The sequence below is a fragment of the Hyperolius riggenbachi genome, chromosome 7, assembly GCF_040937935.1.
Source record: "Hyperolius riggenbachi isolate aHypRig1 chromosome 7, aHypRig1.pri, whole genome shotgun sequence".
NCBI lineage: Eukaryota > Metazoa > Chordata > Amphibia > Anura > Hyperoliidae > Hyperolius > Hyperolius riggenbachi.
In genome coordinates this window covers 300,495,652-300,617,547 of record NC_090652.1, presented here as the reverse complement: position 1 = coordinate 300,617,547, position 121,896 = coordinate 300,495,652, and the positions used below count along the sequence as shown (strand labels likewise).

The window sequence follows — 121,896 nt, the reverse complement described above, 5'->3', positions numbered from 1 at the left end:
CAACAGTTCGGGGAGACAGCAGGAGATGTCACGGAAGGAGGGGGCGGGCAATCTGGTAGGCGGCGCTCTAAGCTGTGCAGTGGGCGGGACAGACTGAAGAGGGCGGGGCTGGAATACTGTAGTGATAGGCGGACATTCTGGACGAGTATGCTGTACTTAGCCGTGCAGTAGGCGGGGTTATGCGTGTAGGCGGGACTCTCAGGGGTAGGGGACATCACTCAGAACTTGGGTGTTAGGGGAGGAGTTTGCAGAGCTGTCACGGTTGCCATGGTGCTGAGGAGGCGGGGATATCACTCAGAGCTTGCAGTGTTAGGGGAGGAGTTTGCAGAGTTGTCACGGTTGCCATGGTGCTGTGTCTTCCTGTCACTGTGTAGAGCTGTCATGGCGGCGCGCAGTGTGCTGATCCCGGGGCTGTTCCGGGGGAAGGTGGCCGTGGTGACCGGAGGAGGCACCGGTATCGGGAGGGCCATAGCGGCAGAGCTGCTGTCACTGGGTCTGTCCCCTCCTCCTGTTTACATAACCAGCCAGCGTAGTTAGCCTGACTCGGCTTCTGGGGGGCAGGAGGACGTGCTGGGATTTGTAGCTCTCCACAACATAGGCGCTAGAAGTCATGCATGAGGGGTGGCCAAATCCTCCCTTTAAAAATACTGATTCGTTATACATCATACAGGTTCTGGGGCTACTTACCTTATCCTGCCTAAACTGCTTTCACCCAGCCACGAGACCTGTATAATTTATATATTATAGGGATACATTAGCAGCATTGAGGGCTCCTACACATTGTTCAGTGTTCGGGTTTTTTATGTAGCGATTTTTTTTCTGATTCCCAGTGCTTGGTTGGGCGTTCCATTTTTGTGAAAAGCGTTTTTCTAAGCGCATTTCCCGAGCGGTTTTATTATTTTTTTTTTATTCACTCCCTGACATAAGTCAGGAAGTGAACTCTTTGACCCGGAAAATAATAAATGTATTCTTCCCACAAAGCAATTTTGTGAGCGTTCTTCCTATACCTTCCATTATAGCAAAATTGCCCCCAAAATGGTACAGGCAGCGCTTTGCTGAACGCACAGCTCACAAACCGCGCTATGAACCTTCTCATAGAGATTCATTGCGTTTTGTGTACGATTTTAAAAAAATCGCCTGCGCTTGAAAAAAGGACGAAAATGCCCCTAGTGTGAACGAGCTCTCAAGTCAGTGACTCAGTCTATGGGGGGCAGGGTGTGCTGGGACTTGTAGTTCTCAGCGCTATAGTTTCTACAAGTCATGTGACTCAGCATCTGGGGGCAGGATGTGCTGGTACTTGTAGTTCTCCAAGCTATACTTTCTACAAAACAACACAGAGTGGGGACACCAAGAACCAAATATAGTGACGTGACGTATGAACTGGTAGTTAAAATGAAGTATGATAGAGTAATAAGCTATACTCACAAAGCAGGGTTACCTCCAAGGCAACTACTGTATAGGCAGGTGGGGAGATTAAACCTGACCCCACTCAGGATTAAGAAGTCGCTCTCCATAGATAAGGAAAAAAGGGGGTAACACCCTCCTCCAGGAGTGGACTTGATATAGCGTAGAATGGATATAGAGGCGCCAAAAAGATAAAAGTATCTAAAAAGTTTAAAACATGTGGAGGCAGTGGTGGGCTTACCTCCTCCAAGCAGACAGAAAAATTGCCAATGTGTTTGTCAAATACAACAAGTTTGTTTACATACTTCGGGGGACAATGCAACATGATTTGCAGGTTTGATCCCGCTTCATCAGGCAATAACAATGGAGCAATAGCATATGTGGTCAGTAGAAGAGCCACACACCTCTGTTAGGCCTCTTTTCCACAAACTGTTTCTAGGCAGTGAAATGCCTATCAAACTCCCACAACTGCTCACTGCTGCCTGGTAACTGCTTGTTGCTGCCTGGTAACTGCTCGTTGCTTGCGCAAAAGGTGGATCAGCGCAACACCAGGCCGCCTCCGAATGGCCTCCAGAGATGCGCCGAGCCCCCCCAGGAACTACAAACGCACCTTGAACCCAAACAGAAGCTCTGCATATACACCAAAAGCATGGCTGTTAAGTGGGAGCAGCTGACCAAAAACGAATTACATTAGTACATAGCAAGGAAATGAGCAGCACTACTTAAAAACAGACTAGTGCCTACCTGCAAAAGAGTGCAAGCCCCACTTGTGGGGTCGAATACACACCGAGCATACACATGACCTGTCTACCACTAGAGGAGTATGTTGGTTTCCATTAACAGCTGAAAATTGCGCAAAAGGTGGATGTTGCGCTGATCCATCTTTTGCGCAATTTTCAATTTTCGATTTTATTTGATTAGCCGCACCCAGGCTATGCATATACATAGGTTAGGATTTAGTTAGTGTTAGGCCCCTCCCATGGAGGATTGACTTCTTCGCAGTGGGAGGGACGAGTACTTAATAGGTTGCATGCAAGCTGTTAATGGAGACCAACATCCTCCTCTAGTGGTAGACAGGTCATGTGTATGCTCGGTGTGTATTCGACCCCACAAGTGGGGCTTGCACTCTTTTGCAGGTAGGCACTAGTCTGTTTTTAAGTAGCGCTGCTCATTTCCTTGCTAACTGCTCGTTGCTGCCTGGTAACTGCTTGCCTCTTTTCCACGAACTGTTTACAGGCAGTGAAATGCCTCTCAAACTCTCACAACTGCTCGTTGCTGCTGCCTGGTAACTGCTTGTTGCTGCCTGGTAACTGCTCTCTGCTGCCTGGTAACTGCTCATTGCTGCCTGGCAACTGCTTACTGCTGCCTGGTAACTGCTTGCTGAGCACACAGCTCAACAGTTCGTGGAAATGAGGCCTTAAGGCCTCTTTTCCATGAACTGTTTACAGGCAGTGAAATGCCTCTCAAACTCTCACAACTGCTCGTTGCTGCTGCCTGGTAACTGCTTGCTGCTGCCTGCAACTGCTTGCTGAGCACACAGCTCAACAGTTCGTGGAAAAAAGAGGCTTTAAGACACAAGTTTAGGAACCCACTGGAGTATGCGCACTGCATTTTGAAGACGAGGAACCGACCAAAGATTTATCCACACCAGATAAACATACCAATTTACTGATAATAATCACACATGAAAATATGTTCTAGTCTTTGAAGCAGAATTAATGTGGACCTGAACTCTTGCACAGGACAGGAGGAAAACAAAGAAATGCACCCTGTATGTATTTCGAGAGTTTATCCTGTCTAATTCCCCCTCATCTGTGACTAATCGCCACTGTAATTTGATCTCTCAGCTGTGTCAGCTTGCTGCCTTGGCAGAGCAGCTAGTTTGATAGCACAGGATGTTAGCCCTATGTCTGCTTCCGTGAAAGTAGGGAGTAGACACACTGTAGATTTATTGCAGGATTTGTGTCAGCGGTAACAAAGAAATGTTTTTCTTTAAATGTTATTGTGCTGTTGCTTATCTTTTAGAGCAGAGAGGAAGTTCTGAGTTTAGGTCCGCTTTAGATATTGTTTTGAAAATTACGGAATTCTGTGCCGTTTTTCCCGCTATACACGATGCACCATTTAAAGGGAACCTTAACTGAACGGGGGGTAAAGAGTTTTACTTACCTGGGGCTATTACCAGCCCCCTGCAGCAGTCCTGTGCCCTCGGCGCTGCTCTGGAATCCTCTGGTCCCCCGCTGTCACTTAGTTTCGTTTTTGACGACTCACCAGTCGCCGGCCGCCATGCGTATTATTGGACGCATTCACCAATGCAATTAGCGCTATTGCGGACCGCAGCGCGAACAAAAATACGCGTTGCCGCATTCCGCATGCGTAGATATGCGGCAACGCGTATTTTTGTACGCGTTGCGGTCCGCAATAGCGCTAATTGCATTGGTGAATGCGTCCAATAATACGCATGGCGGCCGGCGACTGGTGAGTCGTCAAAAACGAAACTAAGTGACAGCGGGGGACCAGAGGATTCCAGAGCAGCGCCGAGGGCACAGGACTGCTGCAGGGGGCTGGTAATAGCCCCAGGTAAGTAAAACTCTTTACCACCCGTTCAGTTAAGGTTCCCTTTAAGGCTCAGGGAACACTGGTGGCACTTTTTGGGAAATCAGAAACAGCTTGTGATTTCTGAAATTACTTAAAGAGACTCCGTAACAAAAATTGCATCCTGTTTTTTTATCATCCTACAAGTTCCAAAAGCTATTCTAATGTGTTCTGGCTTACTGCAGCACGTTCTACTATCACCATCTCTGTAATAAATCAACTTATCTCTCTCTTGTCAGACTTGTCAGGCCTGTGTCTGGAAGGCTGCCAAGTTCTTCAGTGTTGTGGTTCTGCTATGAACTCCCCCATCCAGGCCCCTCTCTGCACACTGCCTGTGTGATATTTAGATTAGTGCAGCTTCTCTCTGTTCTATTATCTTTTACAAGCTGGATAAATCCTCCTCTGAGCTGGCTGGGCTTTCACATACTGAGGAATTACATACAGGCAGAGCTGTCTGCACTCTGCGGGAAGAAATAGCCTGACACTTCAGTGGAAGATAGCTGCAGGGGGAAAGAAACACACAAATGATCTCTTGAGATTCAAAAGGATGGCTGTATATAGCCTGCTTGTGTATGGATGTATTTTCTATGTGTGGACATACTGTACATCAATCTACTTCCTGTTTTGGTGGCCATTTTGTTTGTTTATAAACAAACTTTTTAAAACTGTTTTTAACCACTTTTAATGCGGCGAGGAGCGGCAAAATTGTGACAGAGGGTAATAGGAGATGTCCCCTAACGCACTGGTATGTTTACTTTTGTGCGATTTTTAACAATACAGATTCTCTTTAACACTGCGATTTTGTGGTCTTTTACCAAAACGATATTCAAGTAATGGGATTTGGCCCTGCAATCCTTCAATATGATCGCTCTGGGATCGCTCCAGAAAAGCTGTATGCGGTGCTTTGCGGTTTGGAGTGGAGATACCCTCATATGTCTTTAAAATTAAAACACTTCGCCGGCGATCGGCAAGCGGTGCAAAAGTGCTGCTAGTGGGCACCGGGCCTAACACCATATTTTTCACCCGCAGGCTGCAATGTCGTCATCGCTTCTCGCAAGCTTCACCGGCTAAAAGAAGCCACCCAAGAGCTTATTTCTGAAATCTGCCCAGAAAACCCATTGGCGGTGACAGCAGTGCAGTGTAACATCCGCAGAGAGAAGGAGGTACGGACCGCGCTCTGTGTAACAGCGTTTAATGCGGTAATGTCTCACCTATCGTACAGCGCTGCGTAATATGTAAGCACTTGACAAATAAAGTTTAAAGTGAACCTCCAGACTATAAATCAACTCAGCAGCACTGAAAAGGCTTGGTGTGTCTTTTAGGGCTCGTCTCCACTAGTGCGGTGTGTGTCTCGCAGACGCACGCCGCACTGAGCCGGTGTCCGGGATCGCAGGCGAATCCCATGAGCCGTGCCATGCACGGCTATGGGATTCGCAGCCTCCGCAGCGAATTCTGCGGGGGGTTCCGGGCGAATCGCTCCTGCAAGCGATTCCGCCGTGGCGCCGTCATCCCCTATGGCAGAGTTTCCCCGTGCGAATAATGTGCGGGGAAACTCTGCAGAATCGCCGGCGAAACCGCCCTAGTGGAAACGGGCCCTAACAGTTTCACAGCATCAGAACTTTGTTTCTCTTATACAAGCCTCATTTTTAGCTGCACAGAAGAAAACTGCCCGGGCATTTTTCCCCTGATGTTGTGCAAAGCATGATGGGATTTCTGATTTTGTTGTTCTCATTCTGCTGTTTTGGTGCAATTTTTTTTTTTTTTTTTTTTTTTTTTTTTTTTTTTTTTTTTTTTTACATTTTGAATTTGACATTTGAAGTCTAGCGCAAGCAGCTGGGAGGGGTGATCAGGACACAGGATAGTTGGAACTGTCTCTCCTGCTCCTTGTCACCTCCTTTCAACCAAAAAGATGGCTGCCCCCATGACAAAGATGGCAGCCCCTATGAATCACAAACATTTGCTGTTCTTTTAAAACAGGGTGGGTAAAAAATTATATTCCCTACTAATTAACATAACTAATGTAACTTAATGACAGTATGTTTGTTTAGGCTGAAGTTCCCCTTTAATAAGAAGGGGCAGAGACAGATCATCCACATAGCAATCCTAGGCAGTTGCCTAGGGCCTGGGGAGAGTCTAGGGGCCTGGTGGAAGCTACTCTCCCCCCTTCCCTCACACAACTAACTAAAAAAATCCAGGTGATCATCAGTGGTGGGCAAAAACTGGTATCTTGCCTAGGGCCCCATTTAAAGGGGAACTGAAGAGAGAGGTATATGGAGGCTGTCCTGTTTATTTCCTTTTAATCAATACCAGTTGCCTGGCAGCCCTGCTGGTCTATTTCTCTGCAGTAGTATCTGATTAAAACCAGAAACAAGCATGCAGCTAGTCTTGTCAGATCAGACTTATAAGTCTGAACCACTGAAACACCTGGTCTGCTGCATGCTTGTTCAGGGGCTATGGCTAATAGTATTAGAGGCAGAGGATCAGCAGGGCTGCCAGGCAACTGGTATTGTCTAAAAGGAAATAAACATGGCAGCCTCCATATACCTCTCTCTTCAGTTCCCCTTTAAGGACCACTCAAGCGAAAAAAGTAGGAAGTTCAAATCTGACAGGAACCAGGTTTTGGGCCAGTCCATCTCCTCCTTATGGTGGATTCTCAGGTTTTTCTTGGTTTTCAACAGCTGTGTCAATACAGTGACTGACAGTTGAGATAACAAGCTTCAGAAGACAGAGCTCTCTGCAACTTTGAAAGTTGTGGAGCTCAATGGCTCTTTTGCATAGATAACAACTGGAGTTTCTTATCTCTTCCTGTACTGGAAACAATACTAGATCATGTCTCTGCTCCTAATGCTTTATTTCCTATGCTGGGATTACACGATACGTTTTTTGCGTTCGCTCCGGCACGCAATCTATTACCCATTCGATTTTCTGCTCGATTCTTTTATCTTCCACTCGTTTTTCTTATCTTTTTTCCATTGACTTCTATAAGAAATCGAGCGGAACATCAAACATGTTGGAATTTTATCATCGAAGGCATCTATCGGAACGATTCTTACAAAAAACAGTATCGTGTAATCCCAGCTCAATGGCTCTTTTGCATAGATAACAACTGGAGTTTCTTAACTCTTCCTGTACTGGAAGAAATATTAGACTCGTGTCTCTGCTCCTAATGTTTTACTTCTTAGCTGTACTACACATACAAATCATTATATCATCATTTTTTTTCCGCTTCAGTGTCTCTTTAAGCAGTCCTGTAGCTTTATGTAGCTTCCAGGACTAAAAGAGACGTTGGGATCGAGCACAGTGTTTGCACGAATGATGGTACCGAGCACTGGCCATTCATTGGAGTGGACAGCACTTCAGCGATGAGTGTCCCGGCCGTCGTTTAACGCCGGTTCAGCGCCTGTGTGAACCGGATCTAAGGAGGAGTTCAGTGCCAGGGATGATTACCTTGTACATCCCTGCGATTGCATCCCCTCATTGTCCTCCCATATTCCTGAATGCAGGTGGAGTCGCTGATGGAGTCTACCCTGAAGCAATACGGTCGGATTGACTTCTTGGTGAACAATGGCGGAGGGCAGTTCCCGAGTCCCAGCGAGGCGATATCGTCCAAAGGATGGAACGCAGTCATAGACACCAACCTCACCGGCACCTTCTACTGCTGCAAAGCCGGTATGTACTGACACCAACCTCACTGACACCTACTGCTGCATAGCGGTATGTACTGACACCAACCTCACTGACACCTTCTACTGCTGCAAAGTCGGTATGTACTGACACCAGTCTCACTGACACCTTCTACTGCTGCAAAGCCGGTATGTACTGACACCAACCTCACCGCCACCTTCTACTGCTGCAAGGCCAGTATGTACTGACACCAACCTCACCGGCACATTCTACTGCTGAAAACCCGGTATGTACTGACACCAGTCTCACTTACACCTTCTACTGCTGCTTCTACTGAGCAGTTACCAGGCAGCAGCGAGCAGTCACCAGGCAGCAGCGAGCAGTCACCAGGCAGCAGCGAGCAGTCACCAGGCAGCAGCGAGCAGTCACCAGGCAGCAGCGAGCAGTCACCAGGCAGCAGCGAGCAGTCACCAGGCAGCAGCGAGCAGTCACCAGGCAGCAGCGAGCAGTCACCAGGCAGCAGCGAGCAGTCACCAGGCAGCAACAAGCAGTTACCAGGCAGCAACAAGCAGTTACCAGGCAGCAGCGAGCAGTCACCAGGCAGCAACAAGCAGTTACCAGGCAGCAGTGAGCAGTTGCCAGGCAGCAGTGAGCAGTTGCCAGGCAGCAGTGAGCAGTTGCCAGGCAGCAGTGAGCAGTTGCCAGGCAGCAGTGAGCAGTTGCCAGGCAGCAGTGAGCAGTTACCAGGCAGCAGTGAGCAGTTGTGAGAGTTCGAGAGGCATTTCACTGCCTATCAACAGTCGGTGGAAAACGCCGGTTCACAAATCGCGAAACGCAAACGTTCCGCCTGCACCATTTTCAGGCGATTTCCTGGCTATCGCGTTTCATTGCTATAGAAGAGCTAAACGCAATCGCGGAAAAATCGCCACAGTGTTAAGTGATTTTTACGCAAAAAAATTACTCACGCAAAAAGTGTGAATGGGCCCTAAGGCCTCCTTTCCAAGAACTGTTGATAGGCAGTGAAATGCCTCTCAAACTCTCTCAACTGCTCACTGCTGCCTGGTAACTGCTTGTTGCTGCCTGGTAACTGCTTGTTGCTGCCTGGTAACTGCTCACTGCTGCCTGGCAACTGCTTGTTGCTGCATGATAACTGCTTACTTCTGCCTGATAACTGCTTGCTGAGCACACAGCTCAACAGTCCATGGAAAGGAGGCCTTCAGGTTCAGTAAAATCAGCTGTTTTCTGCATTACCGCATGCGTAATGCTTTATGGCCTAGGTCTGGTGCGCCATGAGGGACAGCCAGTGTCGGACTGGGAGGTGGAAAAACTGAGGAAATCCACCTTCTGGCCAAGCAGCAGTAACCCTGGGTTATCACTCCCAATAGAAACCTGCAGCAAGTCTTCACTATGAGCAGCAACACCCGATTACTGCTGCTTGGCCAGCAAGTGGATTTCCTCAGCTTTTCCAGCTGCCAGTCCGACACTGGGGATAGCACTGCACATAAGTGTGAATCAACATTGTGTCATAGTGGTGAATGGGCATTGTACGCGGGCATGACTGTGCATCCCTTGACTTGCAGCGTACAACACCTGGATGAAGGAACATGGAGGAGCCATCGTGAACATTGTGGCTGACATGTGGAAGGGAGCCCCGGGCATAAGGTTAGTTTGTGTTTGTCTCAATCTCTGGAATGAGGGTTTTGATTCGTAGTTAGGAATTAAATATGGCAACCTCCATATCCCTCTCAGTTTTGGTGTACTTTAACTGGTTAACGACCGCTCCACACCAATCGGCGTGGACGGCAGCTCCAGGACCGCTCAACGCCAATTGGCCTGAAGTCCTGGGGCGGGGTTTTGCAGGAGAGTTTGACACGGCTGTCCATCTGGGAGGCACAAAAGCGATCGGCTCTCATAGGCTGATGCCTGTGACCGTATATACGCTGTATATATGCTATAGCAGCATAGAGGGTGATATAGCGGCTGGGAACGCGGAGAATCACTCGCGTTCCCAGCCTGTCGGCAGCTGTCTCCGAACCCGGAAGTAGCCGCCCGCGGGAACAGGAGGATCGGAGCGAGGCTGCGAGGGCACCATATAGCTTCAGGGGGCTGAGGGATGCCCCAGGTAAGTAAAAAAATTTTTTTATTTTTTACTTAAGTATCCTTTTAAAGTGACTCTGTAACAACAACAAAAAAGGTCCCCCTGGGGGGTACTCACCTCGGTACGGGGAAGCCTCAGAGCTTCCCCCTTCCCGGTAGCTGCAGGCAGTCCAGCGCTGGCTCCCCCGAAGCGTCCCACAATCCTCCCTCGACAAGCCTGATAAGCCCTGATTTATCTAACTTTCCTGGCTCCAGCGGGGGCGCGGTTGAGGCAAACCGTACGGAGATAGGCGGAAATAGCCGATCTCTGACGTGTCAGCTCTACTACGCAGGAGCAGGAGACTTGCGCCTGCACAGTAGAGCGGGCCAACAGCGATCAGGTATTTGCTCTTATCTCTGAGCGGAGAGCGGATACTGCGCCTGCGCTGGAGCCACGGTGGAGAATATTTACATCCCCGCTGTTCGGAGGGACACAGCGAGACCGCCGTGGGACACAGGAGGACGGGGGAACGCTCAATAGGATCCGGAGGCTTCTCACTCCTGAGGTGAGTACCTCCCAGGGGAACTTTTTGTAGTTACAGGTTTTATTTAAAGCTGCAGTGGCCCAATTTGTAAAAAATAGCCTGGTCACCGGGGGTGGGGCGGGGTGGGGGGGGGGGATTGTAAAGCCTGTTGTCCACTCGCTGCATTTGCGGCAGTATATCTATGCCCCGTGGGAAAAGTGTTCCCATCCCAGGGGTGTAGATATACGCCTACCACCGCTGCTCGCTCCCGTGCGTGTTCTCGACACCGTTATGTTAGAGGGGAGATCAATGAATGATCTAAGTCCCTGTGTCAATGATCACCGTTCTCAATGAGATGCCTGCATCATTTTTACAAATCTTAATTACACATGCACGCATTACTTCCTGTTCGCGTACTATTAGTATGCGGCAGGAAGAAAATGAGTGAGGATATCTTGTGGCCAAAAAGTAAAAATACACCTACATACATTTATTTCAATAAAAAGACCTTCACATAATTTAAAATTAACTCCTAACCTCCCACACACTCCCATGAATACCGAAATAAAACTTTTGAGAATAAAAAAAAAGACAATTAAAAAAAAAATACATAAATCGTTACCTTAGGGACTGAACTTTTTTAATATATATGTCAAGAGGGTATATTACTGTTATTTTTAAAAATATGGGTTTTAAATAGTGATGGACACAAAACTGAAAAAATTCACCTTTATTTCCCAAAAAATATTGGCGCCACACATTGTGATAGGGCCATAATTTAAATGGTGCAATAACCGGGACAAATGGGCAAATAAAATATGTTAATTTTTATTATGGTTGCATGTATTATTTTAAAACTATAATGGCCGAAAACGGAGGATGTTTGTTTTTTTCCATTTTTTCCTTATTATTCCCGTTAAAATGCATTTAGAATATAATAATTCTTAGCAAAAATGTGCCACCCAAAGAAAGCCTAATTGGTGGCGAAAAATATAGATCATTTTGTTGTGACAAGTAGTAATTAAGTTATTGGCGAATTAATGGGAGGATGGCTGTAAGGTAAAAATTGCTCTGGTCCATAAGGGAAAAAACCCTCAGTGGTGAAGTGGTTAAAGGGGACCTGAGCTCTTGCACAGGACAGAAGGAAAACGGAGAGAAATACATCCTGTGTGTTTTTAGAGAGAAGAGCCTGTCTAAATCCCCTGTATCTTCAAGTAAGTGCAAGTGTAATTTGAACTCTGAGCTGTGTCAGCACAGAAATTCGTCAGACACAGCTAATATGTAAACACGGGATGTTAACCCTTTGTCTGCTTCCATGAAAGCAGGATTTAGACACACTGCAGATTTATTGCAGGAGTTATGTAGGCTGTAACAAAGAAATGTTTTAAATAATTACATACAAGCTTTCAGGAGCTGAAAACATATTTTTAGTGATATTTCAAATCACAAAAAAAAGTAGAAAAGCAAATTCAAAACAAGGTGTTTAAAAATATATTACAATATCTGATGCGACTTGGGGATAACTTATATCATATGCATCATGGAATTCTCCTCTGTGTGGGTGAAAGAGAGCGTACTTCTCAGTTATGGCTGCGAGTAGTTTGTCATGTTGTTGTCTCCTCCAGCCACACGGGGGCAGCAAGAGCAGCTGTGGACAATCTCACCAAAAGCCTCGCTATCGAATGGGCCCACACCGGCGTCAGGATCAACTCTGTGGCTCCGGTAAGTACCTCCCTCTGCGGTCTTCCCATACGCTTGGTTGGATGGTTAGTACAACCATATTCACGCCGAAAGCACCTGATTGGCTCAGAAGGTATTAGGGTGCCAATAAATCTAGCAATTTTGCAGCCCAATCGACCATCCAATTCAATAATATTATCATATCGGATATGGAAATTAGTGCTACAACAAGCATGATGCCGATCCATGAATCAATCGATTTCACGCCGAAATCCATAGAATGTATAACCACTCTGTGACTGCCCAACGCAGGATAGCGGCTGCAAGGTAGCTGTCTCATTCTTTAGTCATACCATACGGTGTGATCTCACGAGTAACAAGATTAGATGAGAGCTCCCGTCAGTAAACGCTGCAGGGCACAGCGAGCAGTCTGCCAGCGGGTGATCAGTGCTGGCAGGCTGCAATCGTTTTTATATAAGAAAATGTATTTCTATAGCGCTGACATCTAACGCAGCGCTGCACAGTGTCACTAACTGTCCCTCTGGGCTCACAGTCTAATCCCTGACTTAATGTGTAGCGTGTGTAACGTAATGTAGGGCCAATGTAGGTGGGGGGGGGGGGGGGAGTGGGATAAAATAGCCCATAATTTTGCTATTTTTTCATTAATAAAAATGGCAGCAGCAATCAGATAACTCCAAAAGAAAGTTATATTAGTGAGAAGAAAAAGAGGTAAAATGAATTTGGGTGCTAAGTTGTATGACCGAGCAATAGACCGTTAAAGTTGTGAAGTGTGGAGTTGTAAAAAATGGCCTGGTACTCAAGTTGTTAAAGAGACTCTGAAGCCTTATAAAATTGCTCTTTTTATTTAACATTTATCTTCTGCACTATCTGTGGTGATATAGTGGGGTGCGTATGATGTAAGGATAACAGGAACATATTCTTCCATTTTTTTTTTTTTTTTTTTTTTTTTTTTATTAAAAAAATAAAAAAAAGTTACCAACTTGAAGGTCTCAACGTTGTCGGCAGGAGCATGCCGCTTGTTCGACCAGAAGTCGAGATCAACTCTAGCTATGCGCTAACTCCAAGAGCAGATAGTCACTAGGCATCTGCCTCTGCTTTTTATACTCTGAGCTACGCCTGGAGGCTGCAACTTCCTTGGGGAGGGGAGGAACTAGGTTTTAATTACATCCTCAGTCATAATTGGATTTCTAGAGATCTAACATCCACAAAAAATGTACTATAGCCCACATACATGAAAAGACTTCCTCCAATAATTTAATTTCCTCACAGTTAAATAGGGTTTCTTCACCACAAGTTGACATGTGTTAGACTTTTCCTGCCTAGGCTTGCTTTGTGTATTGAGACAATAGGCCGTCTCCTGAGTTCAAAACGCCAGGCAGATAATCCCATTAGCAGAAACTCAAAGCATTTCCTATGGTCAAGACAATACCCACTTCCTTGCCCCAAGCAATCAATGGCCACAGCTCCCTTCTAGCCGACCTATATGGAACACAGGCAGAAAAAATGGAAGAATATGTTCCTGTTATCCTTACATCATACGCACCCCACTATATTACCACACTATCACCATAGCTAAAACGTCGCACCCCCCTGGCAGAACGCTGTATTTAAACCCCTCAAATCCCGGGGCAAAAATCCACGACTTTCAAAATCGTGGATTTTGCTGCCTGGGGAGGCAGAGCTTAGCGCTGTAGCTCTACTTCCATTAGCGTCAGTCCCTGCCTCTCTCCCACCCCGCTCAGTGGAAGAAGGCTGAGGGGCGGGGAGGGGCGGAGATTAGCGGGGATTGACGCGAGTAGAGGCAGAGCTACTGCCCTAAGCTCTGCCTCGACTATGAAGCGACCCCGCATTTTGCCCAGGTGATTTGAGGGGGTTTAATTACAGAGTTCTGCTGCAGGGATGCGGCATTTTAGCTATGGTGATAGTGCAGAAGATAAATGTTAAATAAAAAGAGCAATTTTATAAAGCTTCAGACTCTCTTTAAATCGAGCTTGCTGGGAAATCTCGGTCCGATGTGGTCGAGCGAGTGCTTAGCGATATCGCGGCAACCGACATACGTGACAGACCCCTGGCCACTGTCTTCCCAAGTGTATATCCCCCCACCCTCACTTGCCCCGTGTGCAGTGTAAGTTCTCATCTGTCCCTCTGTTGTGCCTCCCACACGCGTGAAACGTCACACACGTAGTGCATGGCAGACACGGGTGATGGCGGAGTAGCGCAGGAGTCGCAACAGTCATAGCGCGCAGCACTGAGAACAATCACGCGTAACGTAGGAGCGCACGCAACGCTGCTAGGACCGCACATGCGCTCACTGGTTTAGCCCGCGCTCTTTGAGCATGGTGGCTTTTGTGAAGCTCCCCCTTTTGTCCTCTGGCTGAACTTCCATTCTGATATTCCTTCACTATTTATTTCAAAAACTTTTACTGTATTAACAACTTTAATTTACCAGTAGTCTGTGCAACTATGACACGTTGTATCAGTCACATTGTACCATATCATAGTCACGTTATATCGTTTTCTAATGGACGTTGAGTAGCACTTTAGTTATGCATTTAACCTCTTACTCCCCGGTGTGGTTTGTTGCTCTGCAGGGATCGATCTTCTCCCAGACCGCGGTGGAGAATTATAAAGAATCTGGCCCTTCTTCGTTTGCAGCACAGATTCCGAGGATCCCAGCCAAACGATTAGGAATGCCTGAGGAGGTATCATTGCAAGACTTAAGCTAAGTACTCACCTAAAAATGGATCAGGGATCCATGGCGATCTAACAAACAAGTCGATCGCTGATTCATCTTCCTTGGGAACAAGCGACGGGCGTGAACGAGACTACAAATGATCGTGGTAATCAGCGCACAAGGGAATCGGAACGCAGCATATCGCTAAACATCGTTTAACTGACTTTAGTTAACCAATTAGCAGTTTCAGTAGAGTTATCTCGTGTGAGATAAGTGCCCTGCTTTTGACCTGAGTCGGCTGAACTCTTTGTGTGTAAATTCTTGGAATGCTTTGATCTCTTTATGCTAGCTGCATATATAGAAACTAAAAGCAGGAAATCCCCTGTTATTGTCTCACACTGCCCCCTAGTGACATGTGGCCATAAATACACATTACAGCAGTACTAATTATTAGTAGGGAAATGTAACAAATAAAGAAAGTGCTAAAATAAATTGGCCTGGAGCGCTTCCAAGCCATAAATTGGCTGCTAAAGGGTTAAACAGTGCTACACGATATTGTGAAAACCGACCGTTTGTCATGGGAAAAGTCAACGGTCATGGCGGGAAAATTGCTGCAAAAATCGCGTCATGGCTACGGGCCTTTAGCGCTACTAACTCATTTGCAATAGCTTTCTCCCCCAAATGACTGTTTTGGGTGACAATTTGGGAGCAGCGTGTCTGTACAACAGTCATACCTTAGCTGTTTTTCTGAAACAATCCCTAGTTATCGCTGTGGTTAGCAGTAATTTGCAGTGTGTGTGTGTAGCTAAAGAGATATTCTCCATGTAGCTGGCTTGGAGAGTTGAGTTTACGGTGAGGTTTTTGAATGAATGGTCACCTGACCTGAAAGTGATATGGAGGCTGACATATTTATTTCCTTCTAACCTTTTCGGGACCGGCCGCCTACCCCCCCTAAAGGACCAAGGCATTTTGCGCGGCCGGTTCCCGTGTGTGGCTGGCTGGATTGGTGTCCCCCCATGGTGGCCTGTGCCCCCCCCCCCCCTTCTGCCAGCAGCCTTCACTTACCTTCCAGGCTCCAGCGATGAGCCGCACGGGACCCTCTTCTCCGGCCGGCATCTCCGTTCTGTCTGACGATCAGTTCTGGGTCGCGGCTTGATGACGTCATCAAGCCGGGACCCGGCGCTGACGTCAGACGGAGCGGAGATGCCGGCCGGAGCGGAAGGGGGTGCCGATCGTCGCGGGAACGGCAGGGAGGTAAGTGGATCCTCTTCTTTTCCTCCCTGCCGCCGCAGCTGTCAAACTGATCACTACAATCCGACGGCGATCGTAGTGATCACATGATCAGCAGCCATACGCAATGGCTGCTGATCACTCGGGGGAGATGTCGGCTGTCATATGACAGCCTAATCTCCCCCTCCGGGTGCGGGAGCGGAAATTGCGGGCCGGCGTAGATCCTACGCCGCATCAGGCTAGAACAGCCACAAGTGCGGCGTAGAATCTACTGCACGTGGTCCCGAAAAGGTTAAACAATACCAGCTGCCTGGCAGACCTCCTGATCCTCTGCCTCTACTACCTTTAGCCATAGCCCCTGAACAAGCATGCAGCAGATCAGGTGTTTCTGACTGAAGTGTGACTGGCTTAGCTGTATGCTTGTTTCAGGTGTGTGATTCAGACACTACTGATGCCAGAAACATCAGCAGGACAGCAAGGAATGAAATATGGCAGCATCCCTCTTATTTCAGGTGTCTTTTTTTTTTTCATCATAAATATTTAAAGAAATATTCATAACAATATAACAGTGCTTTCATATTGCATAAGCAAAGAAAAAGCTGTAAAACGCATGCCGTTATGTCTTATCCAGGGCTGGGCTGAGGCAGAGGCAAGAGAGGCTCCAGCCTCAGGGCGCAGTGTAGGAGGGGCACACACAAGGTCGGGCCGAGGCAGAGGCGAGAGAGGCTCCAGCCTCAGGGCGCAGTGTAGGAGGGGGCGCACAAATCACTCAGCTATCATTCCCGTATTGTGTTTGAAGCAGAGAAAAATAAGAAAAGGGGATACAAGGCAGTGACTGCAAGCCAGATAACTAGAGATGGGGGGGGGGAAGGGGCTGGAGCACCTCTTAGTCTAATAGCAATCAGTGCGTGACGGCTGGGGGGGGAGGGATGGAGGGGTGCACTTTGGTGTCTCAGCCTTGGGCGCTAGAGGGCCTTGTCCCGTCTCTGGTCTTATCTTCAGGAAATTGAAGGACTAATACAGAGTTCACTCCTATGTATAAAGTCTTTAAAGCGGATCCGGGATGAAAAACGAATTATAACAAGTAACTTGTCTATATATCTTATCTAAAGTTTAGATAGTTTACACAGCATATCTAGCTGCAAACAGCTTCAACAGTTTATGATTATTTATTCCTGTGATACAATAACAGGGGCCATGTTCTGTTTGTCACATTGAGGCTGAGGACTGGAGATGCTATCAGCTTGCCTGTGTGTAAATTCAGTCCCCTCTCCTCCTCCCTCCTCCCCTCTGCCTCTGAAATCTCTGGCTAGTAACCTCTTCCTCCTCCTGCCCAGACTGAGCTCCCATAAGCCCTTGCTACAGTGCCAAGGCACAAAAGGAGCTGTGGGCGAGGCTTGTTTAGTTTATAGGGAATTGGAGTAATAAAACAAAACAAAAATAGTATTTGGCTTGAAGAATGCCCTATAAACTATATGAAAGGAACACAATTATGCAATGAGTAAAAGTTTTCTCGGATCCACTTTAATCTGTTGTTTTAGCTAAACCTTATGCAGGTAATAACTAATTGCAAAGACAGAAATGGAAGTATAGAAGCAGTGGGCTGGGACAGCCCTCGATACAGATCTATTGTAAATCTTGCTCTGGGGTGAGATAAATAGATTAAACAACAATAACAAAAAGAATGAACAAAGAAATAACAAGAAACCATGCTGAAAAGCCCTTGGAGACTAAAACTCAGCTCCTAGGGGCCAATTGTAGGTTCGGTCTACCAGGTAGAGAGAGATTATTAGCCAGAGTAGCTCATCCAGGAATTTGGCAATGGGTAGGCACTTTGGTCACTAGAGGTCCTACTCCTGATTTTATGTTCCATAAGATTTCTACTGACCATAGCTAGCAGTTGGGCTGTGCATTTCAGGTGTCTTTTAAGGGCCCGCTTCCACTACATATGGATATACAGCATGCGAGCCGTTGGGGGAAATGCTGTCTATTCCGTACAATAGCATGCCGCTGCGGTTCTGGACAGCATGCAGCAGTTTTTCGTAAGACGCATCCGAATCCCGACTAAAGCGATTCTCCTGCAGTTTCGCAGCCGCGGGGGTCGCGTGAGCAATTCGGAAAACGGATGTGGCACCCAGTGACAATTAGTCCTGTCTGCAGTTATAGAGAGGAGAGCAGCGAGACATGGAGGATAGGCAACGTGTTTTGTTTTAGGGCCAGTTCACAGCGCTCAGTGAATATTTCTGTCAGCTCATTGCCCATACAATGCTATGGGCCTGTTCACAGTACTGCCTTGTAACCGATCACGTTATTCTAATTCTCTGTATGTAGCAAACTGGAACAGAAATGGATTAAGATGGATTGGGGCCCTGGGCAAGATAGCAGTTTTTGCTCACCGCTGATGGTCACCTGGTTTAATGTAGTAAGATTTGGTAGGGTCCTATCATCCATCAGGCCCCTAGACTCTCTCCAGGCCCTAGGCAACTGCCTAGAATGGCCTTGTGGGTGATCTGGCTCTGAACTGGAACATATCCATAGCATCTTAATTTTACATGGCTTCATCTTTTATTAAAGGATACCCGAAGTGACATGTGACATGATGAGATAGACATGTGTATGTACAGTGCCAAACACACAAATTACTATGTTGTGTTCCTTTTTTTTCTTTCCCTGCCTGCAAGAGTTAAACATCAGGTATGCAAGTGACAGTTGCTGTCCAGGTTGGACTTGGTCAGACTATAGCATAACCCTCACTGATAAGTAATTACAGCCATAAAACACTTTCCTGTCAGTAAATGGCTTGTGAGAGCAGGAAAGAGATAAAAAGGGTCAGTAGTTCACAGATTTGAGCTCTGGCATACTTGGACCAGCAAAATTTGAAACTGAAACAGTAAATTTGAAAATGAAACAGTAAAAACTAGATTTAAATATAAAATACAAGTGTGAGATATCTAAAAAAATGATTTTTTAGAAGATGGATGGATACAATTGCTTATCTCATCAGCTTATGTTCACCTCGGAGGTCCTTTACCGGAAATATGGCTGCTTCCCTCAGACACCATCTCACCTGTTGCACTGTTGTCATATGGCAGCCTACAGTTCAGCCACACACACTGACCTGGTAATAAACATGGTGGGGGTGGGGGCATCATTCTTTCCCAAAGCCATCCAATCAGCCCCCTCCCTGCTGCGCCTGCCATTCGTTTCTCATCCTTCGAAAGTCCACTCAGTCCGAGTCTACTCCCCCTTTCACCTTCAATTCATCGTAATCTATTGCCCCCCAGGTCCAGCCAGTCTTTTCTTCTCTGCATGGCTTTCCCTCTTCCTGTCCACTAACATTCCCTCAGACTTCAACATCCCCATCAACACTAAACCCTCCTGCGCCTCCAAGTTCCTGTCACTTACCTCCCTTCACCTCACACTTGGGCCCACCACTGCAACCCATACTGACGGCCACACACTCGGCCTAATCTTCACTAGATACTGCTCCCTATCCAACCTCATCAACTCCTCCCTTCCACAGTCTGATCATAGCATTCAACATACTTCCATGCAGTCCCTACACATCCCCAGGACACACTTCTGTACACAAGTTCACAAGCTAATAAGACTTCTTCAGACTCAATTCCTGTGTACAGTAACAAAGTCTGAAGAAGGCTTGTTAGCCGAAAGCTTACACTAAACACAATTAACCCCTTTATTCTCTGCTATGTGTGACCGTCTATTTAACTCTGTGATTGGCAGATTTCTTCAACGGTTTGCTTCCTGCTGTCGCCCGCTGCTTCATTCATCACCGGAGAGACTGTGAAGGTGGACGCCGGGCAGAACTTGTACCAGAATTACTGGACAGTGCCGGGTATGTTAGCCCAACTCTGTTTGTGTTATCACTAACTGGGAAGGGGGAGGGGGTTGATAAAAATCACAATATTAAAGCTACCATACACTAATAGATGCATGATTGACCATAAACACAATCAGTATTTCCCTATTTATAAATTGGGAGGTTGAGTTTGCTAGATTTTTCTTTAGGGTAGGGGAGAATTCTTTGTTTATGCTTACTGTGTGATGTCACTGCCCCATGGTTACCGTGTGAGGTCACTGCACCGTGGTTACCGTGTGAGGTCACTGCACCGTGGTCACCGTGTGAGGTCACTGCACCATGGTCACCGTGTGAGGTCACTACACTATGGTTACCGTGTGAGGTCACTACACCATGGTTACCGTGTGAGGTCACTACACCATGGTTACCATGTGAGGTCACTGCCCCATGGTTACCGTATGATGTCACTGCACCATGGTTACCGTGTGATGTGATTGCCCCATGGTTACCATTTGATGTCACTGCACCATGGTTACCGTGTGATGTGATTGCCCCATGGTTACCGCATGTTGTCACTTCCCTATGGTTACCGTGTGATGTCATTGCCCCGTGGTTACCGTGTGATGTCACTGCCCCATGGGTACTGTTTGATGTCCTTACCCCATGGTTACCGTGTGTTATCACTGCCCCATGGATACCGTGTGATGCCACTGCCCCATGGGTACAGTTTGATGTCACTGCACCATGGTTACCGTGTGATGTCATTGCCCCATGGTTACCATGTGATGTCACTGCACCATGGATACCGTGTGTTGTCATTGCACCATGGTTACCGCATGTTGTCACTCCGCCATGGTTACTGTGTGATGTCACTGTCCTCTTCTCTGTCCACAGATCACAACAACTGGCCGCCGGCTCCAGAATGCAGGAATGCCGAAGCGATGAGGAAGATGTTCCCCAATCTGGCGTCTTCAAAACTGTAGCGGGCGGGGCTGGAGGCGGAGTCTGACCACGCACACGGCTGCCGGGACTAATCGCCGGGCAGATCTCATATGTGATTAGCATCTAATTGAACTTATTGTAATTGTATGCAGTTACTGCATGGAAGTAATGTAATGCTTCTTAGCCGGATATATCATCATCATCACATAGGCTGACACCTGTACATGCTATGTACAGGTCTGGGCAGCAGAGGGCGCACTGTGCGAGGTGACTGTCCCAGGGAGAGAGTCATGTGACCAGATTTACCGCACAGCCTCCAGTCTCTCTATCAGCACTGCTGGATTTATACTCACCCAGGTTCCCGCAACACACAGGGGACAGATCAGCAGCTATATCTGCTGCATCCTGTGCTTGTAAAGCTGTGACTAGAAACGGAGGGCTGTATCCTAAAGGTCGCCATGCACAATACAAACAAATTGATCAATTTTACAGTTTTTTTTTTTTTTAAATGATAGATTGTATAACAAATAAAAAATGATGAAAAAATTTGAAAAAAATGCCCTAAGCCCTGGCCTTTATTGTGGAGACCGATTGTGAGTGGGTTAATTCTTCGTGTTTTGCCCCCTGTGTAGATACCAGAATACCGTATGAAGGGCTGTGGAATCTGTATTTCAAGCTTTATAATGGCGACAGGCACAGACAGTTCTAGCACCACACCATACGAGCAGACAAACTCAGGCAACAATTACCTTATATACCTAAATAGGTTAGATAAGCAGGAGGAAAGAGGTCGTCGACCTCCAACTAAACTGACTAAAGGTGCGTACACACATGCGACTATAGTCGTTTGAAACGATCGTTGATCGTTTAAAAAAAAGCAACCAACGATCATTAAGTCTAACGACGGACGAGCTAGATCGTTAAAAACGAACGATCTAGCTTGGCGGCTTTTTACCAACGACGATCATTTGCAAAAGTAGTACATCGTTGGAAACGGTCGTTCGTACTAGGCTTGACATGCGCATTTCGCTATTTCTCCATGAAACTTCTCATTTTTATGCGCAAGCGCAATAGTTGCTTTACGTGATGTAACGTTCGTTCTAACGATCAGATCGTTACACACATTTAAAAACTAACTTTACTTAGGTCATTCTTTCATCAATTAAAAGTTCGTTCGTTGTTCTCAACGAACTATCGTTGTCGTATGTGTGTACGTAGCATTAGGCATGAAAGAACAAAGCTCCTCCTCATTAATCATAGGTAAATAGCAATAAAGCAATAATTATGTATAAGACTTGAGCTTGAGACAATAGGATCAAAATGAAAAAATCTTTATTCATAACCAACTCAACGTTAAAAACAATTAAAAACAAGCAGCCAACCAGGGTCATAGGCCCCTAAATAACATTTCATCATAAATTGAGTCACATGTCAGGGTAATCCTGGATAAAACAATTGTTTGCCTGGGGGATCATGTGGAAAAATGCATAGCGGTGTCCCATTAGTTATCTAAATCAATATTGTTATCTAGAGACATCCACTCCACATATAGACCCCAGGGAAACCAACTTAGTATATAAGAATGTAATATTTATCAGCCTCCACTGGAATTACCACTAAAATAAAGTGCTAGTGCTATATATTATCACCAATCTGTGCTAACAATTAACATCCAAGTATAATATATCATTCATAAATAAACACACAATCCTAACTTCAAAATACATCAATGAATAGTGACCAATTCAATATATTGAAACAATGTGCAAAAAGCAATGAGGTAGATAAAAAGTGAAAAAACACATTAGCATAGAGGTAGATATAATGAAACAGCAGCATGAAAAAGATGACGACACAAGGACGGCAATATGAAGTGAGTGATTAACTTAAGTGACGACAAAGACCAGAAGAGAAAGGACATGAGGACTCACCCGATAATAAAGTAGAAAGACCTAAGATGGCTGCAACAGCGCTGCCTGCGCTGTCCCACTAGTTCCGCCGGGACCCTTGGCAGCTTCGGCGGAACTAGTGGGACATTGCTTTTTGCACATTGTTTCAATATATTGTATTGGCCACTATTCATTGATGTATTTTGCAGGGCTGTGGAGTCGGTCCAAAAATCCACAGACTCCGACTCCTCAGTTTAGGATTCCTCCGACTCCGACTCCACGACTCCGACTCCTCTAATTTGCATATTACAATTTTGTTGATTAAAAGTATGTAACATGAAATTCGTCTCTTAACTGCCAACGCTTAGGAATTTTACAAGACAACTGAAGTGAGAAGGATATGTAGACTACTATATTTATTCCCTTTAGACTAAAACTAGTCCTTGGTAAGAGTACTTGTAAAAGGTGCAAACCGGAACAAAGAACATCTATCAGGCCCTAGGCAATGTAAGTGTGGGTACATGTAAGAATGATGTGCAGGTACTCTGCAGGGGAATGAGGAGATTGTAAACAGACAACACCTCTGTGTTCAATGTGCACAGCATTCTCAGTGGATCCCCTGCAGCTCTGTGGGGAGTGCATATGTAGAGTATAGTACTACTGTGTAACAAAGTAAACCTGAGACAGATGAAATTAAAAGTTTTATACATACCTGGGGCTTCCTCCAGCCGCCTTCAGGATAATCAGTCCCTCGTTGTCCTCCTCCACCACCTGGATCTTCTGCTATGAGTCCAGGTACTTGAGCCAGTCACACTCCGCCGCCAGGAGCATACTACACCTGTGCAGCACTATTGCGCAGGTGCAGAATGTTCCTGGCTGTGGGAGCGGCATGCGGCCGGACAGTGCTGACTGACTGAATTACCAGGACTCATAGCAGAAGATCCAGGTGGTGGAGGGCAGCGAGGGACTGATTAGCCTGAAGGGGGCTGGAGGAAGCCCCAGGTATGTATAAAACTTTACTTTTCATCCGTCTCAGTTACCCTTTAATTTGTATTTACCAAACCAAATTTTAACAACATATCAAATTATTTGATTTCATCAGGAAAGGGAGTGCATACATTTGCATAAATCAGCATCAATGCAGAATTATTTCCATCTCGTTGACCATCTCTATTAGTGACACAGCTACACATCAGGCTTTATTCTTACAGCATAGATGTTATTTAGTATATATAAGAGATTCCTGTGTACACATCATATATACAGTCACAATCAGATATGTATATCTGACCTTAAAAATACGGGGACTGCTTTATTGAAGCAGCACAAGTAACTAATTTTGATTGGTTTATTTCATTTTTGTGGACTAAGCACAGCTATTACTGTATATATACATTATTTTTAATGACTATTATCTGAGAAATAGAACTTTTTATCATATTTTCTATTTTAATTACAGTTACAAATTCATTAGGAGTTGGAGTCGGTGCATTTTTTCCCGCCTCCGACTCCAGGCACCCAAAATTGCCCGACTCCACGACTCCGACTCCACAGCCCTGGTATTTTGGCAGGGCGCTGGCTGCGCTGCGGGAACAGAGGAGATGATTTACTTTGACATATGACCTCTTCTCTCTCCAAGTCATGCTGCCCTTCTGATCTTATCTGATTTTATCGGCCTAGGCAATGGCCTTTGTGGCCTTTGCAGAAATCCGGGCCTGCCTGCTCTGCACTAATAGCTGAATTCCAGAGTTCCCCAATCTCTGCACCTCTTACTTCCTGATGTGTTATAACAATCAGGATCAATCATAACTGTCATCTGATGATCCAAATATATATATATATATATATATATATATATATATATTCGACATACAGTACAAGTGGATGTGAGAAATACCAGAGATTTACATTACAAAGCAGATAAAACGAAGTTCCGCTGAGTTCTAATGCAGGCATTCCCAAACATTTCTGCTAGTTTCTTTGCCTTCTTTTTTACAGCTGTGACACTGACCCCAGCAGTTGTAAATTACACTTTCTTATCTAGCCGTAATTTATTGCTTTTTTTTTCTTCCTAGCCAGTGATCTCGTCTCTGCTTAAGTTAACTCTTTCTTGACTCATTTTCTGTCAGCTCCGACCATCTATGAGAACTGCTGCAGCCTGGAATAAAAATGCTGTATGCTTCCCTTTCATTGCTAAACTGTCACTGTCACCTGAGCTGTTACTACCTCTATGCTACTGTGTATGGTTTGGCATCCTTCTGCTTTCCTGTAGCATTAGAGCATTCTACCATCTTAGCCATCAGCAAAAGCAGAGAGTTTTGAATCAGGATGATACCATTTATTGGCTTAAAAGAAAAAGAGTAATCTTTCTGCTAATAAGCCTTCTTCATACTTTGTTGCTGTATACTGCCTATATGTTAGAGCACACCGCCATATGTACATTCAGCATTCAAAAGAGATACGTAGATTTTTTCAGCAAATATAAATAAATGTCATTCAGATGCTTTAAAGTGGAGCTGAACTCTTGCACAGGACAGAAGGAAAACAGAGAAATGCACCCTGTATGTATTTAGAGAGCCTTTCGAACATCTGTGTCTAATCACAAATTTGATATCTTACCTGTGTCACCTGACTGCCACAGCATATAAGCTTATTTTAAAGCACAAGATGTTAATATATTTGCTTCCATGAAAGTAGGAATTATACACACTGTCTATTTATTGCAGGATTTGTATCAGCTGTAACAAAAATGTTTTTATGTAAAGGTTATGTTGTTGCGTATCTTTTAGAGCAGAGAGGAAGTTCTGAGTTCAGGTCAACTATAATTACAACAGAACATCCAAAGTGGGTCTTGACAGGATGTTTGCTACTTACCTGTTCTCTGTTTTGGATGGGCTTCTCTCCATTGCTCTGCCCTGCCACCTGTTTGTGGCTCCGACTGCAGCCAGTCGCACAGAGGACAAAGAAGCAGCGCATGCTCTGGCCACTCGCGCTCCCTGTCACCTGTTTGTGGCTCTGACTGCAGCCAGTCGCACAGAGGACAAAGAAGCAACGCATGCTCTGGCCACTCACGCTCCCTGTCACCTGTTTGTGGCTCTGACTGCAGCCAGTCGCACAGAGGATAAAGAAGCAGCGCATGCTCTGGCCACTCCCGCTCCCTGCCACCTGTCTGTGGCTCTGACTGCAGCCAGTCGCACAGAGGACAAAGAAGCAGCGCATGCTCTGGCCACTCACGCTCCCTGCCACCTGTTTGTGGCTCTGACTGCAGCCAGTCGCACAGAGGATAAAGAAGCAGCGCATGCTCTGGCCACTCGCGTTCCCTGTAATTTCCTGCTCCTGCCCAGATGTGCACAGCAACCGAGGCCAGTATAGTGTTATGCATTCTTGACAAGTACCGATCATACATCACCGTAATTTCTCAAGTATGCATGCCCAGAGCACTATCGGCTGCTGTGCACATTCGGGCAGGAGCGCAAATTTCCATCGTGAGAGGACAGAGCATCTACTGATTCTTTGTTCAATGAGGGGCACAGCAGCACAACTGAAATGAGCCCATTCAAACCAGTGATCGCTAGTCAGATAGTTGGCCAGAATGTTTTTTGGTGGTGGTGGTGGTGGTGGCGGGGGGGGGGGGGGGGGGGGGCGCTTGGTGACAGCAGGCCTAGGGCACTGGTAAGTACAAATCCGGCCCTGATATTAACATGGGACCCCTTTGATAGCAGCTTCACAATTCTTGCACATGTACTTGTGAGTTTTGGGGGAGTTTCTGGTTGATTCTTTTTTTTGTAGGCTGTTCGAATAGCCTCCCAGAGCTGCTGTTTGGATGTAAACTGCCTCCCACCCTTATAGATCTTTCCTTGAGGATGCTCCAAAAGGTTCTTGATAGGATTGAGGTGAGGGAAGGATGGGGGCCACACCACAAGTTTCTCTCCTTTCATGCCTATAGTAGCTAATGACGCAAAGGTAATCCTTGGAACATGAGATGGTACAATGTCATGCATGAAGATGATTTTATACCGGAAAATGCGGTTCTTCTTTTTTGTGCCATGGAAGAAAGTGGTCAGTCAGAATCTCCACATACTTATTAGAGGTCATTTTCACACCTTCGGGGACTCTAAAGGAGCCCAAACAGCTCTTTCCCCATGATTCCAGCTGAAAACATGACTCTGCCACCTCCTTGCTAACATTGCAGACTTGTTGGGATGTGGTGGCTGAAACCAACCATCCACCACTCCATCCATCTGGACCATGAAGAAAAGTTGTATGGCACTCGTCCATAAACAAGTCTGCTTGAAAATTAGTCTTCATGTAGCTCTGGGCCCACTGCAGCCATTTATGCTTGTGAGCATTGGCTAGGAGTGGCCGAATAGAAGGTTTATGCATAACTGCAATTCTTTGCTGCTTTGTAATGGCATTTTAGCAGCTGTTCTCTTAATCCGATGTATTTGACAGAAACTTTTCCGCATTTTCCCTTTATCTGTACGAACCCGTGTGTGCTCTGATTCACAAATCTTTTAACAGAATTTCTTGAAATATAAAGATTTTCATTCCTTGTCCAAAACTGTATACTGTACGTCATGCATTTCAGCAGCAGAAAGATGCTTTTTCTTCCCCATATTGCTTGAAAATGGTGGTGTAATAGAACGCGGAAAAGCCGCCGCGTGTACTGACAGCAAGGCGGCGGATTCCGCGTCCAGCACGCCGGTTTGCACGCAGCAGCGTGCGTCTGGTGTGGCTGGGTCTGTTAGTTCACACAGATTGAGGAATATGCGCGCGCGCGCGCTGAGAGGCAGAACCTTTATGACAACCAAGGAGGGATCAGCTGACCAGGTTGGTCAGCTGACCTCAGAGCAAGTGACTGTTGGTTGATCACTGATGGGTGGCGCCGGAGAGCGCCGCTCTATATATAGTTACTGCTGGTCAGTCTCAGGTTGTCTGCCGTTGCGAATACTTACGTGAAAGCACTCAGACCTTAGCCAGATCCTACAGTGTGTTAGAACCAGGAGGACCTGGGAATTCACACTGAGCCAGATTACTTCTGTGTATCATTGTGTTATATTTCAGACTAGTTCCAGGGTGTCGAGACCACGGACCTCACACCCAAGATTAGGGACGCTGTATTATCTTTGTGTTATACTCCAGACTAGTTCCAGGGTGTCGAGACCACAGACCTCACACCCAAGACTAGGGATACTGTGTTCCATCATATTATACTCCAGACTAGTTCCAGGGTGTTGAGACCATGGACCTCACACCCAAGACTAGGCATTGTTTTGATATCTGTTATGACCTATTGCATTTCTGACTATCCCTCTGATTTCTGATTCGGTACCTACGCATATCTGATTATCTGTTGCCAACCCTGCCTGCCTTTGGATACCGAATCAGTCTTCTGTCTCTGTACCTTGTCTGTCCGTGTGTTGCCGACCTAGCTTGCCCGACCTTGAGAGCTATCCCTCTCCATTAAGAGATAGTCTCCAGACCTGCTAGTGACATCCACCTTTCAGGTGTCACTCACTCACAGGTCCTTCCTACTTTCAGCCTGGGGCTCCACCCAGGGGCTTAACTAGAAATCACTGGGCCCCCCTGCGAATATTTGGATGCCCCCCCCCCCCCATAGGTGCCAAATAATCGTAATGGGGCAGCGTTTCACTGTAAATTAATTGTAAAGTGGGCAGCATTTTACCAGACAATCGTAATGTGGGCCAGAAAATCGTAATGTGGGCAGAGTTCACCAGCAAATCGTAATGTGGGCACCAGTCACCAGAAAATCGTAACGTGAGCAGCAGTCACCAGTAAATTGTAACGTGGACAGCATACACCAGACAATCGTAATGTGGGCAGCGTTCACCAGAATATCGCAATGTGGGACAGAAAATCGTAATGTGGGCAGAGTTCACCAGAAAATCGTAATGTGGGCAGCGTTCACCAGAAAATTGTAACATGGACAGCATTCACCAGACAATCGTAACGTGGGCAGTGTTCAACAGAAAATCGTAATGTGGGCCAGAAAATCGTAATGTGGGCAGCAGTCAGTCACCAGAATATCATAATGTGGGCAGCACACACCAGAAAATCCTAATGTGGGCAGCAGTCACCAGAAAATCCTTATGTGGGCAGCAGTCACCAAAAAATCCTTATGTGGGCAGCAGTCACCAGAAAATCGCAATGTGGGCAGCAGTCACCAGAAAATCCTAATGTGGGCAGCATACACCAGAAAATCGTAATGTGGGCAGCAGACACCAGAAAATCGCAATGTGGGCAGCAGACACCTGAAAATCGTAATGTGGGCAGCAGACACCTGAAAATCGTAATGTGGGCAGCAGACACCTGCAAATCGCAATGTGGGCAGCAGTGACCAGAAAATCGCAATGTGGGCAGCAGTGACCAGAAAATCGCAATGAGGGCAGCAGTGACCAGAAAATCGTAATGTGGGCAGCAGACACCTGAAAATCGTAATGTGGGCAGCAGACACCTGAAAATCGCAATGTGGGCAGCAGACACCAGAAAATCATAATGTGGGCAGCAGACACCTGAAAATCGTAATGTGGGCAGCAGGCACCTGAAAATCGTAATATGGGCAGCAGACACCAGAAAATCGTAATGTGGGCAGCAGACACCTGAAAATCGTAATGTGGGCAGCAGACACCTGAAAATCGTAATGTGGGCAGCAGACACCAGAAAATCGCAATGTGGGCAGCAGTGACCAGAAAATCGCAATGAGGGCAGCAGTGACCAGAAAATCGTAATGTGGGCAGCAGACAACTGAAAATCGCAATGTGGGCAGCAGACACCTGAAAATCGCAATGTGGGCAGCAGTGACCAGAAAATCGCAATGTGGGCAGCAGTGACCAGAAAATCGTAATGTGGGCAGCAGACACCTGAAAATCGCAATGTGGGCAGCAGACATCAGAAAATCGTAATGTGAGCAGCAGACACCAGAAAATCGCAATGTGGGCAGCAGACACCAGAAAATCATAATGTGGGCAGCAGACACCTGAAAATCGTAATGTGGGCAGCAGGCACCTGAAAATCGTAATATGGGCAGCAGACACCAGAAAATCGTAATGTGGGCAGCAGACACCTGAAAATCGTAATGTGGGCAGCAGACACCAGAAAATCGTAATGTGGGCAGCAGACACCTGAAAATCGTAATGTGGGCAGCAGACACCTGAAAATCGTAATGTGGGCAGCAGACACCAGAAAATCGCAATGTGGGCAGCAGTGACCAGAAAATCGCAATGTGGGCAGCAGTGACCAGAAAATCGCAATGTGGGCAGCAGTGACCAGAAAATCGCAATGAGGGCAGCAGTGACCAGAAAATCGTAATGTGGGCAGCAGGCACCTGAAAATCGTAATGTGGGCAGCAGTGACCAGAAAATCGTAATGTGTGCTGCAGACACCTGAAAATCACAGTGTAGGCAGCAGACACTAGAAAAAAAAATGCACCTGTGAAAAAAAAACAATTCACTTACCTGACAGAAGTCGTCTCCTCTCCTCCCGGCATCTGACTCGCAGCTCCCCGAGTCCTCCTGCAGCAGCACATCTCCCGCGCTGACAGGCAGAGTGCAGGGCTACGGCAAGATGGCTGCCGAAGCCCTGTACTAGAGACACAAATAGTCTCCAGTGTAGGGCTTCTTCGGCGGCCATCTTGCCGTAGCCCTGCTCTGCCTGCCGGAGACTATGCAGGCTACTGGAGCGGGGCTGCGGGGAATGAACTGGCGCAGCGTCTATTAGACGCTGCGGCCAGTTGAGCACCTTGCTGGGGGGTCCAGAGCAGCGCTCCCCCCACGCACAGTGAGCGGGCCCCAGAGAAGCCCCGGGCCCCCCTGCGGCTGAGGGGGTCGCATCCCCGGTAGGTACGCCGGTGGCTCCACCCCTTTGGAGGTCTCAGGCTGCTGGAAAGTTTCCGCACTTCCCAGAGGGCGGTATCGATCATACTGCCAAAGACCACCTGCTCCTCGGGTGGTCCAACTCAAAGTCATTACTGTTGCACCAAACACTCACACTATATAGGTGTCCAGAGGTTAGTTATACTTGGATTATCGGTGATTCTGCAGATCATCAATAATCAGGTATATATCTGTATTCTTGGTGATACTGCAGATCGCCAATAATCAGATTCTCTCTGTGTGCTGACACCGATCGTTACAGGTGGTCTGTGTAATAACGTGGAACATCATTCTTTGGTAGTTTTTTCTTTAACTGGACTCACCTATCAAACTAATTATCACAGGGAGGGGAGGATAAGAAATGGGAACAGTATGTATTGTAGTATGGACAGAGGAGACAAAAGCAGCATGGCATGTACTGACTATGGAGAGGGGAGAAAAAAGCAGCATGTGTTGACACCTTGTGAAATGGTGGTACTTGAAAATTTTCATGCCATAAAAGTGGTAGAATTTGTGAAAAGGTTGAAAAGCCTTGCAATAAATAAACTGAATTTCAGAAACATCTAAAATTAATTTAACAAAGTTTATCAAACATTGTTTTGAAGCACCTGTTAACAGATCAAAATGTGGGTAGCGCAGGGGGAGGAGCACAAGCAGTGCAGGGCTTTTGGACTATGCAGGGGGAGGGGCAATGGTAAGCCTTATACAGTGCTGCCCATAATTATTCATACCCCTGGCAAATGTTACTTTTATTCAACCAGCAAGTAATTTTTTGACGGGAAATGACATAGGTGTCTCGCAGAAGATAATAAAACGATGTACAAGAGACATTATTGTGGGGGAAAAAAATCTCAGCTTTTATTTACATTTGAACAAAAAAGTGTCCAGTCCAAAATTATTCATACCCTTCACAAACTGTCACAGTCTGTGGGAAAATCCAAAGTTCTATACCATTCCAAATAATCCAATTACCCTGCATTACCCTTCCATGGCATTCTAATTACCCTGATTAATTGGGAACTGCTGTTTTAATCAACTCAGTAGGTGAAAAACAGCAGCTCTCTGCAGTTGGTTTGTGGACAGTCATGGCTAATGCTGGGAATACACGTTTCGTTTTTGCCTTCGTTTTAGCCTTCGTTTCGATTGTGCCTTTTGTCCTTTTCGTTCCCGAAATAATCGAACGTACGGTTAATATCACCACCCACGGTTTCGGTTTTTTTTTCGATTCTGATGGTTTCGTTTTTCCAATAATCGAAGGCTGCAAAGAAACGAAGCGAAAATCCCTTTTTACAGGGACGGACTAACATAAACGAATATATAATCGATCTGAACAGCCATCAAGCCTACCAATGGCTCGATTAGATGGTTAAAGAGAGATAATATCAAACATGTTCGATCACTAGTCGTTCGTTTTTGGGGTCTATTAATCGAAACTATAATGAGATTATGACTATTTTCACATACGTTTTCAACACTCGATTCGTTTACCGAACGAATCGAAGGCTAAAACGAAGGCAAAAACGAAACGTGTATTCCCAGCATAAGACAAAGGAACTCAGTGAGGACCTGCAGCTGCGCATTGTGGCTGCTCACAAGTCAAGAAAGGGCTACAAGGCCGTTTCTAAATGTTTTCAAGTTCCAGTGGCTACATTGCAAAGTGTTATTAAAAAATACAAAATGTTCCGCACTGTGGAAAATCTCAGAGGATGTGGTCGGAAGCCAAAAGTGACACTTGTGCTGGCCAGGAGGATTGTGAGAGAGGTGAAAAAGAATCCAAGGATCACCACCAACGTCATCCCAAGAATCTGAGCTCTGCTGGTGGCAATGTCTCAAGGCAGACAATCCAACAGACACTGCACACCGCTGGGTTCCCTGGATGCAGACCAAGGAAGACGCCACTTCTCCAGATAAGGCACACAAAAGCTTGCTTGGCCTTTTCAAACCTCATCTGGACAAAGAAGAAATCTTCTGGTCTTCTGTGTTATGGTCAGATGAAAAAAAATTTGAATTGTTTGGTCACAATAATGTTTCCTTTATTTGGCGTAAAAAAGGAGAAGTCTTCAACCCAAAGAACACCATCCCCACAGTCAAACATGGTGAGGAGAACCTAATCCTTTGGGGTGTTTTTCAGCCAATGGACCAGGGAACCTAATCACAGTAAAGGGCACCATGAAAAAAGAGCAATACAGTAGGATTCTCAACGACAACATCAGGCAGTCAGCAGATAAACTTGGCCTTGGGCACCAGTGGACATTTCAGCACGACAATGACCCAAAACACACAGCAAAAGTGGTGAAGAAATAGTTAGCAGACAACAACATTAATGTTCTGGACTGGTCCAGTGAAAGTCCTGACTTGAATCCAATCGAGAATCTGTGGAGGGAGCTAAAGATCAGAGTGATGGTACAAAAACCCTCCAACCTGAAAGATTTGGAGCTCATTGCTAAAGATGAATGGGCAGAAATACCTGTGGAGACATGCAAAAAGCAATTATAGGAAGCATTTGCTGTAATAGCTAATAAAGGCATCTCTATAGTGGCTGGAAAGTGTAATGGTTAAGTGCTCTGCCTCTAACACAGGAGACCTGGGTTCGAATCTTGGCTCTGCCTGTTCAGTAAGCCAGCACCTATTCAGTAGGAGACCTTGGGCAAGTTTCCCTAACACTGCTACTGCCTATAGAGCGCGTCCTAGTGGCTGCAGCTCTGGCGCTTTGAGTCCGCCAGGAGAAAAGCGCGATATAAATGTTCTGTGTTTGTCTGTTTGTTTGTTATTGATTAATTAATTAATTTTGGACTGGACACTTTGCTCAAATGTAAATAAAAGATAATAATTTTCCCACATTAATTCCTTTTGTACATTGTCTTATTATCTTTTGGGGGACACCTATGTCATTTCCCATCAAAAAATTACTCGCTGGTTGAATAAATGTAACTTTAAGTCAAAATTTGCCAGGGCCAGGGGTATGAATATTTACTAGCCAACCCGCGTCGTAGCATACGCCGCATCTATCTATCTAATAGAGTACGTGCCTCAACCTTGAAGCAAGAAGAAGTAGGCTTTCCATGAGAAAATGTATGCGTGCTCAAACACCAAGTTTAACCCTAGCAAGTCTGGCTTTGCAAATCCGGCCTAATTGGCTATTCATGAGGCAATGCTCATGCAAATATGCATTTACTTTCGCATGCCAAACTATGCAGGGTCCAAAAACCAATACCGCAAAGCGATCGCCCTGCGGGTATTAGTTCATGCTACATTAGCACTATCCAGGAGCGCCACGGGGAGGATTCCGAATGCCCCCATACAACCGGGGGACTGCGGGGTCCCAGGCTCTCTTACTGCCTGGGAACCACAGCGGCACCCCGGAGGGGGAGGCTGGGTGGCGCAGCTGCACAACCCCCCCCCCCCCCCCCCCCCCAAGTGTGGTCAGAGCCGGGGAGAGCCATCCGCACCCACCTCCCAATATTTAAAAAAGGCACTTACCTTAACGTCCATTGCGTTCTGCAACATGCACATTAACTTGGGGGAACCACATGAGAAAGGAGTGAAGCATGGGTCACCCCGAGCTTTAGAGCTCAGGGCTGGCTCACATACAACACTCCGGGGTGGGGGGAGGACAGGCGCAGACAACTCACTCCAGGGCTCACACCACCAGAGCAAGCCATCCACCACCTGCCTCCAAAGGATACAACTGCAAAAAATGCTTTCCATGAGAAAAATTTTGCGTGCTCAAACACCAAGTTTAACCCTAGCAAGTCTGGCTTTCCAAATCTGGCCTAATTGGCTATTCATGAGGCAATGCTCATGCAAATATGCATTTGCTTTCGCATGCCAAACTATGCAGGGTCAAAAAACCAATACTGCAAAGTGCTCTCTCGCTGCCTGGGAACCACAGCGGCACCCCGGAGTGGGAGGCTGGGTGGCGCAGCCGCCCCCCCCCCCCCCCAAGCGTGGCCAGCGCTGGGGAGATCCGTCCGCACCCACCTCCTAATATTAAAAACAGCCACTTACCTTAACGTCCATTGGGTTCTGCTACATGCGCATTAATTTTCTCATGGAAAGCATTTTGTGCAGTTTGTATCCTTTGTAGGCAGGTGGTGGATGGCTTGCTCCGGTGGTGTGAACCCTGGAGTGAGTGCGCCTGTCCTCCCCTCCCTTCTGGAGTGCTGTATGTGAGCCAGCCCTGAGCTCTAAAGCTCGGGGTGACCCATGCTTCTCTCCTTTCTCATGTGGTGCCCCCAAATTAATGCGCATGTAGCAGAACGCAATGGACGTTAAGGTAAGTGCCTGTTTTTAATATTGGGAGGTGGGTGCAGACGGCTCTCCCCGGCGCTGGCCACACTTGGGGGGGGGTCGTCCACGCCACCCAGCCTCCCCCTCCGGGGTGCCGCTGTGGTTTCCAGGCAGTGAGAGAGCCTGGGACCCTGCGGTCCCCCCAGTTGTATAAAAAGGGGGCATTGGGAATCCTCCCCGTGGCGCTCCAGGAGGCCTGGAGCACACCAAAAACTGCTAGCAGATCCGCAAAATGCTAGCAGATTTTGAAACGCTTTTTCTTATTTTTCTGTAGCATTTCACCTAGCATTTTGCGGTTTTGTAAAGCGTTTTTGGTGTAGTAGATTTCATATATTGTTACAGTAAAGCTGTTACTGAACAGCTTCTGTAACAAAAACGCCTGCAAAACCGCTCTGAACTGCCGTTTTTCAGAGCGGTTTGCGTTTTTCCTATACTTTACATTGGAGGCAGAAACGCCTCCGCAATCCAAAAAATGCCTCACCTCGGGAGTATGCGTTTTAGCAAAACGCCTCCCGCTCTGGTGTGCACCAGCCCATTGAAATACATTACCCAAGCGTATCCGCAGCCGCAAGTGGATCGCAAAACGCTGCCAAACCGCTCTGGTGTGCACTAAGCCGGATAGTGCTAATGTAGCATGTAGCAGGGTGACTGCTTTGTGGTATTGGTTTGTGCATGCATTTGCATGAGCATTGCCTCATGAATAGCCAATTAGGCCAGATTTGCAATGTCAGACTTGCAAGGGTAAGGCCTCTTTTCCATGGACTGTGAATAGGCAGTGAAATGGCTCTCAAACTCTCACAACTGCTCACTGCTGCCTGGTAACTGCTTGCTGCTGCCTGGTAACTGCTTGCTGCTGCCTGGTAACTGCTTGCTGCTGCCTGGTATCTGCTCACTGCTGCCTGGTAACTGCTTGCTGCTGCCTGGTAACTGCTTGTTGCTGCCTGGTATCTGCTCACTGCTGCCTGATAACTGCTTGCTGCTGCCTGGCAGGGCCGGCCTTAGGTTTCACAGCGCCCTGAGCGAAACCTGATTTTTGTGCCCCCCTTCATCCTCTTCACGCATGCGCGCACACACGCACACAGGCCCATATGCAATTCACCTTTTCTCCTGAGATATCTCATAGGACAGTGGTTAGCAACCTTTTTGATGTTGTGACACATCACGCCAAATGCTCAGATCTCTGTGACACGTCTCATATATATCATAGGAAAAATACTATTAATAATCACGAATGGATGGAAAGAGTGCATTATCCTGAATATACTTAAAAATGAAGGCTGGAACCTTTCAGGAATAATAATAAAAACAATCAGTGGGACAGTTAGCCCCCCCCCCCCCCATTTAGAATGATAGCACAACACCGACAATTTGCACCACGCGTTATAGCCGCAGTGCGCCACACCTAAAAAACTGCCCCCCCCCCCCCCCATCTCATGTGTAGGTGCCCTCAATATAGGTTGCCAAGTATAGGTGCCCCCAGTATAAGAAGTCAGTTGAAGGTCACCAACCCCCCATAGGTAGCCAGGCGTAGGTGCCTCCAGTATAGGTAGCCAGGTGTTGGTGCCCTCAGTAAAGGTAGCCAGCTATAGGTGCCCTCAGTAAAGGTAGCCAGCTATTAGGCGCCCTCTTGGAAGCTGGCGCCCTGAGCGACCGCTCTGGTCGCACAGGTCAAAGGCCGGCTATGCTGCCTGGTAACTGCTTGTTGCTGCCTGGTATCTGCTCACTGCTGCCTGGTAACTGCTTGCTGAGCACACAGCTCAACAGTCTGTGGAAAAGAGGCCTTAAACTTGGTGTTTGAGCACGCATAAATGTTCTCATGCAAAGTACTTCTTCTTGTTTGAAGGTTGAGGCACTTAGTCTATTATATATATAGATGGGCAGCACTGTAAGCAATCCAAGAGCACAAAGTTAGTGGAAGTGTGACTTATATTTGATAAATTGTAGCTCCAGGCTACAGCACAACTGAAGGCATAATCACATGACTACCTTTGTAATCATGGAAGAGGTGTAGCTGAAGAATTGATTACAGCAGCCTCAGCCTGACACTCCTGTCTAGCATTTCCTACACATCCACCCATCAAAGTACAAATATTTTATTTTCCCAAACAACTCTACATTAATATTCAATAATAATAATTAGTATTACTAATAGTAAAAAAAATCATCACAGTAAAGTTTGGGGGTGGCGTTATGTAAATAATTTGAGTTGATGCAGGATTTAGCAAACTCTGTATGCAAATATGCAGCTCGAAAAATGGACCAGACAAATTAAAGCTTGGTGAGGTTTGATCGGTCAATTTTCAGGCTGGATATATTTGCATTCACAACTGACATAATCCTGCATCAGCTCGGAATCATTTGACATCTCATTGATCATGGCTATTGGCTAGTAGTGTAGTTTCCGCTATGGCAGGCTGCAGCAGCCGAACTACCACTCCCGGCATGCCCCACGGCCTCCGCCACGCCTCCAGCTCCTCCCAGACATAACCCCACCTCTTACTCGTAGCCTAGCTCCGCCCGTGAAGTGACGTCGCGTCAGTGCCGCTCGGTTGAGGCTCCGCCTTGTGACGTCACGCGCTGTCTGGACGCGGCCGCGTCTTCCCGGTACCGAATAGCCCGTCAGTCGCTTCGGATTTCACGGGAGCTCCGGCCTTGCCGCCTCCCCTTCCCGCCGCCTGCTGAGCAGCATGGCCGCCATCTTGTGACAGCGGCCCCCGGGCCTGAGTGCCCCTCCGGGGGCGGGAGCGATCCCGGATCCTGCGTGAGTGACGCCCCCACTGTGTGTGTGCACCCCTCCTCCCCCACCATACCTGGATACCTGCCCTGTGTGTCACCCCCCCTCTTATATCTGATATTCCCCCCCCCCCCCCATACACCTCCTGTCACCCCTCCTCCAATTATACCTGGTCTGTCACCCCTCCTCCCTATCATACCTGGTCTGTGTCTGTCACCCTTTATGCCCAATGTGCCCCCTACCCCCATAATCCTCATAATTCCTGGTCTGTCACCTCTCCCACTATACCTGGATACTTGCTCTGTGCCTGTCTGTCACCCCCCCCCCCCCAATCATACTTGCTCTGTGTCTGTCATCTCCCAATTATACCTGATATGTCACCTCTCCCATCATACATGGTCTGTGTCTGTCACCCCCCACCATATACCTTCTGTCACCCCCTCCCCCAATTATACCTGGCCTGTCACCTCCCCCACCATACCTGGTCTGTGTCTGTCACCCCCTTATGCCCAATGTGTCACCTACCCCCATAATTCCTAGTCCATCACCTCTCCCACTATACCTGATTACCTGCTCTGTGCCTGTCTGTCACCCCCTCCCCCCTCAATTATTCCTGAAGTGTCATCCCTCATCATACCTGGTTTGTGTTGCCCCCCCCCCCCCATTATATCTGATGTGTCACCTCCTCCCCCCTCATCATACCTGGTCTGTGTGCCAATCCCCCAGACCAAAACCAGTCATCTGCAAACTTGGCTCTCCAGCTGTTGAGGAACTACAAGTCTCACAATGCATTTGTTTTTATGAATCATGACTGACATGGCTGTCAGACTCCTGCAATGCACTGCGGGACTTGTAGTTCCTTAAAGGAATACTTAAGTCCAAATCAAAAAATGACTTTACTCACCTGGGGCATCCCTCAGCCCCCTGAAGCTGTATGGTGCCCTCGCAGCCTCGCTCCGATCCTCCTGTCCCCGCCGGCGGCTACTTCCGGGTCCGGCGACAGCCGTCGGCAGGCTGGGAACGCGAGTGATTCTCCGCGTTCCCAGCCGCTATATCACCCTCTATGCTGCTATAGCGTATACTAGAGTTGGGCGAACAGTTCGGCTGTGTTAGCCGAACTGCAGCCGAACTGTTCGGCTGCCCAAGCTGTCATTTATCTGTGGCTCTTACTACTTCCGGGTCGCAATGACCCGGAGTAGTACGTCTGCGCTGGCCCGGCGGAGCGCGTCCTAGATCGCGCTCCCGTTGCCGGGCACTCTCTGCGCATGTGTGTGACGTCATGAGTGACCCGGAAGTAGTAAGAGCCACAGATAAATGACAGCTTGGGCAGCCGAACAGTTCGGCTGCAGTTCGGCTAACACAGCCGAACTGTTCGCCCAACTCTAGCGTATACATATAATAATTGTGCAGCCTCTATGCTGCTATAGCGTATACATATACGCTATAGCAGCATAGAGGGTGATATAGCGGCTGGGGACGCGGAGTATCACTCGCGTTCCCAGCTTGTCGGCGGCTGTCGCCGAACCTGGAAGTAGCCGCCGGCGGGGACAGGAGGATCGGAGCGAGGCTGCGAGGGCACCATACGGCTTCAGGGGGCTGAGGGATGGTGAGTAAAAGTCATTTTTTGATTTTGACTTAAGTATTCCTTTAAGGGCTCGTTTCCACTATAGCGAATCCGCATGCGGGCACTGCACGCGGATTCGCATAGGCAATGTAAGTGGATGGGGCTGTTTCCACTTGTGCGGCAGCGTTTTTTGGTGCGGCAGAAATCTGCACGGCAGGGCCATCAGATTTCGCGTGCAGAAGGAATGTGCGCGAATCGCTGCTAATGTAACTAATAGGGAAATCGCATGCGGGGTGACCATGCGGTTTTTGACGCGAAATCGCATGCGATTTCGCATAGGTGTTAATGTTATTTTACACAGGCAGTGACATGGTTTAATTCGCATACAGCCTTACCTATGCGGAATCGCATGCGAAATCGCGGCAAAAACGCATGCGGAATCGCACCCGCATGCGATTTCGTCCGCGGTGGAATGCAGGCGATTCCGCACCGCACTAGTGGAAACGAGCCCTAACAGCTGGAGAGCTAAGTTTGCAGATCCCTGGCATAAACCAAAGTTATTTATTTGGACATTTTTGGGGAAGATATCTGCTGTCACTTCCTGTCCCTATCAATACAGGAAGCAATTTTCAGATGACCAGGACCCTTTTCTTTTATTCCTGTAAAGGACCATTTCCACTACTCCGAAATCTGCAGTGTTTCTCCGCACGCCATTCAAGTGGGGAAACACTATTCTGTCAATAGGCTTGCATGCATAGTCTTCCCATTTTTATAACCGGGGGGACTATAGCGATTCAGGTGGGACTTAGAACAAGCAAGGGTGCTGTTTGTTTCAGAAACGGACGCAGCTCCCCAGTGGAAAGAGGTCCTACAGGCCCTTCTGTAACGTGGTTGTGGAAATTTACGCTGCATTTCTGCTGTAGTAGCCATTCAGTTTTGTTGGTGCTTTTAACATATTCAAATGCAGAACCTTGTTCCAAATTTTGCTTATCAGAACCTAAATCTTTGTGCATGCGCACTGCCGGCAGGGGATGTAAAATCACCCTTATTGCTGCCTCTGTTCACAAGTATGTGAGACTTGGAACACAACATGGAAGGCAGCACACAGAGGCAGCTGCAAGAATGGGCTCTATTCACAAAACTTCTCCTAAATGACTTATTTATCACCTTTTTCATAAAAATAACCTTTCAGCACATTTACAAGCCAAATAATCACTCAAAGTAAGTTGTTCCTGATTAACTTCATTTCAATATTACTTTTCTTACCTTAAAGTGAACCTCCAGACTAAAAATCGCCATTCTACTCTAAACAGTTTTTGTTCGATTTCAATTAAAAAATCGCGGCTGCCATCTTGACTATGTAATAACTTCCTGATAACCCCTGTCTTCTCTGTTAGAGAAATGCATCACTGAAAGAAGCTGGAAGAGGAAGTGACACGCATGGCCGTTGCAAGCGGCTCCTCCAGAGGGGTCATAGCACGACTTTGTTGGAAGTCATCTGGCTTAAAGGCATGCCCATGAGAGGTGCTCAGAGTCCCTTTAACAGTTTCACAGCATCAGAACTTTGTTTTTCTTACCCAAGCCTCATTTTTAGCTGCACAGAAGAAAACTGCCCGGGCATTTTTACACTGATGCTGTGCAAAGTATGATGAGATTTCTGATGATGTTGTTCTCGCTCTGCTGTTTTGGCGCATTTTTATTTGAGATTTGAAGCCTAGCGCGTGCACAGATAGTAGGGGTCATCAGGACACAGGACAGTTGGAACTGTGTCTCATGCTCCCTGTCGCCTCCTTTCAACCAAAAAGATGGCTGCCCCCATGAAATCACAAACCTTTGCCTTTTTTAAAAAAAACTGTTGGGTAAGAGATTATATTACCTATCTATTTTAATTAACATAACTAATGTAACTTAATGACAGCATGTTTGTTTAGGCTGAAGTCCCTCATTTACTACATTATATTTTTGTTCTTTGGGAGCTTAAAAAAAGTAACATAGATAAGGTGAAAACAGAGGAAAACAAGTGAAAAAGCTTTGTGAATCACGCCTCCTGATGTGGTGCGCAAAGATTCAACTTCTGAATGACAGAATTTGGAACAAGATTCTGAATTTGTATATGTCAAATGTGCCAACACTGCCATTCAGTACAGCTTTACATCCAGTGTTCAATACACATGATTTCTATTCTGAGTGGATTATGTTTTGCGTAACATAAAGAACAGGGTTTTTTAATATCGTGTGAATCATGGCGCTATTTTTCCACTAGTGCGATGCAATTCGCATGAAATCGCAAACTCACTGCTTGCTGCATTTTTGGTGCATTCCCATTAAGTGATTTGGCTGAAGCTTTGCAATTGCAAGATAATTCGCACAGCAAATGCACAGAAAAATGTTTGCGTTTTGTAGTGGAAGCTGGCTCTGAATGCAATTTTGCAATCACACTAAAATTCAAAGCGCAAGGGCGCACGAAAAGCATTTTTCCTAATTATTTTGTGATTTGTAGTTGCAACTTGGGATGGTCAATAAGATGCAAATAATTCTGTAGATTTGCAAATTTCGCTTTCTTGATTATGGCCTCTTTTCCACGGACTGTTGATAGGCAGTGAAATGCCTCTTAAAGTAGTAGGATCAGCCATACTATGCCAGGGAAAAAAATATATATAAGTAGATAAATACTTGATCTACTTACATAACACATGTATTGTACTGTCCATGTTTTGATTTCAGTATATGTTAGTAAGTAAATTACGAGGATTCTGTTCCTGGTGGGGGCCATGTCTTTTGCCCACAGTTAAGGCTAACTCGTGATGTCATTTCTGCCCTTTACTTTTTTTCTTGTCTCCTCCAATCGCTGAGTCGCAATCAAATCCCTACCATAGTCCTATGTCTGTCTGTATCTTGTAGTGTATGTGTCATAGTCTAGGCCCTGGATACATGAAAGAAATGTTGAAGCTGCGTTGCAATCCTTGCAATCTCAGATCCACAGGTTCTAATAATTTAGCCTGCCTGGCGTTCTGATTCCCGCGGCCCTGCGGCCGCGGGAAAGTTTTTTTGCAATTTTTTTTTTAAATATATCATGTAGCTAGCCTAGCGCTAGCTACATGATTCCCCCCTCCCTGCGGCGTCCCTCCCACCCCTCCTATCCCCGCCGGCGCAATCACCCATCCGGAAATCCCGTTCTGAACGGGATTTCCAGGAGGGCTTCCCCCGTCGCCATGACGACGCACGTCGTGACGTCATCGACGTCGGTGATGTCACAGGGAGACCCGATCCACCCCTCAGCGCTGCCTGGCACTGATTGGCCAGGCATCGCACGGGGTCTCGCCTGGGGGGGCCCTGCATCGCGGCGGATCTGCGGTGGGCGTCGATCGGACACAACACGCAGCAAGCAAAGTGCTTGCTGCGTGTTTTAAAAAAAAATTATTCAAATCGGCCCAGCGGGGCCTGAGCGGTGACCTCCGGCGTAGAACGCTAGGGAGGCTATTCATACCCAGAGTCCACTTGGAAACTTTTGGTCCCAGAGCCTTCTGTCATGCTGCCCCTACGTTTTGGAACTCCTTACCTCAACAGATCAGGACAGCTCCATCCCTGGACGTGTTTAAATCCAGACTGAAAACCCACCTGTTCAGTTTGGCATTTGCAGAAATATAACTTTTGTTGTGTGAATACTTCATCCCACTACCAATTTCTGAATCTGAGAGAGCCTAAGCGCTTTTAGTCCTATGGGAGAAAACCGCTATAGAAATGTTTTTGTATTAATGAACTTATCTGTATGTTTTTGGGATGTGGGAGGAAACCGGAGTTCCCACACACAGTGCCCTGGCTGGGATTCAAACCAGGGACGCAGCACTGCAAGGCGTGAGTGCTAACCACTACACCACTGTGCTGCCTGTATATGACTTGTAGACATGGTAGGCTCATCTCGCATGCAAATTGTATGAAGATTGTAAATGGTCCAGTCTAATTTGGCTGGAGGTGCATTTTATTGGCCCAGTTCCAGACTGCATATAATTTGCAATCAAAATATAAACCAGTACAGAGAAAGGATTGACTCTTGGGTGCATGTGAAAATGGAAAAAAATCTTTAATCTAGCCAACTATTACAAATACAAAAAACACATATATATTAAAATCAGTAGACACAAGCATTAAAGATCTCATATATAGGCAAATTAGATCGCTACAACCCACTGACTGTGAAGAGAAGAATGAGGGGCTGCAGTCCCCTGTGTCCAACTCTGAGGCACTACAGATCTCAGGATGCCAGTTCCTGATGAGACCAAACTTACTCGGCGAAACATGTTGAACAAGTAGGCATCTGAACACCCACTGACTACTAGAGACCTCCAGTATCACACACTACAGAAAGGGTGTGATTGGCTCTATATTTATATTTATTGGTCCTAATCAGACACCAACCCACCACATTTAGCAATTTTTTAATAATAATTTGCCATCAATTGACATGCAAGCTGGAGTTATTAAAAAAAGAATCATATCTAATGATTGGCTACAGTGGCCAATAGTAATGAAACCTTCATACACAAGAGGCTCTGGGCTTCTGGATCTATGTGCATATCTGAGCTGTATTTGAAAAATATTTTGCTCTATAGTTCACACTGCTTCTGAAGTGTTTTTCTTCCACCCTTGTAAGGCTTCTTTTCCACGAACTGTTTCTAGGCAGTGAAATGCCTCTTTAACTCTCACAACCCCTCACTGCTGCCTGGTAACTGCTCACTGCTGCCTGGTAACTGCTCACTGCTGCCTGGCAACTGCTTGCTGAGCACACAGCTCAACAGTTCGTGGAAAAGAGGCCTAACTTGCCTCTAAGTACTCCTTATCATCCCGTTGTACACCGTATAAGCACTTCAGCAAGCAGTACTTGTGGGAGTTTGGCTGGTGATTAGTCATTTGTGAGTGTAAATATTTTGATTCACAAGCCGGTACTTTAAAACAGAGAGAATCAATAATGCAGGAATATTGCCTTATTGATCAGAACCACATTTAAGGGTAACTACATTTAAAGTGGATTGTATGCGAGATAAAATAGATATTGAAAAATGAATTGCGATAAGCTAGAACTATGGGGGTTTACTTTATTTTACTCAATTTTGAGCATAAATATCATCTGTTTATTCCTAGTGCTATTTACCTATTTTGGATAACATTCTGCATTGCTGACATGTTATTTCGGTACAGGTAGCACCAGTGGTGCCTGTATTGGTTGTAGGTTTTATTTGCTTTCATAGGACTTGTGACAAACACCCACCAATGCCGTCGTACTATGCCACAGTTGCCATACAGGATTCATCTGCTAGAGACTTCTGGAGGTGAATCCACTGTGAGCACAGTAAACCATTAAAGAGACTCTGTAACTAAAAAAGTTCCCCTGGGGGGTGCTCACCTCGGTAGGGGGAAGCCTCAGGGTCCGAATGAGGCTTCCCCCTCCCCTGTAGCTGCAGGCAATCCAGCGCTGGCTCCTCCGAAGTCTCCTGCAAGCCACGCTCGACAAGCCTGACAAGGCTTGCTATATTTACCTTCCCGGCTCCAGCGGGGGCGCTGTTGCGGCTCTCAGCACGGAGATAGCCGATCTCTGTCAGGTCCGCTTTACGACGCAGGCGCAGAAGACTTTAGTACCTGGAGTCGGAGTCGGTGGTTTCAAGAAGTTGGAGTCGAATGATTTTCAAACCAAATCCATAGCCTTTGTAAAAATCATACTAAGGAGCCAGAGTCGAGGAGTCGGAGCAATTTTGGGTACCTGGAGTCGGTGGTTTCATTAACTGAGGAGTCGGTCAAATGATGCTTTTTGTACCGACTCCACAGCCCTGCTTATCATACATCCATTCATCACATACATGTCCTAAAAATGATGTTGTAAGAAATCAAACCCAAGTGTCTCTGCGTCCCATGTCCCCGTGTGTGTGTGTGTTTTGTTGTACTGCGCATGTGCAGGGAGGGACGCAGAGACACCGAAGTGGAGGAAGGGGCGGGCTTGTGTGCGCGGGCGGACATGCGCGGCAGGAGCGCGGTGACAGACCTAGCCCATTTTTAAATGGGCTAAGGTCACTAGTATAAAAATAAAAAGCTGCACGTTAAAGGTGTTCTGTGGTATTGTAAAAATCAAACAAGCTGACACTTACCTGGGGCTTCTATCTGGGTACGAGAGAGAACGGCGCAGGATACAGCCGGTATATGGCTGATCCTGCTGCTGCACAAGATCCCGGCGGCATAAATACTATTCCCCCTCCAGGCCGCCATGGATAGTGGGGGAATGAAATAATTCGGCTTCCAGCAATTGCTGGAGGCCGAATTATTGTATTTTAATTGTAACTGCAGCTCCGTCTTCTGATGCGCCAAAGTTACTCCCTGTGCGCTGCTATAGGCGTCATTCCTATTACAGCCTATGGTGGCGCCGGCTGGGCCGAAATCTCCATGCGCTGGAATCACTGTGTTCGCTTCTATCGGCCCCCTGCAGCTGTCATGTCCCACGCCCTCCTCCTCCGATCACCCGTTCCTCGCCGCTGGTTCCAGTCTAATATTCGTCTAAACTAGGGGTCCCCTAACGTTTTGGGTTGAGGTCGGGTCAACATACTTCAGACTCCTGGGGGGCCTGAGTATGCATAAAATGATGTAGAAGTCTTTGCAGGCCAAACAGTGAAGCATACCCAGGTGACAACCTGCAGTGGACAGCAGTGTCACCTGATGTGGAATTTGATTGGAAACCAACAAATTACTGCTTTCTGGCTTCCATATGGATGGGTGGTGCCAGCACTGCTATTCTATATGCGGACCACCAATATTTAAAGATGTAGCTGCCCTCATCTATAAGTAATACATTTTGGGCATGGGGGGCCGGTAAAAAAGCCTCAGGGGGCCACATTCGGCCCGCGGGCCTTAGTTTGAGGACCACTGGTCTAAACAGACAAATAATGCTTGCATAATCGGGAGCTTACTGCGCAGGTGCGGTACGAAGTTTTCTTGTACTGCGCCTGCGCAGTAAGCTCCTGATGACGCGCGCAGATTACACCGGGACCGGCGGTGGGGAACGACGCATCGGAAGAGGACGATGTGGTACATTACGGCTGCAGGGGGCTGATAGAAGCCCCAGGTAAGTGTCAGCTTGTTTGATTTTTACAATACCACAGAACCCCTTTAAAGTTCCTGCTTGCCGATTGAATAAGGTCAGTTCCTTATATTACAACTGTGCACTGTATGCGCATCGTTGTATGTATATGCGTGATAGTCTCCACCGACACCATGCGTTAATAATGGTATGTACATCAAGCAGCGAGATTCCACTTACATGCTCCTCTTGCACAATTCAGCTATAGCGCTGGAGTCCCGGCCGGTGACTCTACGTATCGGCGGTGTCCCACTAAGGGCTCTTTCACATTAGGGCAGACTTTGTGCGTTAACGCAAACGGCAGCCGTTTGCGTCAACCAAGGTAAGATGAAAGTCCATAGACTTTCATTTTACCTTTCACACTCGACGCTGCGTTTCGATGCGTTGCGGTTCCGTCGCATCCGGGCGCAGTTTTTCCTCCAACGCACCCGCGAGCCGGCGTTTTCCGTCGGGTTTAATTACCAGCTACCGCCGCTGATTGCGTCGCACTGCAGATACCCGACGGCACGCCGCAGGCAGACAACGCGCGCAGGAGAACGGCTCCTGTTCGCGTTGTCTGATGTGAAAGAGCCCTAAGGCTTTGTTGACATCTAAAATCGAAATCGCTGACGCCAGAGATTTTCAATTTATTTTGCGTTTTTTTTTTCTCCTCCCGGCACTTAGCTGCGGTCTGTGATTTTGTGTAAAGCACTTTTCAAAGCGCTGTTGCAGAGCGCTTTTTCTCACTTCCTGACGTTAGTCAGGAAGTGAACTGTTTGACCCGGAAAAGAATAAATACAACGTGTTTATTTTTAAAAGCGATGGAGAAATTGCTATACAAATCGTTTTTTTAAGGGCTTTGCGATTTCCGTATACCTTCCATTGAGCAAAAACGATCAGAAAATGGTACAGGCAGCGCTTTGCTGAGTGGATCGGAAACGAACTGCTCAGATGTGAACCCTCTAATAGGGAATCATTACACAAGCTTTTTAGGGTGATTTTCAAAATCACTGGCGCTTGAAAAAAGGGCAAAACCGCCACTAGGTGTGAACGAGCCCTAACTGCCGGAGAGCCACTCTTTGTCACCGCGGTATCTCCCGGCTGTCCGGTAATACTGAAAATGACATCCCCATTCTCCTGGGATCCCATCTGAGTTGCTCCCTACACGCCGGCGGTATTCCACTAACTGCCCGAGAGCCGCTCATTGTGATAAGTAGAAATAAAGTTATTGGGGAATGAAAGGGAGGAGCACTGAAATGTGAAAAATACCTGCGGGCTGAAATGGTTAAAGTGGACCTGAACTCTTGCACAGGACAGAAAGAAAACAGAGTGAAATGCACCCTGTATGTATTTAGAGAGTTTACCCCGTCCAATCCCCCCTCATCTGTGACTAATCACAACTGTAATTTGATCTCTCAGCTGTGTCAGCTGACTGCCTCGGTAGAGCAGCGAATTTGTAAGTACAGGATGTTAACCCTATGTCTGCTTCCATGAAAGCAGGAAGTAGACAAACTGCAAATTTATTGTAGGATTTGTATCAGCTGTAACCAACATATGTATGTCTTTAAAGGTTATTATGCTGTTGCTTATCTTTTAGAGCGGAGAGAACGTTCTGAGTTCAGGTCTGCTTTAAGGACAGTTGTGTTATCTTTAAAAGGGAACTCTGTCCAGGCCTCTTGCAAAAGCTGTGGGATAAAGGGTATTTGTATACGGTGGAAGTATTATTAGCCCACTAATAGTCTTTGGCCTATACTCTGTCAGTCGCTGCTGCTGTTTTGCGCCTTTCTGTATTCATTGTTTTCTTTTTCCGTTTGAGTCTGTGAAGGCCGCTTATGTTGTCTGAGCCATCCTGAATGTCTCACGCCGCCTCGCTGCCCATCTGGCTAGTAAGCGCTCCCGTCAGCGGTGTGAAATGGCTCTCGTGGTGCGGAGAGTCTTGTTTGTTGTGAAATCTGAAGCTGACTCGTTTGAGGTTGAATTTCGGTGAGGAAATGTCCGCTGTGCACGTTGGGGCACAGCTTCCCTTTTATGTGGGATGTATTGTAGTAGAAACTCGACAGCATCCTGAGCTGACATGTGTATTATTTATCTCTGCCACACCTGAGGCAAAACGGAAGCCACGCCCACTCCAAACCATCGACTGAACGCCGGGCAGTCGTGGAAAGTATCTGTGGTGTCTGAGCTGCAGTGAAAATCCTCTTCCAGCTCATTGCAGATTGAAGTGAACTCAGAACTTCCTCTCTGCTTTAAAAGATAGGCAACAACCTGTCTAACAACTTTTAGGTCTCTTTTACAGTAGGACGTTGCGTTTTGATGCAATGTTAAAGGACTTACGAGGCCAAGTACAGTAAAAAAAATAAAAGAAGTTAGCTACCTGGATCAGCTTGTAAGGCACGGAGGACGCCGTCCGCGACCTCCGTGCCGTTCCGCCTGGTCCCCGCCGCCGAACAGCCCCCTGAACGGTAACAGTAGCGTGGATCGGGGGGTTGGCCTTAGAGCTGCGCAGCCGCACTCGCGGCTATGCGGACTGCGCAGCCGCGGCCAGCTCCGGCGGCCATCTTGGTACAGGCCGGGGAGCCCGACCCGGGCCGCGCGGTCGGGGACCGTTCGGGGGGCTGTTCGGAACGGAGGGCGCGGACGGCGTCCGTGCCTTACAAGCTGATCCAGGTAGCTAACTTTTATTTATTTTTTTACTGTACTTGACCTCGTAAGTCCTTTAAAGTCGCAACGCAAATTACAACGCAACGCCTCAAAAAAGTCGCAACGCAACTTAATGCCCCGTTATCGTCGCATACAGTAGAGCATACAGGCAATGAAAAGTATGCTTCCAAGTCATTACTGAGCATGTGCAAACAGTCCAACGCAGCTAATAACGTGTATAACGCACAGCATGCAGCACTTTCACTTAACGTGCAGCGTTAGACACCAACGGAACGTGTGCACTGTGAATGGGGCATTGATTTTTCACTGCAGTGAGTTATTCTGCGTTAAATGTTGTTTTAACGAGAGACTTTAACGTCGCGCTGTGAAAGAGGCCTTAAAGAAAAAACATTTCTTTGTTACAGCTGATAGAAATCCTGCAATAAATCTGCAGTGTGTCTACTTCCTGCTCTCATGGAAGCAGACATAGGGTTAACATCCTGTGTTTACCAATTAGCTGCTTTGCTGTGGCAGTTGGCTGACAGAGATCAAATTACAGTTGTGATTAGTCACAGATGAGGGGGGGATTGGACGGGGTTAAACTTTCTAAAGACATACAGGGCACATTCCTCTGTTTTCCTTCTGTCCTGTGCATGAGTTTAAGCCAATTGAGGCAAGCAATAAAGGATAACTAAAGTGAGAGGTATATGGAGGCTGCCATATTTATTCCCTTTTAAACAATACCAGTTGCCTGGCAGCCTGCTGATTTTTTTTTATTTTTTTTTCTTCATTTTTTTATGCAATAATAGTGTCTAAACCTCACACCTGACACAAGCATGAAGCTAATCCAGTCAAACGTCAGTCAGAAACCTCTTACTGTATTAGAAACTGTGGATCAGCAGGACTGCCAAGCAACGGGCATTGCTTAAAGTGAAATAAAAATGGAAATCCCTAGCCCTGTGTTTGTATTCGGCCCCCCAAGCAGTGGCTGGATAGTGTAATGGTTAAGGGCTCTGCCTCTGACACAGGAGACCTGGGTTCAAATTGTGGCGCTTCCTATTCAGTAAGCCAGCAACTATTCAGTAAGGAGTTCATGGGCGAGACTCCCCAACACTGCTACTGCCTACTGAGTGCGCTCTAGTGGCTGCCTCATAAGTGCTTTGAGTCTGACAAGAGAAAAGCGCTATATGAACACAGGAATTATTATTATTATTACCTTGTTTTACTGCCACACTTGAAAGTGTCCGGCCAGGAGATGCCGTCACATTAATAGACTACGTCTCCCGGCATGCATTGCAACGGCCGGGGTCACACTACCACCGTGGGCACTTTTGAATTGCGGCAGTGAACTCCGAGATGGAATTCATACACATGGGGGAAGGGCTAGAGTGCTGCAGCCCCCCAAGGGTAATCAATGCTTGAGGCCTCCTTTCCCTCCTCGATGACATACCAATCAAATAGGGATCAATCTGCTTGGCATATAGTGCCATAATTGACCATGTACGGCCTAGCTATAGACGCTCATAGACGCACACACCGCTGCTTGTAGAAGGGGACAGAGGAGGGGACACCGGTGGATAGGTGAGCTCGGGAGGAGGGGTACATATTACCAGGGCTGTGGAGTCGGTACAAAAACTTCCGACTCCAACTCCGACTCCTCAGTTTCTGAAACCACGACTTCAACTCCGACTCCGGGTACCCAAAATGGCTCAGACTCCGACTCCTCGACTCCGACTCCTTAGTCTAATACTTAACAGGGCTGTGGATTTTGTACAAAAATCATCCGACTCCGACTCCTCAGTTTATGAAATCAACGACTCCAACGCCGACTCCGGGTGCCCAAAATTGCCCTGACTCCAACACCTGACTCCACAGCCCTGCATATTACATGGGGGGCGGGGGTACATATTACATGGTGTTGGAGGGGTACATATTACATGGGGGGTCCGTATTACATGGGGGGCAGGGTACATATTACATGGTGGGGAGGGGTACATATTACATGGGGGGCCATATTACATGGGAGGGCGCTAGTATGCACGATTTCCAATAGACTTCATCCTGAATCTGTTGGAAATTGCTATGCAGTGTGTGAGCAGCTAATGGATCCCTCTCTGATCAGATTTGATCTGGGATCTGTCTGCTGGTCAATGTGGTGGCACTCGAGTAACGTATGAACATTTTGCTTTACTAACGATCTCCTCCTCCTATTCTGATCCCCGCTCTTCACTCCTGTGTACAAAGTTAGTGTAAGTGCTCGAATCTGGGTTATTGAAATTGGTAAACCCGAATCCGCCAGTTGCCTCTCTTCAGCACCCAGACAAGTGGACAGGGTCAGCTCACTTATTCCCGTTGCCACACTTCAGCACACGGACAAGTGGACAGGGTCAGCTCACTTATTCCCGTTGCCACACTTCAGCACCCGGACAAGTGGACAGGGTCAGCTCACTTATTCCCGTTGGCTCTCTTCAGCACCCGGACAAGTGGACAGGGTCAGCTCACTTATTCCCGTTGCCACTCTTCAGCACCCGGACAAGTGGACAGGGTCAGCTCACTTATTCCCGTTGCCACTCTTCAGCATCCAGACAAGTGGACAGGGTCAGCTCACTTATTCCCGTTGCCACTCTTCAGCACCCAGACAAGTGGACAGGGTCAGCTCACTTATTCCCGTTGCCACTCTTCAGCACCCAGACAAGTGGACAGGGTCAGCTCACTTATTCCCGTTGCCACTCTTCAGCACCCGGACAAGTGGACAGGGTCAGCTCACTTATTCCCGTTGCCACTCTTCAGCACCCGGACAAGTGGACAGGGTCAGCTCACTTATTCCCGTTGCCACTCTTCAGCACCCGGACAAGTGGACAGGGTCAGCTCACTTATTCCCGTTGCCACTCTTCAGCACCCAGACAAGTGGACAGGGTCAGCTCACTTATTCCCGTTGCCACTCTTCAGCACCCAGACAAGTGGACAGGGTCAGCTCACTTATTCCCGTTGCCACTCTTCAGCACCCGGACAAGTGGACAGGATCAGCTCACTTATTCCCGTTGCCACTCTTCAGCACCCGGACAAGTGGACAGGGTCAGTTCACTTATTCCCGTTGCCACTCTTCAGCACCCAGACAAGTGGACAGGGTCAGCTCACTTATTCCCGTTGCCACTCTTCAGCACCCGGACAAGTGGACAGGATCAGCTCACTTATTCCCGTTGCCACTCTTCAGCACCCGGACAAGTGGACAGGGTCAGTTCACTTATTCCCGTTGCCACTCTTCAGCACCCAGACAAGTGGACAGGGTCAGCTCACTTATTCCCGTTGCCACTCTTCAGCACCCGGACAAGTGGACAGGGTCAGCTCACTTATTCGCACTTCATGTGAGTTAAACGGAATGTGAAGCTTGAATATGTGAACTCCCCTGACCCTGTCCACTTGTCTGGGTGCTGAAGTGTGGCGATGGGAGAATTTACATTTTCACATCTCAATAACACAACTTTGAACACTGACACTATACAGGATTTCTCACGCGCTTCTCCTCTCCTTTGGTTCACCCTCCCTGAATCACTTCAACACACTCCAACCTTGATAATGTTCAAATGCAACCTAACAGCTCACTTTTTCATTCAAATGTATAACCTGACAGTGCCACAGATCAAGCTAGTGCTGTATAAATCAGTGTTCCCCAACCCTATCCTTAAGTTTCACCAACAGTGCATGTTTTGTATAAAGCAAAAGTTACAAAAAAGGATATCCCGCTACACGGATTGGCAAGGTAAAAAAATCCAAGGCTTTATTTAGAACATCAAATGACACAGAGAAAAGCTCACGCGTATCGGAGCTCTGCATGGCTCCTTAACCTCCTTGCCGGTTATCCCGAGCTCAGCTCGGGGTAACCTGCGCAGGAGGATTTCTCATGCCCCACTGGGCCGATTTGCATAATTTTTTTTTTCCCTACACGCAGCTAACACTTTGCTAGCTGCGTGTGGTACGCGATCGCCGCCGCTACCCGCCGCGCCGCGCCGCCCCTCCCCCCCCCCAGACCCCTGCTCAGCCTGGCCAATCAGTGCCAGGCAGCGCTGAGGGGTGGATCGGGATTCCCTCTGACGTCGGTGACGTCATCCCGCCCCGTCACCATGGCGACCGGGGAAGCCCTGCAGGAAATCCCGTTCTGAACGGGATTTCCTGCTTACTCTGAGCGATCGGAGGGGGGGGGGGGGGGGATGCTGCTGCTCAGCGGCTATCATGTAGCGAGCCCTGGATTTGAGAAAAAAAAAAGTGCTGCGCTGCCTCCTTGCCGGCGGGAATTGGACCGGCAAGGAGGTTAATCAAGCTATGGTTAAGGAGCTCTGCAGTGGTGGTTGCAGCGGCTCTATCTTCCATTGCTGTTTTGTATAAAGCCACAGAGGTAGTTAATCAGCTCTGCTGAGATACTTACTCCACCTGTGCATGTTTGTGGTTTCCTGCAAAACATGTACTGTTGGTGGGCCTTGAGGACAGGGTTGGGGAACTCTGGTATAAATGAATCATAATACAGGACATATTAGCAGAGGTGATGAGAAACTTTTCCCAGTATTTGTGCAGAAAAGAAGGTATGGATTCTTTGGTACTTTTCAGTTAGCCAGGCGCATCCACTAGGTGGCGATAAAACTCCACCCGAATCACAGCTTTCCCTATTATCCATGGCGGCCTGGAGGGGGAATAGTAATTATCGCCACCTGGTGGTTGCGCCCGGCTAACGGAAAAGTACTGATACTTTTCATGTTCTAGTAAAAACTTTCCCCTTTAGCAGGGCCTGACGTATCTCCTCTGCAGGGATTCTGCCAGGACACTTTGCTGTGGAACTCTGGGACTGGCATCTCTGTGTTTCCCCAGAGGAATCGCTTTGCATGGCTCGTTGTTGTATTTAGTCTGCTCTGCGTTCTGCAGAGGGCACATCATGTCCTGCGCCATTCTATGTCGTGCCGCACAGCCTAGGAACGCCATCAGTGCGTGGAGAAAGCTGTTCTCGTGGGGGGGGGGGACAGCATCATTTTGGATTAACACAGGAGTTTTAGTCTTGTGTTGCCGTTCCAGTGTTTCAGGTCGGACCGGTTGCTGGTCTTTGCTGTTGTTTTTGCTTTTGTTTGCATGCAGCACTGCACTCCCCCTGGTGGTCTTTGGAGAATACTGCCCAGGAGTTTGAGTCTGATGGCAAAGCGGCTGCCGTTGATTGCAGACTTGTTCAAATAAAACTTGTTTTGTCAGCCGCCGTGCACAAAAAGCCAGCCTAGATGTGCGATGGCATTTGGGGGAGTGGGGGGGGGGGGGTTTCTGTATGAACAAGTGTATGATTCTTTCTGATGATGATCTTTTCACTTGCAGGTGGAGAGACTGGACTGCACATGGGATCATCTCCCTGACAGATTGCTGAGAAGTGGCTGCCATTATGGGTAAGCCTGCTCCTTCAGCTTGTCGTCATTTATCATAAACTCCGTTGTCTATTTGTTAATGTTCTCCCAGAAATTATACGCAGAGTACATTAGTGTAAAGTTAAACAAAGTTTCTACCCAGAATCCCTAATTTCAAAATACTCCTGCTTTAAAGGATAACTGAATTGAGAGGGATATGGAGGCTGCCATATTGATTTCCATGTAAGCAGTTGCCTGGCTGTCCTGCTGATCCTCTGCCTCTAATACTATTAGCCATAGCCCCTGAACAAGCATGCAGCAGATCAGGTGTTTGACATTATTGTCAGATCTGACAAGATTAGCTGCATGCTTGTTTCTGGTGTGATTCAGACACTACTGCAGCCAAATAGATCAGCATTGCTGCCAGGGAACTGGTATTGTTAAATATGGCAGCCTCCATATCCCTCACACCTCAAGTTCACTTTGACAGAAGCACTTGCAAAATCATTAAAAACCTCTGATTTTTACGAATGACAAAAATTAATACTTGCCTTCGGGAGAGGAAATCCTCCAGATGCTTCCACCGTCTTCCTCCGCTAGGCTGTTTCGTATCTGAGACCCTCGAAGCTCGCGGCCGCACCACGCCTGTATGGTCAGCTGAGACGGATCAGAGGTACTGCCTCTGCCTGTGAAGCCTGCATAGCAGCATGGACAGAAAAAGCCAAGCCCGATTGGGTCCGTTCTGCTGTGCATGCACGAGCCATCGTCAATATGGACCAGAGGTACTGCCTCTGCCTATGAAGCCTGCATAGCAGCATGGACAGAAAAAGCCAAGCTCGATTGGGTCCGTTCTGCTGTGCATGCACGAGCCATCGTCAATATGGACCAGAGGTACTGCCTCTGCCTGTGAAGCCTGCATAGCAGCATGGACAGAAAAAGCCAAGCCTGATTGGGTCCGTTCTGCTGTGCATGCACGAGCCATCGTCAATATGGACCAGAGGTACTGCCTCTGCCTGTGAAGCCTGCATAGCAGCATGGACAGAAAAAGCCAAGCCTGATTGGGTCCGTTCTGCTGTGCATGCACGAGCCATCGTCAATATGGGACCAGAGGTACTGCCTCTGCCTGTGAAGCCTGCATAGCAGCATGGACAGAAAAAGCCAAGCCTGATTGGGTCCGTTCTGCTGTGCATGCACGAGCCATCGGCAAAGGCTTGTCAACGATCATTTGAGGTACGCAGAGCGGGAACGGCTCCTGTGCAGGAGGCCGGGAGAAGCCTCTGGATTATCATTTAGGTGAGTATCCGATTGGGGCACATTTTGTTTTCCCTACAGGTATCCTTTAATGGCAAATTGAAGTGAGTGCAATTTTCAGGCTGCCATCTTCATCCATCAACCTACCTAGCGGTATCATTACTTCTGGATTTTAGGATCTAGAAGTGGTGCAATTTTTTCACAAGTTTTTATACCCTAAAAGCCAGGGGAAAAAAAATCAAACCACTAGATGGGGGCATCCCTGCTCAGACTCCTTTCCCTGGAATCCAGCACTGAAGCTCTCCTTCCGTCCTCCAGGTGGTGGTGTACCCCTATAGTGAGATTGCCTTCTGTCGTCATGGTGACAGACGGCGATCTCACCAGAGGGATCGGAAGCCTCCGAGGCCAGGAAGGAGAATCGCTGCCAGCAGCTGGTTTCAGGGGGAGGCGAGTTACAAATGCCCACTGCACACAGGCTCTGCATGTACCTCCCGAAGGATCCCCCGAGTCAGACTCAGGGTTACTTATCGGAGCTGCGGATTTCCTGCCCAAGCCTGACTCTGGGTTACCGCTAAGGCTGCCATCGGGACCCGGTGGAGACCAGAGCTGCAGGGACACAAGTGACTTCTTGGGGCTGAAGGAAGCCCCAGGTGAGTAAATTAGTTGTAATTTGATCATTTTTCCGGTGTCACCTGACTGCCATGGCAGAGATGGCAGATAAGTTCATTTGAAAGCACAGGATGTTAACCCTATGTCTGCTTCCATGAAGGCAGGAAGTAGGCACACTGCAGATTTACTGCAGTAATTGTATTAGCTGCAACAAATGTTTTTCTTTAAAGGTGGTTATGCTGTTGCTTATCTTTTAGAGCAGAGAGGAATTTCTGAGCTCAGGTCCGCTTTAAGAGCTTAATGCTTCAAAATCTCCCCCCCCCCCCCCCCCCCCCCCGCTCGGTCAATACACCTCACCACTGAGCCCTACATTTGGCATGAGAGGAAGTTTCTGAGTCTTGCCAGATTGCGGTCTCATGATACAATCTTTGATAAGTGCCTTCATTGTGTTCAGCCAGTCAGCACACGGTTAAAGCGTGTAATTTGTGATTCTGCCACGGGTGTCATGTTCAGCGGGCCGAGAAGGTCTCCTCTCCAGAGCCGCTCTGCTCCTGAAAAGACGCCATTGTTTGTGCCGTACAAACACATGATGTCATGTCTGGGAGCAGCATTGTATGTGGGTCAGGCTGCAATCCAGAGCGCAGGAGAGGTGAGGTCATCAAGGTGAGTGCTGCTCAGCTGCGGAGACACATCTACAGAGCTCCTCCTCCTGTACTGCACAACTGCTGCCTCTGTCCTGCACAAATAGGAGGTTTAGGGCACCCTTTTCAGTTCTGGAAGACCTCTCGTGACTGCGTAATATGTTGGCGCTTTATAAATACAATAAATAAATAATAAACAATACAGGTGAAACTCGAAAAATTTGAATATAATGCAAAAGTGCATTTATGTCAGTAATTCGGAACCAGACTGAAAGACCATTTAAAATTGACCTGAACTCTTGCACAGGACAGAAGGAAAACACATGGAAATTCCCCCTGCATGTATTTAGAGAGGTAATTCCCCGTCATGTGTGACTAGGCACAAGTTGTGATTTGATCTCTCAGGTGTGTCGGCTGGCTGCCTCGGCACAGTGGCTAATTTGTAAACACAGGATGTTAACCCTATGTCTGCTTACGTGAAAGCAGGAAGCAGACACACTGCATATTTATTGCAGGCTTTGTGTCAGCTGTAACAAACGTTTTTCCTTAACCTGTACATGACCACTGTATCATGTATTTACGCCCTCCTGCGCAACGCTTTAAAAAGGGGGGGGGGGGGTGTAAATACACATACCTGCTTTGTTTGTTTCAGCTGCAATCCCGCCGTTCAAAGATAGGGGAATGGGAAAAGCGTGTTCCCAAACCCGATCACAGTGGCTATAATGAATGAAAGCCAGCGTCAGCTAGACGCAACTGATACTCTAACTACACTAACTACTTCTGAGTACTGTTTGCAGTACTGGGTAATTTAGTGTAGCACCATCTTGTGGCCAAAAAGTAAAAATGCACCCACACATACACTTTTGATATAGAAATTATTATTATTATTTAGTATTTATATAGCGCCGACATCTTCTGCAGCGCTGTACAGAGTATATATTGTCTTGTCACAAACTGTCCCTCTGAAGAGCTCACAATCTAGTCCCTACCATAGTCATATGTCTGTATTATGTATTGTATATATTGTAGTCCATGGCCAATTAACTTATCTGTATGCTTTTGGGATGTGGGAGCAAACCGGAGTGCTCGGAGGAAACCCACACAGAGAACATACAGTCCTGTCCAAAAGTTTTGAGACCGTCAAAAATATTAGTTTTCACAAAGTTTGCTGCTAAACTGCTTTTATATCTTTGTTTCAGTTGTTTATGTGATGTACTGAAATATAATTATAAGTACTTCATACGTTTCAAAGGCTTTTATTGACAATTACATGAGATTTATGCAAAGAGTCAGTATTTGCAGTGTTGGCCTTTCTTTATCAGGACCTCTTCAATTCAACTGGGCATGCTCTCAATCAACTTCTGGGCCAAATCCTGACTGATAGTAACCCATTCTTTCATAATCACTTCTTTGAGTTTCTCAGAATGAGTTGGTTTTTGTTTGTCCACCTGCCTATTGAGGAATGACTACAAGTTCAATGGGATTAAGATCTGGGGAGTTTCCAGGCCATGGACCCAAAATTTGGTAGATTTTGATCGACACATTGGGCACCCTTGACCTGCACAATCTGTCATACTGTTCAAAATGTGTTGACTCTCGTACTACATGGAGGGGTAAAATTGGCCAATCACTGGCAAATCAAAATTGGTTATGTGTACCAGGCTTTAAACTTCTGCTGCCCAAAAAAAGCAAAAATAATAGCTTAGGTCTATTTATACTGGTGAGATCAGTTGCGGGAAGACGTGATGTTCATGCTGCAGATTTGTACTGAGGCCTCTTAGGCGATGTGGCGTCTGATGAGCTGTTTTGTCCTGTCTGGCAGATGAGCAGCAGGCGCTGGACTCCATCATGCAGGATCTGGTTGTGTTACACAAGGCCAGCCGCCCCGCCCTGTCCCTGCACGAATCAGGCATCTCCAAATCCACCTCGCCCAAGAAGCAGGTAAGTGACCCCTCTGCTCTCACGTCTACAGGAAGTGGCTTTACAGATATTTCAACCATACCTGAATGGAGAGACGCATGGAGGCCACCATATTTACTTCCTTCTAAACAATACCAGTTGCCTGGCTGTCTGATCTTCTGGCATCAGTAGAGTCCCAACCCTGAAACAAGCATGTGGCTAATCCAGACAGAATTGAGTTAGAGCACCTGATCTCAAATAAATTATGTGGTTGCACATTGGTATAAAGTGTTATCAAAACAATCTACTGTATATACTCGCATATAAGCCAAGGTACCCACTTTTCCCTTAGAAACCAGGAAAAAGTGTTTGACTCTCATATAAGCCCCTCCATGGTAGCCTGATGTGCCCCCAGTACAAGTCAGCCCCTCTCCCCATAGCAAGATGTGCCACAAGGATGATACAGCTGTCTCAGGACGCCACTAGATGACCTCATAGATATCAGACACAGCGATTGCCACACAGGACGAATCCCCGATCATTGCACCGCTGACATGTTGCTTGCACGCTCCGCTCCACAAGCCAGGGGACACAGGTAGTGTTGAGTAGCGCACTCTGTACACCATGTTGCAGGGGATGGGGGGCACGGACACAGCAGGGAGCCAGCAGGCAAGAGCAGGATCACTAGTGCAAGATCCTTACGCTCCTCTGCCAGTAACAAAACCTGCTCCACCATCTATTCTGCTCCACTGACTCGCATATAAGCCGAGGGGGTAACTTTTTAGCACATTTTTTGTACTGAAAAATTAGGCTTATACGTGAGTATACACAGTACTTTATTTAATCAAAAAAGGTGACTAGAACAATTAAAATCAGCACAGCGGAGCTCCGGTTGCACATTGCATAATCCATGCATTCACACAAACACTCTTGACCGGTCATATAAGGACTTATTGCCAACACAAATGCAGCTCTTTATAATAAAGCAAGATTGATATCAGTATATCACACTAAGCAACAGAGTCTCGGTAGTAAACTGCATATCCGTAAGGAAAATCTTCTATTTGTTGATCCAATATCAAATACTAATTGCAGTCCTGGCCCTTTATAGAATGGCCCAAAGTGACCGATCTGTCAGTTTTAGCCTTTTACGCATGCTGGGTCTCACAGCCCAGTGCGCACTAGCCTCCTGCAGGGCCGCGGCTGCTTACTACCTGCAGTTGTATGTCAGTTGTTATCAAGGTGCATTTCATCCACCGGTGTTGGGGAGACCTGTAGCGATAGTATGATGCAACCCAGCGTAGTTAGTCTCCCTGGCCGCCTGTCATGCGGACCGCGGGGGTAACGTACAAATCCAGCTACCATGCAGAGCTCAGCATGCTGTGAGCTCCGCCTACCAACGCGTTTCACACCCTCTAGGCGTTTCGTCAGGGAATGAACGGCGCTCCACTCGCTGCACGTTGATCTCTGCGTGGTAGCTCATCAGTTTCATCAGACTTCATCAGTTTCAAAAGGCTAACTATTAATTACGTAAAAGCTTGATTAAAGGATACCTGAAGTGACACGATGAGATAGACGTGTATGTACAGTGCCACAAACACTAATAACTATGCTGTGTTCCTTTTTTTCTTTCTCTGCCTGAAAGAGTTAAATATCAGGGATGTAAGTGGCTGACTCAGTCCTGACTCAGACAGGCAGTGACTACAGTGTGACCCTCACTGATAAGAAATTCCAACTATAAAACACTTTCCTAGCAGAAAATGTCTTCTGAGATCAGGAAAGAGATAAAAAGGTCAATAGTTCATAGATATTTAGCTCTGGCATACTTCAATGAATGTCATTGAGCAAAAACAATAAAACTTAAAAAGTAGACTTAAACATAAGATAAAACTGTAGAATATCTCAAAAAGTCATTTTTAGGAGAAGGAAGATAGATACAATTGTTTATTTCATTCGTTTATTTTCGCTTCGGGTGTCCTTTAATGGGTTCAACTGTCCTATGATCCTCACATGATCTGATTCTGGCAAAGTTTGGTCCTGCCAACATTAATTCTTATTCCTGCAGTGACTTAAAGCGGCAAGTTAAATTTGAGGTTCTTTACTGATGAATGGGGACCAAGGATGATCAATGATATGCAAATACTTCCGAGTTGATGTAAATGTATTCAAATTTTTATGCGGATATACACAGCTTCAAAATGGACCAATCAGTTTAAACTGATTGGTCCATTTTTAAACTGCATATATTTGTATATACTCGGAAATGTTTGCATCACATTGATCATGTTTCCCTAATAGGGGATGGTCTATAAAATGCTAATAATACGATAATTCGATAACCTTTAACTTCCTTGGCGGTCTATTAAAAACCGCCAGGGGGCAGCGCAGCACTAATTTAGCCCAGGGACGTCTAAGGGAGTCCCGATCCACCCCTCAGCGCTGCCTGGCACTGATTGGCCAGGCAGCGCTGGGGGGGGGGGGAGGGGCGGCGGCACGGCGCGGTGAACAGCGGCAATCGAGCGCGGAGCGGCTGCGATTGTAATACAGACGCAGCTAGCAAAGTGCTAACTGCGTGTTGCAAAAAAAAAGTGAGCACTGAGAAATCCTCCTGCGCGGCATAGCCCGAGTTCAGCTCGGGCTTACCGCCAGGAAGGTTAAGACTCCATCGCAGTTTCCTGTTATGACTCAATCGAGATTTGCAAGCCATTGCCTCCTAATAACGGGCTATACCATCCATCTCCTAGGATGCTTATACATATATAGTGTCCATACACAGTACTGTCACACACACTTATTTTAGGGCCCACGTTGACCATCTTGGCAAGTCTTTAACCACTTGATGACCCACCCTTTACCCCCCCTTAAGGACCAGCGCTGGTTTGATTGATCTGTGCTGGGTGGGCTCTGCAGCCCCCAGCACAGATCAGGGTGCAGGCAGGGAGATCAGATTGCCCCCCTTTTTTCCCCCCTATGGGGATGATGTGCTGGGGGGGTCTGATCTCTCCTGCCTGCTGTGGGTGGCGGGGGGGGGCACCTCAAAGCCCCCCTCCGCGGCGAAATTCCCCCTCCCTCTCCTACCTGCTGCCTCCCCCTGGTGTTCCGGGCTGCACAGGACGCTATCCGTCCTGTGCAGCCAGTGACAGGATGTGGTCTGTCACATGGCGGGGATCCCCGGCCGCTGATTGGCCGGGGATCGCCGATCTGCCTTACGGCGCTGCTGCGCAGCAGCGCCGTACAAATGTAAACAAAGCGGATTATTTCCGCTTGTGTTTACATCTAGCCTGCGAGCCGCCATCGGCGGCCCGCAGGCTATTCACGGAGCCCCCCGCCGTGATTTGACAGGAAGCAGCCGCTCGTACGAGCGGCTGCTTCCTGATTAATTAGGCTGCAGCTGGCGACGCAGTACTGCGTCGCTGGTCCTGCAGCTGCCACTTTGCCGACGCACGTTATGAGTGTGCGGTCGGCAAGTGGTTAAAGGACACCTGAAACCAGAGAGATATATGGAGGCTGCCACATCTATTTCCTTTTAAGTAATACCAATTGCCTGGCTATCCTGCTGATCTTTCTGGCTGCAGTAGTGTCTGAATCACACACCTGAGGCAAGCATGAAGATAAAGTAGTCACACTTTAGTCAGAAACACCTGATCTGCTTGCTAGTTCAGGGGCTATGGCTAAAAGTATTAGCGGCAGAGGATCAGCAGGGCAGCCAGGAAATGTGCATTGTTTACAAGGTAATAAATATGACAGCCTCCATATCCCTCTCATGTCAGGTTCCCTTTAAAGGCTATTGTAATTTAAAAAGAACCAAGTGCCACTTTTTTTTCCTGGTTTCTAATAGCTATAGGAGCTACCGTGTTCCCCCTACCCTTCTAGCTGCCCATTATTTATCCGGGAATCTGTGAAGATAGCATATGTGACTTCTGTAAACTCTTTGAAGCACAGTGTCCAATCTACCCACCACCGCTGTGCTGATGAAAGCTTCTGTTTGCTCTCTGCTAATGTGCGTAATACAGGTAGTCTCCGGTTTACGAACGCCCGACTTACGAATGACCCGCTGATACGAACACCCGCCACGATGAAGTCACGCCGCCGGGGACTACCTCTTCTGCTGCCGTTTTTAATGCAGAGTAGGCGCAGCAGAAGGTAGATAGAGGACAACTCACCTGATCCTCGGCGGTAGAAGGTCCCATCGTGCTGCCCGGCCCGTCCTCTCGCTCAGTCCACTGTCCCCCCAGCGGCTTCTTATGCGTCGTATAATGATGCAATCAGGAAAAGCCCCCTAGTGGCGGCGCCTCCTGATGCGTCATTATGCGACGACGCATGTGAAGCCGCCGGGGGGACAGTGGATGAAGAGAGAGGACGGGCCGGGCAGCACGATGGGATCTTCTACCGCCGAGGATCAGGTGAGATGTCCTCTACCTTCCGCTGTGCCTAGTCTGCATTAAAAACGGGGGCAAAGGTGGCTGTCCTGACTTAAGGACAGATTCAGGTTAAGAACGAGTCAACAGCCCCTATCTCGATCGTTAACCGAGGACTACCTGTACAATTACATCCATCCTAATCTGCCTGAAACTTCTGTGGTCGGGCAGGCTGTGGAAGCATGGTAATAAAGGTCTCTGCTAAACTTTTAAATGTAAAAAGAATAGGTCAAATTGAAGGGGTTATTTTGAGCCACGTCGTTGGAATGACTTTTTAATGTGCTATTGAGATGTCCTGGGTGCTAACAGTGGTTCTTGGTTCACTTTAAAGCATCAAGTTTATAGCATTTCGGGCAGATAGTTTATTAGCAGTAACTCTCTTTCTGCCTGTCTCTGTTCACACTGTTGGAAGTCTGCTTTGCACAGTTAGCGTTTATGGGTTTTAGATTGCTTTAGGGTGGTTTGTATTCATTTCTTTATCTTTCATTGCAGAATGATGTACGAGTTAAATTTGAACATCGCGGAGAGAAGAGGTAAGACGAGAATCCTTTGCGTCGCCCGACCGCTGTGGGCATAATTGGATACACTGCTGAGATCTGGATAGATCGGCACGCAGCAGAGATAACGTTTCTGAGCGGTTACGTTTGCCGGTATAAGGAAATGACCTCCTGCCGTCCTGGTTTCGTCTTTTCCTTTGTGCGCGTGGTTTTGGCATTAAGAATAGCAAGTTCAATAAATAGCCGCAAAAGTAGGAAGGCTGAAAATAATCCATACTGCAGCCTCAGGAGGAATATAAACACAGCCTGAGGTGTCATCTATGTTAAAGAGACTCTGTAACATGAAAAAGATCCCCTGGGGGGTACTCACCTCGGGTGGGGGAAGCCTCCGGATCCTAATGAGGCTTCCCACGCCATCCTCTGTCCCACGGGGGTCTCGCTGCAGCCCTCCGAACAGCCGGCGACTGTGCCGACTGTCAGTTCAATATTTACCTTTGCTGGCTCCAGCGGGGGCGCTGTGGCGACTTTGCACGGAAATAGACGGAAATACCCGATCTCCGTCGGGTCCGCTCTACTGCGCAGGCGCCGGAAACTTGCGCCTGCGCAGTAGAGCAGACCCGACGGTGATCGGGTATTTCCGCCTACTTCGGCGCCGAGAGGCATCAGAGCGCCTGCGCAGGAGCCAGGAAGGTAAATATTGCGTCACGGCTGTACGGAGGGCTACAGCGAGACCCCCGAGGGACGCAGGACGGCGTGGGAAGCCTCATTAGGATCCTGAGGCTTCCCCCACCCGAGGTGAGTACCCCCCAGGGGCCGTTTTGTCGTTACAGTTCCTCTTTAAAGCAAACCCAAAGTGAACATAAATGTATGAGATAATTCTATGTGTAGAGCTAATGGTAAATGGAACATTAGTAACAGAACTCTGAGGCCCATATGCAATTCACTTCTCCTGAGATGTCTCCTAGGAGATAATTTTCATCTTCTCTTTAAAGCAACTTTTTAGCTTTTTATAATTAAAAAAAGTACCTAAAAGTTGGTGAAAAGTGCTATCAAATTTATTTGGATTAATCTCTTGCTTGCTGGTGGCTTAAAGTGAACCTTAAGTCACCGATAAAAAATGAGATTTACTCACCTGGGGCTTCCCTCAGCCCCCTGCAGCCGATCGGTGCCCTGGCAGCCCCGCGACCCGCCGGCAAACACTTCTGGTTTGGCCGTCACCGGCCGACAGGCATGGGAACGCGAGTGATTCTGGAGCATCAGAGCGGGGCTGCCAGTGCACCGATCGGCTGATGGGGGCTGAGGGAAGCCCCAGGTGAGTAAATCTCATTTTTTATCGGTGACTTAAAGAGAGTCTGAAGCGAGAATAAATCTCGCTTCAGACCTCATAGTTAGCAGGGGCATGTGTGCGCCTGCTAAACCGCCGCTATCCCGCGGCTTAACGGGGGTCCCTTCACCCCCAAATCCCACTCGGTGCAGCCGGGGAGCGCTTCCTGGTTGGGGCAGGGCTAACCGCCGCAGCCCTGCCCCACGCGCGTCTGTCAGCGCGTATCTCCGCCTTTCCCCCGCCCCTCTCAGTCTTCCTTCACTGAGAGGGGCGGGGGAGAGGCGGCGATGCGCCGCTGATAGACGCGACTGGAGACAGGGCTGCGGCGGTTAGCCCTGCCTCCAGGAGCGACCAAACGTACGACCAAGTTGTGCTGGGGGGGGGATTTGGGGGTGAAGGGACCCTTGTTGTGCGGCGCAGTAGCGGCGGTTTAGCAGGGGCACACGTGCCCCTGCTAACTTTGAGCTCTGAAGCGAGATTTATTCTCGCTTCAGAGTCTCTTTAAGGTTCCCTTTAAAGCAGTGTTCCCCAACCCTGTCCTCAAGGCCCACCAACAGTGCATGTTTTGTGGAAATCCACAGAGGTAGTTATTCAGCTCCAGTGTTCTCCCCAGGCTCTTTAAGTCGGGTGCTCCACCCGGCTGGTTTTGGTGAGCACCCGGCTATCAGCTCACCAACTTCTATGCTGTAAGCAGACATGCGCATAAAAGCACCGGTCCTGCATTCTCTCATCTCACCCCACCCGGCTACTTTATCATGTCACCTGGGTGGAAAAAAAAACTGGGGACAACACTGAGCTCTGCTGGGACACTAATTACCTCACCTGTGCATGTTTGTGGTTTCCTGCAAAACATGTACTGTTGCTGGGCCCTGAGGACAGGGTTGGGGAACTATGGCTTAAAGGACCACTGTTGTGAAAATCTTGAACTTTAAAATGTGTGTAAACATATACAGGTAAGAAGTATGTTTCTTCCAGAGTAAAATGAGCCATAAATTACTTCTCTCCTATATTGCTGTCACTTACAGTAAGTAGTAGAAATCTGGCAGAACCAACAGGTTCCAACTAGTCCATCTATTCATAGGGATTCTCAGGGTTTTCTTTATTTTCAAAAGCACTTAGTAAATGGCAGTTGCTCCGTCCACGGAGGGTGGCCAGCATCTTTGTATAAATCTTTTTCAAGGAGTGTCTTTATAAATAATAAAAGCCATGCTGTGAATCCCCTAGGGAGAGATGGACTAGTCCAAAACCTGTCAGTTCTGTCTGATTTCTACTACTTACTGTAAGTGACAGCAACATAGGAGAAAAGTAATTTATGGATCATTTTACTCTGGAATAAACACGCTTCTTATTTGTATGTCTTTACATATATTTAAAATTTTAAGATTTTCACGACAGTGGTCCTTTAAAATGCATTTTTTTTAAAGGGTATGAAAATATCACATGGGAGAAAACTCGGGAGAAATAGTGAATTGCATATGGGCCTCATGCTGGGAATACACGGCTCGATTCTGGCGCTCAATCGTTTTGCCCGCTCAATTCTCTTATCTTCCGCTCGTTTTTCGTATCTTTCGCTCGTTTTTCGTATCTTTTTTCAATTAAAGCCGTATAAAACCCTGACATAATATTCAATAAAAACATGTTTTCCTACTTTTTCTATGCCATACGGTTATCATATTTGCTTTTGTGCATAAGTAGTATTCTTCATTTAGAAATTATACGTTCCCAAAGTACACTTTTTTTTCTCTGAAAGCTGACTTCGCATTTTATTTATGACTGCTTTATTCATGTTCTAACAAGCAGAAATGCTTTCTAAATTGTCTGACTTTGTTCAGGGAACCCGGCAGTGTTGGAGAAGTGTTTATTTACATTCCTCACTTGATATAATTAAACACCAGATAACATTACCAACAGCTTCTGATGCCTCCAGATTTCTCTGCACTGAACTTTTGAAGTCCTGTGTGTAACCCTTTGAATGCTGTTCTAGTAAAAAAAAAATGCTGGTTGTAGATAATACGCTGTAAATAATCTGTTAGAGCAAACAAGAAATGCTGGGTTTCATTCCGCTTTAACTTCAATGGTGAATCAAGCTTCAAAACGATTGGGCAGGAGATCGAACATGTCGGAAATTATCTATCGAGCCATCTTAATGGCTCAGAATCGAGCCGTGTATCCCCAGCATAAGTCTCCTATTTGTCTCGGCTCTGGCCTGTCCATGCGCTGCTGCAGGTTCCTCACATTCCAAGGCAGAAAAAGCACAGACTGCTCTGTGCAGAGATTACACTTCTCAGGGTGCAAAGGTTACTTCATGTCTTACACAATGCTGCAGACAGCGGCTATTAACCATCACATGCTATGCCTTGGGTGAGGGCGTGCCTTGTCACATGCACCAATACATTCCAGAGTGCAATCCTCCAGTAAGGAGACACTAGAATGCCCACAGGCGTGATAATCGGGCGGTGGGATAGGGCCCCACCTTTTAGTATTGCTGTGGTATATCTCTTAGGAATGCCCCCAGTGGTGCGTTTTGCAGGAGTGCCTTATCTTCAAGGAACATCCCTTCCCCTTGAGATTGCTGACAAGCTGCATGTTGGCTATTTCGGGGGTTGACAGCACGGCGCAAGAGGGGCAGAGAGCGGTGCATCAGGGACGCAGAGGCATTTCATGGACCAGGGAACATTCCTCTGTCCGTCCCCCCGCCCCCACATCCCACCTCGGGTACACTTTAAAGAACAAGTGACACCCGTGCTAATCTAGAAATAAAAAAAACACATCTATGAGTAGAAAAAATACTGTTTCCCCTAAAGTAAGACATCCCCTGAGAATAAGACCTAGCAGGAATTCCTCGCATGCTTGAAATGTAAGACATCCCACCCTACAGTAAGCCCTAGCAGCAGCCCACATGACACCAGCAAGTCTCCCTGAATACAATACCTGGATACAGGAGAGCAGCAGTATAATGTGAGTTCTACAGTCCTGTATGTGTGTGTCAGGCAATTTGTGTTGTTGTTGGGAGGCAGCCCTCCTGATCTGTCCTGATAAGCATCAGCAGCACTTCACCTCTTCCCAGGACACACAGCTTATCCTATCATAGCTCTGGGGAGCCTGGCAGAGAATAGACTCTTATCCACATGATCAGCAGAATCCATTTCTTATGAGAGCCAATATCTGCAAACCACAAGCTCTGTGAATGCTGCTTGTGTTTCAGCATGGCATGCAGTATATACATTTTGTATAGGAAACTACCAGTGTTTCCCCCCAAAATAAGACATCCTCTGAAAATAAGCCCTAGCACATCTTTTAGAGCAAAAATTAATATAAGACAGTGTCTTATTTTCGGGGAAACCCAGTACTAGTTCTACTTGCATAACATGTAATGTGGATTGCACTGTCCACATTATGATTCCCGTGAATTTTATAAATTAAAAGCAGAGAATCCTATTCTAGACAGTTTCCATCTTGGTTACCTTTAAATTAAGCTAATCCTGACATCATTTCCTCCCTCATTTTTTTTCTCCTCTTGCTAATTGTGTATACATTACCCACCCACCTCCCGGAGTCTTCAGACACTCCCACTGAGGTCTATACTAGGAAGTGCACTGTCCTGTGTCATTAGAAGGAGGGGGAAATAAAGGGAAGAGGAGGAATATATTATAGGTAAAAAACATGCAACTGTTTTGCCAGCCAATGGCAATTAAAGGGCCAGTGCTCCTAAGGTATGTGATATCTCCAAACCATAACAGCAGAACAAGTTTTGAATGCAGGATTAGCATCTTTATCACTTAATACACTCAGACCAGTTGCTGTTGAAATTTGATTTTTATGATGACGATCCCACTTTAAGAAGGTAGCAGTCAGTGACTCTCATGGTCATTGTTTCATTTTCCCACCTTACTGACCTTTTAGAGCGGAATAAAAAGCATTTCCATGCCCATACATGGCAAATTTAATGCAGTGACTTTGTTTTCCCAGAATCCTTCAGTTCCCGCGGCCGGTCCTGCTGGAAGACCTCTTTGATAAGGCCAAGGTGGCGTTTGGCCAGTGCATGGATCTTCATTACAGCAATAACGAGGTAAATGCCGACACCAATACTTGCGCTTCTTACTCACAATACTCCTGATCTGCGAACATCGAAGTATTGGCTTCAGTCTCGTCTTTGTGTATTTTGTCACAGAGATGCATTCATTGCAGTTGCAGTGTGATTTTTGCATCTGAATTTATATCACTCCCTTCATGTATTCCAGAATATTTGTGTAGCGTCCCAAAAATTGGCCACGCACGATCATGTTTTTAAAAAAAATTTTTTATATATTTTTCCCCTCCTGATGCTTTAATTTACGATGGATTTTTCCAGTGTATTGATACTTTTGGAAAATCTGATCAATGCATCACACGTTCAATTTTTTTCCCCTAATGATGAAAGAAATGATTGAAAAAATTACTAAGGTCTATAAATGAAGAAATTTACAATCTACCCCACACCATTCAACCTTCTGAAAGATTTATTTGGAATTTCAACCACAGGCGATAGATAAAAATCTAAAAAAAAAAAATGGGGGGGGGGTAGTCATTCAATCTCATTTTTTTCGATAAAAATGATTGGTTGTATGAATTTTAATCGAAAGAATGGGAAACTCTGTTTTATTGTATCGTGTGCTGCCTCCTTAAAGGGAAGGTTCAGGGACTGTCTAAAAAAAATAAAAATCTGCATCCACTTACCTGGGGCTTCCTCCAGCCCGTGGCAGGCAGGAGGTACCCTCGGCGTCGCTCCGCAGGCTGCCGGTGGTCTCCGGTGGCCGACCCGACCCGACCTGGCCAGGCCAGTAGTTCTGAGCCTGCGCAGTAAAGCCCGGAGGACGTCCGATGACGTCAGCGCGCCGCCGTGAGGCGCATTTTGGAACGCGGAAGGAGCCCGACCTGGCCGCCGGCCTGGCCAGGTCGGGTCGGACACCAGAGACCACCGGCAGCCTGCGGAGCAGCGCCGAGGGCACCTCCTGCCTGCCACGGGCTGGAGGAAGCCCCAGGTAAGTGGATGCGGATTTTTATTTTTTTTAGACAGTCCCTGAACCTTCCCTTTAAAGGTGGCCAAACACGATTCAATTTCTACATTTTCTTTTATAACATTTTGGTCAATTAGATTAAAAAAAATGAAACAGTTTTTTTTTTTTCTGTCTATCGGAAAAAATATTTTTTTCATTTTCCTCTTTCTTCGATTGTTTTGGTCAAATATAAGGGAAAATCTAACAATTTGATAGTACCGTGTATGGGCGCTGTAAGACTCCTAATTGGCTTTTATCTTAAAGTAGATGACCTAGTATTTCCTCAATAGTTGGGAATTTAGGTGTTCAACAAGATTTTTAGGATTCAAGCTTGCATGGCTATTTCAGGCAGATTGTATGCAGGGTGGAATAGGTCCAATCAGAATGAACAGGAAGTGCATTTGATTGGCCCAGTTCCAGAGCAGAGAACTTTCTCTCCTTTATTTGCTCACATAATTACTGTATATGCTCGCATATAAGCCGAGGTACCCACTTTTCCCTCAGAAACCAGGAAAAAGTGATTGACTTGCGTGTAAGCCCCCCTCCCCAATATAGCCCCCTCCACAGTAGCCAGATGTGCCCCCTGTACAAGTCAGCCCCCTACCCATAGCCAGATGTGCCTCAAAATCATACCGCTGTGTCTAAAGAAGCCACTAGATGGTGTCATAGATATGAGACAGTGATTGCCACACAGGAAGAATCTCCAATCCTCTGACACGTTGCTTGCACGCTCCGCTCCACCAGCCAGGAGACACAGGTAGTCCTGAGTAGCGCACTCTGTACACCACGTTGCGGGGGATGGGGGGTACGGACACAGCATTGAGCCGGCTGGTAAGAGCAGGATCACTAGTGCACAATCCTTACGCTCCTCTGCCAGTAACAAAACCTGCTGCACCATCCGTTCTGCTCCACTGACTCACATATAAGCCGAGGGGGGTAACTTTCAGCACGTTTTTTTATGCTAAAAAATTAGGCTTATACGCGAGTATATCGAGTATTAAGAGTTGATCTGTTAATTTGTCCTACAGTTGGGCAATGAAATCAGTCTGCTTCAGCGAGGTTGTAAATATGCATTCAAATGACATCAGAGAAGTCTAAGGCTCCCTGCACACTGCAAATCTGTTTTCCGATTCTGATTCCGATTCTGTTTCCGATTCCGATTTTCAATTCCGATTTTCCCTGAATACATTCAACAGAAAAACGGATCAGAAAACGCAGCATGCAGTAAAGATTAAAAATCTGAATCTGAATCGGATGTAAAAACTGATTATAAAGCGGAATCTGAATCGGAAATGCATGCAGTGTGCAAGAGGCTTTAGGCCTCTTGCACACTGCAAGTGATTCCGATTCAGATTCCGCTTTATAATCAGTTTTTACATCTGATTCCGATTTGTAGTTTGCTCCCTGCACACTGCAAATCGGAATCTGAATCGGATGTAAAAACTGATTAAAAAGCGGAATCTGAATCGGAATCACTTGCAGTGTGCAAGAGGCCTTATAGTGTTTCATATTTATTTTCATTTTGTTTTAATGCGTTAAAGCAAACATGTAACTTTTGAGTAGAATTCCACTTTAAGTTTAAAGGGGAACTGAAGAGAGAGTATATGGAGGCTACCATGTTCATTTCCTTTTAAGCATTACCAGTTGCCTGGCAGCCCTGCTGATCCTCTGCCTCTAATACTATTAGCCGTAGCCCCTGAAAAAGCATGCAGCAGATCAGGTGTTTCAGACTTTAACCACTTGATGACCCACCCTTTACCCCCCCTTAAGGACCAGCATTGAATTCTGTGATCTGTGCTGGGTGGGCTCTACAGCCCCCAGCACAGATCAAACACCAGGCAGAGAGATCAGATCACCCCCCTTTTTTCCCCACTAGGGGGATGATGTGCTGGGGGGGTCCGATCTCTCCTGCCTGCGTGTGGCTGGCGGGGGGGGGGGGCACCTCAAAGCCCCCCTCCGCGGCGAAATTCCGCTTCCCCCCTCTCCTACCTGGCCCCCTGGTGATCGGGGCTGCACAGGACGCTATCCGTCCTGTGCAGCCAGTGACAGGACGTCCCCTGTCACATGGCGGCGATCCCCGGCCGCTGATTGGCCGGGGATCGCCGATCTGCCTTACGGCGCTGCTGCGCAGCAGCGCCGTACAATGTAAACAAAGCGGATTATTTCCGCTTGTGTTTACATTTAACCTGCGAGCCGCCATCGGCGGCCCGCAGGCTATTCACGGAGCCCCCCGCCGTGAATTGACAGGAAGCAGCCACTCGCGCGAGCGGCTGCTTCCTGATTAATCAGCCTGCAGCTGGCGACGCAGAACTGCGTCGCTGGTCCTGCAGCTGCCACTTTGCCGATGCGCGGTATAAGTGTGCGGTCGGCAAGTGGTTAAAGTCAGATCTGACAAGACTAGCTGCATGCTTGTTTCTGGAGTTATTCAGATACTACTGCAGAGAAATAGACCAGCAGGGCTGCCAGGCAACTGGTATTGATTAAAAAGGAAATAAATATGGCAGCCTCTGTATACCTCTTACTTCAGTTCCCCTTTAAAAACATAGCTGGATTTGTATTGTAGCCTATATTTCCGGCATGTGAAATGGAACTCCTAAGCAAAATCTATTCACAAGACTGGAGACCTCAGCGCTCACACTTGTAGTCTGATCCAGAAAACATTTTCACCTCATACTGCAGTCTGAGAAGAAACAGGAAACTGAGAAACTGGCTGCATGTGAAACCGTTTCCTGTGGCCCTGTGCCAGCCTCCTACCAGCCAGTGACTCACCCAGAAAGAAGCTGCAAAACCTCTGGATAAATACTTCCCTCTGCTCATACCAATCCACAAATAGGGGGGCATTCCAGAATACATAATGCCGAACTGTGTACGAAACGCCCTCCAGATGTGTGAGGAGCAGGAAGACCCCCAATCCACCAAGAAATGAGCATTAGAAGCAGCTGCTTTCCTGAATCCTGCCATAGCAGGAAGTAAATGCAGGGCTTCATGTCTTGTGTCCCCATCAGTCACGCAAGGGGGTGCATTACAGATAGAGCCTCATTTTTAGATGCATTATTTTCTTATTTTTAGATACATTTTTTTTTTAATTTAACTGTAGTATTTGTACAGCACTGACTTATCCTGCAGCACTTTACAGAGTACATAGTCATGTCACTGACTGTCCTCAGAGGAGATCACAATCTAATCCTACCATAGTTATAGTCTAATGTCCTACCATATTATTATTATGTATTTATATAGCACTGACATCTTCTGCAGCACTTTACAGAGTACATAGTCATGTCACTGACTGTCCTCAGAGGAGCTCGCAATCTAATCCTACCATAGTCATAGTCTAATGTCCTACCATATTATTATTATGTATTTATATAGCACTGACATATCCTGCAGCACATTACAGAGTACATAGTCATGTCACTGACTGTCCTCAGAGGAGCTCGCAATCTAATCCTACCATAGTCATAGTCTAATGTCCTACCATATTATTATTATGTATTTATATAGCACTGACATATCCTGCAGCACATTACAGAGTACATAGTCATGTCACTGACTGTCCTCAGAGGAGATCACAATCTAACCCTACCATAGTTATAGTCTAATGTCCTACCATATTATTATTATGTATTTATATAGCACTGACATCTTCTGCAGCACTTTACAGAGTACATAGTCATGTCACTGACTGTCCTCAGAGGAGCTCGCAATCTAATCCTACCATAGTCATAGTCTAATGTCCTACCATATTATTATTATGTATTTATATAGCACTGACATCTTCTGCAGCACATTACAGAGTACACAGTCATGTCACTGACTGTCCTCAGAGGAGCTCACAGTCTAATCCTACCATAGTCATAGTCTAATGTCCTCCTATATTATTATGTATTATATAGCTCTGACATCTTCTGCAGCACTTCACAGAGTACATTGTCATGTCACTGACTGTCCTCAGAGGAGCTCACAATCTAATCCTGCCATAGTCATAGTCTAATCTCCTACCATATTATCATTCTAGTAGAATCTCGTTATAGTAAACTTTGATATAGTAAACCTCTGGATATAGTAAACTCAGTCCTCAGGTCCCAGCAAGTGCACCTGTATAAATATGTAATGTATGGGGCAGCACAGTGGCGTAGTGGTTAGCGCTCTCGCCTTGCAGCGCTGGGTCCCCGGTTCGTATACAAGCCAGAGCAGTATCTGCACAGAGTTTGTATGTTCTCCCTGTGTCTGCGTGGGTTTCCTCCGGACACTCTGGTTTCCTCCCACATCCTGAAAACATACAGATAAGTTAATTGGCTTCCCTCTGGCCCTAGACTATGATACATACACTACACGATACCTAGACATATGACTATGGCAGGGATTACATTGTGAGCCCCTCGGAACTATATAATTAAAAAAATATAAATAATGACTAATACTGATATAGTGAACTTCTGTTATAGTAAAGTACTTTTCCTGGTCCCTTGGAGTTTACTGTAAAGAGAGTCTACTGTATTATGTATTTATATAGCACTGTCATCTTCTGCAGTACATTACAGAGTACATAGTCATGTCACTGACTGTCCTCAGAGGAGCTCACAATCGAGTCCCTACCATAGCCATAGTCTAATGTCCTACCATATTATTATTATTATGTATTTATATAGCATTGACATCTTATGCAGCACATTACAGAGTACATAGTCATGTCACTGACTGTCCTCAGAGGAGCTCACAATCTAATCCTGCCATAGTCATAGTCTAATGTCCTACCATATTATTATTATGTATTCATATAGCAGTGACATCTTCTGCAGCACTATACAGAGTACATAGTCATGCCACTGACTGTCCTCAGAGGAGCTCACAATCTAATCCTACCATAGTCCTAGTCTAACGTCCTCCCATATTATTATTATGTGTTTATATAGCGCTGACATCTTCTGCAGCACTTTACAGAGTACATAGTCATGTCACTGACTGTCCTCAGGGGAGCTCACACTCTTATCCTACCATAGTCATAGCCTAATGTCCTCCCATATTATTATTATGTATTTATATAGCGCTGACATCTTCTGCAGCACTTTACAGAGTACATAGTCATGTCACTGACTGTCCTCAGGGGAGCTCACACTCTTATCCTACCATAGTCATAGCCTAATGTCCTCCCATATTATTATGTATTTACGGTATATAGCGCTGACATCTTCTGCAGCACTTTACAGAGTACATAGTCATGTCACTGACTGTCCTCAGAGGAGCTCACACTCTAATCCTACCATAGTCATAGCCTACTGTCTTACCATATTATTATTATGTATTTATATAGCACTGACATCTTCTGCAGCACTTTACAGAGTACATAGTCATGTCACTGGCTGTCCTCAGAGGAGCTCACAATCTAATCCTACCATAGTCATAGTCTAATGTCCTACCATATTATTATTATTATTATTATTATGTATTTATATAGCACTGACATCTTCTGCAGCACATTACAGAGTACATAGTCATGTCACTGACTGTCCTCAGAGGAGCTCACACTCTAATCCTACCATAGTCATAGTCTAATGTCCTACCATATAATTACTATGTGTTTATATAGCACTGACATCTTCTGCAGCACATTACAGAGTACATAGTCATGTCACTGGCTGTCCTCAGAGGAGCTCACACTCTAATCCCACCATAGTCATAGTCTAATGTCCCATGTAAGTGTTCTGGAGTTGCAGGGACCTTCCTGAAATATGAAGAATTTACTGGTACATTTTATCATTTACTCTTTGACCATATCTCACATGAAGTGAATACTTTCACCCCATGTTTTCATCAGGGAGGCGCTAAATAACCTCTCCAATAAGGACACAGACAGCGATACAAATAGCAGGATCCTAACCTTTCTACACTGTACTCAAATATTTATATAAAAATGTAGAAATATAACTTTCTCTCTCTCCATTGGGCAGCTGGTGATTCCGCTGAAGACGCAGGATGATCTGGACAAGGCGGTGGAGCTGCTGGACAGAAGCTCTCACATGAAGAGCCTTAAAATCCTGCTGGTGTCACATGTGCACAATCAGGTCAGCCTCATTCCTGGATACACACTGTCTATGTACACAAGCACGAGGCAGAGATCCCACTTGTGATATTCAGCAGAGGATTCGGCAAGTTAAAAATCTGCCTCTCCAAATTGCTGCTGCTGTAGCTGTGATGTTAAAGGATACCCGAAGTGACATGATGAGATAGACCTGTCTATGTACAGTGCCTAGCACACACATAACTATGCTGTGTTCCTTTTTTTTTCTCTGCCTGAAAGAGTTAAATATCAGGTATGTAAGTGGCTGACTCAATCCTGACTCAGACAGGAAGTGACTACATTGTGACCCCCACTGATGAGAAATTCCCCTTTTTATTCCTTTCTTGCTCTCAGAAGACCTTTTCTGCTAGGAAAGTGTTTGATAGTTGGAATTTCTCATCAGTGAGGGTCACACTGTAGTCACTTCCTGTCTGAGACAGGACTGAGTCAGCCACTTACATACCTGATATTTAACTCTTTCAGGCAGAGAAAAAAAAAGGAACACAGCATAGTTATTTGTGTACTAGGCACTGTACATAGACAGGTCTATCTCATCGGCCCAGTGCACACCAAAACCGCTAGCAGATCCGCAATATGCTAGCGGTTTTGGGAGCTGATTTCAGAGCGATTCTAGGTATGTTTAGAGAGGTTTTCTAAACAAACCTAGCGGTTTTGCGTGCGTTTTTGTGTAGCAGATTACACATATTGTTACAGTAAAAGCTGTTACTGAACAGCTACTGTAACAAAAATGCCTGGCAAACCGCTCTGAAGTAGCGTTTTTCAGAGCGGTTTGCGTTTTTCCTATACTTTACATTAAGGACGAAACGCTTCCGAAAACCGCAAACGCGCAGCAGGAGGCGCGTTTGCGGCTTGGCAAAAACCGCAAACCGCCGGTGTGCACCATCCCATTGCAATGCATTAGACAAGCGTTTTTAGAGGCGGATGCGGCCGGCGGATCGCTCCAAAAACCGCTCGGTGTGCACTGGGCCATCATGTCACATGTCACTTTGGGTATCCTTTAAAGCAGTAGGATTAGCCATAATATGCCAGGAGAAAAATCACATATATAAGTAGATAAATACTTGATCTACTTACATAACAGATGTATTGTACTGTCCACGTTTTGATTTCAGTGAATTTTAGTAAATGAAGAGAATTCTGTACCTGGTGGGAACCATGTATTGTGCCCACAGTTTGAGGCTAAATACTGATGTCATTTCTTTCCTTAACTTTTTTCTTTTCTACTCCAATCGCTGAGTCACCTCAGCCTTGCTTGTAAACACAAGAGCGCAGAGGATCATGTTTCAGCTAGGCAGCTAGGCAGGGAAATAAAGGGAAGAGGAGGAATATATTATAGATAAAAACATCCCCCAGCATGCAACTGAATGGCAATGGCTATTAAAGGGCCAGTGCTCCTTAAGTATGTGATAACTCCAAATCCTAACAGCAGAAAAAGATTTGAATGCAGGATTAGCATCTTTATCAGACACTCAGACCAGTTGCTGTTGAAATTTGATTTTTATGGTGACAATACCGCTTTAAAGGACGGAAGTGAGGATATGGAGGCTGCCATATGCTTTTAGCCATAGACCCTGAACAAGCATGCAGATTTCAGTTTCTGACTGAAGTGCGACTGGATTAGCTGCATGCTTGTTACAGGTGTGCGATTCAGACACTAGTGATGCCAGAATAATCAGCAGGGCTGCCAGGCAACTGGTATTGTTGAAAAGGAAATAAATATGGCAGCCTCCATACCCCTCTCACTTCAGGTGTCCTTTCAGTCTGTTTTTTGATAGGGGTTGTCCATAGCACATCTGCTTTCTGAGAGTGCAGCCATGTGTGATCGCACAGGCTACATGGGCCTTACTTTGCCCATTAATGGTGCAATGTTTATGAATGATCATAAAATATGAGCAATTTGTTCAATTAGAAATAATGACTTAGAAATGGATCTGTTGTGACCTACAGCGGGATCTACCCTCTGACATTTATCTCAGGTGGTGACCTGTTATGTCCTATCAGGTGCAGCTCTGCAGAATGTTTGTTTACTGAGAGTTCTGAAGCCAGTGAAAATAATGCCTGGTCTCTCCCTAGAATGCTCTGGGAGGAGAATTTCGCATAGCTAAACAGCCTAGGCTTAGCATCACTGGCAGGGTGGGGTTATATACCAATAAGCAGGAATACATAGCTAAAGGAAGTGATCCTGATGCTGAAATAAAAAAAAAAAAAGGCTATAAAAGTGTGTATACTAAATAATGTAATGATTCCTACTATGTGTCACTACAGGGCCTCTTTAAAGTGAACCAGATACAAAGCAGCCTCATGTATTTTACCATATATATCAGTGGGAACATTAGAGAAAACACCTACCCTGCTCTCTGTTTCATCCTCACTGCTAAAAGTGTCTGTTATCAGCTGTGATAAGAATCCCGGACTGAGCATTCAGTCTGGCTTTGCAGGGAATAATTATAGCTGAGTCATTATAGCAGAGCCACAGGGGGGCAGGCTTGGACTTGAAAAGACACCAGAGAAGACAGACTCAGCTATAATCTTTCTGTAGCAAAGCCAGACTGAGTGCTCAGTCGGGGATTCTTATCAGAGGTGATAACAGGAAGATTAAACAGAGAACAATGAAACAAAGAGCAGATTAGGTGTTTACTGTCATGTTCCCACTGATTTATAAGGTAAAATACAAGAGGGTGCTTCATCTCTGGTTCTCTTTAAAGGGTTGCCTTGTCACTCCTACATGATTCAGTCAGTGTTTGGTAAACCGACCAACCTCATTGCATCAATTATTTTATTTTTCTGTGTTTTTTTTTCCTTTTCGTTTTGAGTAACTATAGGCTTATTTGATATAAAATGATTTGGGCACCATACATAAATACTATTTCTTTTGTGTGATTTATAATGTTTGGTAGGTCCCCTTGGCACACTTTAGAATCTCTTGAACGTAGCGTGTGACGTGTGTCGTAATAAATGACTGGAATATGTTTCTGTTGTGTATTTTTCATTGTGAAGGCCCCCAGCCTGTGTGACATGGAGCACATGCCGTACCTGGATGACCTGGATAACACCGTATTCAGGGGAAGTGAGCGGAAGGACAGGACAGAGATACTCGGTAGGTGGAATGTTTAAGTTCACAGTTTTCTTTTAAAATCAAGATGTTGACTGCATTGATCACTTCAGGTGCACTGTACATTTTAAGACAGCTGAGCTGGATCTGTTTGGACCTTGAATCAATGTTAGAGTTGTATTGAGAGGCAGCATTTAAAGTCAATGGGAACCTGGATTAAAAAAGCCAGATACTTAACTAAAGGTGGCCATACACTGGTCGATTTGCCATCAGATCGACCAACAGATAGATCCCTCTCTGATTGAATCTGATCAGAGAGGGATTGTATGGCTGCCTTTACTGCAAACAGATTGTGAATCGATTTCAGCATGAAACCGATCACAATCTATGGAGCTGCTGCCTGCTCCGGCCGGCGCGAGTCACCGCTGTCTTCTTCTCCGCGCTCTGCTTCAGCTTCACTGAACTTCCTGCCGGGGGAAGTTTAAACAGTAGAAGGCGCTCTACTGTTTAAACTTCCTGCCGGGACAGGAAGTGAAGCCAGCCGGTGCCCAGTGGAGAGAGCAGACACGCGACGGCCGGATCAGGTAATGTATTGCCGCTAGCGTCGGTCGTCGGGCATTCGAATGCCGATATCGACACACTTCCGACCCGTGAAGTTGGACTTCTCTTTATTCCGATAGTATGTTTGTAGAGCACTGATTTTTAGGTAAAGCACCCACAAAAGTATGCTTTAAATTACTATTGCATGTGCTCTATAAATGGGCTTCAGACAACATGCACACTTTTGATAGTTGTCTTTTAACCATGTCACTAATAGTACCATGTCAGCAGGACGCAGATGCTGGGGAAAGTGGACTATCACAGCTGTGTTGCCCCTAATCACCTGATCACTGTAATTACCCAATCGCTGTAAGCGTGTTAGAACAGTGTTTCCAAACCTTACCTGTTGTATGTACCTTTCCCTCTCCTCCTAGTTTTGTGTGACAGGGAAGAAGCAGATAAGTCGTAAGTCGTCACATGTACATCATGCACATTAATAACCTCACATTCCATTATTCAGGTTTGTTAATGATTTGTATAAAGAATGAAGTCAGCTAATCGTGTTTGGCTCATACTCCGCTATTACACTGTAATGTCAGCAGTTCAGAAGTTAAAACCAAACTACTAGACACTTCCTCTTTCATAGGAGGCGCCAGAAAGTCTGACAGCTGACTATGTACACTAGATTGTTGTTGTAATATCATTTTAGAGCGCTGGCGTCCTCTGCAGCACTTTACAGAGTACATAGTCATGTCACTGACTGTCTTCAGAGGAGCTCACAATCTAATCCTACCACAGTCATAGTCTAATGCCCTACCATATTATTATGTATTTATATAGCACTGACATCTTCTGCAGCACTATACAGAGTACATAGTCATGTCACTGACTGTCTTCAGAGGAGCTCACAATCTAATCCTACCACAGTCATAGTCTAATGCCCTACCATATTATTATGTATTTATATAGCACTGACATCTTCTGCAGCACTATACAGAGTACATAGTCATGTCACTGACTGTCTTCAGAGGAGCTCACAATCTAATCCTACCATCGTCATAGTCTAATGTCCTACCATATTATTATTATTATTATTAATTAGATAGATGGATATTATAGCTCTGACATCTTCTGCAGCACTTTAGAGTACATAGTTATGTCACTGACTGTCCTCAGAGAAGCTCACAATCTAATCCTACCATAGTCATAGTCTAATGTCCTACCCTATTAGTATTATGTATTTATATAGCACTGACATCTTCTGCAGCACTGTACAGAGTACATAGTCATGTCACTGACTGTCCTCAGAGGAGCTCACAATCTAATGCTACCATAGTCATAGTCTAATGTCCTACCCTATTAGTATTATGTATTTATATAGCACTGACATCTTCTGCAGCACTGTACAGAGTACATAGTCATGTCACTGACTGTCCTCAGAGGAGATCACAATCTAAGCTTTACAGTAGTCAGTCTAATGTCCTACCATGGTCCAAGGACAGTTTTTTTGGGAGGGGGTAGAGAGAGACCATTAATTTGCTAGTATGTTTTTAGGATGTGGGAAGAAACCCATGCAAACAATTTTTTTTGTGGAACAATTGAGCTGGTCACTGAAGTACCGCCCATCTGTCTCCTGGTTTGATGTACGTAGTCGGTAGGAGCATCAGTGAGATATGGCCATGCAATTCCTAACTACTCTCGTAGAAGCCATGCACATAAAAGAGGAAGTGGCACTTCAGTGGACAGGAAGTAAGCAGTGAGCAAATGTGAGACATCGGTCTGCTACAGGAAGCTAGTCAGGCAGGGGCGCTCTTAGACATTTGTCTGTGTTCACAGCTACGTAATGAGGTTTTAAAGTGGACCTGAACTCTTGCACAGGACAGAAGAAAAACCTAGAGAAACGTGCCCTGTATGTATTTAGAGAGTTTAGCTTGTTTTATTCCCCCTCATTTTTGTCTAATCACAAGTTGTAATTTGATCTCTGTGGTGTCACCTGACTGCCATGGCAGATAAGCTAATTTGAAAGCACAGGATGTTAACAATATCTTGGGGCTTCTACCAGCCCCCTGCAGACGCCCTGTGCCCGCGTCGTTACTCGGCAATGTTCCTGACGCCCGCAGCGCCTCTCTTTCATATAGGTGCGCAGCCGCAGTCTGCGCACTTCCTGATCGCGCCCCTGTGGACAGGAGCACCCTGCGTAGTACAGGAAAATCTTACCTGTGCATGAGCAAGACGCTACTGGCGACCGGAGCGTGATCGAGGACGCATGCAGCCAGGGCTGCGTATGTGCAGTGGCTGTCAGCTCACAGAGTCGCCTCTGGAGGATCGCTCAGTGACGCAGCGGGCACAGGGAGCAACTGCAGGGGCTGGTAGAAGCACCAGGTAAGTTAAACTTTTTTTTTTTTTTTTTCATTTGCTTAAAGAGGAGCTGTCACAAAAATCTTAAAATTTAAACCGCATACAAAGAAGTGCATTTCTTCCAGAGTAAAATGAGCCATACATTTATTTTCTCCTATGTTGCTGTCACTTACAGTAGGTAGTATAAAGCTGACATTACCGACAGGTTTTGGGTTAGTCCATCTCTTCATGGGGGATTCTCAGCATGGTCTGTATTCTTTATAAAGACTTTCCCTGAAAAAAGATTTATACAAAGATGCTGGTCGGCTTCCCTGCTTGCTGCACATTTTTTTGGCAGTTGGACGGAGCAACTGCCATTACTAAGGGCTTTTAAAAATAAAGAAAACCCTAAGAACCCCCCTATGAGAAGTTGGGCTAGACAGTCGGTAATGTCAGATTTCTACTACCTACTGTAAGTGACGGCAACATAGGAGAAAAGTAATGTATGGCTCGTTTTACTCTCGGAGAAGTGTACTTCTTATTTGTGTGTTAACATGTATTTTTAACTTATAAGATTTTCATGACAGAGGTCCTTTAAAGAGGAACTCCAGTGAAAATAATGTAACAAAAAAGTGCTTCATTTTTTACAATAATTATGTATAAATGATTTAGTCAGTGTTTGCCCAATGTAAAATCTTTTAAATCCCTGATTTACATTCTGACATTTATTACATGGTGACATTTTTACTGTGGGCAGGTGATGTAGCTGCTGCATGCTTTTTTGGCAGTTGGAAACAGCTGTAAACAGCTATTTCCCACAATGCAGCAAGGTTCACAGACAGGAAACTGCCAAGAGTACGTACTCAGAATTTCTTTGTGGGAGGGGTTTCACCACAATATCAGTCATACAGCGCCCCCTGATGGTCTGTTTGTGAAAAGCAATAGATTTCTCATGTCAAAGGGGGTATCAGCTACTGATTGGGATAAAGTTCAATTCTTGGTCGGAGTTTCTCTTTAAGTTCCCTTTAAAGTGGATTAGTTCAATTTTTATGATGCTAGTTATAGTTCACTCTAATAAACATGATCACTGTAAGAATCTGCTTTGTGAACATTCTGGGTGTATTTGTGCTTTAAGTGCATGCAATTGATTTTCTTCCATGTGATGTTGGCTGTTCAGGTAATGAGACGAGGGACAGAAGTTCTCCCCCGCCAGGCTACGTCCCAGATGTCCTGCACCAAGCTGTGCGCAACGGCTCCTTCACCAGCATCAACAGCGAGGGGGAGTTCATTCCTGAGAGCATGGACCAGGTAACCCTCTCTGCTGGAATACTAGAGGAAACGGCACCGTACCTTGTGAATACAGCATCATATTAACCAACAGCTGGATACAGAGCTAGTGGTATGCTGTGGAGGTGTTGGGAATGCCTGACAGTCGTTTTGTGGAGATCCGCTTCCTCAGAGGTTATGGTTCCATTGCCTCTGAGGAAGCGGGTGTTTGCGAAACGGCTGTCAGGCTCTTCTCTCTGCATATCACTGTCTGTACCCAGTTGATAAAGGATGCTGTTTTAAGGTGTCCATACACTTGCTCGATTTCCCGCTGATAGACAGCAGATTCGATCACTGTGATCGAATCTGCTGTGAAATCGATGCGCAACCGCTGACCGATCGACTGATTTCCATCCGAAATCGATCGATTCTGTCAATCTGTCCGTGCGTAAAATTTTGCTCGATCGCCGGTGGGGTCGAGAGTGCGTCGATAGCGGCGTCCGAATGTCCGACGACCGATGCTAGCGGCAATACATTACCTGTTCTGCTGGCGCGTGCCCCCGCGGTCCATTCTCCGTGCTTGGCTCCGGATAGCTTCACTTACTTCCTGTTGGAGGAAGTTTCAACAGTAGAGCGCCCTCTACTGTTGCTATCCCAATCCCCCCTAAGTTCCCCCTGCGCTCTGCTATCCCCCATAAATCACAGCCGTGCTGTCGACACGCAGCGGGCTGTGATTACCTATGTACTGTCACTCTTGCCGCTCCCCCCGCCTCCTGCATAGCTCCAGTCCCCGCCCGCGTCCCTTTCCTCCAATCAGTGGGGAGGGAAGAGACGCGGGCGGGGTCTGGAGCTATGCAGGAGGCGGGGGGGGGGGGTTTGCGGCGCGAGTGACACTACATCGGTAAACACAGCCCGCTACGACACGCTGTGTGTCGACAGCGCGGCTGTGATTTATGGGGGACAGCAGAGTGCAGGGGGAACTTAGGGGGGATTGAGATAGCAACAGAGGCTGGGCAATATAAGCAGACCCAGCTTCTGTGTGCAGATATCATTCTTAGAACCCCTCCTCGGGTTCTCTTTACTAACTGTACAAGATATCTCTGCAGGCTTTCTAAACTTTGTTTCTTCTTCAGGTATAAGCTTCTGTATGGTGCATCACTTTTGTACGGTTTGACCCAGTTCTGTATAATGCCTGAGGAAGAAACTTAGTTTGGAAAGCTTGCAAGTAACTTTAGTACAGTTAATCATTAAAGGTATCACCTAAACAACTTTTGTTGTTATGTCTTAAAGAGACTCCTATAAGTTCCTATGCCTGTTCTAATGTGCTCTGGCTTACTGCAGCCTTTCCTAAATGCACTGTCTCTGGCCGATTCGAGCTTCATCACGCATGTGCGGCCAGGCGCTCTCCCCATCACACTCCCGTCCCTGGGAGCATTCTGGGCCTGAGCAGTACTACTGAACAAGTGCAGAATACTCCAAGCCATGGGAACACGCCTGGCCACACATGCGTGACAAATCCCGACCCGGCCAGGCTTTGGGGCTGAATTACAAGGGGATAGGAGCCACCTGGCGAGACAGCGAGGGAGGAGTGGCCTTAAAGAGAACCCGAGGTGGGTTTGAAGAATGTTATCTGCATACAGAGGCTGGATCTGCCTATACAGCCCAGCCTCTGTTGCTATCCCAAACCCCCCTAAGGTCCCCCCTGCACTCTGCAATCCCTCATAAATCACAGCCACGCTGCTGACAAACAGCTTGTCAGAGCTGGCTGTGTTTATCTCTATAGTGTCAGTCTGCTGCTCTCCCCGCCTCCTGCAGAACTCCAGTCCCCGCCTGCATCCCTTTCCTCCCTGCTGATTGGAGGGAAGGGACAGGGGCAGGGACCGGAGCTATGCAGGAGGCGGGGAGCAGCTGAGACTGACACTACAGATGTAAACACAGCCTCACAGCACGGCTGTGATTTATGAGGGATTGCAGAGTGCAGGGGGACCTTAGTGGGGTTTTGGATAGCAAGAGAGGCTGGGCTGTATAGGCAGATCCAGCCTCTGTATGCAGATAACATTCTTTAAACACACCTCGGGTTCTCTTTAAAGGACACATCCGAAGCAAATAAAAAAACAAATTCTACTTACCTGGGGCTTCCTCCAGCCCGTGGCAGCCGATATGTCCCTCACCATAGCTCCAGTGTCCTGGGGTCCCCTCCGATGCAGATGCTGATCTCCCCAGGTCGGCATCTTCTGCACAAGTGCGGCCGCGCTCCAGTGGCGCAGTAGCTCTGCATCTGCGCAGAATGCTCCCGGCCACATGAGTGCGAGTGGCGTGCAGAAGGTGCTGACCTGACGAGGTCAGCATCTGCATCGGAGGGGACCCCAGGACACTGGAGCTATGGCGAGGGACATATCGGCTGCCACGGGCTGGAGGAAGCCCCAAGTAAGTAGAACCAAAGACGAAGCACCCTCATGTATTTTACCATATATATCAGTGGGAACATTAGAGAAAACACCTACCCTGCTCTCTGTTTCATTTTTAACTGTTCAGCCTGCTTGTTATCAGCCCTGATAAAATCCCCGACTGAGCAGTCAGGCTTTGTTCACATTGGCAAGCGCGGACGACTGTGCGTTCGGAACGCAATGTGTACGAACGCATGCCATATGCGTTTGTATGCGTTGCGTGGCTGATCCCATTCGCTGAAAGTGAATGGGACAGCCGCCCGTTTTGGCAAAAAATGCATGAAGCATGCGTTCCTGGACCGCATGCAGTGTGAACATCAGACAGTGCAGTCTATGCACTTCTGATGTTGTGCGTGTCGGCCTCCTGCACGCGTTCCTGAAACGCAAATGGGAACGCGTGCAGTGTGAACGGGGCCTCAGTCTGGCTTTGCTAAAATGACTCAGCTATGATTCCTGAGCAGAGCCAGCAGGGAGCAGGCTTGAACTTGAAAAGACATCAGAGAACACAGACTGAGCTATAAATATTCCTGAGCAAAGCTAGACTGGATGCTCAGTCAGGGATTTTATCAGGGCTGTTAACAAGCAGGCTGAGCAGTTAAAAATGAAACAGAGAGCAGGGTAGATGTTTTCTTGAGGAAGGGCGACGCCCGAAACATGTCGTGTATTTTGTCATGCTTGGTTTCCTGTGAATACAGCGGTTGAAAAAGCCTTCTGAGTGCGGTCTCTGATTTCTATGATCTAGGTGTTTTCTAAGGGTGCTTCGTCTCTGGTTTACTATAAAGGATACCCGAAGTGACATGTGACATGAGATAGACATGTGTATGTACAGTGCCTAGCACACAAATGACTAGGCTGTGTTCCTTTTTTTTCTTTCTCTGCCTGAAAGAGTTAAATATCAGGTATGTAAGTGGCTGACTCAGTCCTGACTCAGACAGGAAGTGTTTTTCAAAATGATAACCGTGGCGCCCCAAATAAAGTCAGTACAGTGCTGCTATGTGAGGCCGAATCCTAGCATCCAAGCAGTCAGTAATGTAGAGTAAACACAGCGCACATATACTCTTCTTAAAGGTCGATATACTTCTCCACTCCTCCACCTGTATGCACTCAAAGTGCAAAATAGAGCAGACAGGGAGGCTTTTAGTGGAGTATACACAAGGTTTATTGCTGGATAAAAGGTACAAACAGGCAACCCGAGTATAGGCACTTACTTAAAGAGGGTCCTAATCCACTTAGGACCCTCCCTGGCTGGTATCGCTTCCCACCTGATGTGGTACTATGGCCCCTCTTCTCGAACCTGTATCTTTGTTGCCCGCTCCTGTCCCGACTAGTTTTGGCTACTGCCGTCTTTAGGGGATAAAAGTTTTATCCCCTGAAGACGGCAGTAGCCGATACTAGTCGGGACAGGAGCGGGCAACAAAGATACATAGTACCACATCAGGTGGGAAGCGATACCAGCCAGGGAGGGTCCTAAGTGGATTAGGACCCTCTTTAAGTAAGTGCCTATCCTCGGGTTGCCTGTTTGTACTTTTTATCCAGCAATACATTTTGTACATACTCCACTAAAAGCCTCCCTGTCAGACAGGAAGTGACTACAGTGTGACCCTCAGGGTACGTTTCCATTGGTGCGGTGCGATTCCAGTGCGGAAAATGCATGTGCGATTTCGCATGCGGATGCGTTTTTCCATGCGTTTTGTGGCCAAGCGAGGAACACATCCTAGTTATTTGTGTGCTAGGCACTGTATATACACGTCTATCTCATCATGTCACTTCGGGTATCCTTTAAGGATAAGCCCCAGGTAAGTATGGTACCTGTGACACTTCTCATCTCAGGTACACTTTAAATGTTTTCGTTTCCACATGGCATTGCTGCGAATCTCTTAGTAACGCTTTCTCTCTTTGCTGTAGATGCTCGATCCCTTATCCTTAAGCAGCCCTGAGAACTCTGGCTCCGGCAGCTGCCCATCCCTGGATAGTCCTCTAGACGGGTAAGTAACGAGTATTGTATTGTTAGCTGTCGGTTAATGTTGCATGCTCATTATCATTATTTTGCTCTGGTATGGGGTCATGGTTTACAAGCTAAGAATTCTCCTTAGAGACACTGAAGCCAGTTTAAAAACGGCTTTTTACGTTTTATTTATGTGAAGCATGTTTGCCCCTGCTAAAAAGACGCTATCCCGCGGCAGAACGAGGGGTTTTTACCCCCCAAATCCCCCAGGGCACACTGCGGGGAGCGCTTCCTGTAGAGGCAGAGCTTTTGGCTGTAGCTCTGTCTCACGTGTCTATCAGCGCGGATCGACACCTCTCCCCGCCCCTCTCAGTCTTCCTTTACTGAGAGGGGCGGAGGGAGGCGGAGATCCGCGGCTGATTGACTCGCATGGAGGCAGAGCTGCAGCCAAAAGCTGTGCCTCCATGAGCAGCAAAATCCACGACCAAGAAAGTCGTGGATTTTGCAGGGGGGATTTGTGGGGTAAAGATCCCTCGTTCTGCCGCGGGATATCGGCGTTTAGGCAGAGACAAACATGCCTCACATAAATAAAAGGTAAAAAGCAGTTTTTAAAGAGGAGCTGTCAGCCATACTATGCCAGGATAAACACACACACATATAAGTAGATAAATACTAGCTCGACTTACATGACAGATGTATTGCACTGTCCACGATTTCATTTCAGTGAATTTTATAAAACAAAAATACGGAAATGCAGAGAATTCTGTTCCCTGGCAGGGGCCATCTTTAGTCCCTCCAGCGAAGCCAATGCTGAGGTCATTTCCTCCCTTACCCCCCTTCCCTCCTACCTACAGCAATTGCCAGCGCTATATTACTGACACCCCTGCATCCATGAGAACCCCCCAGCCCTGCTACTATATCAGTAGTGATTCCCCCTGTATTTACCCTCAGCCCTGCAGCGTCCATCTCGTCTCCCAGCATAACAGCGCTTAGCAGGGAAGAATATATGCAGCTCCAGCACCAGAGGAGAATCTGTGTGCGCTGCGTGTGTTCTTCCCCGCTGGGCTCTGTGGTGCTGCGGGCGGGGATGTTGCGGGGTGGAGGGATAATGCAGGAGGAGTCCCTTTGTAAATGGTGGCGGGGCCGGGGTCCCCATGGATGCGGAGATGCCCGCTGCCCCCCGAATAAAGTTACGGAGATGCCGACAGAGTGCAGGGAGGGGGCGGACAGTGCAGACGCGAGGCGGCCAATGAGAGAGGGACAGGCTTGTGTGACACAGGCTGCAGCCAATCAGGCTGAACTAGCTGTGTCTGGGCAGAAAAGCAAAGGAGAACTCCCTCCCGCCCCAGCCTGCACTGCATCTTCGGTTATGCGGCCTCTTGCTGCGGCTTTAGAGATGGGGACATGAGGATTTATCTACAATTACAAAAAAGTAAGATTTGTTTTTAAGTTAGGCATTGCCTTTTTAGTATCCATTTTATCTATATTACCGATAGAAATAGGGAATAGATTTTTGTTTTTAAGCCTAACAGTTACTCTTTAAACTGGCTTCAGTGTTTCTAATTTTCAGTTTCTTCTGTTTAGCGGTCCTTCAACTTTAACTACTTCAGCCTGCGAGTTGTTTTCACATCTGGGAAGGAAGCAATTTTCCCGCCAGTGCTCCTCCCATTCATTCCCCAATAACTTTATCACTACTTATGCCACCTAAAGGATCTATACTGTATCTAATATTTTCAGTTTGCATGCAAGCGTTATGTAACTTGTGAGAAGCTTGAAAATGAATTTCCAAACATCTCGGATTGGTTCACTTCCAAGTTGCAAGCAGACAAAGTACAGCATGCGCAGCAGCACGGAGCCTCTTGTGCACGGGTTGCGCCTGCGCAGTGCAGCCACGCTGGTACACAAAGGTTAGCGTAGCTACAAAGAAGAGAAGAAGAGGTGCCCTGTTGGCAGCTGAGTGGTCGGGAAGGATCGAGGAAGCCTCTGGAGCAAATCAAGAAGTATATGGATTCATAAAAGTGAAATACAAATGTAGTACAAAAAATAAATAAAAAATCGAGCTCTTTCTGGTAACTTCCAGGGTAGTGTAGCGCCATCTAGTTGCCAAAAAGTAAAAGAAAATTGACATAAAATGTAATATTTAACCACTTTGCCTCCCTTGCTACGCTTTTCTACGTCCTTGTTTACAAACACCTGTTATACATAAATCTAAACAAATAATAAACACTTGGCTCTGTTTCTATTTTTAGAACACACAATTCTGTATCTCCATCTTGTGGCCAAAAACTAAAACCACATCCAAATACCCTATTATTCACCTTACCATAGAAAAATGAAATACATTTTCATTATTTTTAAAAACCCTTGGAGGTCAAGTGGTTAAAGTTAGTCTGAAGCAAAAAAAAAACCCAAAAACAGAAAAAAACATACTCACCTAAGGAGAGGGAAGGCTCTGGGTCGTGTAGAGCTTTCCCATTCCTCCTACTGTCCCTGCGTTCTAGCGCTGCGTCCCCTGTTAGCAGTCTCAGACTGATGGCGCTTCAGACTCCCTTTAGGCCTCTTTCACAGTTGGACATTAAAGTCGCACGTTATGAAAAATTATAACGCAGACTAACGCACAGCAATGCAAAGTCTGTGCGACAATTACAGTGCACACATTGCGTTGTGTGTAACGTGTAGCAATATTTGGAAAGTGCTGCATGCTGTGCGTTTAGCAATACACTTCCTGCGTTATGTGAGTTGCACATGCTCAGTAATGTTGTATTGTTTTTTTTTAAATGTAACGCATACGCCGTTTTCGTTCCATCAGTATGCGCCGAAAACAGCGCACCAAGAGACGCATAACGCAGTGCAAAATAACGTCCAATGTCATAACCTACATGCGCTGAGTTAACGGCACGTTGTGCGACTTTAACGTTGCATCAAACGCATAGGAACCGGGGATCCAGCGCTGCAAGGTGGGAGCGCTAACCACTACACTACCATGCTGCCCAGAAACACCTGATCTGCTGCATGCTTGTTCAGGATCTCTGGCTAAAAGTATTAGAGGCAGAGGATCAGCAGGATTTCCAGGCAAATGGTCTTGTTTAAAAGGAAATACATATGGCAGCCTCCATGTCCCTACAGTTGTCCTTTAAAAAGACACAGAGCATTTTCCAGTATATTGGGCTTTTCTCCTGGCCGACTTAAAGCGCCAGAGCTGCAGCCACTGGGACGCACTCTATAGGCAGTAGCAGTGTTAGGGAGTCTTGCCCAAGGTTTCCTCACTGAATAGGTGCTAGCTTACTGCACAAGAAGTGCCAAGATTCAAACCTTCAGCTTTTTTTGTGGGAGTTAATTGCTACTTTACAACGAAAACTTACAAGACAATAGCACTTTGTTACATTACTGATTAATGGCCTCCGCTTTATGCCAAAGTTTTGTTGTAGATAAAGGAGGAATGTGCAGTTTTAGGGCCACTTCTGGTATTGCAGCTTTTGGGGAATCTCACCAATCAGAAACGTCTTTTGTGTCTTGCAGGGAAAGCTACCACAAGTCCCGGATGCCGAGAGCACAGAGCTACCCGGACAACTACCAGGAATTCTCAGGTGAGGCTTCTTATAGGCTTTGCACAGAGCGGCTGAGATGGTTTCTGTGTGAAATATCCATGGGGAAAGGGCTGGTTGTTGGTGAAGTTGTCCAGTACATTGTCATTTCTTAAAGGGATACTTAAAGCGGAACTGTAAAGAGTTTTTAAACACATTGTTTCACTTACCTGGGGCTTCCCCAAGCCCCCAGCAGCCGTCCTGTCCCGTGCCGGTCCTGCCCAAGCCGCCGGTTTCCCGCCGCCAGCTACTTTCGGTTTCGCCGTCGGGCCACTGCTCCTGTGCGTTCCTTCTCCTAAAAATGACTTTTTATGATATTCCACAGTTTTATTTTATGTTTAACCACTTAAAGAGACTCTGAAGCGAGAATAAATCTCGCTTCAGAGCTCATAGTTAGCAGGGGCATGTGTGTGCCCCTGCTAAAACACCGCTATCGCGCGGCTAAACGGGGGTCCCTTACCCCCCGAAATCCCCTCTGTGCAGCCGGGGATGTCTTCCGGATTGAGGCAGGGCTAACCGCCGCAGCCCTGCCCCACGCGTGTCTGTCAGCGCGTATCTCCGCCTCTCCCCCGCCCCTCTCAGTCTTCCTTCACTGAGAGGGGCGGGGGAGGCGGCGATGCGCCGCTGATAGACGCGACTAGAGGCAGGGCTGCAGCCATTAGCCCTGCCTCCAGGAGCAGCAAAATCTACGACCAATTTGGTCGTTGATTTTGCGGGGGGGGGGGGGGGAGGGTGTTTGGGGGTGAAGGGACCCCCGTTTAGCCGCGGATATCCGTCCTGCGCCTGATGGGATAGGCTTCTGCCTATCAGATGCCGGTGATCCCCGGCCAATCAGGGGCCGGGGATCGCCAATCGACGCAGCGCCGTATGATGTAAACAGCGGGAATTTCTTCCCCGCGTGTTTACATTATGAGTGCGAGCCGCGGTCGGCGGCTCGCACACTGTTCACATGCTATACCACTAACGACCCGCCGACGCCTATCGGCGTTAGGCGGTCATTAAGTGGTTAAATCTAATTTTTACGTTTTAACTATTTTATTGTTTTTGATCATTGACACATGCATTGAAGTATGGCAGAGCTAAAATCTATGAACTACTGACCCTTTTTATCTCTTTCCTGCTCTCAGAAGCCATTTTCTGCAAGGAAAGTGTTTTATAGTTGGAATTTCTTCTCAAGGAGAGTCGCACTGTAGTCACTTCCTGTCTGAGTCAGGACTGAGTCAGCCACTTACATACCTGACATTTAACTCTTTCAGGCAGCAAAAGAAAAAATAGAGCACAGCCTAGTTATTTGTGTGCTAGGCACTGTACATACACAATGTCTATCTCATCACGTCACATGTCACCTCGGGTATCCTTAAACATTGTGGTGATTTGTAATGCAGCTCTCCCTGCACTGCTGGTACACCTGTGCGCATAGCGTCATTGTTTACCTCCGTTACGTGTATGTAATATATATTTTGCACCCTCCAGAGTACGACATTCCAGTGTTTGAAAAATTTGGGAAAGGCGGCACCTACCCCAGGAGATATCACGTATCCTACCTCCACCAGGACTACAGCGATGGTGAGATTCTGGCTTATCTGCGGTGCGGCAGCCATCTGTATATTGCAGAAGTATCATGCGCTATGGCACAAGTTCAGCCAGCCTCGGGATTCTAACCCAACACACAATGGAGAATGCGGCTCCAATATCACTGGCTCAGCAAGGGAGGGCTGGATAAAAACAGGAGCACACTATTCTGCGGCAAACTTCTTAATGTGAATCGTTTACACTTACCATAATGTGAAGTAAAGCATATTGTTAACCTCCCTGGCGTTCTATTAAGATCGCCAGGGCGGCTGCGGGAGGGTTTTTTTTTAATAAAAAAAAAACTATTTCATGCAGCCAACTGAAAGTTGGCTGCATGAAAGCCCACTAGAGGGCGCTCCCGACGCATTCTTCTGATTGCCTCCGGCAATCAGAAGTAACAAGGAAGGCTGCAATGAGCAGCCTTCCTTGTCTGGCTTTCCTCGTCGCCATGGCGACGAGCGGAGTGACGTCAGCCGACGTCCTGATGTCAGCCGCCTCCGATCCAGCCCTTAGCGCTGGCCGGAACTATTTGTTCCAGCTGCGCAGGGCTCGGGCGGCTGGGGGGACCCTCTTTCGGCAATCAGGCAGCACACGCGGCTGGCAAAGTGCCGGCTGCGTGTGCTGCTTTTTATTCGATCAAAATCGGCCCAGCAGGGCCTGAGCGGCACCCTCCGGCGGTAATGGACGAGCTGAGCTCGTCCATACCGCTAAGATGGTTAAACAAAGGATTCCCCTTCACCACCTGAGGACCGTAGGCTTACACCCCCCTAGTGACCAGGCTATTTTTTTTTTAATTTAGGCCACTGCAGCTTTAAGGGCTCGCTGCAGGGCCGTACAACTCAGCACACAAGTGATCCCCTCTCCTTTTCTGCCCAGCAACTGAGCTTTCTGTTGGTGGGCTCTGATCCCTGCCACCCTGTTTGTTTTTTTATTTGTTTGTGTTTTTTTTAATTTAACTTTTTTTTATTTTAATCCTTGCCCTCCCTCTCTCCTCCAGCCAATCACCGCGATCAGCTGGCATCAGCCTATGACAGCTAATCGCTCTTGTGCCTCCCAGGGGGACAGCTGTGTCACACGGCTGTCCCCAGTACAGCGCTGCCGTAGATCGTAGCGCTGTACCATGTAAATTGACAGTGGTTTTGCCGTCTAACAGTCTCCTAGTGGCGATCACCGCTGGGAAATTGATGACGGAACGGTCATTCAAGTGGAGAAGCGAGCGCAGCAGTGCGTGATCTGCTAACCCCCCCTAGGACTTCACGCCAATTGGCGTTGAGCGGTCCTGCGGCTGCCACCACGTCCAAGCAGTTAAAGTGAACCAGAGGTGAAAGTGATTTGTAGGATGCTATATTTATTTCCTTGTAAACAATACCAGTTTCCTGGCAGCCCTGCTGGTTTATTTGGCTGCAGTAGTGTCTGAATCACTCCAGAAACAAGCATGCAGCTAATCTTGTCAGATCTGACAAGATTATGTCAGAAACACTCGATCTGCTGCATGCTTGTTCAGGGTCTATGGGATATTGCTTAATACATGTCAGCCTCCATATCCCTCTCACCTTGGGTTCACTTTAAAGTGTACCAGAGCTTGTATCAATAAAAAGATTTATACATACCTGGGGCTTCCTCCAGCCCCATACGCTCCGATCGCTCCCGTCCTCAGTCTTCTGCAGCGCCGTATCGGGTCCCCGCACTTCCGTCCGTTATTGCACTGCAGTGCCAGCACTTTTTACTACTCCTTATCCTACTTATTATCCACTCTTACAATCCTCCTTTGTGTTCCAGGCAGGAAAACCTTCCCCCGAGCCAGGAGAACGCAGGGCAACAACTTCCGTTCCCCGGTCAGCTTCAGCCCCACCGACCACTCCCTGAGCACCAGCAGCGGAAGCAGCGTCTTCACCCCGGAGTACGAGGACAACCGGCTGAGGAGACGTGGGAGCGACATAGACAACCCTACGCTGTCCGTCATGGACATCAGCCCCCCCAGCAGATGTAAGTGTTACTCCTTATAGACTGTGACCTCACTCTGTAGCTGCTGTAAAACACTGACTTATGCCATGGCTTCTCTTTCCAGCGCCACGGGCTCCATCCAACTGGAGGCTGGGAAAGCTGCTGGGGCAGGGGGCCTTCGGCCGGGTGTACCTGTGCTACGACGCCGACACTGGCAGAGAACTGGCCGTCAAACAGGTCCAGTTTGATCCAGACAGTCCAGAGACCAGTAAGGTAAAATGTGGCTTCAGCAGTCAGGCCTTGAAAGCTTCAGGACTGAACTGTTTAATGGGAATGCCAGTATGTGTTTAGATAATGTGTACGCGAACCAAAGGGTACAAAATAACTTACTTCAAGAGTCACTGAAGCGAAAAAATAATAATTATGATATAAGGATAGTACAGCTAAGACATAAACCATTAGGAGCAGAGACACAAGTCTAATATTGTTTCCAGTACAGGAAGAGTTGAGAAACTCCAGTTGTTATCTATGCAAAAGAGCCATTGAGCTCCACACATTCAAAGTCGCAGAGAGCTTTGTCTTTTGAAGCCTTTTATCTCAACAGTCACTGTATTTTATTTTTCTCTTCAGAGGACAGTTAAAAAGTTCACCAGCCTGCTCTGTAAAATCATTTAGAATGCTGAGTAGTGTGTAAACTGCAAATATTAGAGAATGATGCAATGTTTTAAAAAATCACTATATAACTGAAAATAAAAATATGAGAATATTTTCTTTGCTACTAATGTTCTAGTAATTATCTGTACTACACAACCAATTCATTATATCATAAATTTTTTTAGCTTCAGTGTCTATTTAAAGGGGTTCTTTCACGAAAAAAGTAGGCAGTTAAAAAATGTGACAGATGACAGGTTTTGGGCCAGTCCATCTTTTTAACCACTTCGGGACCACAGTCTTTTCGCCCCTTAAGGACCAGAGCCTTTTTCTCCATTCAGACCACTGCAGCTTTCACGGTTTATTGCTCGGTCATACAACCTACCACCTAAATGAATTTTACCTCCTTTTCTTGTCACTAATACAGCTTTCTTTTGATGCTATTTGATTGCTGCTGCGAGTTTTACTTTTTATTATATTCATCAAAAAAGACATGAATTTTGTCAAAAAAATGACTTTTTTAACTTTCTGTGCTGACATTTTTCAAATAAAGTAAAATTTCCTATACATTTGAGCGCGAAAGTTATTCTGCTACATGTCTTTGATAAAAAAAAAAACATTCAGTGTATATTTATTGGATTGGGTAAAAGTTATAGCGTTTACAAACTATGGTGCCAAAAGTGAATTTTCCCATTTTCAAGCATCTCTGACTTTTCTGCGCACCTGTCATGTTTCATGAGGGGCTAAAATTCCAGGATAGTACAAATACCCCCCAAATGACCCCATTTTGGAAAGAAGACATCCCAAAGTATTCAGTGAGAGGCATGGTGAGTTCATAGAAGATTTTATTTTTTGTCACAAGTTAGCGGAAAATGACAGTTTGTGACAAAAAAAAAAAAAAAAAAAAGTTTCCATTTCTTCTAACTTGCGACAAAAAAAAATGAAATCTGCCACGGACTCACTATGCTCCTCTCTGAATACCTTGAAGTGTCTACTTTCCAGAATGGGGTCATTTGTGGGGTGTGTTTACTGTCCTGGCATTTGGGGGGTGCCTAATTGTAAGCACCCCTGTAAAGCCTAAAGATGCTCATTGGACTTTGGGCCCCTTAGCGCAGTTAGGCCGCAAAAAAGTGCCACACATGTGGTATTGCCGTACTCAGGAAAAGTAGTATAATGTGTTTTGGGGTGTATTTTTACACATACACATGCTGGGTGGGAGAAATATCTCCGTAAATGACAATTTTTTTATTTTTTTTACACACAATTGTCTATTTATAGAGATATTTCTCCCACTCAGCATGGGTATGTGGAAAAATACACCCCAAAACACATTATACTACTTCTCCTGAGTACGGCGATACCACATGTGTGGCACTTTTTTGCACCCTAACTGCGCTAAGGGGCCCAAAGTCCAATGAGTACCTTTAGGATTTCACAGGTCATTTTGAGAAATTTCGTTTCAAGACTACTCCTCACGGTTTAGGGCCCCTAAAATGCCAGGACAGTATAGGAACCCCACAAATTACCCCATTTTAGAAAGAAGACACCCCAAGGTATTCCGTTAGATGTATGGTGAGTTCATAGAAGATTTTTTTTTTTTGTCACAAGTTAGCGGAAATTGATTGTAATTGTTTTTTTTCACAAAGTGTCATTTTCCGCTAACTTGTGACAAAAAATAAAATCTTCTATGAACTCGCCATTCTCCTAACGGAATACCTTGGGGTGTCTTCTTTCTAAAATGGAGTCATTTGTGGGGTTCCTATACTGCCCTGGCATTTTAGGGGCCCTAAACCGTGAGGAGTAGTCTTGAAACCAAATGTGGCAAAATGACCTGTGAAATCCTAAAGGTACTCATTGGACTTTGGGCCCCTTAGCGCACTTAGGGTGCAAAAAAGTGCCACACATGTGGTACCGCCGTACTCAGGAGAAGTAGTATAATGTGTTTTGGGGTGTATTTTTACACATACCCATGCTGGGTGGGAGAAATATCTCTGTAAATGACAATTATTTGATTTTTTTTACACACAATTGTCCATTTACAGAGAGATTTCTCCCACCCAGCATGGGTATGTATAAAAATACACCCCAAAACACATTATACTACTTCTTCTGAGTACGGCGATACCACATGTGTGACACTTTTTTGCAACCTAGGTGCGCTAAGGGGCCTAACGTCCTATTCACAGGTCATTTTGAGGCATTTGGATTCTAGACTACTCCTCACGGTTTAGGGCCCCTAAAATGCCAGGGCAGTATAGGAACCCCACAAGTGACCCCATTTTAGAAAGAAGACACCCCAAGGTATTCTGTTAGGAGTATGGTGAGTTCATAGAAGATTTTTTTTTTGTCACAAGTTAGCGGAAAATGACACTTTGTGAAAAAAAAAACAATACATATCAATTTCCGCTAACTTGTGACAAAAAATAAAATCTTCTATGAACTCATCATACACCTAAAAGAATACCTTGGGGTGTCTTCTTTCTAAAATGGGGTCACTTGTGGGGTTCCTATACTGCCCTGGCATTTTAGGGGCCCTAAACCGTGAGGAGTAGTCTTGAACCCAAATGTCTCAAAATGACCTGTGAAATCCTAAAGGTACTCATTGGACTTTGGGCCCCTTAGCACAGTTAGGCTGCAAAAAAGTGTCACACATGTGGTATCGCCGTACTCAGAAGAAGTAGTATAATGTGTTTTGTGGTGTATTTTTACATATAACCATGCTGGGTGGGAGAAATATCTCTGTAAATGACACATTTTTGATTTTTTTTACACACAATTGTCCATTTACAGAGAGATTTCTCCCACCCAGCATGGGTATGTGTAAAAATACACCACAAAACACATTATACTACTTCTCCTGAGTATGGCGATACCACATGTGTGACACTTTTTTGCAGCCTAGGTGCGCTAAGGGGCCCAACGTCCTATTCACAGGTCATTTTGAGGCATTTGTTTTCTAGACTACTCCTCACGGTTTAGGGCCCCTAAAATGCCAGGGCAGTATAGGAACCCCACAAGTGACCCCATTTTAGAAAGAAGACACCCCAAGGTATTCCGTTAGGGGTATGGTGAGTTCATAGAAGATTTTATTTTTTCTCACAAGTTAGTGAAAAATGACACTTTGTGAAAAAAACAATAACAATCCAATTTCCGCTAACTTTTGACAAAAAATAAAATATTCTATGAACTCATCATACACCTAACAGAATACCTTGGGGTGTCTTCTTTCTAAAATGGGGTCACTTGTGGGGTTCCTATACTGCCCTGGCATTTTACGGGCCCAAAACTGTGAGTAGTCTGGAAACCAAATTTCTCAAAATGACTGTTCAGGGGTATAAGCATCTGCAAATTTTGATGACAGGTGGTCTATGAGGGGGCAAATTTTGTGGAATCGGTCATAAGCAGGGTGGCCTCTTAGATGACAGGATGTATTGGGCCTGATCTGATGGATAGGAGTGCTAGGGGGGTGACAGGAGGTGATTGATGGGTGTCTCAGGGGGCGGTTAGAGGGGAAAATAGATGCAATCAATGCACTGGGGAGGTGATCGGAAGGGGGTCTGAGGGGGATCTGAGGGTTTGGCCGAGTGATCAGGAGCCCACACGGGGCAAATTAGGGCCTGATCTGATGGGTAGGTGTGCTAGGGGGTGACAGGAGGTGATTGATGGGTGTCTCAAGGTGTGATTAGAGGGGGGAAATAGATGCAAGCAATGCACTGGCGAGGTGATCAGGGCTGGGGTCTGAGGGCGTTCTGAGGTGTGGGCGGGTGATTGGGTGCCCGCAAGGGGCAGATTAGGGTCTAATCTGATGGGTAACAGTGACAGGTGGTGATAGGGGGTGATTGATGGGTAATTAGTGGGTGTTTAGAGGAGAGAATAGATGTAAACAATGGATTTGGGAGGTGATCTGATGTCGGATCTGCGGGCGATCTATTGGTGTGGGTGGGTGATCAGATTGCCCGCAAGGGGCAGGTTAGGGGCTGATTGATGGGTGGCAGTGACAGGGGGTGATTGATGGGTGGCAGTGACAGGGGGTGATTGATGGGTGATTGACAGGTAATCAGTGGGTTATTACAGGGGAGAACAGATGTAAATATTGCACGGGCGAATTGATAAGGGGGGGGTCTGAGGGCAATCTGAGCGTGTGGGCAGGTGATTGGGTGCCCGCAAGGGGCAGATTAGGGTCTAATCTGATGGGTAACAGTGACAGGTGGTGATAGGGGGTGATTGATGGGTAATTAGTGGGTGTTTAGAGGAGAGAATAGATGTAAACAATGGATTTGGGAGGTGATCTGATGTCGGATCTGCGGGCGATCTATTGGTGTGGGTGGGTGATCAGATTGCCCGCAAGGGGCAGGTTAGGGGCTGATTGATGGGTGGCAGTGACAGGGGGTGATTGATGGGTGGCAGTGACAGGGGGTGATTGATGGGTGATTGACAGGTAATCAGTGGGTTATTACAGGGGAGAACAGATGTAAATATTGCACGGGCGAATTGATAAGGGGGGGGTCTGAGGGCAATCTGAGCGTGTGGGCAGGTGATTGGGTGCCCGCAAGGGGCAGATTAGGGTCTAATCTGATGGGTAACAGTGACAGGTGGTGATAGGGGGTGATTGATGGGTAATTAGTGGGTGTTTAGAGGAGAGAATAGATGTAAACAATGGATTTGGGAGGTGATCTGATGTCGGATCTGCGGGCGATCTATTGGTGTGGGGGGGTGATCAGATTGCCCGCAAGGGGCAGATCAGGGGCTGATTGATGGGTGGCAGTGACAGGGGGTGATTGACGGGTGATTGACAGGTGATTGACAGGTGATTGACAGGTGATCAGGGGGGATAGATGCATACAGTACACGGGGGGGGGGGTCTGGGGGGGGTCTGGGGAGAATCTGAGGGGTGGGGGGGTGATCAGGAGGGAGTAGGGGGCAGATTAGGGACTTAAAAAAAAAATAGCGTTGACAGATAGTGACAGGGAGTGATTGATGGGTGATTAGGAGGGTGACTGGGTGCAAACAGTGGTCTGGGGGGTGGGCAGGGGGGGGTCTGAGGGGTGCTGTGGGCGATCAGGGGGCAGGGGGGGGGGAAATCAGTGTGCTTGGGTGCAGACTAGGGTGGCTGCAGCCTGCCCTGGTGGTCCCTCGGACACTGGGACCACCAGGGCAGGAGGCAGCCAGTATAATAGGCTTTGTATACATTACAAAGCCTATTATACACTGTTGCAGCGGCGATCCGGATGCCAGTAACCCGCCGGCGCTTCCGAACGGCCGGCGGGTTACGGCGAACGGGGGGCGGAGCCAGTCCCCGGCGGCTGATCGCGTCACGAATGACGCGATCGCCGCATAGCCACTCCCGCAGCCGCCCCCGCCGATGGGCGTATTGCGGTCGTTTGGGCCCAGACTTTGCCGCCGCCCATCGGCTGGGGGCGGTCGTTATGTGGTTAAGGGGGGTTCTCAGGGCTTTCTTTGTTTTCAACAGCATTTCCTGAACAACAGTTGCAAAATCTAACTGACATAATAGTGTGCAAGTGATTATGGAGGCCGGCTGGTATCTTGCTATTTTGGCAGTTAAACTGCTGTTCAGGAAATGCTGTTGAAAACAAAGAAAGCCCTGAGAATCCCCCTTAAAAAGATGGACTGGCCCAAAACCTGTCATCTGTCACATTTTTTAACTGCCTACTTTTTTCGCGAAAGAACCCCTTTAAAGAGACTCTGAAGTCTATTTTTTCCCCTCATTTTCTCATATAGTGCTGTTAAGAGCTAATGCCTAAGTGAAATCGCTGCATCCCCGCAGCAGATGACAGATTTATTGCTGAAGTTTAGCCCTGCAAAGCTCCGGGGCTCGCAGGGCTTTACTTCCTCAATGAGGCAGAGCTTTAGGCTGTAGCTCTGCCTCCTCTACAGTCAATCTCTGCAGATCGCCGCCTTTCCCCGCCCCTCTGAGTCTTCTTTCACTGAGAGGGGCGGGGAGGAGGCGGAGATTGATTGCAGAAAGGCAGAGCTACAGCTGAAAGCGCTGCGAGCCCGGGCAGCATGATCTGCGACCTGTAAAGTCGAAGTAGAACTTTGCAGGTCGCTTTCTCTATACTAATTCACTCATCTGCCACGGGGATGCGGCGATTTCACTGTGGCATTAACTCTTAACAGGATGATATGAGCAAAGCAGGGAAAAAAAGAGACTTCAGAGTCTCTTTAAAGAGGAACAGTGACCAAGAATTGAACTCCATCCCAATCAGTAGCTGATACCCCCTTTCCCATGAGAAATCTTTACCTTTTCTCAAACAAATCATCGGGGGGTCACTGTGGCTGATAGTGGTGACACCCCTCCCACTGTATGATGTCAACACCTAGGTACCTAGTGACACCTAGGTCAACTACCTAGGTATAAATCTTTTTATTGATACAAGCTCTGGTACACTTTAACTACTTTCACCTCCTGGACGTACTAGCTACGTCCAGGAGGCCATGTGCACGAGGCTATGGTGCCCGATCACGGATTCCTCTCCCCCGCAGAAAAAGTGGCTGGATAGTGTAATGGTTAAGGGCTCTGCCTCTGACACAGGAGACCTGGGTTCGAACCTCGGCTCTGCCTGTTCAGTAAACCAGCACCTATTCAGTAGGAGACCTTGGGCAAGACTCCCTAACACTGCTACTGCCTATAGAGCGCCTCCTAGTGGCTGCAGCTCTGGCGCTTTGAGTCCGCCAGGAGAAAAGCGCGATATAAATGTTCTGTGTTTGTTTGTTGTTTGTACTGACATCACACCATGGGAGCCATGTTGCATTGTGGGAAATAACAGCTGTTCCCAACTGCCAGAAAATGTGCACCAAATGCCATAATTGGAGGCAGAGAGTTGGCACCAGTGCTGGCTGCCATGTCATTGCTGCTGTACAGTTCTCTGTTATTAGGTACGTAATGATTCCTCATGCCTTCTGTGTGTTTTGCAGGAGGTGAACGCACTGGAATGTGAGATTCAGCTGCTGAAGAACCTGCTACACGAACGCATCGTCCAATACTACGGCTGCTTGCGGGACTGTCAGGAGCGGACGCTCTCCATATTCATGGAGTACATGCCTGGGGTGAGTATAGCTCATCCAGAGTCCTCTGACTTTTAGGAGAAACCCTTCTAGATCATGTGACAGACAAGTCCACTTCTTGCCTTACAGGGCTCAATAAAGGACCAGCTGAAGGCCTACGGAGCTCTGACAGAGTTCGTGACCCGGAAGTACACGCGCCAGATCCTGGAGGGGGTGCACTATCTGCACAGTAATATGATTGTACACCGGGACATAAAGGGTGAGTCTGGTGACGGGCCGCTGTAAGCGTAGCATCAAATAATTCTAAAGACAACAAACTCCTGGTTTTATTATTCTGGAACATAGATATGACAACAGAAGCAAGTAGTATTATCATTAATTAGTATTTATATAGCGCCCACATCTTCGTAGCGGTGTACAGAATCTATAGTCATGGTACGACCTGTCCCTCAGAGGGCTAAATCTAATCCCTACCGTTGTCATATGTCCATCATAGTCTAGGGCTAATTTTAGGGGGAAGCCAATTGTCTGGTCTATGATTTTGGGATGTGGGAAGGAAACGTTAGTGCCCGGAGAGAACCCACGCAGACACGGGGAGAACATACAAACCCTGTGCAGATAGTGCCCTGGCTGGGACTTGAATCGGGGACAGAGGCAGATGGGCAGCAGGACTTCCAGGCAATGTACATTGCTTAAAAGGAAATAAATGTCAGCCTCCATATCCAGGTTCCCTTTAAAGTAGGATGAAACCCAAATTTAATCTATGATCTAAAGCAGTGTTTCTCAACTGCTTTGATCCCCCTATCGCAATTCAGTTCCAGCCAAGTACCCCCACACAAGTGTGTGTGTACACACACACACACACACACACATACACACACACACACACACTACCCCCCCACCAGGTATAGGTGACCCCAGTATAGATAGCCAGGTATAGGTGCCCCCAGTATAGATAGATAGCCAGGTATAGGTACCCCCCAGTATAGCCAGACATAGGTGCCCCCAGTATATCTAGGTATAGGTATCCTCAGTATAGCTAAGCCATGGGTGCCCCCAGTTTATCTAGCTATAGGTATCCTCAGTATAGCCAGGCATGGGTGCCCCCAGGATAGCCAGGCATGGGTGCCCCCAGGATAGCCAGGCATGGGTGCCCCCAGGATAGCCAGGCATGGGTGCCCCCAGGATAGCCAGGCATGGGTGCCCCCAGGATAGCCAGGCATGGGTGCCCCCAGGATAGCCAGGCATGGGTGCCCCCAGGATAGCCAGGCATGGGTGCCCCCAGGATAGCCAGGCATGGGTGCCCCTAGTATAGCTAGATGTGGGTGCCCTCAGTCTAGTTAGGCATGGGTGCCCCAGTATAGTCAGGAGGGGGATGCAGCACGAGGAGGGAGCATGCCCACACACAGTGGTGGGGAGGGGGGTCCACTCCCTCCCTCCCTCACCTTGGGCGCCCCTGTCAGCGCATCCCCCTCCGACACTCATTAATAGCGGCGGCAACGGCAGGCATGGTAAAAGGAACGGAGACTGACTTCTGGTTTTCCACGCTGGAGGTCCGATCATCTCTGAGCCTGACGCTACTTCCTGCTAAACAGGAAGTAGCTTTGTCGGGCGATGACTGAGAAGAACCTCCGGTGTGGAACGCGGAAGTATGTCCACATTCCTTTTACCACGCCGCTGCTGCTGTTCATGAGTGTCGGAGGGGGAAGCGCTGACTGTGGAGCCCAAGGTGATGGAGAGAGGGAGTGGACCCCCTCCCCACCAGCTGTGGGGGTACGCGAACCGAGTGTTGAGAAACACTAGTCTAAAGCATTAAACACTGCATAAAACTAATAAGAAAAAAAACTTATATACTGTAAATGGTTTTGAAGCTACTGGAAGGGTTAATACTACTTCACTCAGAAGCTAATAGATAAGATTGCTGTTTGCGTATCAGCGAGAATCGAATTGTATTTCAACAGTGTTTCCTCAGCCAAATAAATGTGTTTTGCCTTCTATTTGCTTTTCAGGACTTTCGTCTAAATTCAACTTTCTGTTCAACTTCCTTATTTGCATAGATAACAGCTCTAGTTTTTTTCACATTTGCAGTGCAGGGAAACAGAAAGGCACGTCACATAATTTCCTAGTAGGACTAGTACTGTATGTACCTGTGTTTATTCCAACACTTGTCAATATAGCAATCCTGTAAGCTGTTGCTGGCAGTCTACTGAGCAATGAGGACACTTCAGCAAGACAGGATGCCACCACTTACTGTGAGTGTTGGTGTTTGGCTGGACTTTGCAGTTCACAAGTATCGCTGCCATGCCCACTTTTGCCCCATGCCATGCCCTTCTCTCGGCTAGCAACATGCCCCACCCAGCCTCCCAATTGAAACCCACTCATGCGCAGTGAGTGACCTCCTGTCGGAATCGAACCTCAGGACCTTACAGCTGCAAGGCAAGAGCGCTATCCACTAGGAATGGTTAAGACGCAAATAATTCCAAGTTGATGCATGAAAATGCAAATTCTTTACGCAGCGTGAAAATGGTCCAATCAAAATCCACTAAGGGGAAATTCTGTTGGTCCATTTTCAGGCTGCGTAGATTTGCATACTCATCCCTGTCATCTCCCCAGCTACCATGTAAATAAGAGAAATCTTTAGTTACAATGCTGCATGCTGCACAGTCAGTAATTACACCCTCCTCACGTTTTGTGTCCCAGGAGCTAACATTCTGCGGGACTCTGCCGGCAACGTCAAGCTGGGAGACTTTGGGGCCAGCAAGCGTCTGCAGACAATTTGTCTCTCTGGAACAGGTATGAAGTCGGTCACCGGCACCCCCTACTGGATGAGTCCAGAAGTAATCAGCGGGGAAGGGTACGGTCGTAAAGCAGACATCTGGTAAGTAATGGCATCTGTGCAATGTGCTCAGGTTGTAGTTTTATTCTTAAATTTAGTCACACTGCACACAAAAAAAAGTTACGTTTTGTGTAATGGATCGGCACAGATACAAATGGACAAGCACTGTAATAACAGAGCAGGAGATTTGGGTGCAGCCGGCGCCACCATAGACCATAATAGGAATTACGGCTATAGTGGCGCACAGTGAGTCAGAAGATGGAGCTGAAGTTACTTTTAAAACACTGTAATTCGTCCGCCAGCAATAGCTGGAAGCCAAATTACATCATTCTCTACCATCCACGTGGACCTGGAGGGGGAATAGTGATTAACGCCGCCAGGACTTGTGCAGCAGCAGGATAAGCCGTATAATGGCTGTATCCTGCGCCCAAGTCTCCCTGCAGCGATTTCATATGTATGCACGAACGGATCCTATAACTTTAGTACCGTATATACTCGCGTATAAGCCGACCTCCGACTTTCACCTAAAAAAAAAACCTTGGAAAATGTTTAACTCGAGTATAAGCCGGGGGTAGGAAATGTCACAACTACAACACCACTCGCAGCCACAGCCGGCTACAATCATATTTTAGAAAAGCAGCATAAATTCAGCAGATTGCAATAATACGCCAGAACATAGGCCTATAATGGAGGTGGACATGCAAAGAACTCCTTTTGCAAAGTTTAATCACTTACTGTATTTTTTGGACTATAAGACTCACTTTTTCTCCCCCAAAAGTGGGGGAAAAAGTCACTGCGTCTTATAGTCCAAACGCAGAGAGTTCCTAACTTGTGAACACCTGCCAATACGAACCTCCAACCTACCACAACGTCAGGGACACCCTGTACTGTGCCCATGCAGAGGAGGAAACAGTGGGACACAAAGGGGTGTAGAGGAGGACACATGGGGGACACAAGAGGTTCAAGGGGCATGATGTACAAAGGGGGCATAATCCACAAGTTGCCCCTTCACCATGGATGCACCAGGTTTAGTATATTTTTTCCCTTGGTTTTGTCCTCTAAATCTGGGTGCGTCTTATGGTCAGGAGGGTCTTATAGTCCGAAAAATACAGTAAGTACCAGCGGTCTCTGCCTACTTAAGAACCAGAGACCGCTGGTACAATAACGACGGAATCCCGACGAATCGCCGCATATACCCGCCGTCACTGCCGCACGCCAGGATCCTCAGGACATCCACTCTGCTGTCTCTATGACGGCAGTCATGTGAGCCGGTCAGGAGCCGCTTTCATTGGCTCCTGACCGTGTCTATCAATGTAAGCCAATGGGAGCTGCTTACATTGATAGACACGCCCAGGAGCCAATGAAATCTGCTCCTGACCCGCTCACATGACTCTGCCATCATAGTGACAGGCAGAGCAAGTGAGCTGCGATGGGACATGGTTAGAATTCAGCGGCGGGAGCAATGAAAATGGCAGATGCGCATTGTGGCGGTGATTGAAATCTACTCCCTGCCAGCCAGGAGCCCGGCAAAACAGGGCGTAGATTTCAATCACCGTGGTCCTAAAGTAGTTAAGCTGGCATAAAGATAAAGCAAGGAATGCAGAGCCACATAGTCAAGGCTACAACTGGAGATGAGGTTAGCTGGGACCTCCCATGGAAATGTCAAGGATTGAGTGTAAGTCGAGACCCCCTCTTTTTTTGGGCCCAAAAATGTGGCTTCTTTTTGAGTATATACGACATGTACAGAATGGATGGAACAACGAGCAGAATGCAATTATGGGTCCTGCACAACTTTTTGGGATTGAAAAGACACAGCGAATGTATTTGGAATCAGTGGTAGCCTATGAAAATGGACAGTGTCCGTTCCCACCAGGCTGGTTGCCCTGTACTTTTTGCTGTATTTTTTTTTCTTTTTACCCCCCTGATACCATCACATTCAGGTTTTCCGCTACCACGGCCATCAGAGTCCACTGCACAGAGAAGCTCCGGTATACAGATCCCAAAAGCTTCAGCCTCCCATTGGATTGTAACACATCAATGAGAATCCTTACTGCTTTCAGGGAAGACTCCCATTGGTCTGTTCCAATCCAGCGGGAGCCTCAATGCTTCTGCTGTTGCTTGGATCTGTATACTGAGCGGTGGTGGCAGCGGAGGAATGTGACCGGTACACCGATTAGGTGGCGAAACGGAACAGGAAAGTGGATGAAAACCTAATGCCAATGTAACAAACTGATGTGTTTGAAGCAGGAAACTGATCCGTTTTTTTACAGGATCAGTTTTCCATTCTGTATAGCGGGAAACCGTCCTTAAAGGACAACTGAAGTGAGAAGAATATGGAGGCTACCATATTTATTTCCTTTTAAACAATACCAGTTGCCTGGCAGCCCTTCTGCTCTATTTGGCTGCAGTAGTGTCTGACTAACACCAGAAACAAGCATGCAACTAATCTTGTCAGATCTGACAATAACACCTGATCTGCTGTATGCTTGTTCAGGGTCTATGGTTGAAAGTATTAGAGGCAGAGGATCAGCAGGGCTGCCAGGCAACTGGTATTGCTCAAAAGGTAATAAATATGGCAGCCTCCATATCCCTCTCGCTTCAGTTGTCCTTTATTTTTCAGCTCTACTCTTTTAGGGGTAATGTCTCCCAGGGCTTGCAAAAATACAGTTATTACCTGCTGCCTTCACTGGAGTTTTATTGCACCCCTCCAACTACTACACAGTTCCCTGGTGTCTATTGGTCCTCCTCCCTCCCGTATACAGTTCCCTGGTGTCTAGTGACCTCCTCTCTCCTCTATACAGTTCCCTAGTGTCTATTGGTCCTCCTCCCTCCCCTATACAGTTCACAGGTGTCTAGTGACCTCCTCTCTCCTCTATACAGCTCCCTAGTGTCTATTGGTCCTCCTCCCTCCCCTATACAGTTCACAGGTGTCTAGTGACCTCCTCTGTCCACTATACAGCTCCCTAGTGTCTATTGGTCCACTTCCCTCCCCTATACAGTTCACAGGTGTCTAGTGGTCCTCCTTTTTCGCCTATACAGTTCCCTAGTGTCTACCTTCCCCTTTACAGCTCCCTAGTGTTTAGTGCCTTCCCCCTACCTCACCAATATGGCTTACCTGGTGTTATAGGGCTTCAACTCCAATATAGCTTCCCTGGTGGTCTAGTGTGGGCCAAATATAATGCAAAGTGGGGAAACCCCTTGAGGGCCAAATTTAATGGCTCTCAGGGTCAGATTTGAGAGTATGCATTAGAGGCTTCCCCCGTCATCCTCCTGCCACTGAACAGGACCCTCTGCAGGATCCGGGCCACGCTACTCTTCATGCAGGAGCATGGCCTTGCCTGTGCAGTAGCTTGGAGCTGCACAAATGCTTACCACGCAATATGGACATGCTCTCGCATGATGAGGCGCGCGGCCCGGATCTTCAGTGCGACAGATGCTTGGCATATTTCTTTTGGGGGTTCACGAGTGGTAACAGAGGTCTGGAGTATGGCAGGGGAAGGCCCTACAGGAGCAATAGCCTTCTCTCTTCTTAGGCAAGTGTCCAGGGTTGTAACCTGAGGTTCGCCTCAAGTACACTTGTGGTTGTGGACCACTGTCACAAAAATCTTGAAATTTAAAAAACATGTAAACACATACAAATAAGAAGTACGTTTCTTCCAGAGTAAAATGAGCCATATATTACTTTTCTCTTATGCTGTAGTCATTTACAGTAAGTAGTAGAAATCTGACATTGCTGGCAGGTTTTGGGCTAGTCCATCTCCTCATGGGGGATTCTCAGCATGGCAACAAAGATGCTGGCCTGTCTGCTTACCATACACTTTTTTGCAGTTGGACGGAGCAACTGCCATTTACCAAGTGAACTTTTGAAAATAAAGAATTCACTGAGAACCCCCCGCCCCATGAGGAGATGGACTAGTTCAAAGCCTGTTGGTTCTGTCAGATTTCTACTACTTACTGCAAGTGACAGCAACATAGGAGAAAAGTATATTTTAAATTTTAAGATTTTCGCGACAGTGGTCCTTTAAATGGTTCTTGAGAACTTTACAGCTGTGTCTGTCCCGGGATTTTGCCAGCTTAGGTCTTCTTACGGCCAGTGTTCTCCCCAGAATTTTTTTTTCCAGCCAAGTGGCATGAAAAAGTAGTAGGGTGGTGAGCAACCGAGGGAATGCTGGGTCGGTGCACCCAATAGGAGGAGGATGAGGAGGTGAGCTGATGACAGCCGGGTGCTTACCAAAATTAGCCGGGTGGAGCACCCGGCTAAAAGAGCCTGGGGAGAAAACTGTACGGCACTGATAGCTTATTGTTTAAACTCCTATTGTTCTTAGAATCCAGTCTCATTACCTCTCTTTCTGTTACTCAGGAGCGTAGGCTGCACTGTCGTGGAAATGCTGACCGAGAAGCCCCCCTGGGCAGAATTTGAGGCCATGGCCGCCATCTTTAAAATCGCCACCCAGACCACCAACCCACAGCTGCCAGCACACGTGTCCGACCACACACGGGACTTCCTGAAAAGGATTTTTGTAGAGGCCAAGCTGAGGCCGTCCTCGGAGGAACTACTGAGGCACACGTTCTCCCAGTGTCACTAGTGACCGCCCTCCGGTCTGGCTCTTCCTTTCCGCTGCGTCCTTCCATAGCTCGCGGAACTTTACTGGCCCAGCTAAAGACACTCTATTGACAAGAGAGATGATGGAGATTCTCTCGATTCTACGGAACTGCTTGGACAGGTCAGAGTGAGACAGAGACTCCTAATTCTAAAAAACCTGGAACGTGATTTCCCAACCCCCCCCCCCCCCCCCCCCCCCTCCACAAGGTACGTTACTCCCAAGCCGAAGCACTTTAGAACTTTTTGAATTTCCTGTCTTTTGCTAACGGGAACCTTCCGGTACGAAGGACACAAAAATGGTTGAAGGACTTGTAGACGCAGGTCGGCACAAGGCAGCTCTTACCGTTTTTTTATTTTTTAATTTTATTTTTCGTGTAATTATCACCTGGTGTAAGTATCGCTTGGGATCAGCGCTGCTTTTAGTTCTAATTGTGTTGTTCCCGACTGTCTTTCTGCTACTATAGGTGCTCTGAGTCAGCGGGGCTTATTCCGCCAGGCACCGAGTGCGGCACAGTAACGCATAACGGAGGGCATCTGTACGGTTGTTATGGGTAACTGCGCTGTGATCAGTGTTTGGGCGGCTTGTAAGCCCCTCCTCTATCTTTGATCTGTTTTTAAGACTGTATCTAAGTCATTCCTGGGTTCCGGCCTTCATCTGTTGACGGACCATTTAACCCAAAGTACAGGTACTTTTCTATCAAAAAACAAAAGCCAATATTTCACAAATGTGTAGAAATATTCTTTATTTAAGCTTAAAAGAGGAACTTTATTGCAAAATTGAACTTCATCCCAATAGCAAATCCCCCTTTCCCACGAGAAAACTTTAGCTTTTCTCAAATAGATCATCAGGGACATCTGTGTTGCTGAAATTGTGGTGAAACCCCTCCCACAGTGTGATGTCAGGGCCATGGCCATAACCGTTTCCTGTCTTGTTGCATTGTGGGAAGATGATGGCTGTTGCCAACTACCAAGTCAGCAGTATCTCCCGCCGTGTATGTAAAAAGCTAACCTTTTAGCCTGTCACATCTTAGGTGGGTTTGTTTCTAGATAATGGGCAGTTGGTGCAGTCCATTTTTTTTGCCAGCAATAAAGATGCTGACCTGCAGGCGATCAAACATGAACGAATTACACAGCGAGCGTCAATCGTTTCTTGATCTATCGTCTGGCTTTTTTAATATCTCACATTGCAGTCTTTATTTAAGAATTATTTTTCCCCTACTAATATTTTTCAGTAAAGTTCCTCTGTAAGCTGACCGATAATGCCGTCATATATTGTAATATTATTGACCGCATGATGCTGAAGAGAAGGCTGCCTTTGTGGGGTCCATGTGTTGGACCTCTTTGCTGGGAACACCATGCTGTGATTTCCAGTTCCAAAGAACATCCCTAGTTTTTTATTTATTTATTTTTCTTACGATAGGGGATATTTCTGCATACTTTTGTGAACGACTCTGTGAGGTTTGCTCTTCAGTGCTGACTGTACTATATTGAACTACTGAATTATTACTGGCAACTCAAAGGATAATTTTGCGTGTAACTTACATATGCTAAATCAACCGCAGGCCTGGAACCCAATACAAATCGCAATTGGTAGAGTTTTTAATTAGCGTTTTGTAAGCGATTTCATGAGCGATTTTGGTAGCAAATTTAAAAAGTACGCTTTCTTTGCCTGCAATTGTGATAGCGATTTGCGATTAGCAATTTTGGTTCTGATCGGTCCTTTCAAATTTATCTTTTTTTTTTTTTTTTTTTTTTACAGTTTGCAGTAATTTCAAATTGCACACTAATCACTGAGTTGAAATTTATGAGCGATTTGCCAGCGCTTTACTACTTTTACATTGAAGCACAAACGCTCCCAAATTGCTGCATGGCCTGCGACTGCGATTTTGCTCATCACAATCACTACTTTGGAATTTGTTACATTTATTTACATTGGCAGAGGGTTTAGGGAAATCGCTAGCGATTTAAAGCGCTCCCTAAATGCTCAAAACAAGTGCTCTAATGGGTTCCAGGCCTCAAGCAACCCTGAAATCAATATGGCGTACTGGTGAAACTTGAGAAATTAGAATATTGTGCAAAAGTCCATTTATTTCAGCAATTCAATTTAAAACATGAAACTCGTATATGAAATAGACTGATTACATACAAAGCGAGATATTCCAAGTCTTTATTTGTTGTAATTTTGAGGATTATGGCTTACAGCTTATGAGAACCTTAAAATCTCAGACCATTACAATATTGTGAAAAGGTTTAATATTCTAGGTTCAAAGTGTCAGACTCTAATCAGCTAATTCATCCAACACACCTGCAAAGGGTTCCTATTTCATGTATTAGTTTCACCCTTTAAGTTGAATTACTGAAATAATTGGACTTTTGCACGATATTCCGATTTTTCAAGTTTTATCCATACATTACCGATTTGGCTCCCATGGTGAGATCTAGTGACATCTCCCCCCTTCACCCTATAGTTGGGACAGTAATGTAGCTGCTGAGCACTTTTGCTGCCTCTTGTCACCGTCGTCCAAACTCTGCAACACTGGGAATCTGTGCGTGAACTCACTCTCATATCTGTGATCCGTTATATTTGCCATTCTCCTCTTTCACTTTCTTTCTGTCTGTGCCTAAGTCAGACCAGGCATGTAGATAGCTGATATGGGATTCAGACCACAGATATTTTAGTAATGCTTACCACCCCCAGTGGCGAGTAGTTGGAAGGCAGGAGAGAGCTGGGAAGGCTGGCAGTGGTATATGTGTATAGGCTGCTAGTTATGTGAACACACTCGGAGAGAATAGCATCCGGGAGAGTAGAGGATTCCTTCAAGGGAGCAAAGTTCTTAGTGAATCGATACTGCAGTATTTATCGGAGAACAATATATTGCGGTTGATTTGGCCTATTTTAAATCATGTTTCGACTTTGAAGCCTTACTCATGTAATGTTTTTGATCATTTTTGGATAGCATGGAAAATTTGTATTATTGCTGTTAGTGGCCCCAGCTGAGAGAATTCTCCTCCCCTCCTTTCCTAACGACGACAAAATGAAAGCAAACCTGAAGCGGAAAAAACACTTGAATTGTATGTGTAGTACAGGTAATAGAACATTAGTAGCAAAGAAGTCTCCTAAATTTATTTTCCGTTAAATTGTTTTTTGTTTTTTTTTAAATTGCATCATACTGTCATAGTTGCAGTTTTAAAACCACAATCTGTCTTTTAAAGCTATAAAACAGAGCAGAAATAACGACCTTTTGAACTTTCCTGCAGTAAAACCTTATCTCAAGCTGTCTCTCAATGTTTCTCAGCTGTTTAAGCGTTTCAGAAAACAGGACTGTATCCCACCCACAATGGGTTAAAGGGCTCAGAAAAGCTCTTTTGCATTGATAACAACTAAAGTTTCTTAACACTTCCTGTATTGGAAACCGTATGAGAGTCTTTTCTTTGCTACTAATGCTCTATATCTTAGTTGTACTACACATGCAATTCATTATCTTATAAGTTTATTTTCGATTTAGTATTGCTTGAACATCAAGGGGAGGCCAGAAAACGTTTTATTGTGTAGATGGAAATTCGCAGAAGGCGCTTTAGACACGAGCCCTTGTGTAAAGTCACAGTCTACTTTATCGGTTATAAGAAAGACCTTCTTGTTCTGCATCGGCAATCGCTTTGCATACCTGTTAGTATTCTTCCTGTAAGGAAACGTAAAGAAGAACGCCGGGGAACTCAGCTGGGCTCCTCAAAGCCCCATATCTGTTTCTCTTGTCACTTACATTTATTGAAGAAAGTATGGCCGTCGCTAGAGAAATATCACTCCAAGTCTCCCCATTACTTTTTTAGAAGCTTCCGCCCCTATAACCTTCAGCATTAGTCAATTGGCAGATTGTTTGATTTAGGCCGTGACCAGAAGCTGTTCTCATAGCTTCTAATCGCTTTTATTGCTCCTTCAAACTCAGCATCCGTCAGTGTTTCAGTTTTAAGGACTGTAAAGTATGCGGTGCTGTTAGAAAACTAAGGTAAGGCGAACTTGTGATGGCTGAAGTCCAGTGTGTAAAAATGTTTACTTTCAATGTGGAGAACAGTAAAAGTTTGTACCTCTCTGCTAATCGGCAATGTAATCATTGCCAGCCAGGAAAAGCTGTACTCTCTCCACTCTGCTCCCCTTCTGCTAAATAGACATGTCACCACGGCAACAGCTGAGTCACCTCAGCAGGGGAGAGAGGTGGAGCAACCAGACAGAGCTTTCTAGCTTACGGAATTTTAGCAATGAAAGAAAACATTTTTACACACAGGGAATACCTTCAAATGCTCTTTTGCATACCTAAGAGTAAAGTACTTACATTTAGTTGAAGGCATTTAAACCCACTTGCAAATTATTTTGCTCATCTTATGAAAATGTAAATCAACTTGGAATTTTTACTATCTTATTGATGAGATGATGCTTTTTTTATTTTTTTTTATTTTGCCGGAGAATTTGTTAATAATGCAGGTGTGTCCCTCTTTGGAGACCTACCTCATTAATTCGTTCATAGAAGTAATTTGCCAGTTTAAGATTTCTAATCTGACGTTGATGTCTTATTTTCCTAGTCCAGCTGTTAAGACGCTGGATGCTGGTTGAGTAATTTTGGATGAGGATAAAAATCAGATGGATGAGTTAAAAACTTTCCCCGAACAGAAGCCTGCGCTAGAGGCGTTACCTCCTGACTCCGTGGGTTGGATATACATGCTTGGCGGGAATAATGATCAGAATATTCAACCCAAATGCAGATTCCTGCACAGTAAGACTCAAACTTTGTGGGGTTAAATCCAAACTTTTAGGGGCTAAACAGAAGCGGAAGCCACCAGTTGATGGTGGCCTTGGTTTTGCAGACTATACCTTTAGATGATACTGGTGGACTTGGTATGGCAGGGTGTCGCAACAGGGTGAGTTTAGCTGTCTTGATGTGTTGGGCTATGATATCCCCACAGAAATGGTACTGGTGATGTTGGTTTAGCAGGCTGTCCTTCCAGATGGTACTGTGGCCTTATTGTGCCAGGTTGTCTCTACAGATGGTACTTCATGGCCTTGGTGTGGCAGGGTGTTCCTACGGATGATGGCTACCTTTTGAGTTGCATTTTATCCCTCCAGATGTAGTGGCCTTGGTGTGGCATGGTGTCTCTACAGATGGTACTGGTGGCCTTGGTGTGGCAGGGTGTTCCTACGGATGATACCTGTGGTCTCGGTGTTGCAGGGTGTACCTGGAGATAGTTCTAGTGGCCTTGGTGTAGCAGGGTGTCTCTACAGATGGTACTGGTGGTCTCGGTGTAGCAGAGTGTCCCTGGAGATAGTTCTAGTGGCCTTGGTGTGGCAGGGTGTCTTTACAGATGGTACCGGTGGCCTCTGTGTGGCTAGTTGTCCCTTGAGATAGTTCTAGTGGCCTTGGTGTAGCAGGGTGTCTCTACAGATGGTTCTGGTGGCCTTGCTTTGGCAGGGTGTCCCTGGAGATAGTTCTACTGGCCTTGGTATGGCAGGGTGTCTCTACAGAAGGTACTGATGGCCTTGGTGTAGCAGGGTGTCCTTGGAGATAGTTCTAGTGGCCTTGGTGTGGCAGGGTGTCTCTACAGATGGTACTGATGGCCTTGGTGTGGCAGGGTGTCCTTGGAGATAGTTCTACTGGCCTTGGTATGGCAGGGTGTCTCTACAGAGGATATTGGTGGCCTCTTTGTGGCAGGGTGTCCCTGCAGGTAGTTCTAGTGGCCTTGGGTATGGTAGGCTGTACTTATGACAGTACTGGTGGCCTCGGTGTGGAAGGGTGTCTACAGGATGATACAGGTGGACTTCATTTGTTGAGCTGTGCTTTTTAGATGTTATTGGTGGCCTCGGTTTGGTAGGCTCTCCCTTCAGATGGTACTGTTGTCCACTGTGGGGTAGGGAATCTCTAAGTATGATATTGATTTCCTTGGTGTGGCAGGCTATCCCAATGGTTCTGCCAGCCTTGGGGTCTCGGGTTGTCACGACAATCCTCAGAATGCTGCTCGTTAGCACCTCCCCTAGTTTGTCTCCAAGTAAACTGTTGAATGTGTATAATTTCACCCCCCAATTTTCTACACTACCACTGTTGTATATTCTCCCTCACAAGTTCTATACTGGCCTCTTTAACTTTATTTTAGCTTTGTAGTTATTTGTGACTGAGGACTGCTTACTACCAATGCAGATAGGGGCTATTGAGTTTTATTTAGACGTATCGGAGATTGTGCCTCGTGCCACAGCAATCTCATCCGATGCAAGTATGTGGTTGGGCTGCATTCCGGTAAATTCCGTATAGCTGCTATATCCGTCTCAAGTCTGTCTCCAACAGCCCAGCTCCAGATGAAACATTAAGATGTAGTAGGGGTTGTCCAGTTCACCATTCACACACTTGTTTTGATTTACAAATTTGCCCACATAATCACGGGTCCTCTGCTCCTTATTCAGATGATGTCATCTAGGAGGAGGGGCTGTGCCTACAGCTGACTGGCAGATCCTACATATTCAGATGATGTCATCCAGGAGGAGGGGCTGTGCCTACAGCTGACTGGCAGACCCTGCATATTCAGATGTCATCTAAGAGGAGGGGCTATGCCTACAGCTGACTGGCAGACCCTGCATATGCAGATGTCATCCAGGAGGAGGGGCTGTGCCTACAGCTGACTGGCAGACCCTGCATATTCAGATGTCATCTAAGAGGAGGGGCTATGCCTACAGCTGACTGGCAGACCCTGCATATTCAGATGTCATCTAGGAGGAGGGGCTGTGCCTACAGCTGACAGGCAGACCCTGCGTTTGCTCTAGGCTGGGGCATATGGGAAGACCCATAATAAAATAGGATGAATATGACCTAAACAATGTTTACAAAAACAAATGACTGTTTCACCTTTGTAAGTGGTGTTTCTGCATGGACTTTAGCTGTGAGACTGCCATGGCTGTACTCAGAGGACTGTGTGCCATTGAAACAGGAAGTGAGGGGAAATGATAACAAAAAACGGTTAACCTTCCTCCCACTAAACTAGTTTGGAGCTGGGCTTTATTATTTGGCGAGCCTGACTTGTGTTCTTACTGTTAGCCGTCTATAGTGTCTGCACCCGTTTATCAGCAGGTTTGGTAATACCCAACAGCAACCATTTTCCTTTTAACCGTTACATACCGGACTGCAGCTAAAGTTTAACGTTTGAAACTATTGTTTTTAGACTTATACACGATCGCGGGGACTCGTGTGCAACAATCACCTATTCTCTAAAGTTGGTCAGAGAGACGATGGTACTCCCAGCTTTCATGCAAAGGTTAATGCAGTGGCTGGATAGAGCACTGGTTAAGGACTCTGCCTTTGACATGGAAGACCAGGGTTTGAATCCTGGCCTAAGGTCAGTCAGTACCTGTTCCGTAAGAAGTCCTTGGGCAAGACTTCATAACGCACTTCAGGGTAGCCCATGGAGCGCTTTGAGTCCAACAGGAGAAAGGCACTATACAAATGTTAGGATTCATTTATTGGCAGCTTGGAGTTGGCCCATCAAAATCATCATCAAGTACATTCGATCGGCCCCATTCCAAATGGTATATGGTTTCCATTACATTTGCATAAATCCCCTTGAATGCTCGCTGATTTTTCCTACTTTGCACTTGTTAAGGCAGTTCATCTATTAATAGTGTATTTTAATATTTCTTTTACTTCCTGTAACTTTTAACAGCCAGCCTTGTCGGAATCTTGTATGATTGAAATGAATTTTAGGTTAGGCTCTTGATTTTCATGTTCATTGTTCTGCGTAGTGGTCTGGATGGATCAGGCAGCTTAAAGAGACACTAAAGCTTAAAAAAAAAATTGATATGATTTGTATGTGTAGTACAGCTAAGAAATAAAACATTAGGAGCAGAGACATAAGTCTAATATTGTTTCCAGTACAGAAAGCGTTAAACTCCAGTTGTTATCTATGCAAAAGAGCCATTGAGCTGCACGACTTTCAAAGTCGCAGAGAGCTCTGTCTTCTGAAGCTTTTTATCTCAAGTGTCTGGCACTGTATTGTTTTTCTTTCTGCAGAGAACAGTTCAGAAGTTCACTAGCCTGCTCTGCAAAATCATTTAGAATTCTTAATTGTGTGTAAACTGTAAATATTAGAGAATGATGCAATGTTATAAAAAAAACTACATTACTGAAAACAAAAATATGAGAATATTTTCTTTACTACTAATGTTCTAGTAATTATCCGTACTACACAACCAATTCATATCATCATTTTTTGTCCGCTTCATTGTCTCTTTAAAAAGCAAAAGAAAAAACAAGACTAAAAAAAAAAAGTTTTAATTCCAATTAAAAGGAATCTACCCAAGATGAATTATCTTATGGAGGCAATAGATAAAGTAATACTGAACTCAAACATCAGAAGAATCGTAGAGTAGCCGGAAAACAAAGTCCTCTAAGGGCCTTTTTCCACTAGCCTGCGATTTGCGATTTGCTTCTGATCGCAAATCGCAAGGTACATTAAACTAATGGAAACTGCAGCAGCAATTTCCATTAGTGCGATCCGATTGCGATGCGATTTTGGTCAAAGCGCAATCGTCGTCCTGCCGCGTTTTGTATGCGATTGAGCTGGACTATGAGTATAGTAGCTCAATCGCATGGTGGAAATTGAAACGCGATTGCGATCGCGATGCATTTCATAGTGGAAAAGGGTCCTTATACTGTTTTTATCACGCTTGTCATGGTTTAGGTAAATTCTTCCTTTCGGCCAGCAGAGTGCAGTGAAGGGAGAGGCCTAAGCAGCCATCCAATTACTGGGTTTGTTTTAGGAGGCGGAGAGAGGGAGGAGCAGCAAAGGGTGTTCCTGGGACAAGATGAGAATTTTTTTTGTTTCTCATTTGATCTCTCGAGAGAGTCAATGGCCCTTCAGACAGTATATTGATAACTGCATTCAGGTATGTAAAACAGACGCCTTCTCTTCAATAATCTTTCTTTGTTTTTCTATGTTAGCATTGAAAGGATACTCACAGATGTCATGATGCTTAGGTGCTTACTTATAAAGAGGTGTGATTGTATTGCTAATAATCCAGACCTGGTATTTAGAAACAAGCCATGAACATTGCATGACCACAGAGCCATCAAGTTTTGATTGGCAGAGGGAACGGACTCCAGCTTGATGCTTATGTACGATTGGCTGCAGAGGTTTTTTTTATGCCTTCTGTAGGGTTTTAACGTCTTGTTTTTTTGATTTTTTTTTTTTTTTTTTTTTACAATTCATGGCTATAAAGCGGAATATAACCCTGCATTTCAACTTTGCTCTAAAATATTATTTACAGCATATTATATGCAACCAGCATTTTTTTTTTTTACTAGACCAGCATTGGAAGGGTTAAACACAGAGGATTAAAGTTCTGTGGAGAGATATGCAGAAGTTCAGATAGATACATTCTATTTAGTTGAATGTATCTATTGATAAATGTTACACACTTGGCTGTCCTCCAAGCTCTTCTCAGTCAGAGAGATGAGTCACATTCAACACTTAGATACATTTATGTAAACAAAATGTATCTATTTCAGCTTAAAGCCCTGTGTAACCCTTCCAATGCTGGTCTAGTAAAAAAAAAATGCTGGTTGCATATAATATACTGTAAATAATGTTTTAGAGCAAAGTTGAAATGCAGGGTTATATTCCGCTTTAAAAGAAAAAACAAAAAAACACCCCATTTAATCCATTGGCAGCTTCAATAGAGATATCTTGTTTGAGATAAGTGCACTGCTTTTAACCCCAGTCGGCAGAACTCGTGCTGTAAATTTTTAAAGTGCTTTGATCTCTTTCTGCTAGCAGAAAATATAGAAGCTGAAAGCATTAGTCCTCTGTTATTGTCTCACACTGCCCCCTAGTGACAAGTGACCATAAATAAACATTATTGCAGTACTACTTAGAAGCAAGAAAATGTAACAAATAGAAATAAACAAAAAGTGCTAAAATAAATTGACTTGGAGCTCTTGCAAGCCTCTAAAAATTGGCTGATAAAGGGTTAATGTCACATTTTCCTTGTTGTTTCTGACGGTCCAATCTTGACCTGTGATAGTCGAGACTGCTGCTTTGAATGCGTAAAATAATGCTTGGGTTTGCAAGCGTGTCTGACGCTGGTATATCTGTTCGTCACCATGGCGGTTTTGTTTAGCGATCTGGCAAGATTGTGGCTTTGGTTAAGATGTTGCGTGGTGCTCAGCTGTATGGATTTATCTCAAAAGCCATTATCGACCGCCTCGGTCTTCAGCCGTTTTACAAACAGTGCCTTTTAAACCATCGTCTGCGTTTCGTACGCGATTCTGGGTTCTCTTCGTGTATTTATATACCTGCACATTACCTGTACGTGTGACTGAATTCACGATTTGTATGATGCGTTTCACGGAAAAGTGCCAAATGTATGTAAAGTCCTTTTCTTTGTACATTCCTGTAATTTTAGCGATTGGCGCCGATTGTATGTTTACCGTGTGATCTGTGCGTACTTTGCTGTTTAATGTTGTTCGATTGGATTTGATGTATATTGGGTCTGTGTGAGAATTTGATTTCTGTACCTTTATTGAATGTGTTCAGTCTTGTCAGTAGCTCGGACTGACTTTTTTTTTTTTTTTTCGTAGCAGGGTCCTCACAAATCCCCCACAGGCTCGACCAAACGTTTTGTTAAATTTCAGGCACTTTTTAACTGTAAAAGCCAAAGATGTTTTGTGTGTGTGTGTGTGTGTGTCATGAAAACAAGACTGTTTTTATTGTTTTTGAAAGTTTTGTATGGTTATTGTAATCGCTCTCACAAATAGCCTTTGAGGGCAAGTTTACAAAGATCACATTCTTAATTTGCCTTTTCTTTTTATTAGTAGAAAGCATATTTGGGGCAGTTAGCAAATTCTATTTCATGCAAAACTCTTTTGGTATATAGAATCATAGTTGACAGTTTTTAGGGTTTGAGGGTTTTTTAAGCACTGCGTAGAGTACATACTCTCAGTGCAGATGGTTCGTAAAATCCACCTGGGTTAAAGGACGCCTGAAGTGAGAAAACTCACTTGAGATTTGATTCTTAACCTGAGTACAGGGAAAGCTCTGGATAGTATAGAGCGTTCTTGTTTCTCTACTGTCCGCCATTAACTCCTTGCGTACCAGTAGTCTCTGGCCCCTTAACCACCTTATCCACCACTGCAGTATATCTACGACCTCTGTGACTTCATCTAAGCCACGAGTCAGTAGATATACGTCTTGTAGTAGAAGCAGTGCTGTGCAGGATTGGGCTTGCTCCTGTGCACATTTCTGGCACTATCTGATGCAGCACTAATTGGTGAACAGGAATATATGTTCCCTGAGCCAATAAGCTTGATTTTTCCATTAAGGCTGGTTTCACAGTGGGACGTTACAGGCGCACGTTAGAGCAGCCTGTAACGCACCCCACCGCACAGCAATGAAAAATCAATGGGCTGTTCACAGTGCCCACGTTGCGTTACATAGTAACGCTGCGCCACCAGACAACGTACTGCATGCAGTACTTTCTAAGCGGCTTGCACATGCTCAGTAACGTTGGGGAGGAGCGGAGAGCGGCCAAGCACATGGCTAATTAATATTCACTGCACTCAGTGACGTGCAGTGTTTACTTCCTGGAGCGGCCGCTCTGTGCAGCGATTGGCCAGCGGGACCACGTGATGCCGCATGCGCACAAGAGTACGCATCACGGCATCACGGACGCCAGAGTGAGCTGCACAACGCGGCTCACTCTGACGTCCAAAGCAGGAAGCACCAGGCGTTGTGTTAGGGGCACGTTATGCGACCATAACGTCCCCTAAAACGCAACGTTCTGGTGTGTAAGTAGCCTAAAAGTACTTTTATTTTCTCAGTTCATAGTGAAAAATACACTCTGTAGCATTATTTCAGAATCAAATATCTTCACTATAAATTGTGACAGGAACATAAACTAAGTTTTGTGATAAGCGGTAAGAATAGCCAAACAAAATCTGTGGTTTTAATCTACAGTAGCACTTTTTATTTTTAAACTGGAATTGGTAAAACTGAGAAATGTGTTTTTTCTATTTTTTTTTCCTTGTTTTCCCATTAAAATTCATAGAAAACAAAATTGTTTGAGGGAAAAAATGGCATACAATGAAAGCCTAGTTTGTCTTGACAAAAACAATATATATTTCATCTCTGCGTCATAAGTAGGGATAAAGTTATTTCTGATTAAATAAGGATATAGCTTAACTGTCAAAACTGCTCTGGTCCATAAGTGGGAAACAAGGTCTGGATGCGAAGTGGTTAAG

General features: G+C 46.4%; 2 protein-coding genes across 2 annotated transcripts; both read left to right on the top strand.

The window, feature by feature from the left end:
* The first annotated feature begins 308 nt into the window (after positions 1-308).
* LOC137525181 (peroxisomal trans-2-enoyl-CoA reductase-like) lies at positions 309-21,144 on the top strand. Its single transcript, XM_068246075.1, has 8 exons — positions 309-493; positions 5,026-5,159; positions 7,500-7,665; positions 9,201-9,282; positions 11,846-11,942; positions 14,513-14,623; positions 19,570-19,681; positions 20,540-21,144. The coding sequence occupies exons 1-8, from the start codon at positions 382-384 to the stop codon at positions 20,626-20,628; spliced, it is 903 nt and encodes a 300-aa protein (XP_068102176.1). The 5' UTR covers positions 309-381; the 3' UTR covers positions 20,629-21,144.
* A 16,110-nt stretch (positions 21,145-37,254) lies between these two features.
* MAP3K2 (mitogen-activated protein kinase kinase kinase 2) lies at positions 37,255-109,762 on the top strand. Its single transcript, XM_068247111.1, has 17 exons — positions 37,255-37,419; positions 54,045-54,112; positions 58,394-58,512; positions 63,381-63,421; positions 68,679-68,778; positions 75,697-75,810; positions 78,825-78,924; positions 82,934-83,064; positions 87,375-87,454; positions 90,934-91,001; positions 92,472-92,564; positions 94,350-94,556; positions 94,639-94,787; positions 102,102-102,233; positions 102,321-102,450; positions 104,892-105,069; positions 109,388-109,762. Exons 2-17 carry the CDS (start codon positions 54,109-54,111, stop codon positions 109,611-109,613), a joined length of 1,872 nt encoding a protein of 623 aa, XP_068103212.1. The 5' UTR covers positions 37,255-37,419; positions 54,045-54,108; the 3' UTR covers positions 109,614-109,762.
* Positions 109,763-121,896: the final 12,134 nt, after the last annotated feature.

Bases quoted from the DNA above. Each gene is read 5' to 3' on its own strand.
- LOC137525181 (XM_068246075.1), top strand. From the start codon at position 382: ATGGCGGCGCGCAGTGTGCTGATCCCGGGGCTGTTCCGGGGGAAGGTG. The intron at 494-5,025 runs GTCTGTCCCCTC...TTTCACCCGCAG, and splicing joins GGCAGAGCTGCTGTCACTGG to GCTGCAATGTCGTCATCGCT. The intron at 14,624-19,569 runs GTATCATTGCAA...TGTGATTGGCAG, and splicing joins GATTAGGAATGCCTGAGGAG to ATTTCTTCAACGGTTTGCTT.
- MAP3K2 (XM_068247111.1), top strand. The intron at 78,925-82,933 runs GTAGGTGGAATG...TTGGCTGTTCAG, and splicing joins GGACAGGACAGAGATACTCG to GTAATGAGACGAGGGACAGA. The intron at 87,455-90,933 runs GTAAGTAACGAG...TGTGTCTTGCAG, and splicing joins CTGGATAGTCCTCTAGACGG to GGAAAGCTACCACAAGTCCC.